This window comes from Siniperca chuatsi, linkage group LG4 (genome assembly GCF_020085105.1).
Source record: "Siniperca chuatsi isolate FFG_IHB_CAS linkage group LG4, ASM2008510v1, whole genome shotgun sequence".
Taxonomy (NCBI): domain Eukaryota; kingdom Metazoa; phylum Chordata; class Actinopteri; order Centrarchiformes; family Sinipercidae; genus Siniperca; species Siniperca chuatsi.
Window position 1 is genome coordinate 9,151,162 of NC_058045.1, and position 144,179 is coordinate 9,295,340.

At 40.3% G+C, this 144,179-nt stretch overlaps 4 protein-coding genes and 2 long non-coding RNA genes across 9 annotated transcripts in view; 4 read left to right on the plus strand and 2 right to left on the minus strand.

The window, feature by feature from the left end:
- Positions 1–3,845: 3,845 nt before the first annotated feature.
- LOC122875043 lies at positions 3,846–6,450 on the minus strand. 2 transcript variants are annotated; one of them, XM_044193758.1, is made up of 3 exons: positions 5,823–6,367; positions 4,143–4,245; positions 3,846–3,999 (listed from the first exon to the last, which is right to left on the minus strand). In XM_044193758.1, the coding sequence occupies exons 1-3, from the start codon at positions 6,328–6,330 to the stop codon at positions 3,915–3,917; spliced, it is 696 nt and encodes a 231-aa protein (XP_044049693.1). In that variant the 5' UTR covers positions 6,331–6,367; the 3' UTR covers positions 3,846–3,914. The 2 variants fall into 2 exon arrangements, 1 of the variants encoding a protein (XP_044049693.1); XR_006377731.1 differs by lacking the exon at positions 3,846–3,999 and having other exon boundaries at positions 4,184–4,245; positions 5,503–6,450.
- A 12,596-nt stretch (positions 6,451–19,046) lies between these two features.
- Positions 19,047–53,934, plus strand: LOC122874558 (tumor protein p53-inducible protein 11-like). Of its 3 annotated transcripts, none has more exons than XM_044192587.1 (8): positions 19,047–19,196; positions 22,528–22,661; positions 39,588–39,733; positions 47,551–47,609; positions 47,783–47,831; positions 48,242–48,338; positions 50,084–50,185; positions 51,389–53,934. In XM_044192587.1, exons 3-8 carry the CDS (start codon positions 39,605–39,607, stop codon positions 51,520–51,522), a joined length of 570 nt encoding a protein of 189 aa, XP_044048522.1. In that variant the 5' UTR covers positions 19,047–19,196; positions 22,528–22,661; positions 39,588–39,604; the 3' UTR covers positions 51,523–53,934. The 3 variants fall into 3 exon arrangements, with proteins under 3 accessions (XP_044048522.1, XP_044048521.1, XP_044048523.1); XM_044192586.1 differs by having other exon boundaries at positions 39,592–39,733; XM_044192588.1 differs by lacking the exon at positions 22,528–22,661 and having other exon boundaries at positions 19,076–19,196; positions 39,592–39,733.
- Positions 53,935–54,303: 369 nt separating this feature from the next.
- Positions 54,304–55,547, minus strand: LOC122874560. The gene is made up of 2 exons (XR_006377632.1): positions 54,890–55,547; positions 54,304–54,789 (listed from the first exon to the last, which is right to left on the minus strand). It is a non-coding gene; the product is annotated as an uncharacterized LOC122874560 (long non-coding RNA).
- A 191-nt stretch (positions 55,548–55,738) lies between these two features.
- cd82b (CD82 molecule b) lies at positions 55,739–78,568 on the plus strand. The gene is made up of 9 exons (XM_044192585.1): positions 55,739–55,877; positions 60,976–61,048; positions 62,454–62,526; positions 67,678–67,802; positions 69,193–69,267; positions 71,541–71,639; positions 73,402–73,575; positions 74,779–74,862; positions 76,729–78,568. Exons 2-9 carry the CDS (start codon positions 60,986–60,988, stop codon positions 76,804–76,806), a joined length of 771 nt encoding a protein of 256 aa, XP_044048520.1. The 5' UTR covers positions 55,739–55,877; positions 60,976–60,985; the 3' UTR covers positions 76,807–78,568.
- Positions 78,569–110,018: 31,450 nt separating this feature from the next.
- LOC122875119 (tetraspanin-18-like) lies at positions 110,019–141,780 on the plus strand. The gene is made up of 9 exons (XM_044193924.1): positions 110,019–110,331; positions 128,046–128,129; positions 136,142–136,237; positions 137,348–137,542; positions 137,841–137,915; positions 138,576–138,674; positions 138,932–139,108; positions 139,828–139,911; positions 140,930–141,780. The coding sequence occupies exons 2-9, from the start codon at positions 128,127–128,129 to the stop codon at positions 140,975–140,977; spliced, it is 777 nt and encodes a 258-aa protein (XP_044049859.1). The 5' UTR covers positions 110,019–110,331; positions 128,046–128,126; the 3' UTR covers positions 140,978–141,780.
- A 1,483-nt stretch (positions 141,781–143,263) lies between these two features.
- LOC122874719 overlaps positions 143,264–144,179 on the plus strand; it is an 11,239-nt gene continuing 10,323 nt past the window's right edge. The window contains exon 1 of the long non-coding RNA XR_006377657.1: positions 143,264–143,443. This is a non-coding gene — a long non-coding RNA (uncharacterized LOC122874719). The remainder of the gene's footprint in view (positions 143,444–144,179) is intronic.

The window sequence follows — 144,179 nt, forward strand, 5'->3', positions numbered from 1 at the left end:
GCAGGTATTTTGTCAAGAAAAAGTTATCATAGTCACCATATTGTCTTTTTGATACATTCCAGTATAAAACAAGACTACAGCCAATCTAGGTTAGCTAAATGCTAACATCAGCATGCTAACATGCGCGCAATAATGCTAACATGCTGGTATTTAGCAGGTATAATGTTTCCCATGTTCACATCTTAGTTTTGTGTTTTAGCATGCTAACATTTGCTAATTAGCACAAAACATAAAGTATAGCTAAGGCTGCTGGGAATGTCATAAATTTGCAGAAATTAGGTCATAAAGCAAAGTAGTGGACAAATTTAAATTGTGACCTGATGATGGCAGTATATGAAATGTTGAGGGATCACCAACAATTTGTCCTGAGGACAACATGCCTGTAATAAATTTCACGGCAATCCATCCAATGGTTGTTATGATATTTCACTCAAAACCACAAATGTAAACCTCATGAAAAGTCAATGGATCACTAAAGTCAGTAGGATTTATCCTCTGGGGAACATGAATGTTCAATATTTCAGCAATAGTTAGTTAAAGTTTAGACACTCACAGAAGAAAGTACTTGAAAATAAGTTTAGCATACTTTTACTGAAAAAACTAGGAAATATTCATCCCTGTTATTTATGTTTATACAAACTCAGAATTATTTAGAAATATAGTTTGAGCCAGTGACATTAAAGACATCGCTGGCCTAAAATAACTGCAGTAACATTTTGAAGGAACTGATCACATTGACTTTGTCTTTAGCTTTTAGTGTACTATATATATATATATATATATATATATATATATATATATATATATATATATATATATATATATATATACACACATAAGGATCAGCTATCAGCATATGAAAATAAAGCACTGATGGTCAATGTTGCTGATTTGGGAAATAAAGCTATGCCTACGATCTGAGATATTCTGCCACACCAGAATCAGCAGGTTGGCTTGGCTCCTTATAGAGACAGTCTGATACAATCAAACCAATTGTCTCACCAGTCAGTCTGGATCCTGTTTTTATCCAAATGAGCACACACCTAGAACAAAGTCAATAGAAGAGCTTGTCTTGTGAAAACGATCAAACACTTTGTATTTCTCTTCATCCAGCAGCTACATGTTGGATGTTCAGTAAAACAAAGAACAGGGTACACAGGGCAATTAGAGCTGTTAAGGGGGACAGGAGGGGATGTGATCCCCCCGTCCCTCGTGGCAATTATGTGCTTGCCAGAGAGCTTTCATATTTTCACCAGGCAGAGCAGAGACTTCAAGAGTGTAAGCTAGGGTTTCATTTCACCTCCCGTTGGAGACGAAAGAAAGATACAGTACTCTCAGTCCTCTCTCTTCTCATCGATGCAACGACCGACCTATCAGCATGATACGGGACAAATCAATGTGTGCATTTACATGAGAACGTCTTTGATGAGCTGAGGTTGTTTAAACCTCACTCAGCTAGATATCAAGGCACTAGATGGGCCTGATGCAGACTTAAAAGTGACTTCTGATTCACCTGCTCTTAAAATAGCCAGATTTTGAGTTTATTTACTTTTTGAGCTGAAGCAACACAAACTTTTACTCAAGACATTTATTAAAGGAGCAAACAATATGTGCATGTTCTATGCAGGTCTATCATCATCAATGTGTTACACTTGAGGAGTTAAATTGTGCCTATTTATTAGTGATACAAAGAAAACTCATTTCTTCATTTATTTTTCTCCCTCCTGTTTTTCCTGTGCCTGTGGGCTTCGTGGTGTTTGTTGAGGTGTGAACCTTGACAAAGACAATACTGTTCACCCACTCATAGCCTCAGCTCTAATCTCTCATCTTGCCAGACAATTTATCACCCAATCTTCCTCCTTTATCATTGGCAACAAGCTCCTTTATAATCTATTTTTTCACATTCTACTGCACATTTACGTCTCCCTGTGGGCCACAGTTCAAGATGTTTCCCAATGGATAATTTATATATGACTTTACCCAGTTTCAAAGGTATTTTCCCAGAATGTTACAACTAGTAAATATCACAATATATTGTTATATATTGGACTAATCATAGCACAACCTACATGGAGCAAAGCAACAGCAGTTGGCAAGATGAAACTGGTTGTAGACTAGATTCAGAGGCAACATGAGACTGCTAGATGTGCAAGACCAGTCTCTGAGGCAAAACAGGGTCAGTGGATAAGTTGGGAGAGTGTAGAAAATAAGAAACTTAGCTTCCCCCTAGCTGGGGGAAGTGTGGCCAAAATCTTAGTAAATGGATAGGCAAGGACCCAGCATGCCCTTTATGTTCAGGTATAGCTTCACTTTAGCACATTCTGTCAGGGTGTAAAATAAAGCCTGTCTCAAGGGCAATATATGTGGAGACATAATCAAGCGCTTTAAGTGTCTAGCAGCAGCCATTGAGTGTAAGCACTTAGAAGTAAACTCACTGGATGCAAAAAGGAAATAGGATGGCATTTTGTTTGAGAGTGAACAAGTCAGGCAGCAAGCAATTTTTAACAGACATGATGGAGGACAGCTAAAGGCAGGGAGGGACTGGACAATGGGAGATAACCACCACTAATCTAAGACCATCTTGTGTTGTTTTCAGCACAGTGTGGTGTGTATTTTGTGGACCTGACAGTACCATGGGAGGATGCAACAAAAATGGCCTATGAGTGGAAAAAGCTTAGGGGTTTTGTTGGCAAATCAGTTTCATCATGTTGTTGGTTAATGGTGTCAGAGAGAAGTGTGTGCTTTGTTGACTGCCAAGGTGGGGTAGCTGTAGAAGATAGTTTGGTTATATGGTGACTCTGGCAGCATGCTAGTTAACTTACTGGGCTAGTTAGTTTAACAGGTTGTTTGGTTAATTTGGTGGTTCAATAGGCATGCCAGTTAGCCTAACATATTGTTAGAAAAATGTGATGTGGTAGCTATGAGTGTATGCTTTGTTGCTTGCTAAGATGAGGTAGCTGAGGGTGATTATTTGGCTATTGCTTGGTGGATTGAGGAGCATGCTACTGGTGATAGCAACATGCTGGTTAGCTTGACATGGTTGTAGTTGGTTAGCATGCTGTTAGCTGTTGATATTGTAGACAAAAGTGAGTATAACCCGCTATCAAGGGTTGTGTTGAGTGTGTCGGTGCAGGTAAAGAGGGGGGTGGATCTAGGACGCTGGAACACAGTAAGTATTTTGGTGTCGTGGGCCCAACTCAACAAAACACCAGTTATTGAGAGGGTGCCCACCTCATGACCCTGTAGACTTGCCTGCCCTCTTAAACTCACACACAAATAAATTTTCATGCCATGTTCCTTTATTTGGTAAGACAGGTCAAGGGACATAATTTAAGAAAAGTTCCTAATACCAGAGGGGTTGCTAATTAGTGGCTAGTGGAACCAGTTATACAGTGATGCTGGTGGGACAAATGTGTGGTCCATTTCATTCAGGTGAAGTTGTCTATCAAGCATGTTAGGCCAGCCACTGTAGCAGATACAATGTTGATATAAGGCTGGGTCATGCCGTCGAGTATCTGCTCTTTTTTTGGGTGAGGGTAGGATTCAAGGATGCTTTAAAGGTGCACTAGGTCAGAGAATGGTGTGAAAAGTTTGCTGATATAACTAGTAACTATGTAAGACTAGTGTTGCCTGTGATGGGGCCCAGTAGATATATGACGGCACAGCCTGATACCCACTGCAGGCAAGGCAAGTTTATTTGTACAGCACATTTCAACAACAAGGCAATTCAAAGTGCTTTACATAAAACATAAAAACAACATAGCACATTTAAAAACACTTAGAGTTAAATAGAAAATAAAAACAAGATAAAACAGGAGAGTAAAAGTTACAGTGCAGTGTAAGAAATTAATCATTATTTGATTTAATAAAAGGCAGCGGCAAACAGAAAAGTCTTCAGTCTTGATTTAAAAGAACTAAGAGTTGCAGCAGACCTGCAGTTTGTTCCAGATATGTGGTGCATAAAAACTGAACCCTGCTTCTCCATGTCTCATTTTGACTCTGGGGACAGAAAGCAGAGTCATGGTTCATAACATAGCATCAGATCAGAAATGTACTTTGGCCCTAAGCCATTTAGTGCTTTATAAACCAACAGTAGTATTTTGAAATCAGTTCTTTGACAGACAGGAAGCCAGTGTAAAGACCTCAGAACTGGAGTGATGTGATCCACTTTCTTGGTCTTAGTGAGGACACAAGCAGCAGAGTTCTGAATCAGCTGCAGCTGTCTGATAGATTTTTCAGAGAGACCTGTAAAGACACCATTACAGTAGTCGAGTCAACTGAAGATACATGCACGGACAAGTTTTTCCAAATCCTGCTGAGACATAAGTCCTTTAATCCTGGATATGTTCTTAAGGTGATAGTAGGCTGACTTTGTAATTATCTTAATGTGGCTATTGAAATTCAGGTCTGAGTCCATGACTACACCAAGATTTCTGGCTTGGTTTGTGGTTTTTAACATTACTGGTTGAAGCTGAGCGCTGACTTTGAATTGTTCCTCCGCTCAGATGTGTAATTACCTATAGACACAAAGTAGTCCCTGTCTATTAAGTAGGATTCAAACCAGTTTAATACTGTGCCAGAAAGTCCCACCCAGTTTTCCAGTCGGTCTAGTAATATGTTGTGGTCAACCGTGTCGAATGCAGCAATGAGATCCAATAATACCAAGACTGAAATTCTGCCACTGTCTGTGTTTAAGTGGATGTCATTGAAGACTTTAACAAGAGCAGCAGACTGAGACCCAAGAGAAGGCGGTTGTGGAAGGGAATGCCTGAATAAACCAGTCACCACAACCTTAGAAATGTTCAGACCGTTAGAGATGATTAAGTCCAGCGTGTACCCCTTGTTCTGTGTGGGCTCAATCACATGCTGAGTCAGTCCATAGTTATCAAGAACACAACACAGTTCTTTAGTCCCCCTGTCCTGGAGGTTGTCAATATGGATGTTAAAATCACCAACAATGACTACACAGTCAAAGTCAATACAGATTATAGACAGCAGTTCAGTAAAGTCTTAAAAGAAGTTTGTACAGTGTTTAGGTGGCCTGTCAATATTTAGAAATATAGCTCGAGAACAGGAATTCAACTGAAGAGCCACATATTCAAAAGAAGCAAAATTTCCATAAGACATCTTCTTGCATTGGAGGGAATCATTAAACAAAATGGCAACTCCACCTCCTTTCCTATTCACTCTAGCATCGCTCATAAAACTGAAGTTGGGAGGGGCAGACTTGATAAGAACAGCTGCACTGTTATCTTGGTCTAACCAAGCTTCAGTTAAAAACATGAAATTAAGATTGTGCTCAATAATAAAATCATTGATTAAAAATGTTTTCCTGCCAAAGACCTGACAGTGAATAATGATAAATTTAGTGTTTTAAAAGCATTATCTGCCAAATTTTCCACAGGCTGTGGCTGACAAGGAATGAATGCTAAATTTGATACATTTGAAGAATCAGTTGAATGCTTCCTGTTTCTTAGCAGATTCTCCATTCTTTTTTTTTACCTATCAAGACAGGAACTGAGCAAACTGCTGGCACACAGGGCCTGGCTTGTCCTGGGAAGAGTCATGAGTGCCATTAGCCTTGTAGCCTGGGCCCGGCAGATATCAGTTAGAGCCTGCTGTATTTTGTACACAAGCAACTGGACTGCTGTACTTTAATCAGGCTGGGGAGACAGAGGATGATTCTGAGGCCGTCGCAGAAGGGGGGGAGGGGCTGGGTGCCATTACTGTGACAAATGTGTCAAAACTGGCTGAGGACTTAAAGCCAGTGGTGGAAGTGGGTGCCCAGGGGGGTTTATGGGGTGAAGAAGGTAAATCCTCACCGGTGGTTGTTGGTGAGTGGGGTGGAGACTCTTTCTCTCTCTGATGATTAAAGCTCTCTTCAGACGGGGGCTGGGGTAGCTCTCCTTCAAGGTTTCTGCCACGCTGTGTTGTGTCTTCCTCCTGTTTTGATTCCTCTTGTATCTTGTCCTTGGCAGAAGGAACAGATGGGTGACGCAGGAAGTAAAATAGGTTAGGGATGAACAGTTTAACTCCTGACTTGTTAAGGCAGAGTCCATCTGCTTTAAAAAAAAGTCCCAGAAAAAAGTTGAAATTGTCAATAAAATGCACTGAATGGACAGTGCATGCAGTTGAGAGCCATGTGTTCAGTGCCAGCAATCTGCTGAATCTCTCAACTCCTCTTCTGACTGGTGGTAGAGGGCCACTGATAAACACCTCAGCATTCAGAGAGCTGACTGTGTTCAACAGATCATTAAAGTCCCGTTTAAGCACATCAGACTGTTGTTTCACAACATCATTGGTGCATGCGCAGTATGATATTTTCCACATTTGGATGTGCAACCACTTGGCTTTGCACCAAGAGAGTTCCAGGGAGGACTACCACTTTTAGATTTATTACCCAGTACACAGCCCTCCTGTTTCTTGGTAGTCTTGTTGGTGCTGATTAGCCATGTGTTAGCATGCTCTTGTCCACTGCTTTGAGTCCATGGTACACCAAGTGGTGTCAATACCACGTAGTCCATTCACTTCCACGTTCACTTCTAACCGGTGGATTTTGGTTTCCAGTGAGTTTGTGGAAGTCGTCCGTGGAGAAGGAGTGCATCTTGCTGCTAATTAGCTTTATCTAAGTATCCAGTCACTGTAGTACAGACTTGTGCTGTTGGTAGGCCGCACTCATGTAGTACTGAGGAGGTCATAAAAGTGCTGAAGATATGGCAATAGCTTACTTTATCGGAATAAATTACAGTCCCAACGACTCATAAGTCCCAATGATTCTGGGCCTAATCATAGGATAAAACTTAATATGATTACTGGGCTTCCATAGGAATGCTCACCCAACTTTTGGCACATTTTACTTTGTATTGATAACAAAATGATAGATTTCTGATGATAGATTTTCTGATGCATTACTGAGGCAGAGGTACAGTGTTCATTTCCTTTCCTGCACACATTTTCTCTCTAAGCGCTTCTGCTTGTTGACAGCTCAACCTTTTAGCCGATAATAGCTGTTTGATATTTAAATTATGTATTCATGTTGTGCCTGTGTGAGTGTGTGTTAACAAGTCTAAGAGTCTGCAGCTTTGCTAGCGGCTCAGTAAAGGCTGGGCCAAGCTGCCGAGTATCTGCTCTTCACTTGGGTGAGAGTAGGAGTTAAAAGCAGCTTTAAGGTAGGTTAGGTCAGGGCTAGAGAATGGTGTAAAGCTGTACTTAGGAAAAGTGGTGCTTTGAACTAAATGCTAACATCAGGATGCTAACATGCTCACAATAACAATGTTAACATGTTGATGTTTAGCAGGTATAATGTTTACCATGTTCACCATCTTAGTTTAGTGTGTAAGCGTGCTAACATCTGCAAATCAGTACTAAACACAAAGTAAGTACAGCTGATGCTAATAGGAATGTCATTAATTTTGCAGGTAAAATAAAAATATGACCTGATGGTGGCGCTAGATGAAAAGTTAATCTACTAAAATTTATCCTGACATGAATGTGTGTACCAAATTTCATTATAATCCATCCAGTATTTGTTGAGACATTTCACTCAAACCCACAAATGTCCACCTCCGGGTGACGCTAGGGGAAAAGTCAGGGGATCACCAAAGTCAGTAAGATTCATCCTCTGAGGGCTGTACAGAATTTCATGACAATCTATCCAATAGTTGAGATTTTTCAGTCTTTTTTAGCTACTAGACACAGATGAAAGTCATATTGTGGGTACATGCAGTTGTCTAAAAAGTTGGGATATTTCCTGTTCATACACATTATAAATATCTCATTAAACACTCCAAGTCTGTGTTGTAGCAGCAAAACAAGTGTTTTTATAAAATATTTAAACAGTGTTCAGTTTCTATGCATGCTGCATGGTGTTAGATTGTCTATCTGCAGTGCTCATGGATAGAGGGGAGAAGATAGCCCACATCAGCTATGAAATTATTCACCTCTTACACTGAGCAGTTTTATTTCTCAATGATGAAATACTATGTAAATAGGATATGCAGCCATGTGCGTACATTCTTCCTAGAGGGTGAAGAGTGTGTTGATCCAGGGGAAAATCCTGAACAGCCCTGGATTTATATCATCTGTGGTATACACGGTATCAAATAGATGTGGTTGTTAGGAGTGGTTTTGATCAATTACACTTGCATTTATTGGTTTAAAAGGTTCAAACACTGTTAGTGTTTAACAAGCATACAGTCTTGTTGGTGCATCCAGTCAGCTGATGCCATAGTCAACACCTCTTTTAATGTCAAACCAGAATTAATTAGAATTAATCTGTTTTTAATGAAGTTATTAGCATTTCTTCTAGCTGAGACCTATTGGCACCTTATAATAAAGCTTACATTTTCATATATGTTTTTATTTCTTTTATAACTTCCCTGGGACATCTTTCAGCTTGTGAAACATTTGTTTCATACATGATATAAAACCTGATTTGGCTCCTCACTACTACTCCGCCTCCGTTGTCAAAGCTGGGAGGTAAAATGCTCTCAAATCTGAATTAATCCTATGTTTGTGTTAATGATTTTTGCTGGCTGTTTGTACAAATAAGAGCCAGGTTCTCAAAATAGCCTTTGGCTGAGGCAAAGAGGAAATTTAATTATACTTGAAAGAAGGGACACCATTGTGCCCATAAGAAGAGCAGCTTAGGTGTTAAATATTTAGTTGGATCCCACGTAGCAGCACAATGTGCCAAAGCCTCGAAAAGCTCCTTCATATCAAAAGACCATTCCTATTTACTTAATCTTTTTGAATATACCAAATTATGCAATCTGTATGCAGTGTTTAGGATGCAGATTTCCAAAGTGCTTTTCTAACAGGCAACACCTCGATTGTGTACCACAAATATTGCTCTGCTCTCGTTTTCTTGTCTGTTGTCAATCACTCTTTGTGGAAGTTATTCAGGGGAAAGGTAATTCAGTTTGTGTCCTGATTATTACTGGATTAGTGAGTTCTCTAATTCTCTCCAGGGTCGGATAGAGAAAATAATGATTCATCTCAAAGTAAACAATGATCCAAGGAAATGATTAACTGGCTGTGCATTTGCCCAGTCTGGTGGAGGCCAGGTCAATAAACCTACATGCAGACCGAGTGGAGGAGAGAGCGGGGCTGCCTTTAAATAATACTTTGCCTCCTTCCATGTTTGAGCAACTGTTGGGCTAAAGCTGAGCCTCGTGGGAGATTCTCACTGATAAATAAACAGCCAACCACAGCTGACGGCTGCTCGTCATGCACCCTCCACCCCACTCCACCTCTCCAACCCCCATCTTTGTGTTTACATGTGACAGAAGAGGCGGCCACCAGGACTGTTGTACTCTTGATACAGTAAACTTTATGGATAACAGCCAATTTGAACAATGTTTCTTCTAGAGAGCAGAAAGCTTTATTCCTCGGGGAAAATACACTGTTACACAAAGTTCACCCCCCTCCAGAAATCATCTTTCTTCTTCCAGTGTCTGCTAACACATCCTTTCACCTAGTATTATTGGCTGTGGACAGTATTGGCTGATTCTTGCTCTTTTGGATTTGCTCCTGGATTTCCCACAGTCTTCTTGTTGTGATGCCTGGTTTTAGTTTTCTAAATCACAATCTTGCTCCTGAACAGCATGTCCTGCTTTCTTGAGGCAAGGGAGGATTAAAGGGATAAGATTTTTAACACATTTTTAAGGCTGTATGATTACCATGTGCAAGACATATCTCATGCTTTAAAAACATCCTGGAATCTTAGGACGTGAAGTGAGATGAAGCACAGCAGGAAAATTTAAGACTAATGCCTAGAGGGCTGAAGAGGTTCGGATGTCTGTAAGGGAGCTGATAACAAGACCTTGGCGATACCAAGGTCCACTGAGGTGTTTAGTATATGGAGTTGATCTGCGACTTCTCTTAAAGGAGAATGATTTTGTATTATTTTTGAAAAAGAAAAAACAAGACAAAAATCATTTGAATCTCATAGTCAGCCTTTGTCGTTGGTGATGAAATTGAGTGGCCTTGACCAAGAACCCTGATTTTCTTGCAATACAGGAAATGTTTTTTTTTTTAGTAAAGGGCTTTCTGTTTCCTCCCACAGTTTTTCGTTTTACATTCCTGCTGCATACACAAAGCAGTGAAAGTCAACAAACACTTCGTCATTATTATCTGGATCTATCTGAGACAATATTCAAATAACAATCTATAACAGAAAGTTGTAGAATAATTAAGCAGTGTTCCACTTTTCTTATTGCCTTGTTGACTTGATATCCTACATAACCAACCTATGAGAGTACACCAGATCGGTTTTAATAGCTCCCTCTCTTCATCCACAATGATCAAACACCTTGTTCCAGACAATCTTATTTGAGAAAGACTGGGCAAGAGGCAAGAAATTGAGTTTCGTGATACTGAAACCCCGATTGGTTGCTGCAGGTTGGGGGTGGATGAAGAGTGTTGTTTGTTTGACAGGTTTGAGTGTGGGTGAAGACAAAGCACACATGCCTCCCACATCCCAGCCCCTTTCTTAGAGCCCATATTTTCTTGTTCATTGCTCAAATCGCATACAGCACATGCGCACATTTCTGTGCCTGCAGGCTAAATATGGTACGTATTGAAAAATGTTATAATAAACAAAATGACAGTGAAAACATTACTGTCTCAACCCCTCATGTCTTTCCACCCAAACCATAATAATCTTGTCAGTACTGGACTATGTTGATATAATTTACATGCACGCTCCACCATGCACACTTCAGGCTTTAGATGTTTTGTATCAGAATATTGAAATAAACTTCAGCAGGATTTAAAGTTGGATCACCTCATATCTAGTACCGGTGCCTTTTTTGCCGTTATCCTTTATCTTTATCCTTCATTTTCAGTCTTGTAAGTTTTCTGTTTGTCTAACTGTTGTACAGGGTTCCCATGCAAAAAGAGAGTGAACTGCTCTCATTGGACCACACTGTATAAATAAATGTTGAATTAATGTCTTCTCCCTCACAATGTTCCCACACATCTTTGCTCTTCTCACACCAGTCTCAAACTCCTACCCAAATTCTCTCACCAAATTGCCCTATGCCTACAATTCACCTGCAACATCCACCCACTGCCATTATCGGTCCCTCTCAAATGTCACTGTTTCCCTTGAATACCTAATATTCTTATAAATAAATGGTGGATATCATAATCATGCAGGTGGGTGAAAATGCCACTGAAACATGACCACGTCCTGATTTCAAATGTTCTCTGATATCCTTTCATAGGTTATTCCCATGACTGAGATTAATAATTAAGAGCAAGACCCATCTGGTGTGTAAAAATAGATGTTTAAATGTAGAAATGTAAACTATCACTGGAAGTGGACTTCCTTGGCAATACTTTGATTTGGCTATGTTATGAATACTTGGAGATATTACTGTAATATCTACATTACACCTATTCACTGGTCACCCTGCTGAGTCTGTTTTGTGTCAGTAAGTCTGTTCCTTCAAAGATCCTAGACTTAGGAATGTTGATTTACACCAAACAAAGGTATGTTCTCATTTACTGCACACATCCTTTTTTTGTTAGACTGTTCACATCATGGTTTTCACTGAACATTTGAATTACAGTCTGAACAATACATACTTTTTTTACTGACCTGTATGTGCAAAAGAACAATACCAAAAACATAAAGCCATCAATGCTTAAATGAAATGAAATGTTGACTATGTAGTATCATGTCGCCATGTAGTTCCACTGGCTCATAGCTGGGTACATTTTATAAAACATTGTGTAACTCAATATTAAATTGACATTTTATCAAACCACTTATTTTGTTCAAATCTTGAGCTATATTGCTGTTGTGGCCAAATTCTCCAGCCATCTTTTTTTGCAGGCTTTCAAACATGCACTTGCTACTATAGCCTACATTGAAGCAACATTCCTAATATTTATATAACACCTCACTGTTCCTGGGAGGACAGCCTCAATGTATCATATAGGACCATATGAAAGTAGCCTAAATTCAATTGAAAAATTATAGAAATTATAGATTCAGTGTGATTTTCGTGGTATCAAAATAGATCAGACTCACATGGTAGAGGAGAAAATAGAATTTGGTCCACTTATACTGGCAGCTCAAATGTACAGTAGTCTGTGTAATGTTTCTTTCAGAGAAATATGTGCACTGCATAAAGCTGTTCTATTAAATTTGTGCTACTCCATCCTACTGCCATCTTCTGTGCACCTTTTCCCTCCCACACCTTCCATTCTGCTTCTGCCAACAAATCCTCAGAGGTCCTTCCTCCAACACTTATTCAGCACTTCTGTTCCAAGCTGAGGAGCTTGTTTTATTAGCACCTGCATGAGTATCTTTGATGCTGTTACAAAGGCAATTGAAGACAAATAACCTTTTTCTACTTAGGCTCTAAAAGCAAAATGTGGAAATAGAAAGCTGTTAAACTGTAACTGTTCTGCAATATTAAGACAGGCTTGATGTTGAAATACATGGTAGATATTAAGTAAGCAGGAGCAGCTTATTCCACCAACTGTTCATTTGTTTTCTGAAAAGATACATAGATAGAACGAAAGAAGTAGGTCCATACTCTAACTGGTAATCTGTACATGCTGTAAAGGCGCTTTATTGGAATGGCTTAAACGAGTATCGAGAATAACTATACAACAAATCTATATATACACACTCAGGTATGTACAGGATGTTTTGTACCTCAGGGCCATCTTATATTTTTGACAAGGAATAACACATTCAAACCATTAACTTTGTAGAAGCAAATTACTCAGTAATTGATGCCTGCAGTGAATCTTACAGTTTTTGTGGCACTATTGTTGAATAACAATTATGATCCTCAGACCACTGTAATAAATTGGTAAATCCATCCGTGCATTTTGTGTAAAACACAAAAATACACAGTTCTCGTTCTGTGCAAAAATGTATTCCAGTTTATCTGAAGCTAACATGAGACTTCAGCAGTCTGAGTTAGATAAATCAAGTAAGTATTTTCCAAGTTGCAGCCTTTTCAGTATGCTCTCTTTGTGGTACTGTCCCTCCCTTGCTGCTCAATACAGAAACACTGTCCAGGAAAACAAAAAGAGGGAATTTGGTACTAAAAAGACCATAACTTTGGATGATAGCCACTTCATTTGCCTAACTCAGACTGTTGAAGTCCCACCCACATTACCTTTTGACCTAAACTTTTGAATATACATTTTTGCATGGGAGGACTGTGCATTTTGTCCCCCATCACTTAAGTGCATTAGGAAGGGATGATTACAGCAAACCAAACCTGTTTCAGTACTACTGAAAACCATTGTTTTAAGACAGACGAAAAAAAATGTGAATCTCTCCTTTAACTGCCATCACCTTTCAAACATGCATGTTTCATAAGTTTCAGTAATGTGGTATTGCCATAAAAAGTATTCATAATGGATGAATAGTTGACAGTTGCAACTCATCAAGTATCAGTTCTGAAACACATTTACACCACAGGTGGTGACACTGAGTTTTACTCAGGAATGGTTTGGTCAGAGGAAAAGGTGGACACACAAGAGGAGACAAAGGGAGGACTAAGACAACATGCTGCCTATGAAGACATTACAACAGAGACATGAAGGGGGATGGTTGCGCCATGCCAAATAATTTTTGTGCAGAGTAAGAAAGAACATCATAAATGAGGTAGATGACATGCTGTTGCCAGACAGGATCATTCCTTCAAGAGCTCAGAATTAACACACATTTGTTGTATTGAGACATTTGTCTTCACCGTACAATAGTGGTGGAAGAAGTATTTAGTGTTATAGTATACCGGGGCTGGGCCCAAAAGCACAACAAGGACAGCGAATGTGCAGTAGTAGGTTCTGTTTATTTAGAAGAACACACAATGAGGAACCAGGAGTGTGGAGGTAAGGCTGGAAGCTGGTGGACTGGAGGCAGACAGCAGACTGCCATGAGGCTGAGGAGAGCAGGCAGGCTGAGGCAGGAATGCGGTCCGAGGCAAGGCAGGTGAGAGCTGTGGTGAAGTCCTCCTGGAAAGCCGATGGGCAACGTGGAGGCAGGTGACACTAGCGAACCTGGGCACAGGGAATTAAACAGCTTAATTAGGCGTTCTGATAACATGCAGGTCATTTCTTGGAGGCCTAGACAAGAGCCGAAGAGTTATACCACTGAGGTAAACGGACGATCTGGTGAGAAGAGCCGGGTAGATGTACTGTCAGGTGTGATTGTAGATGGGGAACAGCAGTAGATGGTTCACAGGTGTGTCAGTTGCTGATTGGCAGTACCTCGGAGGCCACGCCCCACATTATACACACACACACACACACACACACACACACACACACACACACAAGGAGACTAAGAGGGGACAGACAGGAACACTAGGAATGGTACAGCCGTACCATGACGTTTAGATATTTTACTCAAGTAAAAGTACCAATACAGCAATGTAGAAATACTCCATTACAAGTAAAAGTCCTGCATTCACAATCCTTCTTCAGAATCAGAAAATCAGAAGCAGCTTTATCGGCTAAGTATGTGTACACATACAAAGAATCTGACTCCTTTTTTAAGTTGTTCACTTATAAATGGAACAATTTACAGGAAGATAGAAATAAACTTACAGCTAAGAACAAGTTCGACAAAGCTGAACAAAGACAGGTAGAACTATAGGTACATACAAGAACATTTTAAACTGTAGATATTTCATTTATAATTTGTAGGTAAGTGGATGTTTTAGTGTTTCAGGATGACACTATATGAATGATTTAACTGTGATGGTGTGTTGTGTCTGGTTGTTTTGGCGTACAGTGTTCTGTAGAGAGGAGAAGTTGGAACAGGTTGTGTCCAGGGTGTGATGGGTCTACATGTGGGCGTAGCACTAAATTCTGGACCCTGTACATAGCCATTCTCTATGGGACCCTCCCAGCATCCACGGCTATTCAGTCTAGTATCTTTGTTGACCCTCCTCACATGAGGGCCCTGTATACTCAGTCCCCTTTTACCCCCCAGTCTTACGCCCCTGGGTCTACGGTGATGTTTCCTGCCTGTTTCCTCACTCTGGAGATGTATAAGTCCTGAATGGAGGGCAGGTTGGCACCAATGATTTTTTCTGCAAAGTAAAAGTACTGAAGTATTATCAATATCAGTGAAGTATTATCAGCAATGTACTTAAGGTATCAAAAGTTCTGCAGAAATATGGACCCTTTGACTGATATGTTATTATAAATTACATTATTAGTTTGTTAATGCATCAGTGAGTGAGCAGCATTTTTGTTAGTTAGGTAGTTTATTTTAGTGGTCACGCCCTTTCCAAAGGGTCACAAGATAAATCTGGGGGATCTGTGAGATGATTAATGGGGTACGAAAGAAGAAAACAAAAAATAAAATCTAGTTACACACATTTTTATTCTTTTTAACTTTTCTGTAATCTTTGCTTTTTGTGAAATATTGGATTTTTTTTATCTCTGTGGGGCCTCAAACAATTATTTAAATGGAACCTTGTGAAAAGTTTATAGGGGTACCACTCTTTGAACTGCTCGCAACTCATAGACATCTGAAATGTGACAAGAGGCCCCAAATAGACACTGCTTTTTTAAATAAGGGGTTATAAGCCAAAATGTTTCTGCTTATCATATCAGATAAATGTAGTGAAGTAAAAACTACAATATCTCTGGTGAAATTCAGTGGAGAAGTATGAAGAAGCATAAAATGGAAATACAAGTACCTAAAAAATTTTTATGAAGTACAGCACTTGAGTACTGTACTTAAGTGCAATTTTGGTGTACTTGTACTTTTGGAGGCAAATATTGTACTTTTTATTCAGCTACATTTATTTGATATAGATTTAGTTACTAGTCACTTTGCAGATTTAGATTATTAATACTAAATATATGAACTAATAAAGTATGATATATTATTATAGATTAAGCTTCCTAGCAGTATATAAAGTAATAAAATTAGTTCCACCTTAACCAGCTACAACATTAAAGTAATGCACACATTAATGCATCATTAACTTTAATCCAGTAATATAATATACTGTATATGATTCTAAAATGGGCCATTCTGAATGAGCACTTTTACTTCTGGTACTTCCAGTGGTGGAAGAAGTACAGCTCTGTAAAAATAAAGTAAACGTCCTACATTCAAGATTTCACTTAAGGATAAATACAAAAGTATTAACAGCAAAATGTACTTTTTGGGCAGAATGGTCCATTTCAGAGAGTTATATTGTTATACAGTGTATACATATATATATATATATATATATATATATATATATATATATATATATATATATATATATATATATATATGCGGCTGGATAGCTCAACTGGTAAGTCACAGGACTTTCACAGAGCACCGTGATGAAAAATGGGCTACTGGAACAAGGAACAAGGAACGAGATGCGATAACAAGGCTCTGTTGGAATGCTACTACTCCAGTAACCCTAGTCAGAGGGGTTACATGCAAAGGATGTGGGATGAATGGTTACTTTGAAACCCACAATCAAGGCTTACAGCGAAGCAACTATTAGCTCAGTGTTTCAACATCCACAAGCGGCAACTGCCAGAGCCATGACAAACAGTATCCACCATGGAAACGAAGGCTGGAGGCTAAAATCAAGGAGGTACAGAGAGAAGTGAGCCAACTGACAGAGGCCGAGAGAGGTGCAATGAAAAAACAAGTACCCAAGAGGTACAACCAGATGCCAAGAAAGCATATGACTCAATGCCACACACATGGGTCACTGAATGCTTGGAGATGTACAACATCAACCAAGCATAAGAGACTTCATTGCAAACTCGATGAGGCTGTGGAAAACCACCCTTGAGGCCAATGGGAAGCCACTTGCACAAGTGTCCATCAAATGTGGCATAAAGCAAGGAACCCCCTCAGCCAAATAATCAACAAGACTGGCTATGTATACCGACTCAGGAACGGGGCCACCATCAGTCACCTCCTCTACATGGATGACATCAAGCTATACGCTAAGAGCGAGCGGGACATCGACTCACTGATCCACACCACCAGGATCTACAGCTCTGACATTGGGATGTCATTCGGGCTTGAGAAGTGTAGTCGAATGGTGACAAAGAGAGGGAAGGTAGTCCGCACAGAAGGGGTCTCACTCCCAGAAGGAACAATAGCAGACATTGAGGATGGTTACAAGTACCTTGGAATACCACAGGCAAACGGCAACCTCGAAGAGGTAACAAGGAAAACAGCAACTACCAAATACCGAGTAAGGCAAGTCCTGAGAAGTCAGCTCAATGGCAAGAACAAGTCCCAGGCAATGAACAGCTACGCCCTGCCAGTGATCAGATACCCTGCAGGAATAATAAGATGGCCAAAGGAAAAGATACAGACCACAGACGTAAAGACATGAAAGCTCCTCACCATGCATAGAGGGTTCCATCCCAAATCCAGCACCCTGAGACTGTACGCTAGCCGTAAGGAAGGCGGCCGTGGACTAGTGAGTGTGAGAGCCACTATCCAGGATGAAACATCCAAGGTCCACAAGTACATCAAAATAAGGCCGCAACATATGATGTGCTCAGTGAATGTCTCAGGCAATGGGGAACAGAGGAAGAGGTGCTGGAAGAGGGACCATCATGGGAGGACAAACCCCCAAATGCGATGTACCACCGGAACATAACTGAAGTGGCTGATATCAAGAAATCCTACCAATGGCTAGAGTGGGCCGGACTGAAGGACAGCACAGAGACACTCATAATGGCTGCACAGGAGCAGGTCCTGAACACCAGAGCAATAGAGGCCCAGATCTACCACACCAGAAAAGACCCAAGGTGTAGGCTGTGCAAAGAGGCCCCTGAGACAATCCAGCACATAACTGCAGGGTGTAAGATTCTGGCAGGGAAAGCATACATGGAGCGCCATAAACAAGTGGCTGGCATAGTGTACAGGAACATCTGCACAGAGTATGGACTGGAAACCCTGAGGTCAAAGTGGGAAACACCTCTAAATGTGGTAGAGAATGACCGAGCCAAGATCCTGTGGGACTTCCAGATTCAGACTGACAGAATGGTGATGGCGAACCAGCCTGACATCGTGGTGGTGGACAAACAGCAGAGGAAAGCTGTTGTGGTTGACGTGGCAATACCAAGCGATGACAACATCAGGAAAAAGGAACATAAGAAACTAGAGAAATACCAAGGGCTCAGAGAAGAGCTGGAGAAGGCCTGGAAGGTGAAGGCGACAGTGGTGCCCATGGTCATCGGAGCACTTGGGGCAGTGACCCCCAAACTGGAGGAGTGGCTACAGCAGATCCCTGGAAGAACACCAGACATCTCGGGCCAGAAGAGTGCAGTACTGGGAACAGCAAAGATACTGCGCAGAACCCTCAAGCTCCCAGGCCTCTGGTAGAGGACCTGAGCTCGAAGGATGAGACCACCCGCGGAGGGTGAAGGACGAATTTTTTTTATCATTACTGCTGCTTTATCAGAATCAGAAATACTTTATTGATCCCCGAGGGGAACAGTATTTTAATGTTACAGCTGGTGGAGGTGGAGCACATTTTATCTACTTTATATACTGTTGGATAGTTTAATATATAGCACAGTATCATATTTTATAAATTGATCATATGTTTTGTTTGTAAAATCTAAGTCTATAAAGTAACTAGTAACTATAGCTGTCAGATAAATGTGGTGGAGTAAAAAGTACAATATTTCTCTCCGAATTGTGGTGGAGCAGACATATAAAGTAGCATAAAATTGAAATACTCTAGTAAAGTAAAAGTACATTAAATTTGTACTTAAGTACAGTACTTGAGTAAATGTAGCTCTCTTTCCACTTTCCACCACTGGGTACTTTAAGTATATTTGAAGCTAATACTTTTGTACTTTTACTTAAGTAAGAGTTTCAATGTGGGACTTTTACACTGTAGAACTGCTAATTTTACTTAAGTAAAATATCTGACTACTTCTTCCACCACTGGTTGAAACTAGCATTTGTTGTTTTGTTTTTTTTGTTTTTTTTAACTGTAGACCACATAGACCACTAGTGCTACTCTTTGTATTACGGTAGAGACAATGCAATGTGCGCTTTCATGTGAGCGCAGGTTATTACGGTAATGTCTGGCTCCCTTTGATTGTTTGCTGCTACGGGGTTTGTGAAAGCACGGAGCTCTGCGATGTGCCTCCTCACTATCCACTCTGCTCGCCGTAATAACGGCTAACATTTCACTCTGGAGACCGCGCCGCTTCCCGTTGTAAGTTACACATATTGTCTGTACTTTTTAATATATTCACTACTGTCTTTCCCACGAATTACAGTTTTACTTTAAAATGCTTCAGGCTCTGTTTTGTATCTGTCAATGTCTTGGGGAGTTAACATTAACTGCTAGCTGAAATATAAGTCATTTCGATTGGAAGAGCATATCGACTATCTCTGTAAGAGAAATTTTATTTCACCAGGGGGTTAAGTTGTTTTGTTGTATAAGTAGTTAATGTGAATTTTCCTAAAGTAAGGGTAATAGTAACGTTACAAAAACTGGGGAGGCGAAGTTGAGCGTGGTGGACCGCTCTTGTCAAATAGACCGTTAAAGGAAAAAAAACATTATTTTCCTTCGTATCAATGACATATAACATAAAGTTAAGCAAAACGCTTATCTTCATTAGAAGATTAGCCCCTTCCTTTATTCTCTATGTTTTATTGTTTATCTACGTGACGGCTGAGCTGGTGATACCCCACCCAGTAACTTTGAAGTTATTCAGCATCCAAAGGTTAACGTTAGCGGGAAACTAATTATTATCCAGTTAAAAGCCTGAAAAATGTGCTGTCAGTATGAAACATGACCGCGGTGAGCATGTTCATAGTCTGTGCTGCTGAGTTTGACCAACCTCAAAATCCCATTTCATTAATACATTGTAATTTCTATGTTTTAAAATGAGTTTAAAACGTTGAATACATGTTAAGTTTTCAAAACGAGTTGATTGCTTAATAGGTGAAAGTGGATTAACGGCTGTGGTAGGGCGGTGAGAGCCAAAACACACTAATGCCTGGATATTTTAGTGATAGAAATTGCCCAATTTGGGCACCACTTTAAATTATTTCATGACGAAAATGCCAATGCACCAGCTGTGTTTAGCACAAGGAAGAGGGGAGACATACACAGCAGTGTGCTGTAATGTTTATATAAAAATGAAAGGAGTTTGTGTCAGCGTACACACAGTTCAAATCCATACTTTCCCTCTGAAATTGTAATTGAGATTAAGTGCAGTAATCAAATGAAACCAGCTGCAAAGGTAATGAGGTGTGTTGGATTGATAGATCAGTCAGTGACAGTCTGTGTAACACCTGACAGTTCAGGTTAGCGTTTGGTGTGTCAGGACTTGTCCCAAGTGCAGTTCAGCAATGCTGCAACACTCCCAGAATATACAGTCATGTTGTCAGTGTTGTGAACTGACCTATAGCTTACTTTAGCAGTCTGCAGGGGAAGTCTCTATTTTTCCCTCAAAATGACACCACTGCTTAATGCATTCCTGTGCATCGACATGCTCATGTTTGTAATGCTACAAGCATTTCAACACAGAAAAACCTAATTTAAGATGCTGGCTTGGGTCAAACAGAAGCCAATAACATGAGGGAATCATCATGGTGGCTATTACATTTCTTATATGAGATGTCAAATAAGGAGCCAAATTAGGGATTTTACCACTCAGCATGAAGCCTTGTAAATTGCTTATTTGGTTTGTCTTTTTCACGAATCAAGCCTTATACCCACAACAGTTGCAGTGTTTTTCTCTAATCGCCTTGTGATCAGGAATCAACACATGTCATCTAGGCTCTGGGGGCGGGCGGGGGATTCTTATTGGCCGAGGAAATAGGAACGATGAAACAGGGCTTCCTTCTCATGTTCTTTGTGCCCATGGTGACAAAGTTTTCAGCTTTGTGGAAAACGAATAAAATTGATGTGGAGTGGGCAGCAGTGGATGTCTGTTGAAGATACTTTGGCTGTGCTGATGTGGCCGTCAGCAATTTTTCTGGCTGAGGTACGTGTTCAACAGTATCTCTGTCCTTTTAACCAAAGCAAGCATGATCAAACCTTTAGGCATTTTCACTGTTAACATAGTAGCACTCTACTTTCTGAATGCCGATGTGGCTCTGTTAAATGGGTCAGATCTGGCCTGATGATGACCTTTTTGGACTGTTTTCTTTATCCACAAACGCCTCTGACTGCAGGATATTGTCATCTCAGCCAACCCTCAAAGACTCTTTCAGCTTTCGTTGCAGGCTCTTCTTACTAATGTGTCCCCATGCCCTCACCGGACTGGATAGACAGTTAACCAGGTCTCAGTGGAGCCAGGCTGTGCGGCTGAAATTATCCTAGGAGAGTTAAGCAGTATATGTAGATGGTTATGTGTCTCTGTGTAGTTTTTGTGAAGGGGCACTGAGGCAGGCAGCAGCACCGAGTACAACCCTGGGCAGTCCCACAGGTCCTTCACACACTCTTGACATGCTGCATGCTGGGTAGCCAAAGCAGATGGTGACCCCTTTTTTGTTTTAACCCCTCAGTGACTAATTAACACTTCCGTTCACAACACAATCCACCAATGACACAACAAACTCTTAGTATTATAATTTGAATGGGTATTTTTAGTTTAGCTGTTCAAATATACATTTGCAGACCATTGAAAGTGTGAGGGTAGTATTTATGCCGCCTGAGGCACAGTAGCCCAAAGTAATTTTTTTCTAAACAGTGGCTTTAAAGTATCTTTGCCTCAAGACTTTGTTTTTTATTACTCTATTTTTGATACACAGAGAATGGGTAGATTATGCTTGTTTTACAATTACAGCTCTCAGTTTGGATCTCTTTTACTGCCGTTGTTTTGGTAATTGTCACTTTAGATTTATTCTTAAAATAGCAACAAATATGATTTATCTCACCAAAATGGTTGTTAGCTATATTTAGCTTCATCTTTCTGTACTGACTTCTGGTCTGTCTCTAGGGACTACTGTGTACCAGCAATATTCTTCTGCCAATGAGGATGGCTTTCTTCCTGGCATTTTTAATTTCCTACTTTCTGGTGTGACAGTGGGTTAGCCGTAGGCTTTAATAATGACCCTACAGCAGATGTGCTTCTGTTTATTTCCAGTGGACAAGATTAGAGAAGCTAAGACCATATGTTGCTTTTCAGACTTTGACGTTTTATGGCAGTTATAGGCTGTCCAACTCATTAATTACATCTGGGGAAGACAGAAAAGCAATTCCATTGTTGAGTGGTGGCAAAACACTGTGGACAGTTTCCGTGTATATTTGGCAAGTCATTTCCCTCAGGCAGTTCCAGCTGTCCGCATAAACTCAGCAAAATCTCATTTGGGATTCATTATCTTTGATAAATCCTTTACTTCATATTGTAATGTTGTACAACATGTGGTGCTATCTTTTGTTTGACTTGCTTCCATCCTCTTTTGTTTGCTCAAAATATATTTCTGTGGCTTTTATGGGACTACTCTATAGTCGTTCTAATTTGCTGAAGACATTTTAAAGAAAAGACATTTTTCATTTTAAAACATATTCTATAATTTTCAATTGACAGGTAAACTTTAGGGGACCCCACAGGACATTTGGAAGAGCGGAGTAGTGGCAGCAGCAGCATCATCATCATCTTCTTCTTCAGTTGGGGTTAGGAGGAAGGTGTGATCTCCACATCTAATCTAGTATCTGTATTCAGTAAGTAAAAGTTCTGTTTTTGTTTCACTTCCCCTATTTAATAATTGTTTAATAATTGGTATGTCTGTGGTAAAAGGACTACAGTCACCTGTAATGAGGAATATGCCAGGCTGTGCTGGTCTGCTGTTCAGAGAGCTACGCTCTGGTTGTTTGGAGTCTGTATGTATTCATGCTCACAGTGGAGCATTGTGATTGTTTTGGCTGCTTGCTTGTGTGTGTGTGCGCTTTGAGTTATTTTAATATGGTTTCACATCTCCCCCTTGCCATTTGGACAAAGTCACCTTTCAGCTCTCCTCAGCCGCACTCATACATCACATGTAACATTTTCAACACTTGCATAGTATGTCTGGTTAACTGACCTCCTGGCAACCTTTTACTGGAAGGGCTCAACTCTTACGATATGGTGAAAGAAATGGAAATATCTCAGCTGCTAAATGTTAAGAATTGAGGTGGCAGCTTTATCTCTCCATATGCTCACCATATCACCTCAGAGCCATCCCTACGCAGGTTGCTTAATCCTTATCCTACAGCTACAGCCGTTTTTTTATTTACTCACTGTTTCCATTTAGACATTGGAACTCAGCAGCGGTTAATCACTGAACATTTGGTTCCCACTGAACTGTTGCTAGTGTACTGCATTATGGATCACTTAACGTGCCGGGTTCATCTAGAGGTTGCTTCACTAAAGTAGTTTCTCTGTGATTGTAACAGAAAATTACTGATTTGGGTAATGTTGGAAAAATTAGATAATGTAGTAATAGTAGAGATGCAACTAATGATTATTTTCATTTTTGATTAATATGTCCATTATTTTCTCAATGAATCGTTTGGTCTAGAAAATGTCTTACACCATTTTTCCAGAGCCCAAGTTGACGCTTTTAAATTGCTTCTTTTGGCCGACCAACAGTCCAAAACCCAAATATAATCAATTTGATATCATAGAAGACTAAGAAAACGGGCAAATATTCAAAATTGACAAGCTGAAGCTAGAACATTTTTGGCATTATTGCTTAAAAAAATGACAATGATTATCAGATTATCAAAATTGTTGCTGATTAATTTTCTGTTGATCGATTAATCAGAAGTTTCTAAGACAGGCATGCAAAGAAGCAGACAAAAAACAAAACCGGAAGTTTGTCTAAATTGTCAAATACGGTTGAAAAATTCATTCAGCAGCAGCTGTGGTTGTCAGCAGAATAGATGTCCCTGGTCCAACTTGGCCGACGTTTGTTCAACACTGTCTTTAAAGTGACTTTTCCTGTTGTGATGGATTAGATAAGGATGGGAATCTCATTCCTATGACGCAGTTCCCAAATAGCTTTCGTCTGAGTTTTGTATGTCTGGTATAATCTTGCACTCAGACCCTTCCAGGCCAAAATAGAATAGTACCAATACAACTGGCCGGACTGGTTACCAGTGCACTCTTTTCGAGCCAGTGGTGCCCAGTCCTGTGCCATGGCAGAGTATACAGGTTTCCTTTTAAGAAACGCTACATCAGCTGACTTCACTAAATAGTTAGTTGATTATTCCTATTTATTTTTAGTTTTATAAATGACAACCAGCCTGCATACAATTTCAAGATAATAGCTGAAATTGTACCATGTCCATACTCAGTGTAACATCCACAGTTAGTTGTTTTAAGTACACTGCATTTAAAAGGCTTAAGAAAACATGAGCATACTGGAAAAAACTGATAGTATTAGGACTGTGTATAATGTATGTAATTAACAGATTTCAGACATGGTAACTCAACAACAGGGGTTCCTGTTGAGTGAAGCAGGCTGGTGGTTTCAATACAAAATGTCACCCATACCTCCATCACATACACTCTGAACAAACACGACAACCTGCAGGCATTGGACTTTCCCATATTTGCACTATATTTATGTTGTTAGAAGCATATTAGTTTGATTTTAATTTCTTTTTAAAGTTTTTGTCTCTCCAAACATACTCCATTACTGTACAAATGAAGTAGTAATAAATCACACTTCCTGAAGGATGATGCATAGCGTATTCAATGCAGATGTATGCAAATGAATGCTAACAACATGACCCCCTGTTGTGCAAAATTATTGAAACCCAGGGTAAAATATAATTCAGCACACAACACATATTAGACACACGCACTCACTCACTCACACAAACAGTTATGTCTTTGTGGGTGTGCTGGTGTCTCAGATCCACAAACACTTTTGCTTGACACTGCCAGGAAAAATCCTCTTTCTGCCCTAATGTGGCACCTTTGGAGAGTTTTGAACCTCAACTTCTGTTTCTCAGTACTAGAGCTCAAGCAGCAACTGTTAACACAGAGGCTCTACAAGACTTTGTTAAGACAGAACTTAATGGTCAAAACATCATGCAATTTTAATTGTTCCACTGAGTGAAATACAATTTGATGCTCATTTCATCTAATAACGGAGCACAATAGCCCCCAAACTGTGCTCACTTCTTTTATTCTAACACATTCATTCATTTTGACGAGTTATGATGCATATTTTTGTAAAACTAAATTAATTGAAGCAGCCCGTCGTAATGTCGGGAAAAAAAGTAAACATTTTTACGTTTTTACAAATTGGGAAAAGTATAGACAGACAGCCCAGTTGGTCACAATCAGGTGCTGACACAAGGCTGAAGTTTGCTTACCACCTCTGCTTACTAATTTTCTGGGGGAAACCCTGCCTTAAAGGGACCCCAAAATCAAAAATACATATCATGTCTGTCATAGAACAGACCTTGTTGTGAGCAGTTTCATGTAGGAACTAAGAAAATAGTTCCTACATGAAACTGCTCACAGTTTCATGTAGGAACTATTTTCTTCAAGGTCTGTGGATTATCTTGAGTAACCGGGTCATGATTTGTGGAAAGAGACATTGCTGTTGAGTTTTTCACATGTATTTTTTTGGCACTTTGAAAAGTCAGTTTAGAGGAAAAATATGTATTTTTTATTTTTTATTTTTTTAGTCTGGATATATTACATCTTTAGGTCTGGGCAGCAATTCAATATTATAGTTTATTGACTTTCAATGGAATCACATCTTGATACAAGCATATTGTGTTGTTTTACAAAATTCTGTCGTCCAAATGTATTCTTAGCAAATTGTAGTTAAAAGATCAACTGATTTATCAAAGTTTTTTGTATTAAATCTGTGAAATTCGTTTGATCTAATGCAGTGGAAAATAATTAATTGCATTGAACACCAATTTGATTATTTTACATTTCATTTTGCTAACATTTGCCATATATAGATACGTATTTGAAAAACATTGTATTAATATGATTTTCACAACCTTTCACAGCCTTAATGGTGTTTTACTTCCATTGATATTCTTCTAAATAGATCAGAATCATGCAGTCAGAAACAGGCCCTTGCCAAGGGAATAAACTGAAGCTAGGAGACAAATGCAACCTTTTTCCTGCTTAGATATCTACCTCATCATGCTTGAACATCTGCCATCCTGTGCAGGCATTGATTTGGCACTGGTTAAGGCTGATTCCGTCATTTGTTTCTGTGTAAACTCAGCTGAGCCCTCGTGGCATTTGTGGTTCTTGGTAAAAACCTGATTAGCAAGCAGTGTGGGTGTATTCACATTTACCAAGAGGTGTCTTTGGCATATCTGAAGAAGAGTTAACAATATAATGTGTGACAAAAATTGGCAGTAATGGCACAGTGGTAGACAACCGTTTTGTCTGAACGCAAGTTGGAAATATCAAAGTTTTACCTATGGAAATATTCGGAGAAAACATCAAGTATGGACACAAACACATTACTCTGCAGCAGTTTTATTCACTGGCCATGGCCTTATTGTTTGATCTTTTTCCCCACTGTGAAAGTGAAAAGTGATCTAATTAGTTTTAGGTCTTCACAGATTGCTGCTACTGTGGGCTATTACGCAAATTCTGCCTACGGTTTTAGTAACAAGCTGTTTGAGCTTTTTCAGGCAGTCTGATATGGCTTGAATGTGTTTAGGGGCAAAAGGGTGATTTCCCTACATCAAAGGCTTTATACAACCCCCCCCACACACACACACACACACACACACACCATGCCCAGACAGAGTTTGGGGACATTTTGAAAAGTTAGAGCTGTTTCTAACTTCTAAATTCTGCTGCAAGATTTGGTCCAGGCGAAAGCAGTACCCATTGAGAAATAGAGAATTTCTTTAGGCCTGTCTGCCTACTTGTAAAGTGGTCTGTGTCTATTACTCCTGGCGAGCTGCAGGCCACATTCCACTTCCTGAACAAGGATGTAACATTTCCAAGAAGAGATGTAATGACTTCTCAAAGGAAATGTCTGAAATTCTGTTGTTATCTGTGTAATTAAACAAGCTGATGTTGCATTGCATGCTCTTTAGAGGTACCTTGCATTATTAAAGATTGCTTTGTATTTTCTGCAGACAAGAGGAAGGTTGGTGCTTTATGGAGGTTGTAACATGCAATGTTCCAAGTATTGATTTTCTGTCACAGAGAACCTTTTATTATTTGCGCACTGTCTGAAGTGTGGGAGAATGATAGACAAACCAATGAATAGTAACAAGAATGGTATGTGCCTGTTGGTATGGATGCAGATGTGTGTATTGCACTGTTTGTGGAAGATGCTCTGCTTACTGATGGGGGTGAAAGTGATTCAAGTGTTTCTGTCATTGCGTCAGAGCTGAGTACCACAGAAACAATGACAGTCTGATGAAATTCCGTTCTTTATTTTAGACAGAAGGGTAGCAATAAGCTTGGAGACAAGGGTTGTCTCAGGAGAATAGGCCTCATGAGAGAAGACATTCTAATCTACTGACTAGGGCGATTAATTAATTTAAATGTATGTTTTTTCACAATTTGTAAAATGTGTAAGTAATCAGTCCTCTGTGGTGGCACCCCCACTAAGTCAACGCAGTGGTCCTATTCTAGTAAATGAGGGGCCTGCGTTTTTTCATCATGTTGCTGCTACCTGTCTGAACACATCAAATATTGATAACTAAAGACTATATTTTATTTAGACATTTAACAAAGATGCATTAAGCTGGCATATTTTGATAAACAAAGAAAAAAGGATTAAAACATGTTTATATTCCCCAAACTAAGGCATGGGGAAAAAAGTTTTGGTTTAGTATTGACACCAAAACTCAGGTATTGTGTATGCACAACATCAATGACATCAATACTTTTACACTGATACCTACCTGTGGTCGTGGTTAGGTATCTGTAGAGTCTGTTGGTCCTGAGCCAGTTAAACATGCTAAGCAACACTGTTGAAGTAACATATTTAAAGAAAAAAGGCAGCAATGTCTTAATAATGATTTATAGAAATGGTTCATTTTTGCAGATTTCAGACATTGCACATCACAGTGAAAGTCAAAAGTAATTAGCAGCACAACAAATCTGCTACAGCAGCTGAGACATAAACATGCAGCAGAAGGGGAGCAGTGTGTGGCATTTCTTCACTACTTAGTATTTGTGACAAATGATGGCCAGAAAGCTTTTCAATTGCTTTGTATTTGGGAGCCTTCTGTCTCTAAAGCCATTGAAGTTGACAACAAACTCTAATCACAATAAAAAAAAACTCACAATATCACATTTAGTTGACCCAACCAAAGTCATTGCTAGCAGTGTTGCTTCTAAAGTCTGAGGGAGGTAGCACATCCATGATAATTGCTGTCCCATTTGTTTTGATATTTTCTTCATTGCTCTTGTAGTGTGAGCTGTAGAACAAGGTTTCTCACACCGGCCAGCAGGCACAATATATGTTAACATAATCAATCCTTGTTGCTCTTGGAATACACAACTTTAAAATTCAGTTAGTAAAAAGTAAGTTAAAAATCGGAGTTGGAAATACATTGCTAGGCTGTAACCATTAAACGATGAGGTGAACAAAATTTCAGTGTTTGGTGCATCAATAACACTAGTCTAACTTGTCCTAAAGAAAACATCTCCTTCTCTCTTTTTGTGTATGTGTCATCGCTTTATCGTTAGAATGTAAACTAAAATTTTCTTCCTGAATGCCAATTCTTTGTTATGTATACACAGTCACTTATCATGTAGTGAGTGAGGCCAAGTTTTTGCCCAGTCTTCAAGTGTGTGACAAGATGGAAGTTGTTGTGCTTGATCTAGTGTGCTTCTGGCCAAATACTGAAAAGCTGACCAGCACCTACACCCACTAATGTAATGTTGTTGGCTGTCACTGTGGAACCCTCTTGTTGGCTCGTTTGAACTTTATAAGCAATAGAAGTGTGTTTATTGCTGTACAAACCCGCCAACGTGTGTATGCATCCATTACCACTACCGTGTCTCAAATGATGAGCATAGGATTACATGACAAGCTCTCTTACATGTTCAGGAGAGGAAGTGAGATGACAGGATAGAAATGCAAACATTTAATGAAATGAACTACACTTTACTAGATGCCAATATAACATGTTACTGTATTTTGTACTCTTTTTGACCTTTACCGTGCAATTAATTCCATGCGAAGAGATCCTTAGAGACAGATTGAGCCCTCAAAAGAGTAGCCTTCGTCATCCAGCTGGGTTGCTTAGCAACCAGGTAGCGCTTCAGCAAGCAAGACAAGCTCAGCAACGAGGGATCAAATCGAAGGCTTGAAATAGTCATATTGTGACACTTCAGCGATCGATCCTCCTGCTAATGGAAATATATCAACAATGAAAACGTTGTCAAAAGCAGTTGTCCTTGGTAGCACATATTGAAGTATTTCACATATTAAGTATAGCAAGACTTCCAAATGTATTGAGAGAAGGTATTTCCATTTTATTGCTAATCACAGGCTGGGGGCTCCAGGAGGTGCACAGCCAGGAAGCTGTTTCAGTTGCTTTAACACTCACTCACTGACAGGGAGAGAAAGTAAATGTCCCCAGCCCTGTGGGTTTCCCTAGGAACACAGAAACATGTCTTCTCCACTTTTAGACATTGCAGATTATCGCACTCCCTTTTTAGTTCTTCAGCACAATGGTCAACAAGATCAGAGAAGCCAAAGTATGTAAATAGGAAAGTTAGAAAGACAGCATACAATTTATAAAAAAACAAAACAAAACAGTGAGATTGATAGAAAACCAATGTGGTTTTGCTTACATTTCCTGCTTTAAAAAATAGTTTAGTGCATTGAGTCATATAGTATTGGAGTATCAATATGCATCATACCCTGAGGCCAAGATTTTAGGTTCAGAAACCCACCCCAAGTGTGCAGTTCTCCCCTTAATCTCCTAAACTAAACCTACACCTCTGCGGCCCCAGGATTTATGTGCAGTGCTGTCTTGGTGGTTTCTAGTGTGTCCCTTAATCATTCCTCAAAACGGGAGGAAAATAATCTTTTTATCTACAGACAACGGTGGGCTGTATGTCCAAAAATCTGCCTGCCAAATGCAGTTGACAGTAGAATAAGATCTCCAAATGATTTTTAGTTATAAAACCAACATTTGGATCCTGTTTCTAACCTTACTAATTATTTGGTATAAAACAACTGAAAAGTTCCTGCTTTTTAACACCCCCCAACTGCAGGAGAGAAACGGTAATAACCGAACAGAATTAACACCATTTCTAAACTCCACTCTCTAACTACTGCTGTGATTTCAAAATGTTACTGATCATTACACAATGCAATCTACTTATTAAACTGCTACTCAGATTTCTCACAGCTCTTACCAAGATGCACTTGTAGATACTGTACAATACAACCCCATAACCATAACAATTCTTCTGTTATTCTCCCAAGCAAAATTAATTTCACAACACTTTAAAAGGCTCCCTGTGTCTGTTACTGTTTGCATTTTAAGGCTATGCAAGTAATAATTCTGACTGTTACCCACAAGCGAAAAAGTGCAGCATTCTAGCAGTTTGCCATGATCTTGCAGTGAAATGTAATTCACCTTAATCTACAAAGTGCAGTAACACAACCCCTTTTACTGTGATGTTGTTTTGTGTGGTTACCCTTGAAATGCTTAAAAATCTCCTGTAATATGCCAGCAGTCTTGAGGGGAAAATAACTGGTTGTACAGAGTTTTAGCCACTAATAACCATTTGTCGTGCGTCATTAAAGCCTGCCTTATTAGATCATTTAATTAGTGTTGGCTAACAGTTACCCTGGACAACAAGCATTTGACATCTGGTATTTCTAGCTACCTGTGACTCCATTACACCGCCAGGGCCTTCATTTCTCCTGACTTAACTCAGCAGATACATGTACACACTGTACACTCTGTTGCCACTTTATTAGGTACACCTAGCTAAAACTGATGCAGTCTAATACAACAGTCCTGCAATAAATCCTCCCTTCATGAAAGTTATAATGTTCATCTTTTGTTGAAACAGTTTTAGAGATGTGACAGGTGTTCCTATTATTTTGTCCACTCCATTTATATAAATGAGCAGTACAATGTGTAGTTTAAAAATTAAAATTTCATAGCTTTGTTCAGCTTTGGCACAATTTGAAATCCTCTGTGAATGTTTTGCAGCTTTACTAGATGTTTCATTACAATAATGAAACAGAACATCTGCTCCTGCTTTCTAACCTGCCCCTCTGTGCAATTATAATTATCACATATCTTAAAATCATAGTGACAGTGCAGTAATATGCTGCTGCAGAGATGAAGAAATCAACAATAACCCTAACTGTTAGTTACTGTGTAACAGTAAAAATAATAATTATATTTAAGTAATATTAATTACTGGTTGACTGTTTCTCACAGCAGTGTCTTACAGTACAGCAGAGACAGAGCTTTGAAGCTACATGTCAGCTTTGTTGGTGTGTACGTTTTGAAGGCGGGACCTCATTCTTGATGTCTTTTCTCCATGCGTGCTGGATTCCTGCTGAGCCTTGATGGGTATTGCTCCTTGGAGATCATTCACCTCCCAGCTGCTTTTGTGTGCACTAAGTGTCAGCTTTGCTTTACCTCACCCCACTTTGCTGCTTCTGCGTTGGCTTCACAGTAAGCCTGTTGTGTCAAGATGGCTCCAGAGATAGAAACAACTACAACAATCAATCAATCACCACTAGAGGGGCCCCCCTTCAGTTCTGTGCCCCATATGGGCCCTATGTAACAGATGGTGTGTGTGTGTGTGTGTGTGTGTGTATGTGTATATATATATATATATATATATATATATATATATAAAATTAAATTATACATTGTGTTCCTGCGTTTGAGTAGCTGTGTCAAGGCAAACTACAGTCCCTTGCTGTGGTTTGCTTTCGTGGCAAAGTATTGACACAAATATCAGACGATTTTTTTTTCTTCTGGAAATTAGGTTTGAATAAGTGGGGGTTGTATTATATTAGAGGGCTATACATTTACAGAATTACAACACTTCTTTTTGAATGGAGCAAGTACTGGCTCCTACTGCTCTTACAGAGGGAACCTGTTACTGGAGAGTGTTGCTTTTTGGGTTGTTGGTAGCCTTTATGTTAATTCCATTTACAGTGTGTCTAAAAGTGTTTAGGGAGCCAGGTTCACCATACAGGAATGTCTTATGGCTTGTGTAATGTGTTTGCTGCCACGGAGGAATATATATTTACCAATCCAGCCAGATTTACTACCTAATTTTTAGTAAAAGCAAAGGTTAACACAACAGTGCCCAAACCAGCATTGCAAAAATAATGTATTATAGTGCTTTATTATTTTCTTCTTGTAATTGATTTATGAAGGAGTAGTTGTAGTGTAAGGAGGAGGGACGGAGGGCTGCCTCCACTGAGACCCAGCTAGACTGCTGTACTGTCAGTCATTATTCACTATCCCTACAGCTGAGTTCATAGGACAATGCTTGAAATTGTTCTTCAGAAATGCCCATTCTTGATCATTATATCTCACCTTCTAAGGAGGGTACTTATGTAGCATTCAATTATGATTCCTATAATTTTGAAACTAGGTTTTTGTATGTAATTGTGACTCCTCAAAGATCCACTCTAGGAACACTCTTACATAATCACATCAGAGAAAGTCAGCCAACAAGAGGGTAAATCCCCTTGCTGCAAGTATGTGTGATGTATTAACTGAATATTAATATAATAAGGCAGGGAAACACCAAATCTCAGGAATCATTAGGACTAGTTCATTCCATGATAACTGTCCCCAGATGATTTAACAGTATTAATCTGTTCGACTCAGTACAATAATCCATTGATAGTAACTGAGGAGCAGTTCTCTTCTCAGACTGGCTGCGTGTACAGTTTCCAGGGCATGCATTGGTGGCCTGTTCTGACTCAAGATAGGAATTCTCTGCCTTCTCCATTGTCCTTTGTTTATCACCAGCTGTCATAAGCACTCCTTCTGTGTTCATCTGTTTTCTCTGCCCTTTTGCCACAACTGAACTTCATTTGTAATTTACACTACATCAGAGCTAGCATCTATCAGGCAGGGAAACACTTACTTTAGGCGGTTTGAAGAAACCTAGGTTTTAACACCTCTGGATAGCTGGATACATCTAAAGGATCAGTCTCTCCACTTACACAATATAATGTGTAACGCTAACTAATACAATATACATTATCAGCTACATACCATGATACACCAACACTAGGGGTGTCAGGATATCACACCAGCGCAGGTGTCAACACCTTGTATGAGCCTTAGGCCCTGTTCAGCCCTGGTATTAACATAATCTGCTCCTCTTAGCAGAGCTTGGTTGGTGCTGTAATGACTTTGTTGAAGCTATAATGAGGTCATATCCTCCCTTGCAGTCGTAATTGTCTGTTAATGTACTGTACACAAGCACACAGTAAAAGCCCTCCACTAGTGCCTTTTCACACCCTTTTATTACACAAATAGTAAGAACTGGAATGCAGGGGTATAACAAAATTCAGGATTATCATGTTCTCTGTTTGCCGTTCAGTTTTGGTTTGTGAGGGAAAACATTGAAAAATTCAATTTAGTAAAGCTTTCAGATTAAAAAGTGTAGGCGCATAGTTAAGGGCAAACCTTGAATGCCCAACATATTGTCAAGGTGAACAATGCCTTTTCTCATACAGTTCCTGTTCTATGAAAATACTGTTGACAACTTTGGTTCTGATCAGGATTGCTCATGGGGCTGCACGCCACAGGTGTCTATCCAAAAACAGATCTTGTAAGCATTTCCTAGAGATGGTGGGAGTGAATTCGGTTATCACTGTTATCTGAGGTTGTTGTGGAAGTGCTGAGCACTCAGACTTCAAAGTAGAGTCCTACTGTTACACAGCTCTACTTGCCCTGAGGCACTGTTGGCCTGCGTTAAGGAAAACTTGTGCCTCAGTCTTCCCCAGTGATTGGATGTGGTCACACATAATCAGGTATACTATGATTTGGTAACACAAATTGTCATCAGAATAATTTTCCAGCTACTTTCCCTACCAACAAACATATCAGCTCAAGTGCTGATGACTTTAAGTCACTGCATAGTAATGATACAGTAGTAATGGTAAGACATGAAAGGACCAGACATCTTAACTGCATATGTCAACCTCATGGGGGCACAAAATGAAAAGTCAGAGCATCACCACAGTCAGTATGATATAACGTCTGGGAACCATGAAAGTTTGTGCCAATCCATCTTGTAGATTTCACTGGATAAGTGAAGAATGTGACCTGCTGGTGGCGCTAGAGGAAAAGTCAGGATTCATCCTCTGGGCACTATAGATATCTGCACTAAATTTAATTTCATTATGTTCAATGGAGAAGTGCGACAACAGTGCTCAAAAGCGACACCCTCATGATGCACATTTGCTGCGACGTGCCTGTTTTGAATGCAGCTAGCACACCGCAGGTCTTGTGACAAGAATTAACCAATCAGCTTCACATGACTTGCTTCACCCTCCGTCCAAGGATGTCACAACATCCGGTTGAAAGGTCAGACAGACTGAAGTAACTGAAGATCGAAGAGCGACTGATATACTCATTCAGACGGACTGTGATTTGGACCGGTTGCCTAGTAACAGCAGGCACGACTGTAGCGCAACCTCCCAAGCACCTTGGATATAAGGATGAAAGCGGCGCGGCTGGCGTTTTCCACACGATTTTAGACATGACATCTGAACTAAGACAACACAAACAAGCAACTCTTAACATCGTTAGGACATCCGGAATCCAATAAGGGTCAAGGATGCTTGATCTTATTTCATCAGATCATGGGAGACTGGATCGTCCTGTCCTCAGCTTAAAGTTATACTGTACTGAAGCTCCAGTAATCCTCAGGGCAATGAGAATCCATATCATTAACACTGACCACGAGAGGTAACACATTTACTAACGTCTGTAAATTATTCTGAGTGGACAAGAGACAGACATTTCATTGAGGATGAACTGATCGCACTTGTTTCTACAGTCTGTTGAGTAGAGGTGTTGTTTTGTCTGTTATTTACTCTTGGCACTATATGGTCCCGCTAGATATTCCAAACATGGTGGTGAGGGGATTTGGAGGCTATTGGGCAACTGTGGCTCAGGTTATTTATGGAAAAGAGGAGGAGATGAGCAGGCTGTAGAGTCTGCTTTCTTATTTTGAGTAACACATTTGTTCACAGTTGCTCCTTTACATCCACACACTGCTTTGTTCATTATTTTTTACAAAACGTCTTTCTAGTAACTAACCAGAGATCTCTCAGGGAGTTCACACCTTTCGCACAATATCTTCGTCCTATGTCAAGCAGCTTTTCATTTCCACAGCACATGTTCTGCCACAAAACCCCGGCAAAGGAACTCATGTTACTCATGTTATTGCAGATACTAAACTCTGAGGTTTTGGTTCATTCTTCACTCCAGGTGGACTAACCTGGCCTCTTGCCACACACACTGATTCATTTATATGTTCTTCTGTGATAAGACTCTGTTCCCTCTGTTTATCCCACAGGGAAGTAAATGCATTGATATTCTGCAAAGACATGTTCGATTACAGAATGTGCTAGAAACACTGTCTCTTGAGACTGCATCAATAGCAGGCTTTTCAGCATACATCACTAATACACCTGCCTCTTATTTATTTTTTTTTAATCTTTGAGGATATTTTATGCATCACACATGCAATGCTTTTGAGGAATCTGTGGATATACCTTTTCTACATGGAATCAAGGTTGTTGATTGTTTCTGAAGCAAGACATTAACCACCCTCATATTGCTGAAGTTTGAGTGGGTGTGCTCTTAGTCAGGGTGTTTTTTAATTTACCTCTATAAATTCTTTCAAAAAATTATATACGCTTAAAATGGGAAATAAGATTTCCTAAATAGAAATAGCATCTCCTCATTAAACAATTACTCCAGGAATATCTATTCCATCTACTCAATCTGGACTGCACCTTAATCCATCTTTTGTGAATGTTTGACTCTTGGGTGCCTAAAAAATGGACTGCTGTCTGAGTTGATCTGCTCTTAAATTCAGCTTCTCCTTATTCATCCTGTCCAGCTTACTCAATAATTCATCGTTTTACACAACTCATACCTTGTTCTCATCTTCACATTTGACCCCTCTTTCATCATCCAGGTGAGATGTGGTTTCACAACTCAAGTATGTACAATGCCATTTTAAAGGAGTGAGATTACATATACAGCATGTAACATTATTTGTTGTAGTTATTTACCAACCACGTATCTAATTATGAGTTTAAAGGACTAACTTTGTCTCTCTTAAAGTCTTTTATGCTGACAAGAAGCCACTCATTAGGAAAGCATGTCTTCACTCCAGTTGACCGAATACAGATCAAAGTGTCTAATTTATCCTTAAATGTCACCAATGACAGCAGGGTCATAGTTGGCTCAAAGCAGAGACATCCTCGTCAAAGGGAGTTTCAGTCATGAAAGGTGTTCTCAATAATGAAGAAGGTCCATTGGCAGTTGCTAGGCAACTCCATCAGCATTACTCTGGCAAGCCAAGGAGCACTGGTAGGGAGATTCAAAGGGTGAGCCATGCAGGGGTATTTTAGCATGTGGGAGAAATTGCGCAATTTGTCAAGGCATGCAGTGAGGTGTGTGTTATTCTTACCTCTTTATCACAGATTTTGATGGGGTTGTGGTGGTAGAGCAGATCAACATTCAGGGGGCGACAATGTCATAGCTATAGTTTTGCATCATTTACAGGGACATAACGCAGGCTTTCTCTTTGTGCCTCAGACAAGCCATGTGGTGTGGCAATGAAAGCGGAGAGGATGATTTGCCTGTTAACTTTTCTGTGAACGTGGAGATTGTAGGATACAATTGGTCATTTGAAGGCAGAGACAGTAGGGCTGAAAAATATATTGTTTCAGCCTTGATATAGCAATGTATGCATATGGAATAAACATCTTACAAAGGATGCAATGTAATAAAGCAAATTGGGCTCACCATTATACACCGTGATATTTATTTTACTGCTTGAAAACTAGTAAAGTTTGCTTTTTAGTGACTTTATTTCATCTGACAATTAACATAATTTAGCCCAAAGCAAATATCTCATCACAATAATTCTGAGAGTGCACTGAATAATTGAAATAAAAAAACAAGCTTACAAGTGTCTCATGGATTTTTGTATGAAACTTTACAATAAGACATTTTTTGCAAATTGAGATACAAATTTTTTAAACTGCATACTGTATATCTGGTAAAATTATATAACATCTTTAAAAAATTGCAACATAAATTGCAAAAAGAAAAAGGTTTGCCTGCATGAGTACCAAACTTTCCCTTCTCCTTTTCCCTCCTGGGGTGCCTCTTCCTGCTGATAGTTACAGAAAAGGGAAAGTCTAGTGCCTCATACTAGTCCAAGTAGTATGTTTGACAACAGAAGCCTGAACACATGCTGTGTTACCTTCACTGACCTCTGCAATCCTATGTATGCATGCCAATACAAGGGAATGTTGTCAAGGCTTCCCATATGTATTGCAGACTGAAATGTAGCTATTCAGATTAGTACACTTTTCTAGTTCCAACCTGTCTGTGCCTTCCAAACACATAAGGAAGAAAGTGGGGGTGAGGAGAACAAACTTCCTTACAATGTGATGCTGTCAAAGTATGGCTGCAGCATCTTTTTATTTGTTATCAATTAAGCTTGTTTATATTTAACTTTTCATGCAGCCAAAGTGATGTCTGTGAATTGCATGTTGTGTCTCACCAGCAGATAGAAATCCCAAATATATTAAATTTACTTAATATGAAAAAGAGAAGCAGTAAATCCTCACTTTGAGACACCAGCAAGTGCTTAGTATTTTTTAATGGGTAAATGACTATATTGATTAACTAGTTAGAAAAATTCTGATCAATTAAACTGACTAATCTACTAATTGTTTCAGCACAAAATCCAATAGATCAACAAAAGTTATTGCTGGGCTACTGTATTAGTGGGCTTTAGCATGTTAGGTGTTCATGATATTGCGTCCACTCAATGAAGAATTTAAAAAAAAATTTTTGTTGCAATCTGTTCTCTTATTCAGCTTAGCTGTGCAGTTTGTCCTCTGTATAACAAAACCAACAGTATTTGTTTATATGATGCCTACCTTGTGATGATAGACCTCCTAATTCGCGGAAAACCGAGCACTTTGTGTTGTTTTCTGGTAGCACTGACAAAACTCTGTTAGATGTGCTGTCTTTATCTTTGAGAGAGTAGTTCAGTAATTGCTCTCGTTTTACTCCTCCAGAGAATTGCCCTGTGGAGTAGCCATCAATTTTGAAACGGGCTGTCCCATTGTGTATGGATGCACACATTTTTGTGCATGCCTTTTTGCTTCCAGTTGAACCACGGTGGTTCAACCAGGTTGCATTATTGAGTCGATGGTGATCTCTCTTGATTTGACTGTTGTTTGTCCCCATTGAGTCCTCTGGCTTTATTCATTAACATTGATCAATAGGACCACAGCAGTGTATCCTGCTATCACAGTTAACAGCCAACATAGGTAGAAAAATACTAATAAATCACATGCAAATGTCATTTACAATTATTTCTAGTTTTATGCATTGAAGAAATGATTGTTTGAATGTTTATATCAGAAATTTTACTTGTTGATAATAATGGACTATATTCATTAAACAAATTAAAACCAAGTTATTAATAGTGGAAGACTATTACTACTAGAACAAATGCAGGAGAATGCACAGCTTCATTGTTAACGTTTGCAAAATGTAGCAGAGTTATTTTTTCACAATTCCTTGGTTATGAAATACCTTTTTTATTACTTGTAAAACTAACAAAGCTGGCTGGCTGTGCAGTGTAGCTTTAGTCTGTTTTAATCACAGCAGCATGTGTGGATAAAAATAAGTCATGCTGACAGCTTAAATGAGGAAACTGTGACAAACTAACATAAATGAAAGAAATTTAGATGATGAAATCATTGTTTGAATAAAGGCTGTTGAGTATTCATTTTAAACGAGACATGAATGTGTCTGTAGCCAAGATTAGGTTATATTGCTGTGTAGACAAAACATGCTGACATCAAAACCACCTTCCACTTAATGAGTTACATGTCGTCAGTGGAACTTGATCGATATGTACAGTGAGACCCTCAGTCTTCAGAAAGCCAAGCTCCATTTATACGTCATGTATGTGTGTGTAAAGCAATAACCTGTGTCACTATCAGCTCCACTGGCTCTTTGAGCAGGCACCTGTGTCTGTTGGCCTTTCAGCAGACCTAGAGCACATCTGGCTCCTGCTTCCAGTCTGATTTAAGAGGAAGGTTTTATGGGTTGACTGTATTTGCTAGACCCATTTTATGTAATTGTGTTGCATAAGTTAAGTCCTCAGGGGGATTATTGGTACATTGGTAGATACCTCTTCCTGTCTGTGCTGTAGGGAGGTGTCTTCCGCAGAGCGAGGTGTAATAACAGAGGGAAGGCTACACTGAATTCTTACATAATTAGTCTGGAAACTCAAATTTAATATTTTCATTCTTTTCTTTTTTCCCATCTTCTTTCCTACTTTTCTCTTTTTAATTTTTTCATTCATTTCCTCCAACAATACTACTATACACCCACTGCTTGCCTACTTCTCTTTCCACTTCTTTGTCAGGTGTGTGTGCACCATGGCGTCTAAACCTCACCCTCCTCTGATGAAGAAGCACAGTCAGACAGACCTGATAAGCCGCCTGAAGAGCCGGAAGATCCTTGGGGTCGGCGGCGAGGATGATGATGGTGAAGTGCACCGCTCAAAGGTCAGATTATGCCACACAACCTTTTAATTCATGTCATTTTTATTCCACAAGGGCAGTAATGCAGAAAACAAAGGCAAATGGCTAGTGCATTAGTGCAACAAACAACTTATATATATATATATATATATATATAGTTATAGTTATATATATATATATATATATATATATATATATATATATATAGTTATAGTTATATATATATATATATAGTTATATATATATATATATATATATATATATATATATATATATATATATATATATATATATATATATATATATATATATATATATATATATATATATATATATATATAGTTATAAATTTAAGCACATATGGTTAACCATCATCTCTCAAATGGACAATATTGCAGCAATGCATAAGCCAAAATGGCACTCAACCACAGATGCATTCGTTAACCCTGAGAAGAGCTATGGATTCCTTTTTAAAAGCCACAATGGGCTGCTAATTGGCTCATCACTCTGATATTGTCCCATTGTGTGCATTTGCTCCTTATGCTTCAATGAATCTAGATCACGTAATCCCATGAGCTCCAGCAGCTCCACTGAAATGTGACCGGCTCCCCTGGGAGACTCTGCCTCTTGCATATCATGTATTATATTCCTGCCTGTATTTGCACATTCATATAGACAATACACAGTGATGTGTATACCAAAAACACAACAGCACACATGCTGGTTTATGCCAGGAGACGCAAAAACACATGCATGTTGAGCTGCACAGTTGCAGACTGACAATAATTTCTTGTTCCATTTCAGAGGGCTCATATAAAGAGTCCAATGATTTTTTGAATTTTTTTTTTATCAGATTCCATTAGAATGATCATCGGCAGAGCAGACTGTTCCTCACTGAAATATTAATCAAGCAAGTGGGAGAAGGCAACAGAACAGAAGAGAGCAGGCATACGGTGGTGGCTGATAGCTCGTGATGAGACGTTGCCCCCCCCTTTCTCAGCCCTCCTGAGTGTTTTTCTCTCTCACTGTTTTAGCAAGGACATTTGCCACTCCGAAAAGATCCCTTTTACAAAGCGTACTGATGGAGACAGATACATATACTGACAAAGAAAGAAGAATACACTTAATGCCTCAACATCCATGCCAACAAAGCTTATTTAATGTGAGAAAGATTCTTGAGGTTAGATACTGGCTTTAATGATTGAATGGTGGTCCAGCAGCAGTTCATTCAAGGTATAGTAACACAATACTTCTATTGTATGTGCTGTTTTGAATAGTAGGTTTCCCTATTTAACTGTGGCATTGACCTAATTTAGAAATTAAATTGTTGCTCTTAAAATGTAATTGTTCACTTCTTCTACTACATTGTGCTGTTACTCTTGAGTTGTTCTATTTATCCTTGCCACAAGTGTTTGTGGTAAAGAGACCCGTGGGATCTAACAATAAGGTTAGCTGCATAGCAAGAGTTGGTTTGGAGGGGAAACTGTTGATTTTATCCCTGTGGTCCCTGTAAACAAAGGAGGGAAGTGCTCCCCTAGTCCTCTGAATGTCTCTTCCTGCCTCTTTTACTGCTTAGAGATAAGAAAACTGTTCCTATTACTTATACTTCAGTGAAAGAGAGGCTTTGTGCTACTATATGTATATATGAGTGCAACTGTGCCAAGAAATATTGCCTGTTATGACACTGGCCCTGTTTATTCCTGTCATTGACATGCATCTTGGGTGATCCGATCACAAGTGGACAGCTCCAAGTACGTCAGTTCACACCTGGCATTAGAATGTGTCTCCACATTTTTCTCAAGTGACCACTTGTGATCGGATCTCACTTCCCCGCTCTGAATGCAAATAAACAGGTACATCATTTCCGTTTGCAAAGACCAAATGCATTGTTGTTTTCAGGGGCGGACTGGGATTATAATTCAGGCCGGGAATCTAATGTCAGTCCAGGACAATCTCCACATTCACTCCATTCACAACAGATCAAATACAGTGGTGTGAAAAAGTGTTTGCCCCCTTCCTGATTTCTTTTTTTTTTTTGCATGTTTGTCACACTTAAATGTTTCAGATCATCAAACTAATTTAAATATTAGTCAAAGATAACACAAGTAAACACAAAATGCAGTTTTTAAATGAAGGTTGTTATTATTAAGGGAAAACAAAATCCAAACCTACATGGCCCTGTGTGAAATAGTGATTGCCCCCTAAACCTAATAACTGGCTGGGCCACCCTTAGCAGCAACAACTGCAATCAAGCGTTTGCGATAACTGGCAATGAGTATTTTACAGCGCTGTGGAGGAATTTTGGCCCACTCATCTTTGCAGAATTGTTGTAATTCAGCCACACTGGAGGGTTTTCGAGCGTGAACTGCCTTTTTAAGGTCATGCCACAGCATCTCAATAGGATTCGGGTCAGGACTTTGACTAGGCCACTCCAAAGAGGTGGACTTGCTGGTGTGTTTTGTATCATTGTCCTGCTGCAGAACCCAAGTTCGCTTCAGCTTGAGGTCACAAACAAAAACTGCATTTTGTGTTTACTTGTATTATCTTTGACTAATATATAAATTGTTTTGATGATCTGAAACATTTAAGTGTGACAAACGTGCAAAAAAAAAATAGAAATCAGGAAGGGGGCAAACCACACCACTGTATATTCTAAGCGTTTTGTTGAAATATTTTTGTTTTGTTTACTGTTTATGCCAGCAACATATCTTTTACTTTTAGGTTTATAAAAACATCCAAATAGTTAAAAACAGCTGTCTAAAGTTGCACTTCTCCTGCTTTACTACATAGCATGATTAAGTTTTTTTTAAAACGGAGAATCAACTCGGGAAAGGTAGTTGTGATATAATGTGCTGAGGGCAGACCTGCTATTTTTTTTTCTTTAACCACCAACCATGTCCCTTGCTCATTAAGATAATCTGTAATTTTACAGAATTTAGTGACACTTTCCTCCCAGGCTTTTCTCCTTTTTAAAGCGCTCCCTCTCAGCTCTACCTTTTCCCTTTCTCCTGTGCTGTCCATTTTTTCTCCACACTGCTCAGCCACGCGCACTCCATGCACTGAATGTTGGGTTTATGTGCAGGCGACCAATCGCGTGTGATGACAGACAGAGATCATACCATCAGTTTAAGGGGGCTGATGTTCTACAGATCTGAGGGACTGTAGTTGCCCTGTGTTATGTGTTGTTTTCTCTTTGATGCTCCCGATGGCCAGTCCAGGTCTGGTTATTAACCTGAATTTGAAGAATTTGCTCGTCAGACCACAAATTAGATACGAATTAGGTTGGAAAAATTATAGACAGAGTGGAGTGTTTCTGGGGGGCAGGTTTTACTGATTACTGCACAAAAACAACACTTTATAATTTTATTTATCTTTTATAGAAACTGGAGTTTCCTGATGGACAGGTAGTTTTACTTGTTGCTAAAGTAACCGCTAACTGCTGCTAAGTGTAGCTGCTGTTAGGTACTTAGCTCAGTTTGCCATGCAGCTAGTAGTCCTATTAGCTTTAAAGCTTAAATAAAGTTTTAAACACCAACACTCCCTCTGTGCACCGAGCTCCTAGTCCAGGCAGTCAGCTAGCGTTAATAGGACCGCTAACTGAGCTAACTAGCTATCAGTAGACATCAGTTGATTAGGCAGTCCTTTAATGTGGCTCGAGTCACATTGCATAGATTTGATTGGCTGAGTAGCGTCCAAGCCCCCAGCAAGTATGCCAGGCTTTGAAGCCAATTTGACACGTGTAATTACAATTTCCGGGTCTGTCACGTGATGCACACTGGCCCAAAAAGACTTTTTCCCATAGACCCTCCCATTGTGAAAGAAGCGGCTGTAAAACGATGGAAAAATGTTTTGAACGTCACAACCCCCGCGAAATGACTCATTTTACTATCAGAATTTGATCCATTCTGTCCAATAACATTTGGAAAGTCTAGAAGCCGCACGATTCAATCATTTTATCCTCATTCAAGTTAGTGGAGCGCTAAACCGGAAGTCAGCCGGCTCAGCCGGTGAAGTCTCTAGTGCGCTTGCACCATGGGCAAATGCGGAAGATCCAGGTAATTTAATACCAGGAGGTCCAGGAAGTTTTTTGGCTTCACGTGCCACTGAGCAGCTTTCATAGCAATGAACGGAGCTCCGTCTCCAACGCTGTATCCAGTTCTCTTTATACATTCTCGGTAGTGTCAGGTGAGATGATTATGGGCCACTAAACCAGTGCCACGAAGGCTAATAAAAGTTGCACCGTTAAAATGGAAACACTCTGGCATGCTACAATGACTTCTATAACCAGTAGCATTTACATTCTTTTCTTCTTCTTCTTTTTTTACACATATACCGTCCTATACATAATACCCGGTGAAATGTCAGGAAGGTATGAAGGTATGAAAAAATAGATACCGCCCAAGCCTACTTAGAGCTGTCCACTTGTGGTCGGATCACCCAGGACACATGTTAATGCCAGGTGTAAACAGGGCCATTGTCAACTTCTTTAACCTATTGATACACTACTAATGTTATGGTCATGTAACAACAACCAAGCTCTCACAGCATGAGCCTAGGCCTTCATAAATAAAATATACCACAATGTTGTGTGTATATTTTGTGTCCCAGAGGATTACCACTGAGACATATGAAATGGTAATCACCATCTACTTAATGTGACTGCACAAACTGACAACATCCATCAGATGAGAAGCATACATACTCAAATGACAAATTTTAGTTTGGTGGATAACAAATTGTGCTTCTCCTGAATATTTTTCTTTCTCTCTGGCTGAAAAGTTGCCCTTTGTTTACTGAATGTAGCTGACTTAGTGACTGATGACAAGGCCAGGCCATAGCAGCTGTGATTAAGCGTCTCTCTCCACAAACAGCATTGTGTATTTCTTCCTTTTCCTGTTTCTCCCTCTCTCCTCAACTCCCTTCCGCTCTATTCCACCCCAGCCCAGCCCTGTGCCATCAGTTGACGCTCGGTTCCCTTTGAGTATTTCTCATGCCAGTCATGAATATTTATGTGTTCCTGTCAAAAACAGCCCCTGAAACCATGGCACAGGAAGGCTGATTCACCTGGTCACGTGATCACAGCTGGCACAGACGATTCATGTACAGGCACTTCAGCGGCAGTGCAAGGAGAGATGTAATGGGTCTAGTCTGTAACTCTCTATCTTAATATTTTTAGGAATTTAACTTCAAGGGTGTCTTTTCTTAAGGGCTCTGCTCTGAGATCAAAGCTAGCAGCAGCCATGGGCGAAAGGAAATGTTTTTAATTTTTGATAAATAAAACACCAGTTCTACAAAGCTGCTTAAAAGAGGCTTTTTGGCCCATTGGTATCACTCCATTTGTGTGTGAATGCATGGTAGCATGCTGCAAACGCACACATGCAAGAATGTTTTATTATATTTGTTCTCAATCTGTATACATGTTATATGTTTCGCTACTTTTGAGTGATATGGGTGAAATCATCACACCATTAATAAGGGTGTTTTCCTAAATCACTATACGTTACAATATGGCAACTGTATGCAGAATCGCATATAAAATTGTGAAACTGATGTTCAAAACTAAAAACTGTGTTCCACTGTTATGCATTGAATATGACCAAACTCTTCTTATGTGTAAAATAAATCTTTCAACAATGATTTTTTTGTTTTTAATTAACAGCTTGCTAGGAATAAGTAATGTGGATAACAGAAATTTGCTAAACAATAACATGAGAACATTGTATAGTCATGATATGATTTCACTGATAGTCAATAAATGCTTATATAGCTCTCAGCCCTTTGTAAGAGACTATTTAAAAAATAGCAAAAAAGGAAAGTCACATATGATGGCATGTCATGCAAGTAACTTCTGCAAGTTTTTGCCTTTTGCAGTGAAATTAGATCTCATTGATGAAGTCATAATTTATAATATTTTAGACCTTAAACTCTCTTAAATTCATGAGGATATTTCCCATGATATTTTGATAATGACAAGTTTTTGGTGGAGCAACAGTTGTTTTTGAAAATGTTCCAGATGCAGTGCACAGTAACATTTATATGTTGGGAAAAGGTAGAAGGCAAAACCCTTGTATAGTATGACAATGAATCGTTTTGGTTCATTCACTCTGACATTTCACGGCTCGTCAAGCAGAAAACTGCTTTACAAATGATAGTGAGAGTTGGCTGTAAACACTGTGAAATGATTCATCTTCACTCTAAGTGGTTTTCATCCTTCAGTGTATTTTTAGTTTTAGTGATGCTATGTCTCACTACAACACAAGAAAAGTTTTGAGTGAAGAGGTGTTTGATGAAGGGAAATCATTGATGTTAGGTGAGTGATAGAACCTGAAGGCTTTGGATGAAGGAATTCAACAATTGTAATTTACCTGTGGGTTACTGTCTGTTCAGGCTGAAAACTGGGTTGTTGTTTTTTTCTCCTTTTGCCTTCTGTGTGGTTTATCTGACACAGTTTGTCTCTCTGCCCTTGTGTATTTTAGGATTTAAAAAAAACCTGAATCTGAATTTGTCAGCAGAATTTCTGAGCTTATATCCCCTTCATACAAAAAGAATCAGTGCGCTCGCTCTCAGATGCTTATAGATTGTCTCTTTCCATTTTATATAACTAGGTATTCCTTGCACTTGGAATGTGTTGCTGCTGATTTTGGTTTTGAGATTGTGTTCATTTGAATCCTGTGCATGATTAGTCATTATCAATTAATCTATTATATTTGTCATTAATGTATTACATTTTTTAGTCTACACAATGTCAGAAAATTGTGAAAAATGCCCATCATAATTTCCCAGAGCCCAAGGAGATGTCTTCAGATTGCTTGTTTTGTCCGACCAACAGTTTGAAATGCAAAGATATTCAAGTTGACAAAAGCAGAAAACCTCCAATTTTAGAAGCTGGAACTAGCAAATGATTGTCATTTTGTTTACGTAATTGCTTGATTATCAACTGTGTTGTTGATACATTTTCTGTTTATCGACTAATGATTTAATTGACTTATTGTTTAATCACTACATCATACCAGCCCTCAGACAGTTATAGATGAACGTTAACATGCTGGTAATATTAGACCGAACAGAAATGGAGCCACAGAGTATGCTTGGATGCGTGTTTTTGAGAGAGGTTCATGTGAATATACTAGTGCCTGACGGAGCATTAGAAAATCAAGTTGCCAGTTATTAGCATTCCAGCATCTTCTAGCATTTGCATTAAGAGATGCTTATCCTAACAGATATCACCAAGGAAAGCTTGGGTGTGTCTTTTCAATATTGCTGTATTATAAGATTCATTCTGTATGGCATTTCATAAAATATTAACTATTTCTGTTCAACTGGAATGAACATTTGCTTTCAGATTGTCAAAGTTTTCTCCCAGTAAATGCTTCAGGCTCTCAAGATTATAAATTGAGTATTGTGTGGTACTCGTGTTGCTAGGATTAAGTTAATTTGTAGCAAATTTTTTCTTGTGACATAGACTTGGTAGTTGGTTATTCATCCAGAATTCACTGCAAGATGTTGTTATGACATACCCTCTTAATCTTCAGGGGTTGATTTAAGGAGGTGAAGACATTCGGTCTCTAATTAACATCTTAATAGGTCCTTCTTTGACACTCAGCCTCTCTCTCTTTTCTTTCCTCTGCACAGCCTTGTTAATATGCTTTTTTCCTGTAGCTTGCTACAGATGTGTTGACAATATGAAATACACCTCCATGAAGAGCACTTTATTCTTGGTTATGTGGTGCTTTGTTGAAGGCTGTCATAATAGATATTTCTTAAGATGACATGATTGCTATTACATTTCCCTCCCCATAACTCATTTCCTTTTTCTTTTGTCTTGCCTTGTTTGCTCACAGATCAGTCAGATGCTCGGAAATGAGTTGAAGTTTGCAGTGCGAGAGCCTATTGGGCTGAGGTGAGATTTCAACTGCTCAGAACAGCTCACAGTTAACACAGCAGACTGTGTGAGATCAGCTGTGTAACACTTCGAGTAAAGTTCAACATCTTGTAAACTCAGAGAAAACAAATGTACAATCCATTTTGGTTGCAGGAAGGATACAGTATGTCATGTAATGTCTCACTTCTTAGGGTGTGGATACTCATCTCAGCAGTGGGTTTCACAGTTATGGCCCTGATGGTAAGTGTTGCTTAAATTATCAACACAGTGAAGAAGTTGTTTCACATGCATGACTAAAAAGTCTTCGTTCAAATTGAATAGTCTCTATCAACATAGAGACTATTGTACAGTTTTGAAGGAGAAAAAGCACTCATATTAGGAATATGAAAACATGTTATGCAAACCCAGCAGTTACTGTAGATTCTTTTCCAACTTATCAGTAAGGGACATCTGGAGAAACAGCTCTGTCTTTGTTGACCGATATCGCCTAAATGCTCAATATCCTCAGTGTTCAGGGCATATGCAGTGACTCTAACTCACAAACAGGAAGACTTTGTCAATGCTGCTGTATTTTGGGGCCATTTTGGGAGGACTGAATGCTGTTGAATTAATATGACCGAGTTGTGTTGTGCTTTTGTTTTCCCACACAGGCCCTGGTGTTTCCCAACCAGCTATATGAGGTTGTTTTCGAAGAGGAGCTCTCCACGACTAACATCTCCATTCGCCTTTATGGAGGAGCACTGCTTAGTAAGTCTTCACTCCTAAGATGCAAAAAAGACTATTATACGTACATAAAAGCTATTCATGCTTCCTTGTGCATAGCTGCAGTACAATGAATACAGTATACTGCAGCTATGCATGAGGGAGTACATTCACTGCGCTACAATGACGCTGACATACAACATTTTAATATTTATTTATTTCCATGCTAAAAATATACACTGCTCAACTGCACGTGGTCGCTTGTGATAATGCCTTCTAATGCATTCATCACAGTTCTCACGCACACACATTCAGATGATATACAAAAATCTTTCTTCTTGCTGCAAAATCATTCCTTTAGGCTATAAATAGAGGCTGTATAATTTCATTCAGTTCTTTGCATCTACAGTTCACTCTAAGGGCTTGACAGGCACAGAGACCAATCCACTAGAATACTCACAGCAAAGGCTCCAGTTGCCTCTGTTTCTGTGGCCTCGTATATCAGGTCTAAACCCGGTGGGAATACAGTGTGGGATGGTGTGTGTGTGTGTGTGTGTGTGTGTGTGTGTTGGCCTAGAACTCAGAGGAGGCAGTATATTACACTACATTTAAATTTTGCATCTCGTTCACTCGATCACGCATTAAATTGAGTTTTTTTTTTTTTCCTGCTCTTCTGTGCCACACCATCCACAGGAGACAATCGATGCTCATAAATATGCCAGGTAATTATGGCATTTGAGCTTTGCTCCACTCTCACAGAAATTGTATTGGAGATGTGAGCGGTTATTTTAATGGCCTTAGATTGAAACAAGGCTGTCAGGCACGTCGTTGAGTCAGTCACTCAGTTAGTGATTGCAGGGTCTGTGATAGTTCTGTGAAGAGGCACAGCACACACGTTGCTCCTTGATGGGGAAAGTAAGCAGGGGAAATAAAGAATGGTGAGAGCAAAGGCTTAGCATATTTTCAGTACATTTTGCCAGGTTGTCACGTTCAGCTAAGTTAGGCCATAACGTATGTCAGAACGTCAGCACCTAGACCTTATATAGACATAGGAGCACAACATATTTGATCTAATATATTTTCCTCCTCCTTCCTCTCAAGACATTTATGGGAATACTAAGGGAAAACCTCATACTATACTCTTAATGCATTGTATGCATCTCAAAAATAACCTTGTGTATGATTACTGCATTGCCTGAGGAGAGATAAAACCTTACACATGGCACTGTAGGGGAAGATATGATTGAGCCAGCTTTCAATCTCATAAGGCCAACAATAGATGGGCGTCTTTATTTTAAATGTCAGCGGGGCTGTGGGGATTAGTAAAGAAAAAGGATGATATCATACAAGACAAGGAGCGGTAAAGGGGGCGAAGGATGGGGTCTCATCTGCCACACAGATGGAACCTGGCAGGGAGAGGATACAGTCCATCAGCCCACCTTTCTGCCCATCGCTGCTCATTTCTATTGCCTCACTTGTGTGTGTGAAATACAGGAACATAAACTAGAAGAATTGCAGGGAATGAAATGATTGAGCACAGGTTTTTTATCAGATCAATGAGTCAGAGCATTCAACTGAATCAATAGGCCAGTTATCACCATGTGCTCATGGCATCACAGATTACAGTTGGAGTACAGCTGCAACTAAACTGTTTACATAGTAGTTTTGTTAGTGGAATTGCTTTTGGACATGTAGGAGTCTTCTTTCCTGAGCTTCTTTTTTTTTTTTTTTTTTTTTTCATTCCCATGCCCCTGAACCTATAAATTCCCCTTTATCACATCCTTCTCCAGGCCTGGCCCTCATCATGTGGAATGGTCTCTACACAGCAGAGAAGATCGTCATCCAGTGGACTCTGCTCAGTGAAGCCTGCTACTTTGCTGTCCAGTTTCTAGGTGGTTAAACTTTCCCAATACATTATTTTACAGTTATGTCTTTTTGTCCCTAGCTGTTGGAATCACAGCATCAGAGACCCCCCTTTTTAGAATCAGAAATACTTTATTGATTCTCGAGGGGAAACTCTTTTGTTACAGCAGCTCACCATCACGTCAGTGCACACAGGAATAGAAGTACTAAGCAAAAAATATAATACACTATAATACAGGTCAGATAAATTAAGTACCAAGTGGGTATGAGTATAAAATTAAAATAAGTGTGAAGTACAAAGTGGGTTTACCGGTTGATGATAATAATACGGTATAAATTAATAGTGCATGAACTGTCAAGTTAAGTGTAGCTTATTAAGATTAGACGGTGTAGTCCCTTATTATTATTAAGATTATAATGAGACGGATGATATTGCACAGCAGTAATAGAAGTGTGAATAAATATTAATAAATTAAACTGAAAACAGAGTATATTGCACAGCAGTATTAACACAGAATCTATCTATGTCACTTTGATAGTGACAGCGTTGAAACAAACCATTAGTCAAAATTGATTTTACCAAAGAATTTTACAGATGTATGTGTTGATACTGCCCTCTTGTGTTCAGAGCGTTGACTCACAGCCTTGCATTATATTAAGTATAGGTTCATGAGTTTTCAAGTCTATCTTCTTGTAACACTCACATGCCCATATGTACATTGAAACAGTTTTTGTTTGCTATAACCATTTCTCCTGTCCACAGTGGACCTGAAAAGATCCCTTCCTAAAGCAATTTCAGTGTGAGTGATGGGGGACAAATTCCAGAGTCCTGGTTGTGTGAAAAAATTACTTCTAAAGTTCAGCTGAAGCTAATATGAGGCTTCAGCAGTCAGTTATGCACATCAATTGGTTTCTTTCAAAGTTATAGTCTTACAGTACAAAATTCCCTCTTTGTGTTACTATCTCTCTGCCCAGCTCAGCAAGGAAACACTGTCCAGGGAAACACAAACAGGGAATTTTGTACTTAAAAGCCACTTGATTTGAACAGACTGACAATTGCAGCTACAGATTTCAAAGTACATATGGGCCTGTGAGTATTGTTTTAATGTGCACCTATACTTTTAAGATCCACTTTCCAGAGGTTAATAATGCTAGGAATATCATGTGCAATGTGCCTTTCCCATATAATAAAGATCACATGTAAAGTACTAAATGTTACTGTGTGGTTTCAGTGACATCCATCACCTTAATGGAGATTGGCATCCTGCCCAATTCTGCCATCCTCCTGCTCCTCAGTCGAGTGCTCTTCCTGGTGGTCACCATGGCTTACTACTACCACCTGGGCCGTAAGCCAAAGAAGATCTGAGCTGACTGTGTGATGCTTCCAGGGAGGGGACAGCTGAGCACAGATCACAAACGTGGGGTCAGAAGGTTTGGAATATCATTTAATTGGGGCTTGGAGCATTACCTTGCCAGTGGATGCCCCCTTCCATATTCAACAAATGAGCACAGTCTCACATTCCAGACTCTACAACAAAAACAAGAAACCTCATAGTGAAAGTGAATTACTCTTTCACTGGGCTGTGAGGTCAAGCCCCTCTTGACACACGTCCCTCCTTTGTGCAGTTCTGAGTGCTGTCATTATAAAGAAGAAGCTAGCAGTTTGTAGTGCATTGCGTTCTTGTGTCACCTAGTTATATGATTTAATATGTACAGTACAGCGTAATTTCAAACATCCGACTATGTTCATGTACAGCTACATGATTTCCAGATTTCGTATTTAGTGTTATCTGATTTTAAAAAGTTGCATCTTGACACCACTTCTTAATCACACTCAAGGATCACGAGTTTGTGCTATAATGTGTTCCCTGTTTGATGCTGGTGATGTCATCTCATACTGTATGTATGCTGAAGTGAAGCCTGAATATCTGTGCTCTAGCATGATTCTCTGACAGCTCTCCAGTAAACACATTAGATGGATAAATGATTAACTCTGCTTAGTGTAAGATTCAGGTGCAGTCAGATAAGCTAAACTTAGCACACTGAGGAGACGCCTAAAGGTCAGTTTTTACCCTCAGTCATGCCCATCAATCATATTCAGATTTAGACTACCCAAAAAGAAATGCTGAATCTAAACATTTTTCAGGGATGAAGTGATGTTTTTTTTTTTAATTCCTTGAGGGATCAGTCAAGAAGTTCTACCAAAGTGAATAGGAATTGTTTTGTACAGAATATTTACACTACTGAGATTAATAAATGTAATGTAGATAAATGCACATGTGAACTGACTCATAGAAGAGAAACAGTGTAGTTCTCTCCTTGTTGTGTGTGCACTGGTAGGCAGGACTTCAGCCTGAGAGATTTTACAGAAAGTATTTAACATTCTGACCTTTACTGTAAAGCTAGTGTCACAAGCCGAGCATGTCAGTGTGCAGGGCAAACACACCTGAGCTGGTTCCTCTTTAGTGATGTAGCACAGTTTTTTACATACACCATATCCTTAGCCTTGCCTTAAAACTACTTAAAAGAACAGTCATCAACACTGCATCCAACCTGTATATATGTAAATAAAAGTATTTACAAGTATGTGGTGTTCTTGTGAACCGAACAGGGAACTTGTTCAGTATTAGTTAAATGATTTTCAAAGGTTGATCTTTCTCTTGGCTTGTCTTATTTTGTACCTATTTAAGCGACATTTGTGTTTTTGACGTCTTGCATGCAATATAATCCAGCAAAGGAAATAGCTCAAACTGTGTAGCAAGCTGCCACCAACTTAATGGTGGTGAATAGATGCATTAGCTAAAAATGGCAAAAAGCCTAAAAAGGAAATTTTAATTTAGAAAGCAGTTAAACTACATGTCCTTTAAAACAGATATAACCCAACACTTGACAGTTTTCACCCATTCGGTAAGTTCAATAAATGTTCTACCTCCCAATACGCCGTCAGGTAAGCTCAGTGTTTCAGAGCTACGTCAGCTATGCTAATTTGTCAACTCTGATCTCTGCAACTCACTCTTCAGCACCAAAGGCCAGACACTCTAAAGATAGTCGACTGATTTTTGTAAATTTTACGTGAAACATACTGTGGGTCTCCTCCAAAGGTGGTCCATATTGTTGCAAATGACCATGTTCAGTCCTGCTCTAGCAGGGAGTGGTCCTGAGGTCAGAGTGATTGAGGGTTTGCAGTTGCAGTCCAGCGCTGAAGGCAGATGGGCTTGTTACTTGGGTGAGTTTTCAGTTCAGATAGGGAACGTGAAACATGGGTGAGGTCTCCCGTACTCCTGAAACATTGTAATTATCCCTTTTCCAGTGTTTAATTAGATGCAGCTCTCCCGAGTGACATTGTGTGCCCCAACCTACTGCTCTGTCCTGACTAGCATGGTAATTATGGAGTTCAAGAAAAATGTCATTCCATTTCCGTCGATACTACAGGCCTCAAATCATCAGCCTTGTGAAATGTTCAAAGGTCTGTAAAGCAGGTTATTTTAGGAGAGATGGGCAGAAGAAGGGAGGCAAAGAAATAGCTTTCATCCTCCGGGTTCTCTGACGCAAATTAGTCAAAATATTACATTGGTAAATTGAGCTATTCATTCCCTCTGATGTAGATCCATCATACTGTTTGTACTGTTGTGAATAGCATACCAGGTCAAACTGTTTCAAGTTGTAGCATTGTGTTTTTATGTATATATGTGCTATATTGTACCTCAAAAATGAATTATGGATTTCCACTGTTTAGTTTGAAATAAAGGACACTATTGTTTATTTTGAAGACTTCAAAGGTGATGTAAACATCTTTGTTCCCTGTCCTTTCTGATAGAAATATAAATGGCTGCAACAAACGATTATTTTTATTATTAATTAATCTGCCAATTATTTTCTAAATTAATCAATTGTTTGGTCTATAAAATGTCAGAAAACTATATGTACTGTGTGTGTGTGTGTGTGTATGTATGTATGTATGCATGTATACTACAAGAAATTGTTCACAATTTCCTTAAGACCAATGTGATATCTTAAAGTTGCTTGTTTTTTCTGACCAACAGTCTAAAACCCAAAGGTATTCAGTTTACTGTCACATATGACAAAGAAAAGGAGCAAATCCTCACTTTTGAAAACATGGAACCAGAGATTGTTAGGCTTTTTTTTAAAAATTGATTAAAACGAGTAATCAGTTATCAGAGTAGTTGCTGATTAGTAGATTCATTGATCGTCAGAAGATTAATCATTTCAGAAATATACATTTCCTGCTAGATACTGGTGCCCACAACTTAATATCACCAAAATGAAATGGCATTGTGAGGTAATTGTATCACTTACGGAGTAGCTACATGGAACATCAATTGTCTACTGGATTGATAATGTATTAATCTCATGTAATAAATTAAATTAAAAAAGTTGACAGATCAACCTGAAATACCAGAAATACATAACTTACACATTGGGAATCATAAGGTTGAGAAAGACTTACCACTCAATCAAAACATCCAGTGTAACTCCACTCATGTTTTCTCTGTGAGATGAGCCTGAGTGTGCTTTAAACTTTAAAGGGGGAGACTTTCATTTTTAGGCGCAGCCGCGAACAGGATACCTTCCTGCAGTAATCTTGAAAGTGGAGAGCCTTCAGCAAAATGTCCTGTTAAATTCAACAAAACATATCACTCAACAAAACAGAACCCACAGCTTTGTTCTAACGTGTGTCAACACAAAAAGCAAGAGTTGTTAGGTAATCTCACCCTTTGTTTAGTGTTTTCTGTTTGGGAGGTGTTGAACTTGTCATAACTTGATTATCGTCAGGTCTGCACACAGATCGTTTCTGTGAATTTAAATGAAACTACCTTGTGTAGTCTACCACATATTCCTGCCTAACTTTTCCCATCCCCGGTGCTCGCTCTCCTTTACACACACATTGGGCAAGGAGTGAAAAGGGGGATTGTGTGGCACAGGAAATGTGTGTGTGGTTCGGGTGTTTTATAGGCAAGAAGCTTCCATGTGTCCCTGTGTATGCATTCTCCCCATACTTTCCACTTTATATACTGAGTCCTGGTTTATTTCTTAAGGCATGGTGGTAAACAAGATTTTGGAATGGCTTACAATGGATCATTTAAAAGGCAATCTAAAACAGTTTTCAGGTTTACCCAGGAACAGTTTATGATCAACATACATGTAAATATAACCGTTTGATTATCTTCAGGGATAATTTGCATTATGTTATGAGCTCTGCCTAATGTTGCTGCCCACATTTCACATCAGCTGATAACTGTTATTATAGTTGACTGCACCTGCAGTAAAGTGATACAAAGCAATGTCTGGCAGAAATTAATGTCTGCTGATTATTTTTCGCATCAGAATATGTGATGTTTTAACAGTATGCCTTTTGTTTAGATGAGGAAGTAATTATCTTATTTTAACAACAACAAATAACAACTCGCCATGTTGAGATTATGACATTATCATTGTTTTGTAAAAGCTCACCCGCTAATGAAGTAGGCTACTCAGTTGTCACAAGAAAATGCACCTGTACGGCCTCGAAGACCATCTGTACAGTTGTTGGGCTGTGCGGGGCAGGAGAGGGTTAATGTCTGCCACACTGTAGGGGTGTGAACATTTTCCCAGACGTGCACACATCTTGTTTCTCATCGGAGACAGTTTAATCACACAGACCGAAGAAGAAGACGGGCGACCCTTCAGCCAACTGTTACCAACTCTGCAGAATTAGTGAAAGTAAGTTTTAGCTAGCGTTAATCGTGTTTACACGTATCTAGCTAGTAATAATTTAACATGAACTTACGCTGGAATATGTAAAGTTGCCGTTGTTAGTTAGCCGCCATCTACTTTACCTGTAGAAAACTTTGTCTAGCTCCAGAAAAACCGTTAATGACATAATTTCTAGATACTAAACTAACAGAAAATTAACTAACACGTTACAGCCGATAGTCAGCTAACGTTACGTCAGTTTATTGTTGACGTTAACGTTTCGTTAAGCTAACGTTTCTTAACGTTCAGTAAAGTCTTTGAAATGATTGACCAAACTGGTTCATTTGTTTAGATAATCTTCGTCGAAGTGTTGAGTTTCTGAAATAAATGAACGAAATGGTGACATTTTGTCAACTTTAGTGTCAGGTCATCCTCTTAAGTGTCGTTGAAAGAAAGAACTTAGAAAAGCAACCTGTCTGCCATCGTAACTTTGTAACGTTATGGAGTTATCTGTTAACGCCGGTATAACGCCTTAAACATGTTGTTGCATTAATATTATGATGTATATTGAGTTATTTCTGTGCTGTTGGTCTTCTCTCATAAGCAAACGTTAAAGCAGATTCCAAGTGGTCCCAAAAATGAAGGACTTCCAGGATTAGCTTTACTTCCATGGGTCCCAACATATGGCGAAATAGTGAAATGTCATTATTTCACTTAATAGAAGTATTATAGCCCACTTAGAGAATGTACAGTGTGTCATGATAACTGTCCTCATCACAGGGTCCATTGTCTCAACTTTAAAGTGTATTTTAGCCTCCCTGGAGACTTTGTCCTGAGTGATGGCGCCATCATCGCCATTTGATAAAGTGTATTACCAAAATATTTTGGATATTGTATGCTAAAACAACATGAAAATGTTGGACTAGGTTTGATGCCCCTCGAATTGCACTCTTTAGCAAAAGCCCTGGTTATTTACAGCTGTATTCTGTAATGTTACTTCTCTGCACAATTCTTATACAAGAAAGCTGCCAGAGAGGGTTCTGTGGGACTCAAACTTATTTTTGCTAGGATATGTGCGTGTCTAAGAGGACTTGACAGGAAAAAGGTTGTGAGCTGTATGGAGGCATTTCTGTTGCAAAACTTAAAAAAAGAAGCAATGACTAAGAGGCCTATACCCACCACATTTGGGGAAACATCCAATTACCACATTTCCCTTGAATTAGTTGAAAGCTTTTTAGCAATATTGTGGTTTACAAGCAGAAATAAATGTCTGAGCAGGCACACCAAGTGGAGAAAGCTAAATTAATTCTCAAATCTGCTCTTACAGTTTTAACTATGGGTAGATTCATAAATTATTCAGTGACAGACTTTGAAATGGTAATTTGTAAATTTTTGGGAGTTTGCTTTTGAGTTTGGTGAAATGTCCCAATTGGCCACCATCACCATTCAACTAGCCATGTATTTGGCAGCTGCATGTCACGTTTATGAACTGCAGTATACCACTGTATTACAAAGTCTTTAATGGTTCATATACCCCGAGGATGTGTCTTGAAAAGCCACTGTAGCGCACTGTGGGTGAGTTGTTTGTTGCTGTGTATGATGCCGCAACTTCACGCTGCTATTAGTGAATGAAGCCTCATATTGCTGGTTTTGTTGCAGCTATTGATGATGCACAAATTATGCTTCAAGAGGTTAATAGAGTGGTATTTGCATCACTTATGAAACTGGAGCAAAGTTTTTTCTGTGATTTAAATCAGCCAAAAAAAAAAATCCAAAAGATTTACCCTGCTGCTGAGATCTGATGTTTTCATCTTATCACCAAAGCCACAGCTTTAGCTGGTCAAAGGCAATCTTAAGTCATTTTGCCTCTGGTAAATTGTAGTAGTTGTCATTATTTTTTGTATAAAGATTAAATGATTAAAAAGATGATAATATCAAGTAGTAGTAGGTCAAGACAAGTTGTGTTGTGTTTAGTCTTGTTGCCACACATGCTTCATCACTTCCACTGAATGGTGGGAAGTTACCTGGCACTGAACCCATGTGGGGGATTTCACCCCTTTAATGTCATACAGTATGAGTCCCATCAATGCTAAATGGGAAATCCCACAGAATTTGTTAAGGCTTATGAACTTATGAAGCAACTCAACTTATGAAACATTGTCTAGACTACAGATTTTGCATGACCCAGATGAATGAAAACCTTTATAGACATAAACATTATTTTGATAATGAAAATTATCATTACTAGCGGCCTAGTCCCTTGCAAGCTGCAATAACACTCATAAAACTGAATTCACACCAATAGCTGTTTTTAGAAATGTATATATGGTGAAGTTGTTTTCACAGTTTAGTCACCAAAATGCCACTGTAGACAATGAGCTACATCCTGCTGTACTGAGGGATAAATTACATTGTTGCAGACATTAAAGCAGGACACTGGCATGGTATTAAGGGCTTTAGTACCAGGATGGTGTGGGCAGGTTCATGCCAGCGTGATGGCCTCACAGATGTGTAAATGGGTCATATATGAATATGATAGGAGGTTTTGGTAGATGGATGTTGGCAGATCGCCTCACTTGTGTACCACAGGGCTGCAGTTGATCCATGCTGGGTCCATTACAGACACAGTTGATGCCATCTGCCACTAATGTTGTCTACATAATCTGTATCTCCCCATGTTTTGTACTGGCTCTTTGTACAATATACAAACACTAATTTCTATTGAACACTTCCTTTAGTGCACCCCACTAACACTGTTTGATGGTGATCACACCTTATGCCAAACCACAGGGGCTGCGAAGGGGAAAAAATGGCTGAATGAGGTCACAGAGTTTGGAAAGTTCAGGTGACTAGCTGTTATGTTATAGTTATAATGGCGCTGTTTCATGGAATTGCCGTTTGGCTCTTCTTTGAATTTCCATCGCACTTTCCAGTCCTTACTTTCACCTAGGAACAGACAGTATGATTCGGTTTGTCTACGTAAGTTGAGAAAAAGTAAACCTATAAAATGGCCACACCGCTTACAGTGTCTGCTCAATGTATGAGTTTGCATGGAAGTTCTGCAAAATTGAGTATATTTATGGTTTGGTTTGACTCTGCTGCAAACCTCAGTATGGTCAGTTGGCTGCTTCAGAATGAATTAGGCTGGGTCTGTTAGCCTATTTAATTTATTGTTTGTAAAATATAATAAGTAGCATTGAGGCATTGTTAGGAATTTGTTTTTGGATGGACAGGGCTCAGTTAACAAACAACGGTTGTCATAACTAAACCTTTTTTAATCCGCACTGCTGCTCACCATCAAGACCAGCAATCTCCTTTAAGGATTATCTACTTTGCAGGGGTATCTGCTGTGTGGTTTGGGCTTTATACTGTGTACAGTTTTGTAAACAGGTGTAGTTATTTTTATATATGCTGTTGCATATTTAAATTAGGCTATAATATTTATATATTACATAAATATATATTTCCTGTTGTCGTGATGCATATAGCAGCATCTAGCAGTCAGATGTGACTGTGAGAGATGTCATCAAAGTAAATATGCTTTATTTGCAAGTTATTTGAGTGTGTTTCCAAGGTAACTCAACTAATTTAACTGGTAATACAACATATTAGTCTTTGTAGAAATAGATAGTTTGCTTAATGAAACATCACAGTTTTTACTTACCCAGCTATTACTTGCTCTGCCATAACACAATATTAATTTTCAGTGCCATGTGCTTGTCTTTTGTCAAATCTCTAAACAAGAAATCCACCAAGAAATAAGTCAGACAAAGATCAATCAAAAACAAAACAGTGCAAAATATGGCACCTTTTTATATTCAGAAATGATACACAATAAACATCAGGCCATGGGTTTCTGCTTCCAAAAGTAGTATACACCATTTAAAATAGAACTAAATACACACTATTATAGGCCCAGGCATTGGGAAGAACCTACATTTTTTTTATGTAAAAGAGACAGGAAGAAGAGAACAACTTGTCATCTGATATATGGGGAGTTGTCTCTATAGGATATTTTCAGACTCCTCAAATAACCACAATGGCTGGTTATATTTTCAGTGCTCCCAGTGAAAAGGTCTGGTTGTGGTAAATATTTTCTTTGGGCTCATGGAGCCCAGGCTGAATCATGTTGCCGGAGAGTTTCATAAAGTTTCACTACTGTACTGTATATGTGGTGTTGGCCTGGCCTACAGGTGTTTCCTCAAAGGAACATGTTGCTCACAAAAAAATGTCACTTAATGCAGTTATATGTGTACATGGGAAACACAAACATAGTAGATAAGTGAGCATAAACTGAAACAATGCAGATGTCAGTGTAACATGCCCAAACTTAAAATGTCAGACAGCTGCAGTTCTCAACATACTCTGAGGGTCTGATTCACAACATTATTGTGTTCTGTTAAAGTGGTTATATGACATCAGCCAGACCTATTGAATATGGCTGGATATGGTTTTAAATACGCTCTTCTTGTTGTGCATTTATCTTGAAATAGTAAAAAAAAATTGACTGTAAAACACAGTTTCCAACCAAGCTTGTTGGTGGTAGCACAGATGTTATAACAGATAGTTGTAGGCCTAGTCTGCTTGTGATGACAATAACATGCCTAACCACATGCTGTCATGGTCTCTACAAAGTCATCATGACTTCACCACTCGTCACTTTGTGGTCGTCTCTCCAATCTGTCTCCCTAGGGTGGTTCTTCTTGTTTGTCAAGAATAAAACTATATTTGTTAACAAACATGCTTTCAAAACATTCAATACTGTTGTAAAACCTAATATTTTAAGACAACATGCCAATTGTTGTCTTATAAAAGTGGGGATTAGAGCAAGTTGGGCTGTTTTAAGACGGGAGAAACGTCTGTTGAAAATGAATTAGGCGGATGTTGCTTTGAAGATTAAAGTTGTGTTTAATCAGGAACCCAACTGTGCAGATTTTCCTCTGTCCTTGTACTGTGGCTCGCTTATTATACAATAAAGCAAGGCTATCTCAAGGCTAGCTGTCTTTGTTTTGTTATTGTGTCTTTTCTCCATCTTGTGTTTTATCTCACATTCCCACGCTATACTGCGATAATACCATCTGATGTTTAATTTAACCAATAAATTTTGTTTACCTCTGTCTACCAGAAGTGCAGCCATGGGGAAAGGATGCATCACAGTCACCAAGTACTTTCTGTTCCTCTTCAACCTCCTCTTTTTTGTAAGTAATCAAATTTTTTTCAGCACTACTTGGTGGCCATGCTGCAGTAAATATAAATGCATAGCATGCACTGTCACAATCATGTCACCTGTCAGACAGTCTGATGCCTTTCAGCAGTTTTTATTTGAGTTAGCATCCTTATTCAAATAGCACCAGAGATGAGTAGAGATACATAGGGAAATGTTGCTGTGACTCTGCCTGGGGCGAGGGACTTTACAGAATACCGCAGCACAGCCAGGTCTAAACAACAGCAGATGTTTCTGTTTGTTTCCTCCTCTCTCACACCGGCCACAACATAAAGTCCAGGGGTTGATATAACCCCAGACTCCTAAAACGAACTCTGCGAGGATGTCCAGACCTTTCCAATGAGACTGCGGCTGTAAACCTGAGACAGACCTTTTGATGTGTACACTCAACTGGTGTCTCATAGGAAGCGTGTGTGTCTGTGTCAGTGTTTGTCCATGTGGACAGATTAGGCTAGGGGAAGCCAGGAAGTGGTGGGCTAATGATGGCTGCCGGGATCTCAACAATCCCTCTAAATGAACAGCTCTTAACCAGGGTTCTAATGACTGTTGTAGGGTTGGGGAGGGGCTGCAGTCCAAGAGGGGAAGCTAGTGAATCAACAGAGCCTCTCATTTATGGATTTTGCCCCCACTACAGTGCCCCACAACGTCTAAACAAGGGCCCTCTTAATTACATAGAAGTTCTGCACTTCATAACCTCATTACAAGGGCACATAAGGTAAAACTGATCATTTTCTGAGGCTTTCAGACGCCAGTGACAAAATGTTCTGGTTTAGAGGTGATGATTCTTCTCATTTGTGATTGTCTTGACCCCTTCATACTTATCGTAGAAAAGGTTTCAGTCGTAGTCATCTGGACACTGTTTCCAGAATCAAGACGTTTCGGCTCCCATCCGGAAGTCATTCTCAATGGATTTTTTCACAATTGAGAATGACTTCCGGATGGGAGCCAAACGTCTTGATTCTGGAAACAGTGTCCAGATGACTACGACTGAAACCTTTTCTATGAAAGACCACTCCTGGACGAATGAGGGACTACACCGGCCCCTTTATACTTACTTAACACAGTTCATTTTGCTGTTCTGAATGGGTTATTGGAGACTGAGTATGATTGGTATATATGTGGCTGGCTGGGTGTTAATAGTGAGGAAAACCAGCAGAGTGAGTCTCTTGATCCTCTTCACATCCTCTTTCCCTCTGCACGTTGCTGTGAGAGAAAGAGACAAGCAGACAGAGAGAAGAGTTAGGATCTGATTACTCCCAGATGTGACAGACTGAGGAAGCAAAAATAAGGCCCTCTGTTTAAGACATACCAGCCCAGATTCTGTGTTTTGCTCTCATATGAGTTTTGGTGCCTGATTCTTTTCTATTTCCCCTCTGCAGATCTTCGGAGTATTGATCATGGGCTTTGGCATGTGGGTCCTCTTTGATAACCAGAGCTTCATTGCTGTTCTTCGTAAGTGTTGTAACACTCACACACACCCGCAGTCCTGCTGCCAGGTCCTTTAGTGATAACACTCGCGTCAGTAAACATCCAGCACTTTTGACCCATGCCAGTTCAGCTGGTCTGAGCGTAGTGGAAGTGGAAAAAGAGATTGGAGAGTGTGCTTGTCAAATCCTAAAACCGCTGGCCTGCTCTGTGTAGCTTATGTGGAGTTTATCCCATAGGAGTCATACCCAAGGAACCACGAAGGCATGTTTGCACCAAACCAAAACTGTGACTCACAGGTGAAACTTAATGACTTCCTCAGCCACTCAAATGCCTGTAGACATACAGACACACACTGATAAACACATCTGTGGAGATCCAGGGGAGTAGGTTAGTCAGGGGAGGTGACAGTCTCACGATTATCAAGGTGTCTCAAGTTGTTTTAGCTTATGTTGGAAAATAGCAACTTTATTTCCCCCACAGTTTCCACAGTGTTGTACTCTGAACTTACCGATTCTCTCAGCTCCACAGATGGCAGAGGTGCACAGATAGAATCTCCTTCCCTCACATATGTTGTCACAGACACTGTATTGTGAAGTAGAAACCAAGCCTCCAAATGGCATTCTCCCATGAGGCAAAGTTATCAGCTTTGTCATAGACAACAATATGTGTAACTTAGGTTATCTAATGTGAAGACACTAGAGAAAGCATAATGAAACCCAGTCGCAGCCTTGCCTGAAAAGAACAGGGAACCACGGATGGAAACTCTTAGTTGCCATAAATCTTGTTATAAATGCTTTCAGTGTATTCATCCCAGATGGAGCATTGCTGAGAGCAGCAGTGAAGTTTTCTCCCAACATCAGTCTATAAAGAAGAATTTTTTCAATGTATTATCTGGCAACTTAATATGTGTTGGAAGTCAAATATGGTGTTTTTTTTTCAGTGAGACCATGATACCCATTTCCTATAGGAGATGAGCATATGATGCGGGTCGCAAAGCTAGGTCTGATGATGAGCGTTAACCCATTCATGTCAACCTCAGATGTGGTTATAATAGGGTTGGGCGATATGACGGTATATACTGTGCGACAGTAGAAATGTGTCTACCAATAGAGATTTGGCAATACCGTTTCTACTGGGAAACTATCCCCTAGTGTCTCTTCTATATACTCGGGGTAGGCTCACGGTCCATGGGCGGGCTATGTAGCTGCCTCGCAAGGTAACGTGATTTGAGCATCAGGATTGCTTACTGACAGTTAGTGGTGACAATATTTGAACAAGGGTGAATAACTTTTTTTTTTAGCTAAAACCATTAGTTGATTAAATTAAATTAATCAGCAGCCATTTGGATGATTGATTAATTGTTTAAGTTATTCTTCAAGCAAAAATGCCAAATGTTCTCTGGTTCCAGTTTCTCAAATGTGAGGATTTGCTGCTTTTCCCTATTTTACATCAATGTAAACTAAATATCTTTAATTATCTTTCTAACTTTATAGACATAACGATTAACAAGAAAATCATCAGCAAATGAATCAATGGTGAAATTAGCATAGATCGATAGAGATAGCATAGATCCTGCCTGACTGATACCCTGAGGATATCCCATCCTATGTGGGGCTTGATGAACTTCTCTCCTGCATGTATTTTTGTTGCCTGTACCCAGGATGGGTCAGCCTCAACTCCAACTTTCTGACTTCACTGGAAATTTCTTACCACCCTGTAGAGGAACAAAAACCAAAGCTGCAGGCAACTCTGTTTATTGACTCTGTGTGTTCCCCTCAGAAGTTGTACCATTGCCTGACCATAAACAGGATCTGTGTGTTTTCAGTTTCCATTCTTTATGAGTTATATTAATAGAGGCCTTTGCAGCTGTCCCAAAGGCAGGGGAACTTTGGGAATGTTTTGGCTTCAGGCCCCCTTTTTCCAGTTAAAAGGGCATCTTCCCCTAAATGTACACCTCTCAGTGCTGTTAATAGTTTACCTCAGTGACATGATGCATTGAGTTTATCTTGCTGGCACTTACCAAACACTGCTTGCCTTATGTTTAAACAAAAGTCAGCCTTGGAAAGAAGGTCTGTGAGCCAGAGAGTGCGCCAAAGCACATTTTGGAAATATGCTGCAGATTAATTCAGAAACTTTCCAAAATCATGAACAGAGAAAAGAGAACTTGGTTGTAAAAAGATTTTTCGTGGGGCCGCTTAAACTCTAGAAATGCAGCACAAAGTTGATCTTATATTTACGTTTTAAAGCTGTACATAATATCAACCATGACTTTTCTTCAGCTCTATACAGCTGAATGTGTGGCTCTGGTCATGTTTAGAGAAGGACCTACAATACCAAACTGTCCCTCCTCAGCAGCTTTCTTGAAGGGCACAATAATTTGTGCCTCTTTAAATGGAAAGTTCCATGGAAACCACCGGAGGAATAATTTTAGAATATCTAGCAGAGACCTACATGGAAACATGCCATATTACACAACAGAGCAGCACAGTAACCAGGCGAACACATGCTGGCTTCAGAAAAAGTGTATGTGAAATTACCACAGAACACAGATGCTAGCTGCACAGCCAGATGGTTGGAAAGTACAGTATCTGTTGCTCTGTAACTTTGATACACCTGGCTGAGGGTCTGAGAGGAAACACCTTTTTTGAGTTTTAAAAGACTTTCCTTTTAAAAATGCAGGATAGAAATAGCAAATGTAAAAGCCCCCATGCATATGTTTCATTGTTAGCTACTGATTCTACATGATGAGGAAATATTCCAAAGATTAGATGTATTGCCATAACATGCCAAGAACATTAGAAAACTGCTTCAATTAAAACTTTAGAAGTGGCCACAGCAGAGAGTCGTTTTGAGGTTGCATGACGTTTCCTCTAACTCCAGGGTGTATGTTTTTACGGGAACAAGTGTTCAATTAATCACTGGGCTGCAGGAAAACCAAACACAAACATATATGTCACTTATACTTCCCACAATTAATAAGCATTGAAAACTGGCTTATGATCTACACAGGAAAAAATATATTAACTAGCTAACTACATCTATTATGTTGATTTAATGCTCCACAAGTGCAGTGAAATAGTTCTGCTCCTTTCAGCAAACATTGACACTAATAACTGTGATGGAAATCATAGAATCCAGCAGAAAAACGAATGAATATGTATCATACAGTCCAGCACTGCTTTCTATCTCTGATATAGATATTCTAGATCTGTTATGCCACTAACTAGACACCCAGCAGTCTCTTGCATGCTTTGGTTTGGCAACATTCATGTTCCGTGTATTTCAATGGTTTCACTCAATTTATTGATAGTCAATGAGGATTCTGTTTAAATTTCACCAAATTCTTCAGGTAAATCCAGTTTTTAAGGAGCTTGTGGACATCTGTTTCTTTTGCAGACACTGGGTGTGTGTGTGTGTGTGTGTGTGTGTGTGTGTGAGAGTGAGAGAGAGAGAATATGCTTCAGCAGAGTGCTGGATATAGAATGTACAGTATGCTTGTCTGCCTTCCTTTAAATGCTACCCTGTAGCCACAAAGTTGAGTACTTTTAGCTTCCAGTTATTCTCAAACCACCAGGACATGTGCTGCTCTGGTAACCCATGTGGAGTCAGCGATGTACATGCATGTAATGACGTCTTTGTGCAAACGTGTGTTTTTTGTGTCTGTATTGTAAGTATGTATATTTATTTGAAGTAACTCTCAGTACACTACACCATCTGTGTATCTCCTTCATTTACAAATATGATGTACATGAAGGATATTTTAAACTAATGATTGTTTTCATTATTCATAGATCTGCCAATTATTTTTCTGATTAATTGATTAATTTTGGTCTATAAAATGTCAGAAAAGAGTATGTCTAAAGGTAAAATCATCAGATGTTTTGTTTTTGTCCGACCAACAGTGCAAAACACAAAGCTATTCAGTGTACAGTGATATAAAACAGAGAAAAGCAGCAAATCCTCACATTGGAGAAGCTAGAACTAGAGAATGGTTTTGTTTTTGTTCAAAAAATTACTGAAATTATTACTCGATTATCAACAATGTTTTCAAATAATTTTCTGTTGACTGAGTAATCGTATACTAAGTCGTTTCAACTGTAGATTACATATAGGTTGTAGGTGTCCTATTTGTCGAGTGTCTTGGTTCAAGTTCAGCTGTCTCTATAACAAATAATTAAATTCAAGGGAAAGTAACTATTTTTGTACCTATAGATTCGGTTGTCAGTTTTTCAGTCTTGATTTTAAAAAACTCATTAGTGTTTGCATCTGTAATCGAGTGTAGTGGTTTATTCCAAAGAATTGGGGCATAGTAGAAAAAATGCTCTGCCCCCCTACAGATTTACGGATCTTTGGCATAATGACACATAATGACATACTGTATATGATGATTTCTGCTTGAATTAACAGCTAATATGATAAGGGATCTATCTATTCAGCTCCCCAGTCAGCAAGCCAAAAAACAACATTACATTATGTTCATTGAGCAGCCTTGGAGGAGCTGCTGTGTCTGTCAGCTTCTTCACCAAATGGACGGGAGTGAGTTATCCGATACCTCTGGCTGGTTTACTTGGCCCAGGAATCTTTAGGAGTTGGAGCCATTTCAAAGATCTCGGATTCTGGCTTCATCTGCAGACCTGAATTCTGACTTTCTGGAGCTCCTCCAGCCCAGATAACACACAGCCACATAATGGCTCCAGTTTATCTCCTCTCGAACCTTCCAATCTTCCATTTCAGTCCCTGCCCCCTCCTCCTCCTGGAGCGCTCCCGCTCTACATACCAAAGAGGGAAATCAATTAATCTTGCCACACATTGGCTTGTCGTTGGTCCAACTCTCTCTGGTGGCCTATTAAAATAATCTTTTGTGGGAGAAAAGCACTAGAATGCTCTGAATTCAGAGATGTAAAAGGTTTGTACTGTGAATCATTTTTGACTCGCTGTATGAAAATGGTTTTGCATGTGAACAAGGCCTTCCTCTTCATGTGTTTGCAGGGACACAGTGGTTAAAGTAGAAAAACAAGAGCAGAGATCAGGGCCCTGCTTCTGTTATTCTATCATGAAAAATCATGTGTGCTAAGTTGTTGTGTTTTTTGTTTAAAAAAGGAGCTGAGTTTAACCAAAGAACTGAATTTAACTACAAACTGTTGCTATAAAACTGTTTACGTACTTTTTCTCCAGAGGAATCGTCAGACACGGTGAAAGTGGCTTCCTACATCCTCATAGGAGTGGGTTCCTTGTCGATGGCCATGGGCTTCTTCGGCTGCATTGGAGCCATCTACGAAATTCGTTGTCTGCTAGGTCTGGTGAGGAATTACATTCACTTTAAGCTCCAATGCTAACATGCTACAACTTGGTTTCATTTCATTTCATTTCAAGAGGCAAACATAGGGTACATCTCCCCACAGTGAGATTAGGCATTGTAAAACTAAATGTGCATTTGAAATTCATGTCGTGCATGTGAAGATAATGTAACCACAGTTCAATCATTACCACACAGGAAACTAAATGTTCTGTTGTAAGAGGTTTAATTTCCTGTCATCTCTCAAATTTTGAGTCTCTAGGAAAAGATTACACTAAAGACAAGACTTTCTCATTAATGTTTACCTTTCTAATCAACCAGAGAAGTTTGTTTTGTATTTTCAAGGCTTGCAAACTATATATTTTAAGTTATTGTAGACTTGTTTTTTTTTTGCACGAAATATTAATTTAAATGCACCTGCTTGAGATCTCAAGCTTAGCTAAGAACACATGATAGATTCTTGCTGACAGTAAAGCCCTTTCGCATTTCTGCTTATGTGTGGGCCGGGGCCTCGCAGCATGTGTGGATTTACAGAGAGGAGGGGGGTGACAGGGATAAAGCCAGTGAGATGTAGGGGGTACAACAAGAGTGGGGATGGGTGCGTGACCTCTACAGCGTTAAACCTGCTAGGGGTTAACTGAAGAACTGCTGTGACCTACTTCTCCCAGTGACAGTGACCAGCTGGCAGAGGGTCCCCCATCTCACACACACACACACACACACACACACACACACACACCACCACCTTTTCAGGGAGGACATAGATGAGGCTGTGGAAGGATCTTTAATGGCTTACATTATTCTTGCAGAAGGCTTTAGAGATTATGTTTAAGACTCTAAACACATATTAATGACTATTTAAAATGAAATGTGAAAATCTCTGCCCAAGAGTGTCTGCTTGTTTTGTTATATAATGTGGGATTTTTAAACCTGCAATCTTTCAGTTTCAGTTTTTGGTCTCTGCCAACTCCTGAGGGAAATATCTGGGTCTTTAGCTCCTAAATGCTCCACTATGTTTCTCCAGCTAGTCGCTATCTTTGTCTGTCTGCTGTTTGGCACTGAGCAGGTAGTGTACAGTGGGTTTTTATCGCTGAAAACAGCTGCCTGCTGCGGCCAAAAATTATGCTATAAGAGCAGTGAGAGTGAACCAAAACAGTGAAGTTGCAGCTGGACAGCTAAACAATGAGCTGAAACTCGCTATGAAGCTCTTCAAAGTCGAGGGGAGCTGAAGATTCTGTAGGTTCATCACTACGAGCGACCCCTTTCTTATTGTTTTCACACTGTCATTTGATACATCCATAATTTGTAAAAGGAGATTATTGATTTCCTGCAGTATTGTCAGTGTTTTAAAAGTTTCGACTGTAATTGTTGACATTTTCCTTTATCCCCCACAGTACTTCACCTGCCTCCTGCTCATCCTCATCGCCCAGGTCACTGCTGGAGTTCTCATTTACTTCCAAAGAGATCGGGTAAGACACTAGCTCTAATGTACTTAATCAATCTACTTTTCTCCATTCCCATTTTTATTCATCTGACTTCTTTATAATTTGTCCTCCTGTCTCTTCAGCTTGTTTTTTTTTTTAAGTCTTTTTAGTTTTTTCCCCCTTTTTACTCTCTGTCCTAATTTGATCTTCTTTCACCCTTTAACCTCTACTTCCTCATGCCCTCTCCCTCCCACCACCCTTCTTCCCACATGTACCGCGGGGGTCTACTGTGTTTTTGTGCTTCCCCCCTTCACAGCTGTGACTGGCTGCGTTTAGGTCTTAGCTAAACCTTTTAGGGAGCCCCTTGTGATGAAACACAATTTCGTACCTTGACGAATGGAAAGTGACAGGATGTCGGTTTGTGACTGATGTGACGTATGTTGGTAGAAAGTGAGATGAAGCAGGTGGACTGAAGGAGATGTGTGACAACTGTAGAGGAAGTAGAAAGCAGGCTGTTACACTGAATGTTTCCATTGTTGTCTCAGTTCCACCTCTGGGGGTGGGGGGAGAGGGCTAACAAATGAATGGTGAATTAATGTTGCTAAAGCTGCTGTCATATGCTGACATAACACTGCCCCATCTAAGACAGTAATTATCACCCCAGAAACCACTTTCTACTGAAGTCTTGATGAAACAGTGCCCCCTACAGGTGGGATCACCAACTCACCAGAGTTGATTGAATATATTTTAGTCTTTGTTAGTTGAGTGTCACTGTTACCAAACGGTAATAATGTTTAAAGCCTTTGGTAGAGAGATAAATAAGCCCAGGGGGAAAACCTTTGTCATTAATACTAAGGAAAGAGCAAAATAGAAAACAAGTCAGACCAGTCACAACAAACCCCATATCGTCACTGTTCAGTGAAAACCATGTCTCAAAAATGGTTGATTTTGAATATTTCAGGTAAACTGAAGACTGAAGTGTTCCTGCCAGAAAATGTCCTACTTCTTAAGCTGAATAGATCATTTTAAAACCCACTGGATTATCTAAATAAAAATGTTAAAAAAACGCATTGTCACATAGCTAAAAGCAAGGGTGTTAACTGAACTGAAAAGTTGACGTTTTTGGAGATTTCACTTGACAGCGACAATATGAAATATGGGTGCTGACCCTACAATACTAACACTAACACACTTTTAAAGAGGACAGTTTTTCTCAGGACCCTGCCTAGCTAGTACGTTAAAATACAAATCACAAGTGATGCATCTAAAACAAGACCAATAAAATAGACAGAACATAAGAAGAAGAAACCAAAAGAAAAAAAACATTATAGCCAGATGCAGCCGGATGTCAAAAATACATCTAATACTACAGAATACATCCAAAAACCAGTATCACATGTCGTTTGAGTGAGTTTTAACCGGTCACTCAACACACTTTTTAAGTTACTGAATACATCATAAATGGGGGTCACCATCAAACAGAGGTAAGGTTTGAACTCTCCTCATGGGTTTTTTCCTTTAAAACTTATTCTATTGATTGAGAATTCAATAATATCACCAGCCTACACAATAGAACCAGCCATGTGTGTTGTGTTTGGACACACCAACCTCTCCGACCGGTTTCATACTCATGAACATGGCCATTCACTCTCAGAACAAAAAAAGCCTTTCCCTTGATAAAGCACACACCTGCAAGACTCAGGATTCAGGCTGTAGTCGCCCTTTCAGCTGTTAGCCCTCCAGCATGTATGTGTGTGTGCACATGTATGTTTGTGTGTATCTCTGAGAGCATGTGTGTGTCTGTAGCTTTAGACACACTCCCTGTGTTTAAGGCTTACCACAGGGCAGGGTGGTGCCCTTTCTCAGAATAGGGTGAGGCAGTCACTCCTCTCCTACAGAGCTCTGAAGATACATCTCTGCCACCGCTCTGTGGTCTCACACACATAAACACAGAGTTCTCCTACTGAGCTGTATTTGTGCAATGTTTCAGCCCTGCATGGGACTTCACAGGGCAAAACCACCCGAGGTGTTGCCCTAAAAAACATTAAGTTCAGATGTTGCTAGTGAATTTTAGAAAAAGATTTAGTATGGGAATGCTTGTTTTCTTTTCCTCAACACTGTCTCTCTACCGTGCACCAAAGATTGATTTCTGTGTGGACAATCTGTTGACTCTTTTTATGGCTTACATACAAACATGCACCCACATACTGGTTATGCACAGCTAGTTATAGTATTTTGTATCAACTAAAAACAAGTGATCAGTATTGGTGACACATAAACCTTGAATTTTTGATAATGTATTCTCATCTCATTTCCAGTTGAAATATGAGATGTCCAGCATCATAAAGGGCATGATAATCAACTACACTGGCCAGAACAGGACCACAGAGCACACCTGGGACTACATTCAGAGGACGGTGAGTTGGCTCTTGAAGCAAGGCACACACAAAAGTCTAATGTAATCATTAATTTTAATAGCTGTTTTCTTAAGCGGTCCTTAACCGACATCCTGTCTTTCCATTTTCCACAGTGCTGAAAATTAAAATAAATAAACTAAATGCATCAAACAAGTTGGCTGTAATAAAGTGAAAGTTTGCGTTGCTGGTACCATTAATAGTTTGAAAAACAGCCCATGACAATGCCAGCATTGTCATAAGACTATACGCTACACGAACAGCAGCAGGTTGGATTAACAGATGCCATTTGGTCAGAGTTGTTATCTAAAGTGACTCTTATAGTAACATGGGTGCATATACTGTATTTTTAGAATGGGTGTCTCCCGTGTGAACTCTTAACCCTTCAGTACTGGTTACATGTTCTTTTCATTGTAATGCTGCAGCCACACAATATGGGGAAGAACAGGAAAACCTCCCATTACTTCGGAGTGTTCCCATATGGTTACCCCCACCACCAGCCTTGTAGTTAAAATTAAAACAAATGAAACCAAATACAAACAAACTGTGTATAGCTCCTTTTTATATGAATTGAACCGATTATTGGGATTAATGTTAATATTGGATTTTATTTAGATGTAACTGCCAATGAGTTTTGTTGACACTTGTGTTCTTCTCACCAAGTGGGGGATACTGTAGCCCGATATCTCTGACTAGGAATTACAACTCTGAGGCTGATGTGAACGGTTTTTCTGACTTGGTTGCTTGTAATTACAGTCCAAGCGATAGGACGTAAACGCAGCGTAGCATGCAGGGCCACGCTACAATGTCACTTCACCAAAATTACAAGAAGACTTTTTTTATGTGTCCCTTGTGGTATCTAGCCATGCAGGTAGTTTAGGTTTTATGTGCCCATGTTTCAAAATTAGTCTCATAAGTTTTCTGCCTCCACCCCAATACAATTACAGGTGATTACAATTACAGGGTGCTCAAAACATTGGAAAATTACATTTAAATTACTCAACAGCAACTTGTCTTTGTCACTCACTTTGGATAACCCGCAGACCTCACAGTGAACCCTTTTCATTGGAACTATCTATCTAATCTACTGTAGGTCTGTAGGTTATCCTGAATAACTGAGACATTGTTTCTAGAAAAGCATGTTGCTGTTGAGTTTTTCAAATTTAAAGTTTCAATGCTTTGAGGAGAACAAACACAATTCCATTCACTTCTATTGTTTTGTGGCTGGCACCAGATGTTGCAGAGAAGGATATCTCAGCACATAAAACTGAAACTATTTGCATGACTTTAAGAGGGGTTTTTTTGTGTGTGTTTTTTTTTTTTTTTTTTTGTTTTTTTTTTTTTGTACTTTGGATGAACTCACTCATTAAACTAATCAGCCCATAGCAAATAAAAACAGGTCTGAAGCAAGCTGAAGTCAGATTGTTCCATGCACTGATCAAGTTTATGCATTTTCTTCACTGTCTCCTTTCTCCTTCTCTCTCTCTCTCTCTCTCTCTTCCCCTGCCAAGCCTTTCCCCCTGATCTTTCCGAAGAAAACAGCAGCCAAGAAGAGCTTGGTCTCAAACACCACAATAGAAATGCTCATTCACTGAGCCAATGGATTTGCTACTGTAGTTTTGTCTTCATCTTATTTTAACCATTAATTTGTCTCTCCTCTCTTTCGTGTGTCCTTTTTCTTAATATGTTTTCACTCCATCCTCTGCTCTTTCTCTTTATCTCCTAATCTTTTGGCTCACATACTCCCTCTCTTTCATATCACCAGATGAGGTGCTGTGGATGGACTGGTCCAGGCAACTGGTCAGAGAACATTTTGATCAAGAACAGCTCCCAGAACCTCTACTCATGTTCCTGTCGCAATGAGTCCCTGCCTGGCACAGACATCAAGGAGTTCGGCCTGTGTGAGCACCTGTCCACAGAACTACCCATCTATGAAGCGGTACATAACACTAAAATCTGTAATGCTGTTTTTGCACTAAGGTTGAAAATTGTGAATTTACTGAACAGCTGTTTATCCAATTTTCCCATCTCAGTTCAGTATCAAGTATCAAGGCTGGCAAGGCAGACATTACTCGAACAGTATATGTGAATACATTTTTGTTATAGAGTAGCATAATTCTGTGATTGGTTGTGCACTTTTTCCGGCTGTGCCTCCTTGGTTCATCATTTCTGTGGTCACTCACTCAGTCAGGCACCGTGTGAAACTGCTGTGTAGAGCAGCTGCAGCTTCGTCCTGCAGTCTGCCTCACTGTGCTGAACCAACCACTTTTTTTAAGAAGGGACTTTTTCCATCAAGGCAGGTTCTTACCGTGTTGCCAGCGTTTCATTTTAATTGATGATCAGCCGTAATTCATTCACTATACAGACATGCTTGATATCACTTAGTTCAGCTGTTTTTGCTTTCATTCACAATATCTTTAAGTGAAGCCACAAAGGCAAACATAACATGCATTTTAATGTATTTTAATCTTTTGTTGCCTTAACATTAAGTGTTTATGATAGGGTTTGCAACATTGGATAGTAAGTGAGCGCTACAACATTTTGACAGTCACAGGAAGTCTTACCTGACACAATGTGTATTGTCTTCTGTATTAATGCTACCCAGCCGCTACCCAGCCCCTCTGAGGTTTACATAAATGGTAACTTTTTACTTGTGAATGCTAACAGACCCACCCAAGTCTACACCCTGGTCAGTGTTACTTCAGCTGGGTGAACAATGCTACAGCACGCTTGCATTGTTCTCATGGACCTTACGCCTTTACTTGTTACGTAAGTCGATTTGACTCGTGTTGTGTAACTCTGCCAGCTCGGTGTGGCACTGTGGTCGGTACTTAATCAGCACAGTAAATACCGACTAAACACCGAACATTAGGAAAGCTCTATTGTTCTGTTGTTTGGTCTGCATGTTTCAGAAACTTTACTCTTTCTCTCTACCGCTTTCCTCAGCTCAGCTAAGCCGTGTTATTCTTCCCCTCTCTGACTCAGTCCAAAGCCAACAGTTGTGTTTTGAAAAGGCTCTGTTCATGTCCGGCTGGGATCACGTAGCCATTCATCTCTCTTCTGCACGTCGGCCTACAACCCCCCTCTTTCCATGTCTTTCTTAACCTCTCTCTCTTTCTCCCTCTCTTGTTCTCTCCTCTAGGGCTGTATGATCAGCGTGGAGAAATGGCTCCTGGAAAACTATGGAGTTATTTTGGGAATCTGTGTCGGTGTGGCAGTAGTGGAGGTATCTATCTCTCTCCCAGATTAGCTTTAAAGGATGAGTTCAGATTTTTTTCAAGACTATCTTAATATCATGCTCTCATGCCATATGTACTGTATGTCGAAAGAGTTTGGTCACTGTTATCATTCCTCCTGTTCATACTGGCCATGAATCAATCCCTCCCTGATGCAACTCCATCGTAAAATATGGGGAACTAAATCCACGCAAAAAAAAAAATAGCATTCTTGGTTTAGCCAAAGCTAATATGAGGCTGAAGTCTGAGTTAAAGTAATAGTTCACCACACCAATTTGCTTTCTTGCCAAGAGTTAGATGAGAAGATGCCACTCTCATGTCTGCCTGTTAAATATGAAGCTGCAGCCAGTTGGAGGGAAACAGCTAACCTGATTATGTACATAACCTCCCCGTAAAACCGTATGTTGTTTTTACACTTCATTTGTTGTATGGATTAAATAAAAGAGATATAACATGTTAATTAGTGAGCTTCAGAGGTGCTGGTAGACAGATTACAGTCTTTATGCTAACCGTCTCTTGGCTCCAGCTTCACATTTAACTAAAAGACATGAGATTGGTATCTCATATCTGTCATGTCTTAAAAGCTCTTGGCTTTCTTGCTTGAGAGCATTTAGCTCTTTGACAGAATCAAAAGAGTATCTTCCAAAGTTGGTCAGAATGAAATTTCCTCTTTGAGTTTCTTAAGACAGTGTTTCCTTGCTGAGCCACGGTGAAGGGATATCTTATGGTAGTCGCATGTAGGTTTGTTTCCAACTTCCAACTAGGTTTGTCAAAATCTGACTTCTGAAGCCTAATATTAGCTTCAGATGATCTTTGGAAGGCAATTTTACTAGCAAGGGATCACTTCATTGCCGGTATGGAGAGGAGAGATTACAGCAACCGAAAACTCTTTTAACTAGAGCTGAAACAATTACTCAATCAAATGATTAGTCGATTTACATGAAAATAATGAGCACCTATTTTGATAATTGAATAATAGTTTGTCTTTTTTCAAGCACAAATGCTTCTCTTGTTCCAAGTTCCAAAATGTGAGGATTTGCTGCTTTTCTTTGTCTTAAATGATAATAAACAGATTATTTTTAGATTTTGGAGTGTTGGTCGGCAAAACAAACAACTGAATGACATCACCCTAGGCCTTAGGAAATTTTGATGGGCATTTTTTTACTATTTCCTGGCATTTAATAGACTAAGCAATTAATCAAGAAAATAATAGGCAGATTATTCGATAACGATGTTAATTGTTTGTTGCAGCCCTACTTTCAACATGCATAAGACTTACATACATGTGAGCATTGTTTTAAGACAGCTTTGAAAAAAATCCGTGATGCAGTAGTTTTGCGTACACTAAGTACGTTTCCACCTGGTATTATGTGCGTTTTCAATTTGTGCATTAAAAAACCTGAGTGGAAAACAAAGAACATTTGGGGGGAAAAAACTTGAAATATCGCAAAAAGGTTTTTATGCTTGGCAGTGTAGTCCCTCATTCGTCCAGGAGTGTTCTATCATAGAAAAGGTTTCTATGATAGGCTCCCATCCGGAAGTCATTCTCAATTGACAATTGAAACCGAAACGTCTTGATTCTGAAAACAGTGTCCAGATGACTACGACTGAAACCTTTTCTATGATGGTTTTTACGCTTGGCTGTGGTGGAAAAGTTAATAAATAATATAATAAATCATGACGTACAGGAAGCATGTGACTTAAATGTCACTGATGCTTCCGCTCCACTGAAGACTAAAAAACATCAGATCTGTCTGGAGCAATGAGGAGACTGTAACGTTCCTCAAATTAATACACGAAACAAACATAAACGCCATATTTCCTGATAACTAAGTTGACAACTCCATTTCCTCCAGCTCCTTGGGATGATCCTCTCCATGTGTCTGTGCAAGAGTGTCGTCCAGGAGGATTATACCAAAGTACCGAAGTACTGAGCTGAAGACAGAGCCAGTTTCACGCCACACACAGATGGATGGACTCTCTCTCTCTTACTCTCTCACACTCTCTCTCTCTCTCTCTCTCTCTCTCTCTCTCTCTCTCTCTCTCCCTCCTTGTCTCACATTCTTACGAACACACACACAAATTAGGACAGCTGTCTCCACCATTTGAGCTTCTCCTGTCTTGACAGCTGTGTAAATTTCTCACGCCACATATGTCCCACACACGCAAGCACACACACACACACACCTATCAATCAGGCTTGACACACTTGTTGGACACAAGTCCACAAGTTACCGTTGTTGTCTTATAATTTTGTGTGGTTTTTTGTTAATATGTTTTGGTGGTGAATTTTTGCGGTTTGATACTATGCAAATGTTCATTTATATGTTGTTTTGTTTTCCTTGGCTGACCTCAATGAAGCGCTTAACATAGTAGTAGAGAGAGCACTTTAGTGACATTTGGTGAGCTGAGAGCCAGAACATCTTCTGACTCTGGGGCATGGAGATGAGAGGGAGACGGGAGGGTGTGTGTGGGTGCGTGGTAGACGCTCTCAAGGATTAATGCCACTATGTGATTCTCCAGCTGGTATTTTTGGTGCAGAGGGTGGAGGAGAGGCCCAGGGCAGGGCTGCTGTGGTGGAGGTTTTGGCTTCTTTCATCAGCTCCTTGTACCCAGTAGCCCTGATATTAACCTCTGTTTACACCCACCGCCACAGCCTCCTCCTCCCTCCTGCCATCCATCATCTGTTAGCGTCTCTAAATCACGTCTCTGTCCTTCTCTCGGGTGTGTCTGACTGGTAACCAGTAGCTTTCCAAAATGACTAGTTTTGCATGAAGTAAGTGTGTGTATGATGTGTTGAGTGAGTATTTCTTTTTGTTCTTTTTTTTATATTCTCATGTAATTTCTGTTGTTTTTTTTACAACTGTACATATGACTTTGGTAAGGGATTCTGGCACTTCAGTGCTCGATCAGCATTTTATATGGGAAAGCTATCAGCCACATCCTCTTGTTTTAAGAGTCCTATTGTTCTTCGTTTCCTATCTATTGTTTATGATGTACAGAATGTGGTTGCCACAGCAGCTCGTCAGCACTATTTTGGTCTGAATCAGAGAAATTGGAACCCTTAGAGTGAATCTGTCATCACTCGCAAAGCTATATTTTCATTTTTTTAGCATAGCATGAGTTTGTGAACAGACAACCTACTATAGCGCCTGCCCCGAACATCTTTATTTAAGCTCCTCACACCTACCGTCATTTTGAAAAAATCATAGCAATAACATGAAAACGGCAGCTGTGTGACCGTAATGTATTTTCCCTTCTCTATGTGATGGTTTGTTTTCTCAGAAGTCATTTTTCCTGGTTTATATTATTGGTAACAAGAGCAGAGAAAACATTGAAAGCTACCATTTTTTATTAGAATATTGCATATTTCAGAAGCTGCCATGACCAGAAAATGACTGTTCATCAACTCATTCTGTCTTACACTATTATGGCTGATTTTGAGGTTAATTTAGTGGAACAATTACAGTCAGCCTCTATTTTATGACCTGTCAAATTAAAACATTAATTTAACTTAATGAGAGATTAAGGGGTTTTTTTATTGTGTGTTTAAGATATTTTTTACACTTTTACCAAAAAAAGAATGATTTTGTTTAGTAGAAAAAATATTCGTGGACCTGTAAGCCATGTTTGAAAAAACAAGTGTTTCCTTTTATTATTGAGAACTGTTAATAAACCTGAACCCACTAGAATCCATTGAACTCTTCTTGCATTTTGTGTTCTTTAAAACCAAGTTAAACAGTGGTAACAGAATTTGACATTTAGACTGATATTTTGTGAGGCGGGTTATTTTCTGATCTTTCCCATGGTCACTTGTCAGGTTTTGTACCTAAAGCAACCAGAAGATGGCAGTATATGTTCAACAGTGTCACAGGCATAAGATGAGCAAAATTAGTATGTTATGGTGTTTTAAGTGTAAAATGAAAGATTCCTCATCAGTGGATTAGTTATGTTTTAAAAACCTGATTTGTAGAATCTGCAGGTTTAATTAGGGGCTTCATGATGATTCTTAAGAAATGGCTTATTTCAATACCTTCCCTGTTCTACACCTCTAAGCTATTTCATTTCTTCTTTTTTGATTTCCTAATTTAGTCTTTGTGTTTTAGTCTGACTACCCTGTGGCTGAACAGAACAAAGAGCTCCACATCCATTTATTTCACTGTGATAACAGGATTTTTCCTGCAGTAAATACAAAAGACACTTAACTCTCGTAAGAGTTAAGTGTAATGACTCTTATCAGGGAAAGGGAACCTCATGATGTCATGTCATGCCGGAAGCTAATATCTCACCACTGACTCACCAGCACGGCTTTTAAGCAGAACAACACAATTGCAACACGGACCTTGCTGCTCTAATCCACTATTGTCTAAGACACTTAACCTCAGTATAATGAGTACATCTTAGTGTTCTCTCAGGAGACAGTTTTCAAGTAACTCAACAAAGCCACATCTCATCAGGGAGCTATGTCCATGCTGAGTGCTTCAAGCGCCAAACATCAACTTCTCATTTAAAACACGATATTGGACTTCAGAACAACAACTGTGGTCTACATGAAGGGAGAAATCCGCAAACTGGATTAAAGCAAAACGTTACTGGACTAAAAAAAAAAAAAAAAGGCAACATTTCGACTCAGCTCTTCATCAGACATCTTCAGTTAGGTCTACGTGACAAAGGGCAATGTTTATGCTGGCACAGAACTGATTACATCCTGTTGACATCATAGTCAAGTCATAGTAAAGTATAGTCATAGACAACAACACTTACAGTATGACCCTCCAGACACATTATCAGAATTTTTTGTTTCATGTCAATGTAAAGTGAATACATTTGGATTTTGGATTTCTGGTAGAACAAAATAAGCAAGACGTCACCTTGGGCTCTGGGAAATTGTGATGGGCGCCATTTTGTCTGGATTATAGAGCTGCAACGATTACTTGATTAATCAATTACAGCTGTATTGATAATTGAATAATCGTTTGTCATTTTTAAGCAAAAAGGCCAAAGGTCTTTGTCATACGTGAAAGTAAACTGAATATGTTTGGATTTTAGATTGTTAGATAATTATTGGCAGATTAATCGATAACTAAAATAATCATAGTTGCAGCCCTAATAGATTACTCGAAAAACAAATAACCAGATTAACTGATAATGAAAAAAATAGTTTCAGCCCTTGTGTACGTGATATAGATTTTTTTAGAGGCTGTGAAAAACGAAGTGGGCCTATAAGCACGGGGCCTATATAGTGTGATGCTGCTGCTGGGCTCATCAGATCACACCCACACACACACACACACACATTGTCTAGGACAAACACAATGAGGAAGGAAAGCTTCCTATGTTTTTTCCACATAACTGTCAGTCAGTGAGTCCAGGGCAGAGGAAGTGGGACAGATGATGATCCCACTGAGACCGAATGAAATAAAAGCATGAATAATGAGTCAAGTTCACGTGTTCAGTAAGCACTAAGCAACCTGGAGTGATTTAGAAGAATATGCTGATTCGAAAAACATGTCTCTTGAGAATGTGTGATAGGTAGGTAAAACTTTTGTCTTTTCTTACTATGGAAACACATTTTACACCACTGCACAGAGCTCATGCATACAAATGAAATGTATGTTTACCAGGATGTTCTCGCTGTAGCTATTTGTCTCCCTATCAGTGTGTGTTTTTAGTTGGCTCTCTGCTCCATTGGTGCTCATCCAACACAGATGATGGTGGGGGGCTCTCTGCGGCTGCCCCACTGCCCACTGTGCTCTTCCTCTCAGCATCCTGTTCACATTGTGTCATGAACATGTCCAGGCAAGCACCCCCACATGCCCCTCAGTCACCCCCACAATGGATCCCCACCTCCATCTGCAGACTGGCCCATCTGCCTGGTCCCTTCCTCCTGCTCATACCTTCACTAGCTTTCCTGTTTTTAATCTCTCTCAGGGATCATACATAAACAAACAGTGTGCACTCACTCGCTTACACATATCCGTCTGATAGATATGTATAATAACATAACTAGCTGGGTCTCTCTCCTGTCTGGTGTAGATTACCTTTTAAGCCTGAGGAGCTCTAATCAGAAATGAGCAGTGTGAGTCACAGTGACCCTGTATGAGATGGAAAGAGGATCAGCCTAGTTCCATTAGCTGTTTAAATTGTTTTTGTGATAGGCTGAGAGGCGGCAAGTGGCTGCAGGTCAGTGGGTGTCCTCCGCCTCATTTCCTGCCCAGCGGCTTGTAGAATCCAGCACCGGTAGAAGAATGATATACTGACTCACACTCGGAGCCACCTTCCTTTCTCTCTCTTCCTCTTTATACCTCCCTCTCCCTTATTCATCTCGTGGGCTAATCCAGTGTGATAAGGGCAAGCTGTCCTCTCTATGTGGCCTCTTTGGCCCGCAGAGAGTAAAGCCCTCTGAAATCACCCTGCTGCAGCTCCACTGCCTCGCCAAACACCGATGAACATCAGCAATATGAGTCTGTGAAAACACACTGTTTCCACTCCTGTCCGGTGAGATGGAGGTGAGAGACAGAGACAGAGATGGACGTGAAGAGAGACTCTTGGCGACAAGTGTGGACTGAGAGAGAAAGAAACTGCAACTGGGCGCCAGTTACTTACATATTCCACAAAAACATCACACAAGCAGCAGCTTGCAAAGAAAGCCTATTTCCAGTGGTAGAAAGTAACTAAGTATATTTACTCAAGTACTGTACTTTAAATTAAGGCACTTATCGAATTGTTTGGTTTGTTTGGTTGACTTCGCCGCATGCATGCTGCCAGTGATGGCAACATGCTAGTTAACTTGACATGAATGCAGAACTTTTACTTGTAATAGGCTACTTTTACAGTGTTGTATTACTACATCTGTTAAAGTGCCTGAAAACACCATTTAAAACCTGGTTTTAAATCTGAAATCTTCATCTATAACAGTGGTTCTCAAACTTTTTCTGTCATGCCCCCCTTCAGAAGCCGAAAAAAGTTAATCAGTTAGTTGATCGACATGATGATCGATTCATTGTTTAAGTCATTCTACTTCCAGCTGAATTTTGAGGGCTTTTGGACTGTTGGTCTGACAAAACAAGACATTTGAGGATGTCACTTTTAGTTCTGGGAAACTGTGATGGACATTTTTCACTATTTTCTGAAATTTTTTTTTTAGATGGAATGATTAATAAAATTAAATGAGAAAGAAATTGGCAGATTAATCGATAATGAAAATAATCCATAGTTGCAGCCGTAGAAGTAAACATCCTATTAATTAAAACCTCAGCTATCAACTCTGCTTCATCGGGACTGTGTGGGTGTGGCTCAATCAGATTTGACAGCGGTGTCTTCCTGGCAACATAAGCAACAACCCAGCAACTGTCATCACATTCTAATTCCACTTCTTATATTGCTAAATGCTGATTGGTGCATGGAAATGTATGACATCACCTTTTTCCATCAGAACCTTCAAACCTGCGCAAAGAGTCAAAACACAAATACTAAAATCTCTCATGAGAAAAATAGTTTGGCTGAAGATAGTGTATTCATGTAGGATGCCGTAACCCATAAGAAGAAATCTGATTGGGAAGAAAACGCTTTCAGGGCCTTTAAGTAAAGAATCTGAATTCTACACGTTTGTCTGTTTCAACAGCAATTACAGGCTGCAGTACCAGCTGTAGATAACATCTTTTGATGATCACACCTGAGGGCTGTGCTTGAGGTGCTTATCATCTCTCATTGTGTCCTTAAATACCTTACAATCACACTGTAATCTTTTGTACCAAATCACAGCCACAATGTTGTTGTATCAGTGTACCCCACAAGCTATAATGAGCTATCGCCACAATGAATACTTGAGGGTGTTTGTAGGTGTGCCCGTAAGTGTTGGTATACTATATATACCTTTGTGTGCTTCTGTGTGTGTGTTCTGGGTGCTTGAGTGGGAGTTTATGTCTGATCTGATCGATGGAGGTGGTTGGCTAGTGGAGGCAACGCTCGCCTGATTGAAGCTACAGGCAGCACAGCTTCTCATTAACCTATGATAATGCACCTGTCACCCTGATACGAAAGCCTAGCAGCATATTTGTTGCGGTTGGCTGTTCTCGCTTCTTCTTCTTCTTCTTCTCTTTTTTCCCCCCTTTTGCCTGACTTCCCTCCCTGCTCCATCTATCTTCTTCTGTTTCTCTCAATTTCTTCTGCACTCCTGTACATTAACACACACAAACACACATGAAGAAAGCTCTGCCGTATGGAGAGTCTTGCTGACTCTGTGCCAAAGCTGACCATAGCAGATGGAGGTTAGCGTAAGTGTGTTTCCCCCTCCTCTACTGAATGCAGCAGCTATAGTATTTAATAGTATCTGTGTTTACTAACCCACCGGGACCAGGGTTGATAGGGGATAAACTGTTCCAGCTTTCATGGCTGCGTTTGTGTAAGGACTACAAATGCGACGGCCTCTCCAAAATGGCTAACAGTATGTGCTATCACGCAACATACGCCCTCTGAGTCGACGGATTTGCTGGCTGACAGAGATGTGATCTCTCCTTCTGGTCAGTGGTTAATTTTATCTCACAACCAAAAGACAGTTTCAGTTTCCTTTCAACTTAAAACACCAGGATTGGGTTGCACCAGCTACAGTATTTGTAAGTCAATTAGTAAGTTAAAGTTATTAGCAACTACTAAATCGGGTCGTACCATTAAAAAAAAAAAATCTAGTAAAGACTTTAGTAATGTGTAAATTGATTGCTAGGATACTTTTTTTTACAAAGGTAAACAACAGCACATACAAATCAGATTTAAATGATACAAATACATATAGAAAACATAACATGAAGATGATAAATGACAATGACATGAAAATAAAAAACACACAGTACACATATACACAAATGTAAACATATTCAGTCAGAGGTTTCAGGGGGGAAAGTTCCATAATGTTTCAAAAGCGTAGTACTTTTTTGTTGTCTACTAAACTGAGTGATTTAATTAGAGACTTTAGTTCTAGGAGGAAAGGTGAGATCTTAGGTAGTGATTTAGAAAACTTCTGTTTGTGAATAAAACACTCTGCATATAGAATAATTAAATTAAGCATCTCGATTAGTACAGTTTCAAATTATATCTTTAAGATTAAAAGAGTAGACAGAGTTAGCGGCTTCAAAAAAGTCAGACTCTAGATCTGTCCCAAATTTTTGGGATATTTTACAATCAAAAAACAGGTAAGAAATTGTTTCTACATTATATTTGCAAAAGGTACACAAAATATCTGTCTGTAAACTTAGCAACAAGACAATTAGCAGGGTATATTTTATGTAGAAGTTTGAAATGCACTTTCTTAGCCTATTGCTAGGATACATCTGTAGAACCATCCAACCAAAAGCAATCAGCTATGTAGCTAAACAGGAAGTCAGTGTAAGTTAGCATCACAAGCTGTAGCAAGACTTCCAAAAATTATCATTTTAAGGGGGCAAATGATATATTAAACATCACTGTCAATCCGTTGTGAATGTAGGTATGACTTTGTTTATATTTATACAAACATGGAGAATTGTGTGTTTTGATAGTTTGTAGTATTCAAGCAGTTTAGACTGAGTGTGAAATATCTGATTATGCTAACGTAGCTGATGTTATTAGATAGGGCATTTAGCAAAACATTATTGACATAACATTTTGTAATCTGAGGTATGTTGTGTTATTTTAGTGAAAAACTCTTTATCATTAAACACCATTTTATCAAGTGTTGGGTCAGATGTGTTGACCATATCAACGTATTATCTCTTTTACTCTTCATTCTTGCTTTTGTGTATTTTATGTATGTTATTTCTTTATATTTCATCATTCACTGTGGTATTTTATTTCTCTTGTTGTGAAGCACTCTGTACTTTGGTTTGATAAGTGCTTTATAAATAAAGTTTTATTATTATTATTATAAATGGGTCATTAGCAAGCTAACGTTAGCTTTGTCAGTTGGTTCAGTTAGCTAATATTCGGTTAGCCTACACCAGGCAGTTACCAGCGGTGGAATAAGTATTCAGATCATTTACTCAAGTAAAAGTGGCAGTACCACACTGTGAAAATGCTCTATTACAAGTAAAGGTCCATTGAATATATTAAGTGTAGAATAAAAGAAAGAATAAAAGTAGGTAAGAATTATTAGCAAAATGTACTTAAAGTATCAAAAGTAAAAGTACTCATAATGCAGAAAAAATATCAAATCAATATACTATCAATATACACTGGCAGTTACTGGGTGTAAATATAAAATCAGAATCAGAAATACTTTATTGATCCCAAGGGGAAACTCTTTTGTTACAGCTGCTCACTATCACATCACTGCACACAGGAATAGAAGCACCAAGCAAATCTAAATATAAAACACTATAATACAGGCAAGATAAATTCAGTACAAAGTGGATAGCTAAAATAAGTGTAAGTACCAAAGTGGATTTAGAGGTTGATAGGTTGGTATGTACGGTAAAATAAAGAGCGTAGTTTAAATTATACTTACACACAAGTTACTCAAGTTTTGAAGAAAAAGGAAAGCTAAACGTTGGAAAAAGTAAGATGACGAGACGGAGCAACGGCAACAGGCAGTATGCACGTTGGCGGATGCGCACTCATAAAACAACTAATCTTAGCGAACACGTTATAACGGCTAAGGTTGAACTTATGAAGAGCTGTGTAACTGGCTCCAGTAGTTGGTGTCCTATCATAATGTCTTCTATAAGTAATTTTCTCCTCACTGGAAAGGCTCCAGCTCCTCCACCAGATGTCTTCTTTATTCCCTGTAGTCCATTCCAGTCGGTTTCCCTGCTCTCCAGAGGGCCTGTGTGTGATTTATTTATCCTATCTGCACATTCAGTGCCAGGAACACACCCTGAGAGCACACAGGACTATGGGAACGCTGCCTCGAGCCGCTGGAGAGTGTCGAAAAAGGGAGAGGACTTACAGGACAGATCAGTAAATCAGCCTGGACCTAAAGTTGTGTGTCAGAACTGTTGCATGTAAGGTTGAGGCTGCTTCAGAAGACGTAATGGGAGAGATTCAGAGTCTATGAGTGCATTGAGGGTGTTTAGGTTTAGGGTTTTGGGGGAGTCAGTAGCTCCCATTAGTCACTCTGTCAGATGTTAGGGAGATAGACGAGGCTGCGCTGGTCCCATTTGATGCCGAACAGCCTTTGGAATTCAGATTTCCCAATATTGGCAGGACTTGATCATGATTAAAGAATGAGCATGTGTGGTGTTGGGAATGTCTCTGGCATGACTCTTCGCTTCCAACCTCTAATCTCCTCTGTTTCATCTTATGCCATGCAAATCTCTCCAAGGATAATCAAATATTACTGTTTTGATGTCTATGGACAATAGCCGGAGTTTGTTTGTGTTGGATACCAGCTGCTCTCATTAAGGAAAAGTGCAGGGCAAATAAAAAAGAGGAACACCCCTTCATGGAGTCAGACCTTCCTGTCTAACAACCATCCAGCTTCCTGTTAGGTCCCTGTCATGTGACCGACAGACCATTGACACCTCTTTGTCCCTGAGAGTTCGTCCTCGACTTTCATGGGGGAAAACCTGCTCGCCATTTTGGAAATGCAAACATCCTGCAATCCTTTTGCTTTTCATCCACACATAAACAGATGTTTAGAAACAAAAAATGTGAAAGAATTCACAAGCAACGCGGTTAAGTGGTGTCAACAAATGTAAAAAGATAAAAGCAAGAGGACTCTTGTCAGTGTCTCAGAAATTACTGTTATAATGTTCAAGAATCCCCAAATTTTTTGTCACCACGAGCAACATTTGGAAGTCATTTGGCTTTATTTATCTAGTGAGCTGTCATTTGGAAAAGACAGGCTTTCAGCATGAGTGCCCATTTATTTCCACTGCTTATTGAGTGGGCCTGAAATGGTGGAAAACAAGCCTGTCCTGATGTGACGAGTGCAGAGTGGATATCCTTAACATGGCAGCCTGCCGTGTTTCACATGTAAAGACAATCCACTGGACATAATGGAAGTAGAGAATAACAGACACTGCCTGTTCAAGGAGTTTAAATCTTTTCTTTAATAAAAAGAAAAAAAAGTAATGGTAAATTTATGCATCAGTGTAATCAAAATGAGATGAAGGAGGTGGGGAGCAGAGCGGATGGCCTTCAGTGGAATATTCTCGAATGCAGATTAGAGAAGCCATGTTAATGAGATTCATTGACAGTCTAATACGGAGAACAGCATGCCCCCTGCTGTGGCTGTCTGTGCCGTCCCTTTTTCTCGGTCCCCTTCTTCGTCTCATATTTTGCTCCTTTTCTCACTTTCTTCCGCTCGGTCTGTCTCTTCTTCGCAGGGGGAATCATGTTTACACTGGACCAAGACGGCAGGGGATCTGGCCTTTTCCACCAAACTCTGTAAAGATCACAGTTGTGGAGTCGTACCTTTAACATCACATGTTTCGCACAGCCCCCCTGTCTCTTCTTCCTGAGGGGCTTTAAGCAGGAGGAGCAGCGAGCCAAGACACACACACACACACACACACACACACACACACACACACACACACACACACACACACACACACACAGCACGTTGGGATTTGGGTACGGGTGTCGCCACGTGACAGGCAGGCAGCTGGGCCACATTAACAGGAGTAATGACAAACGGGCCTCTGCTGTTGGTTTTTTCACTTATAAGCAGTGCATCATAGCCTGTCAGGTGCTGTCACTCAACAGAGTGCTTCAGTATGTGTGTCTTAAGTGTGTGTGTATACTGTATATGTGTGTTCCCCAACAGCCAAAACCTGAAGGATCCATCTCTGGGCTCAGGGGAAAGCTGTGCAGGGAAAGCAGGGGGCCCAGATGTTTTAGCTCAATAAGCTTAAGGATGAGTTCATGGGGAGAACATCTGAGGCTTTCAGCTCTGTTGACCCCAGAAAGAAACTCTTAATCCAGCCAGTTTGAGGACATATGTGTACATATTCTTTTCATAAGAGAGAAAGCTGGACATGCAACCATTCTGCAAGTACTTTTGTTCAGATAAACTGCGACCTCATTACTTTTTTTGGAATAAGAGCCCTTGAAAACAAAGATGGGAGAGTAAAACATTGGCCAGATGCAGAAACAGAAACAAATGTGTTGGAATGCCTGCGGGTGTGTATGTAAAAGATTGTGTGTGAGTGAGAGAGAGAGAGGGGGAGATAAAGAGGGAGAGTCATGGAGGGGGTGTTAAGGAAATAGTTGAGACTGTGATTGTGGACAGCAGGAAGGGGGGCTGGAGGTGTTTGCAGACTAAAGTGGCCCCTATTAAGCAGAAGTGTGTCTGTGTGTGTAGGTGATCCTGTTTCAGTACAAAAAAAAGTCCAGCCAGTGCTAATGGCCTCCCCCAGGCCACACACTTCCTCAGCCATGTTAGTTGAGCGGCTGCAGCCTCGGCGTCGTGACAAAAATGGAGAGGTCAGCAGGGGTCAGATGGAGGGATGGATCCCGGGGTGCTGGGTTTGCACTCTGGTCACAACAGCTAACTTCCCCCAGCAGAGGAAAAACAAAAAAGGCCAAACCACAAGCAAACATCCAGGGAAAAGTCCCCCACATGTTACTGTACACAGCTTCTGTCCAGACTGAACTACTGCAGACTCTCTGGTCACGCTTTCACTATTCCATAGCAATTGATATATACCATCATTTAGCCTTTCATTATACAATTGTATTTACCTTTCTATAACAAACCATTAAAACAATAAGATGTAGTTGTTTTTTTGTTTTTTGTTGGTTTAGCGTTTTTATTCTGTCCACTGTCTGATGTGTCTAATGTCTGTTTCGATGCCTGTTTTTGCAATGCTGCAAGCCAAATTTCCCACTTGGGACAATAAACAACTGAACTGAACTGTACAGCTCAGCTCAAAATACAGTATACAATGGTTTGTTTGCCCGAGTATACTAGGTGTGACACTGGATCCTTGCCACAGTGGAAGCTGCATAAGATAAGGCCAGTCACAATTAGTAGCTGGTTTCAGTACAACAAGCAGAGCAAAGGCATTTGAAAACAGGAAAGTACTCATCAATGCCCTTCTTAAATCTGAACGTCACATTGTTTTATTGATTTTAATACATATATGCACTGGAAAGCAATATTGATACTGAGTAGAATATCATCAAATAACAATGCAAGTTCATTTATTGCATTTTTCCATGACTATACCTCACACTACTTGAAATAGCCATGTAGTAAACCCCACCTGTATGGATTTTACACATCAAAGTCTGTTTACAGATCTCTGGGAGTACTACAGCATATGTGAAAGAAGTAGCATAATGCCGTTTGTCTCTCCAGAGGGAGCTGTGTTAAATCCATATAAAGAAAATCTTTATAGACAGTCTAAGGTTAAATCTGATGAATTGCCAGTTGGGTCTGAAGTTTGAAAATGAAAAAAATCTATGTGTGTGGAAAGAAGTGTGTTTACCAGACCTCTGCTGCCTGCTCCTCATCTCTGCTTGAAGCTAGCGGCTCTATAGGATACATTAGCCACTACTAGCATAACACACCTGAATCTCTGACCAAACTGTCAGTGGTTGAGTTGAATTGTGGGTAATGTAGGCACCAGGTTTGGACAGGGAAGAAGAATGTGTGACATAAAATATCTCATTATCTGGTTCAGCTGCATCAATTTTTAAAATCTTTTTTTTTTTAAACTGTCAGTTGTGAGTCTAACATTGGGTGCAATGCTAAATGGAGTTCTCTTTTAAGATTTTTGAGACAGTGAACAACCTTTCTTAGTAATATTTCAACCGTTGTCTCATGGCTCAGGCCCAGTTGAAGTTTGCTATCACAGAGGAAGGGGCCCTCTTCTGACTGACCAGACAGCAGGACAGGATGAGCTCAGCAGCGAACCACCTTGTCCTTTACAGTCTAGCCGTCCAATCACACTCCCTGCTTATGAGGATCCAGCCAATCACTGCACCAGTGGACAGAGGGGTCATAAGAGACCAGTTAAGTCTTTTATGAGGCCATGCCAGACAGACAGGGGGGAATGGGACAGTTGAACACTGTCTTTTATGGGCTATTGGGGATAGTGTACTTCCATCTCAAGGCTATTAAAGGTCTCCTCAGCATGGAGACTCTCACAGCCTGGGCGTGGGACATGGTGCACCTGGGCTCTGGATGGAGAAAGAAGCCTAACCCCCTCTCTCCTCAATTCTGCTTTTCCCATAATTCATGTTTCCATCTCACCACTTATGTACTGTATGTATTTCAGAGACTCCTATATTCTTTGGACCAGAGGTTTTCAAACTGTGCGTCAAAATTCATACTCTTTCTAAGAATCATAACTCTGCCAAATCTGAACACACAGACATAATACATATATTTTTAAAGAGCTGTACTGGTGACTTATTGCCTTCATGGTTGTGATAGTTCTTGTTCTTCTAGAGGCAGCAGAATTCAACAGTGAAGGCGAGCAGTATATATAGAGATTACTGTACCCTCTTGAGGTTAGCTTGTGGTTCTGGTTAGTTTTATACTCAACAGGCAGCTGCAGGGATAAGTGAACTCACTCGACTTTTACTGACCTTCCCCATCTCCGCTGACATGCCTATATGATACACATGTGCACCCACAAAAAGTGAAAGCCTGTGTCACTGGGAAGAATACTAGTCCCATAAACCAGGATGTGATTAACTCCGCCGCAGGGAATAAGATAAGAGGTGGGGTTGTAGAGGCTGCACACCTAAATTAATTTTACTTTTTAAATTTAACTCACAATTTCACCAGCTTGTACTCCTGTATCCATCCACCCAGAAAGCCGAGCAGTTTACTGCCAGCAAGAAAGAATTTTTCGCAAGATTGGCTTTGTCGTTTTGATTCATGTGGGGCTCGCTAGTAAGTGTGTCATTGTGCGGTCCTGAGCCCGTTCTCCTACCGCACCATGCTCTCCTCCCGGTGTTATTAAATTAGCATCTTAGATATGCCTTGTAAGAGAGGAGTAGTCACAGGGGGGACTTGCAAAATGATAAACTTTTAGAGGAAAGTTTATTTTTTTTCTCACTTCCTAAATCTTGCTGCTGAATGAAACCTCACTATCTTCACTTTTTGTACCCTCTGATGTGAGCTGAAGGTGGCTGGATGAAGGGGGTAACACAAGGGAGGAGGAAGAAGCAAGGGTGTGAGGGAGAAAGTACAAGGGAGAATCTTGAAAAGGCCTGATTTGGCATGCAGTGCATGACACCAGAGAGCAGTTCATGACTGTGGATGTAACAGCACCGTTTTTACCTCTTCACCTTGTCTGATGTTAGATCATTGGCTGCCACAGGGCCCCTCTCACCCACCCCGAGAGTGATGAATACTGTGCTGAAAAATCATGTTTCTGATTCATCAGCAGCATTATTTTCTCACATGATATGACTCTTGGTGCTGCATGATGACCCTCAAAATGTGTTTCATGTGCAACTATCTATGTTGCTAAAGCATGTTGTACAGTCACATTAAAAGCAACCTGTTAGTTTAGCTTAGCACCATGAGTGGATGTAGGGGGAAACAGCTAGCCTGGCTCTGTTTCCAGCAAATAATCCCTCTAAAATTGTTGTTTTTACACTTCGGTTTTTGTACAGATTAAATAAACAACATACAACGTGTTAATAAGTGAGCTTTAGAGGTGCTGGTAAGCAGATTTATTTACCGTTGGAAAGAGCTGGGCTAGCTATATAGCCTTGTTTATAGTTTTTATGTTAAACTAAGCTGCTGGCAGTCTTTTATGCTGCTAGGCTTCATATTTACCTCACAGTCACGAGAGTGGTATTGATCATCTCAGATAACTCTCACGTATTAAGCGTATTTCCCAAAAATATTTCTTTAAGTCAGATAACTTTAGAATCAAAAACTCTATAAAAAGCATCTCAGCTATCTCCAGCCTTCTGCCAAGTGTTCAGTTTATCTTTTTCCCTTTCTTTCCCTCTTCTTTCACCCTCTGCCTCACTGCAGTCTGGACTTGTATGCCATGTGGATAACAGAGTGAAAGTGACAGGGCGGGATGACAACCGTCCCCAGAGGGACGTGATGTCCTTCTGCCTCAGCAGTGAGCGAGAGTCAGCCAGTCCTAAATGAAAGCCTCAGCCCAAACTCACCATGACAGAGAGGATGGAGCCTCAGCTCGACCCTGATGGCGACTGGACACTCAGTCTGGTCTGATCGGGAGCCACGTTTACATGCAGCACTGCACCCACATGATCTGAAAAAGTACCTTCACGATCCGAAATTTGTTGGAAATCCAAATCCATCCATAAAAAAGAGAACATTATGTAAGACAGATTTGATTCGGCTGTATTCTCAACAGGTGCCGTGAGTCTGGCTCCGAGCCACTGCCCAATAGTCTGCGGTGAGCAGATAGAAGATGGCAGCAGCAAAGCCATCAAGTGTCATTATAAATCACTCAGGAATTTTACTGGCTCGTCTGCTGCAGTGCATATGCAGACGTGCTGGTAAACCTCAGAAGTCTGCACTGTGATTGGCGAGAGAAATGATGGGCCTCTTGGTTAATGGGGAAAGCAACCGGCGGAGGAAGTCTGTGTTTTTCTAGCTCATCTGGCTTAGATTAGAGCATGCATGCACTCCTCTGTCACAGTGAGAGTGGAGATGAGATAGAAGCATTAAGATATGAAGAGAGTGAGGAGGGGGGGTAAAAACAATAATAAAGACAGAAAGCAGCGAGGAAGGAGAAGAAGCATTTGCAGAGGGTTTTAGGATTTGTGATGAGCTCTGGCTCTGTCACCCCAAGTGCTTAGCACAAGTCAGATTCATAAACCCTTTAGATAGGCCTTGTGTAACAATGGAGGAGGAAAATGCTCTTAAGACGAGACCATGAATGAAAGCAGAGGGTCTGGATTCAGGGAACAGAGCCAAACACGACTGCTTGCCCTTGGCATGTCCTTGCCTGCTAACTGAGATCACATGCCTGGCACAGGAGGACAACTTTCATCCTCTTCACCTTCGGAACATCCTTCTGCCTCAACAAGCGCCCACTCCCCCTCTGCTAATGCACTCAACATGGACTCACTAAGACTCTCTGCACTCTAGATGAAGGAAAGAAAAACAGACAAAAAGGTGAGGGTATCCATATCACTCACGGCAGGTTTGTGTTGTTTACATGGTTTGCCAGCTTCCTAGCCACACGCTGTACCTGCAGAGTCACTGAAACGAGTTACAGACATGCTGGAACTAATTGTCTCTTCTGTTGACAACTGCACGGAAAGCTATTTCAAAGGCTTTAGATTAGTTGTCTAATTTCAGTATTGGCACTCCTCCCGTGTCTGTTTTTTTGTCCTGCAACATGCAGTGTTTATGTGCCTCTCTGCATGTTACTGCATCTGTAAATCAGTCTTGGGGTTGAAGAGGTATTTTTTAAGTGACATTTTTCTGTCTGCATGTTTTTTTTGTGTCTAATAAATGTGTGTGTTTATATGTGTGTGAGTTAATCCAGGCTTTTAGACAGTGAGCTGAATGGAGGGATTTGGAGTGTTTTCAGTACCATCAGTCTGTTTCAGCTTGCTGTGTAGCTTTCGTGCAGACATGCTTTCTGGGTCAGGCCTAATTGACGACCTGTATTAATAACAGTGAGTGGCATGTGTGAGTGTGTATTTATGTGTGTGTGTGTGTTCCTGTCCTGTATTTTGCTGTCTCACTGTCCTCAGGCACAGCTGAGAACCCCCACCTCCGAGCCCCAAAAAACCCCACCCCGCTCCCACTGGCTGGGGTTCCTGGTGTATTTGGGGATATCAGTGGGACACAGAGGTTGGTGTGTGTGTGTCTCTGGGTGTGTATGGGAACGTCCTGCTGTCACTGCAGGCAGGCCAGTATTTGTCCACACCCTTGTCTATTTTATCTCTACATGGGGTCTCTCTCTCTCTCTCTCTCTCTCTCTCTCTCTCTCTCTCCCACTCAGATAGAAGTGGGGGATGTTGGGAGTCACAGTCTGAACAAATAACATCACCTCTAATGGGCAGACAGTACAAAGCAGTGTCGAATGGCAGGCAAGTTTTTCAGAAGACACTGGTTATGAATATGAAGAAATAGATAGAAAAAATGGAACCTCTAATAAAAACAACAAGAATTAGAGGTTTCATGTTTGTCCATACAAACTCATGCATGCCTTCATCTCCAGCAGGGTGGACAACTGCAACTGCAATATCATTTCCAAAAAAAAGACCATTAGACAATTTCATCACATTCACAATAGTGCTAGTGTTAAAGGAAAATTCCTCTCTATTACAACTTATTTTTAGAGTTAACTTATTTTCTATCATTGTACTCACCGGAAATCTGGGAACACATCGACAGTGCTAAAAAGAAGTCAGATGTGGTAAGAAACACAAGTAGTCAGATGAACAGACAGGTTTTAAACAATCCCCCTGGTTATCACAGTTCCTGGCTCAACTTTGACCTACAGCAATTGTGTGTGCACACAGTTTTCCTGTGGAATGAGGGATTATTACAGGCATTACAAGTGCGCTGCCTGTTGATTTTTACCTCCAAAATAAAGTGGCTTAGATAATCCAAACTGTGTTCAGTGTGTTTACAACCTGTATAATTGTCTGACTGTTTGTCTTTCTTTCCCCGGTGGACTGTATTGTAGTGATGTGGTTGTGAGCCCAGATTTCAGTAATTACTTTGGTGAGTACAATGTTATTATGAAAATAAAACCCAAATTGTAACACGCATTTACTTTAGGAACAGGAGTAATGTGCTCAGTTCTCCTGGTTCTTGTTAGATCTTTGGTTGCAGACTTCTGAATGTGCTTCAGTTGTCTGATGGTCATTTTTGGGAAGACCGTTTTGGGGAAACTGTAATAAACTGGAATTATCCTTTAAGTCTTTGCACTGGCTTTTAAAAAAAGATTTTAAAGAGCTGCTGCCAGTTTATATTTATTATTGGTCTAGGGCCAAAATACATTTGTAATTTGCTTGAAGGATATAAACATAGTATAGGTCCTTTACTATATGTCTTTAGGAAGCAGTCAATTAGAAGAGCTTCAAGTTTAAACCAAAAACACCATGAAGCAGCATTTAGTCACTACACGACACATAAATGGAACCAACTACCAACCTAATTATATTAAATGCGTCCCAACTTTAACCACTTAAAAAGTATTTTGTTTCCTGTATCTTTGACTCATTTATTCCTTGACAAATAATTTCTGTTTTTAAGCGTAAATCAATTAAAGTAGAATAAAAATTAAATGTTTTATTCTTTTCTATTCTACGATTTTCTTTTCCTCTTCATTGTGCTTTTCAATGCATTTCTTGGTCTTATTTAAAGCACTTTCAGTTGTGTCTGTGTTTGAAAGGTGCTACACAAATGACAAACTTGCTTCGACTCTCTCAGAAGGTCATCTCTCTGCTGGAAAGTGAAAGTCTTTGAAGACAGCTTGAGGGACAGACCCTTGTCATTAGAGAGGAACTCTCTCAAGGGGAAAATTACTAACTGTATGATGTAAACCCTCACATCATAAACTTTTTTCATCAGGAAAAACTCAACTTTTCCAGCTCCGTCTTCTGGTGGAAGATATTATGTCTTTTCTTCACACAATGAGCAAACTTCCTTGTTAATCTGGCAGGATGCTCATTGAGCCAGCATGTGCATGCATGCTGAGTCTGGAAGTGAAAGCTGTGTTACCTTGAAAGCAGAAAGTCAGTAAGCTGTTCTCTCTGGAGCAAATCGCTCCTGCTGCTCGGCCTCCTAATCTCTCATGGAGCTGCTGTGTTCAACACTCACAATCCAATAACTCTCTGCTTCTGTTTTCTGACACACGCCTCAGCTTTATCTGTGCTTCCTGTCTTTCATTTGTTTCTCATCCACCAGCTGGGAACCCCCTCCCACCCCCCCATTCTCCATCCATCTTCTATCCCAGAACGGTCGCTGCTCCCAGAGGAGATGTCAGTGCAAAGAGAAATCATGTCCATGATCACAAAACTTCAATGCTCTGACAGGCCAAAGTCCAGAGCACCAGGAGCAGCATGTGTGTGTGAGAGAGAGATGGAGAGAAGTGAAGTAAGGGTGAAATTATTTGTTTGTTCATATGAGTGAATGTGTTCATATGTATAATTTCAAGATTCCCCCAACGACTAACATCTGACAGCAGGAGGACAATAAATCTCTGGCTCCTTGTTAAGACAATATTTTGGACCTAGACTCAGGCGCACATTGGTCTGTGGAATGTGAATGCGATAGCTTGTAATTCCTCACATCTGCTTTCCTCATAAGTGTCCACATCTTTATATGGTCAAAGTATTCTGTGGCTCCTGCTATTTGGTAACAATGTCTAGCAATGGCCTGAGATCATCTAATCATGTCCATATCCACATTTTGACAGCCGTGGTGTAGCCTATTCACAGAGATAGCACTGAAGCGTGTTGTGCACACTCTCTCTTTGTAAAACTTGTTTCCTTGTGATGTTTGAGTAACTACAAGTTCACATTGCCATGCATATTGCTGCTGGAGCACACTCAACGTACACATTGTTTCCCTTCTCTATGTGAATCATGCTACTTTTGTCTGAGTAGACTGACGGGGACAAGTCCTGCTTGGCTAGCTGGCTGAACTCTGTTGTCATGGAGACAGAAACGTCTTGGCAGTTGGAGTGCATCTCCTTCGAAAATAAGACCAGTACAGAGCATTATGCATCTACTTGTGCTGCCTCTTTACTATTAATAGACATAAATATTTATATGGTTTGGAAGATATTTTCACGGTGGAGGAGAGCTGGTGGCCTGTGGTGAGCAGAGACATGAGCTGATGAAGTGGTCTGTGTGCTCATGTGTGGATGCATCTCTCAGCACCCTTTAATCTCACGTGGTTATAAAGAATAATAATGTAGGGTGTTAATGTAACACAGAAACAGGGCTTTTATTGTGTTTTACATACATTTAAATCTCACTCATCTCCAGCGATCCTCTAAATTGGAATCATTCATCTCTGTTGCAGAGCCCTGATACCGCAGTATGTTTGCAGTACTTTAACACTTACTGTAACAATTTGTTGATTACAGTGATAAATCAGCCAAGAGAATACAATCTGGATAATTTGTTGATTAGTTAGGTAATTTGTCCAGCAAAAATACTAAACTTTCACTGAGTCGAGCTTCTCAAGTGTGAGGATTTGCTGTTTTTCTCTTTTTTATATCACTGTAAGTTTAATATCTTTGGGGTTTAGGGTTTTGAGTCAGACAAATTAAACGTGACGATGCCACCTTATGGTTTAAAAACTTTTTTAAATTTTTCACTATTGTTTGACATGAAAACAAATAATCGATTGATCCAAAAATAGCTGATAGATGAACTGATAATGAATAAAATCATAGGTTGACACAGACTAGGTTTACATTTGTTACTTCAAGCAGTTTTAAACAGCAATGCAGCAATTTTAATAAAGGGAATAATCTGTTAAATATGAAGCTGGAGCCAAGAGATGGTTAGCTTAGCATAAAACTGGCACTTAATCCATCAAATCCCTGGTAAAATCACAACGTACCGTTTTTACACTTTTGTCTTTGTATGGATTAAAAAAGACAAGATGTAATGTGCTGATTAGTGAGTTTTAGAGGTGCTGGATTTTCTTACTTTTGGACAAAGCCAGGCTAGCTCTTTCCCTCTGCTTTCAGCCTTTATGCTAAGTTAAGCTAACCGCCTGCTGGCTGTAGCTGCATATTTATTGTAACTCTCAGCCAGAAAGTGAATAAGCGTATTACCCAGAATATTGAACTGTTCTTTTAACCTAAACCTGGATGGCAAAATTCAGATTTTGCTCACACTGTTACTGTTTTCAAAACCAGACGGGAAAGTATAGTTTTGCTGTCGTTGTGACAGGGAGTCTGGATACAGTCCAGCAAACCTTGAAATGCCTCAACCAAACAATGTAGAGATGGAGAGAGAGAGAGAGAGCTGGAACAGTAATGCAGGCTTACATTAAATAAATAAAGTCCATACCTAACTGTATTTGCTTTTCCTTTTGCTTTTCTTAGCTTTTCATAAATGGCACTCTGGCTACAAGGTCACCCTGTCACTTGGTGTTTGAGATCTATATTTCATTGGCTTCTGTGCCGCCAGTACGCTCTCCGCCTTGCTCCTCCATTTCTCTCTCCAGTTTTGTTCGCTAACACACATCCTCTTTTGTCTCTCCTCTTTCTCTTGAATCTGTAACATTATTTCTGGTAAAAGTGTAGGATAGAGGCTCTTCCCCGAGGGCTTCCCACATGAGCTCAGCTTTATAGCAGATTAAATCATAAGCAGAGCCCGTGGAATCTACAGGGAGAGAAGTAAAATCATCCTTTTTTATATTTCATTTGCATGCTTTCCTCGTCTTTCCTCCAGGCCTTTTGGTTAACATGACCCACCTCCCATGGCTGTCTCACAATCTATCCTCTCCATGATGACTAATTTAAATGGCTTTGATAATCCGTTAGTACTATGAATTAAATAGCCATTAGAAGAGGGTTCACAGGGAATGATGTGAATGGAGGATGTGGCCTGAGTCTCCTCTCCATCTCGCCTCTCACTCTGCAGAAAAGCGTTTTTCACTCATTTAAAGCATTAGAAACAAAAGGAGCTCTTTTCATTATATTTTAGCCTCTTCTTTCCCTTAAAACTGGACAACCGCTGAAAATATATGAATGGTCTCCTGTCATTCCACACTTCCTCTAACACAAGACTGCTCTGAAGCCTTTATTAAAAACAATTTTTTTTGGTCAACTTTCACTGAAAGTATTTTCATGAATAACTGTTAATACCTTTGTGGCAATCTGCAGATAAATCTTCCCACATCTTGTCCACAATAATTACATTACATTACAGTTCCCACTTTTCTTTCACATAGATAATATCTTCTGTTATATCAGCTAATAACATTTTCTAAATATGGAAAATGTCATTTTTAACTAGGTGTTCAAATACCTTAAAGAATTTTGGGAAATAACCTATTTTATTCACTTTGTTGCCGAGAGTTAGATGAGTTAGATGAGATGATCAATATCATTGTCTGTACGGTAAATATGGAGCTACCCCTGGCAGGGCCAAGCTAGCTGTTTGGCCCTGTTTCCAGTGTATGTGCTGTATGTAAGCTAACCTGCTGCTAGTGGAAGCTTCATACTGACTGTACAGAAATGAGGGTGGTATGAATATTCTTATCCCACTCTCGCCAAGTAAGAGAATAAGTGCTTTCCCAAAATGAATTATCCATTTAATGAAATGCTTTTCAAATACTTTTTGACTTTATAGTGCCTTATCTGGACACTAGCGGTTAGGTCAAGTCACTAGAAGACAATGCACACTGGTTTTGGAGCTTAGAGAAAGACATGAACTCACTTCTGTCAAATAGCTGGTTGATTACAATCATGCCTTTCTCTACCTGCCCTCTGAAACCCCTGTACCAGATACTGTAGAAGGGAAGAAGTCTGCCATATCCAGTTGTTCCCTTACTGTTTCCTTTTCTACAGTTTAATCCTATGATGATGTAAATGATAGACAGAAGTCATAAATAAAGACTGTAGTCACACTGTAGTCATAATATCTCTTTTCACTCCTGAGTTTGACTCGCAGGTGGTATCTTTTGACCACTGTTGGCTTTAAAGAAAACAAGCAGTTGGAACATTTGTTCCAGTCTACCAGTAGTGTAAAGTTTGTCACATCCGTGCCAGGAGAGAGGAAAAGGCTTTCATTTTTAAAGAAGGCCCTCCGGCGCCGAACATCTGTATCGTTAGCGGTAATTAACAATGCACTTTCCTTCAGGATAAACAGTTTAATAAAGAAGCGGAGAGCAGCTGAGTTGGAAGCTCTTGACACAAGGTGAGTGGTCGGAGCAGATTTACAAGTCTTGTTGTAAAGCTCAAACAAGAAAGGAGGGGGCTCGCCTTTTTATATGAGCAGTATTCCCTGAATCCACATCTCACGTGAAAGTTTCATGTATCTGTCACTTTGTGGTATAGCAGAGTCAGAGTAAATTGAACATTCATCCTGAGGGAATATAAATATCACATCAAAGAATCAGATCCTTTTTATTAAGAGTATGTACACTGCCAACTGACAAAGGCATCAATTCTCCCCTGATGGACTTGGGATCTTGGATTTATGATTTAAAAATGAGCTTTTATATGAAACTCAGCAGTCAGGTTTTCCACTGAAACTGCCTGCTGAGTTTTGACATGAAGAAGAAAATAAGAGCCAACCTGTGCTGCTTTGCTTTTCCTCTTTACTTTTCCACCCCTCATTGCTTCCCCTTTTCATTAACTCCTCCGTCTGATATGGTATGTGACATGTTATTTATTCTTTGATGCTGCAACATCTTGAAGTAGAACTTTGATATGACAATATCTCGCAGCTGATACTTTGAGCTCGTTGGCTGAGCTTTGAATCACCTCTGATGGACGGTGATCCAAGGTTAAATGTTCAATCAGTCTCTCCACCTTCACCTCGTCTTGTCCTTGTATAGAAATAATTACACCACGGTGACTCAGTTTCTCATGATAGATCGTTCCAATCAATCACCTGGATTATCTTTGAACACCGATCACATCTTCAAATAATGAGACTGCGATCCATCAGTAAATTAATGTGTCACATTGCTCAGACGTGATGGGGGTCATCTTTGCCCTGGTGGACAAATAACTGTCCATTTCTTGTCTATCACTCCACTTCCTTCGACAGACGTGTTGGCAACATGAACTTTTCAGCCAAAGTAGGTGACCATTTCAATCTTAAAATCATTATTTATTATACATAATTCTTTTTAATGTATAATTTATTGTACATTATTTATTATACATAATTCTTTTTAATGTATAATTTATTGGTCATAAAGAAAGGTGTGCATTTAGCAGATGCAGCAGCTGGGTGTTAATGGAGGCAACCCTATGGAGGCAAGAGGCATTTGGGGGCTAAAATGTCCTGATCTGCAGGTGAACACAGCAAGCAATTCAACTGAATTTACTTTATTTACTTTAAATCCTGGGTACAAATATTCAAACTTGTGAGTTTTTGGCCTAGTGGCTGCAGCGGAAACAAGCTGTAAACACAACACGGACATATCACCTTTTAAGTTGATATGGCAAACTTGTTAGTAAACTGTTGCCTATTTACACATCCAGCAGTTACAGAGCAACATTATCATTTACTCTGAGTCATGCTTCTGTCTACATGATGAATCTAAGTCCAATATTCACTCCCTTTTTTCCACCAACTCCTGAGGGAAATATCTGGTTCTTTAGTTGCTAAATGCTCCACTAGGTTCACCAGCTAGTCACTTACTGTGTCTGCCTGCTGTTTGGTGCTGAGCAGGTAGTGTACAGAGGGTTTTTAGAATTTTTGGTGGCTTTGGTGGAAACCAGTGCCATAAGAGCAGTGAGAGTGAACTGAACAGTAACGTAAACCCAAACAATGAGCTAAAAGAGGTAAAAACGCTCTGCAGAACTGAGGGGTGCAGAGCCGGATGTTAATTATCGACCCCTTTCACATTTACGTATTCATTTGATCCACTTTTAATACAAAATGTTTATCATAGAAGCTTTAAACAAACAATAAAACAGTAGTAAGAATTTGCACAGTCTGTTGATCAAGTGTACATGTTTCCACATTTTAGTTTATATTCAAAAGGCTGTTGGCAATTTATTTTTCCTGCATCGACCTGTCCAGTTGATGCCAGATGGTACCATAACACTGAAAGCTGCTTTTGAATGCAATGTTTTTGACTGCAGGGATTTTCAGGAGGTGAACGCCTGTGCTGCTGACGTTGTGTGACCATTAGGGTCTGGTAGTGGAAGAAATACAGTGTTTATATTCCTTTCTTGTCCAAGATCACCAGTGACCTTATAGGCTTCCTCTGATATTTTCAATTTTATAGCTAGTTAGTTTAACAAGAACTGCAACTTGTTTTCTGGGGAACAAAAATATCCAAATAAAACATAAAATGTCAAGGTGTCACTTTAATCATGACATCATTTGTTCTCCAGCCTGAGGTGTTCATTCATTTATTCATGGAAACAGGACCAGAATCAACATCCATTCAGCGCAGTAAGTTTTGTTTTGGACACTGATTTTTGGGTATTCCCTGTCTTATGTGTTTGTCAGTGGAAGCATGGTTGCAGCTCCCGTGCATGTAGAAACAGGTTAGCAAACCCTGCTGTCACGGGAGGAACACCAGATTTGTGTTTGATGATCTCAAATGAAATTATGCATGTGAGTTCTGGCACTTTGAACATGTTTGAGCAGTTTTCATTTTTCTCAGGGAGTTGTGTTTACATCCATATCTGATGACATCTGGACTGTGATGAAGAAAATATCCTTTGTTTGTATGCTCAGATATCTGTTCAGAGTATTGGACAGGTGTTTCCAAGAAGCAGGCTTGTTCTCCTTATTGGCCACACTGTGCAGACACAAGTAAGTCCCTGATGGTTGTCCTCAGGCCTGGTGAATCTCACATTGAGCAGACAGTAATGAGAAAAAGGATAACTGTGTTCCATCAACAGCTGAGCCCTGCAGCTCCTGTCAGCATTAAATGCACATATATAGCTGCTGGCCATGCAGTTGCTAAGGAAGTGTTGGTATCCAAGCAGGAGTTGGCAGGGAAACATCCCCAAAGTTGATTCAAGAGATTGGATGCCGCTGGAGTTGATTTCGAGCTGCATCCATATTTCATTTATGTATATTAGTTCTCTGAAGGGAAGGAGGAAAATTACCTGGGCATCTGTAAAAAGGCTGCAGCGTAAAGTGTAGCAGGTCCAAAATAAACTCTGGGAACGTCATTATCGGCTTGTGGACATGAAAAACACAACGTTAGTGATGGGATAGGACAGTAACAAGAGTTATGGTTCTGAAAGGCCCCAGCTCAAACTGTATTAACAGGTCTCCACATTAATCTTGGTGAGAGGGGTCTCCAACAGGTCGGAGGCAGGAAAAAAAAGTGACCACCATGACAGTGTTGTTTCCACACCTGGTTACTGCACTACATCATTAAAAGCTCGAAACCAGAAATCCAGGCCTGTACAGATGGGCCACAAAAGTACACTGTAAAACATCATACAGGAATACTTATAAACATGAACTCCTCTGATTTGAAGTCTTGTGACTTAAAATTATGATTTGAATGAATGTACAGTGGAGATTTCATTAAACACATCAAATTAAGTTTGTATAGAGACACGATCAGCATATTTAATGCTTCAGAGACAGAAAGCAATGTGTTGTTTTACAGTGGTGTAAATCAGATTTGTTAACTCAGCAAAAAGATGTGCCTCAAGGTTTTACTTTTGGACCACTTCTGTTTCCTATTTCTATTCTTCTTTTGGCTTTATTTTAAATGTTTGGCAGCTGAAACCACTCACTGTCTGAAAACACCTTTAGGCTAATAGCTCAGCAGCCTATTTGTGACAGAGTTATCACATCATGATTGTTTCCGTGGTTTTTGTGTTGTTGTTTTTTTAAGCTTTTAACCAGGATGTAGTTTGTTTCACAGCTAAGTTAACAATAGTGATTTCAGTCACCAGTGAGGGGAGCTCCACTGCTAAATCCTACTGATTTATTCAGTGATAAAGGTGATTCAGTATAGTTCAGTTTGAAGATTTGTCGTTAAAGACTCCTTTGTACATCTACTGAACACCTCTGTTTCTCTCATATTTTTAAGTTTAACCACCTACAATGTTTTACAGTGCATTGGGCCACAACACCTCAATCCACAAATCATAATTCATTTTTAAAAATCTTACATATGCCACTGTTCCGCCTTCCAAGACTCCCAGACCAGAAATTGTGTCTGGGCTGGACCAATAACCACAGAGCTCCATACTTGTGCTGCACACACAACCACAGTCCCCTGACAGAAGAAGTGGCTCAGAACTGTATGAATTAAACTAAACAGTAACGTCTTGTCAAAACACACACAAAATGTATACCACACTCACGGCAACTAAGTGAATATAACAAATAAATCTACAGCGTTAAAAATGCATGTTCTATCTATACGAAATCCCCAAATGAAACTGAGGAGAGAAATTCTGTGTGTCAGACAAATGGATCTTTCCCTCCTGGTGAATCACATTTCTGGAGGAGGAGGGGATGCAGTGGTCGCTCCCCTGGCCTACTTTCCTCCATTCACCAGCCAGTTCCTCCTCCTGGGAACACTGGAGATAAAGTATACTGAGGGAGTTCAGCCACGCTTGGCCTGTCACCACAAGACAGCAATGAAATGGCTTCACTTAAGGGGGATGGGAGGTATGGGGCGAGAGTCAGTCAGCACACTTACTGTACATAAAGAGGGAACAAGGGCAAAATTGGTCCAGTCGTTCCTTGTTTCCATCTTTACACTCTCCATTTCCTCTCGCTCTACAGCCTTGGTGCCTCGTGTGTGTTTTCTCGCTGCTTGGCTAAGTTCAGACCCAGCAGATGTTTCTGTTGAGTGAATTTCTGAAAGAATAGGTGTATGGAATATCTGGGCAGATTCACATACATCTCTACACTCTTCCCCCCTCTTTACCTCCCACTCTTCCTCCCTCGCACTCTCTCGTGTCCTCAGGCTCCTGTCACTGACTGAGCTACAGCAGGTAGACATCTGTAATTATTAAGGTGGAGGAAAGCCTCACACTAGAGTTCCTACAGGTGTTTTTTAATGCAGAGGAATGCACACAGAAACAGAGAAAAAGTAAACACAGTACAGAGCAGCCTCAATACAGAAAGCATTAATGGTTACTTCTAAAAGCCTTCTAATTTCAGATTCAGCATGTTAATACTCTGATTTTCTTCTTTACGCCTCTTCCTACATATTCATCCAATTACTCCTCTAAACAGCATTGGGGGCTTGTTGCTAGGTTACAGCCAGGTAACACACATCATAACCACAGGAGTTGTTAAGATGAAGATGTTTCCAAATAAAGAAGATTCATTACCTTCCAGCTTAAGAGTGAAACTATTTTTATTGTCACCTTCCTCTACCCCTTCTCTGTCAGCTATATGTGACAGGCGCAGACAGGCTCACGAAGCCAGATGGAGATGCATGAATTCACAGACGATTTCATGTGAAAGCACACTGATTTTGAATGGTGTCTCAGACAAATTCTCGGGGGGGAAAAATGTTTGCCACTTGCCTCATGAGGACAGTTTCTGCTTAAATATCTAGGTTAAGGAGAGCTATTTTCCGAAAGGTTCTCCTCAAGGCAAATACATGTTGAAGTTAAATTCTGGAAAACCATATTATGACTCAGACAATGAAATGGAAATTTAAGGACTGCAAGCCTATTCAGTGGTAGTGTGATTGAATGTGTGTGTGTGTGTGTGTGTGTGTGTGTGTGTGTGTCGTTCCCCTAAAGGGCATCCAGGAGATGAGTCTTGCCCGTCTACACCCCGTCTCACAGTTTAATCCTGCTCCTGGAGTCACAGAAGGGGCAGGAACCCGTGAGGCATGGCACGTTTCCCGTGGGTGCTCGCTGATACCCCTTGACAGATTGAGGCTGAAAGGGTGTGTTCAAAGTCTTCGTGTGTGCATCTGTGTTTATGTATTTCTGTGTGTGTCTTAGGGATGCTACATTTATTATAATGATGAGAGGGAAACCGTACAGTTCGGGATAAGACCTCCATGGCTTTGATTGTTTGTTCACACAAATTATATAAAAATGATTCATAAAAGCAGTCATCAGTGTTTTGTGACTCATCCTCCTACTGTGACTGTGACTTATTTTTGTTTGGAAGTTGTCAGATAACTTTTTAATTGCCTTTTTGTGAATGTGAGCCTGTTTGAACAGTTATGTTCAAACACTTAGTCTGTTTCTGATGCCCACAGTAAATTTACATTTAAGACAAATAGTTTGACATAAAACTGTAAGACAAGTTATGGTTTTATGGGGGGTTACATGGTGGAACTATTTTTTGCCAAACAGCGACTGGACACAGTGGTTTCTCTTCACCATGAGGTTGCCCGGCAACCAGTGGAGACTCTAAGAAGTTGCTGAAGTGGCTGATTGTCTTCAAGAAATAGTTACAGCACGTACCTCCTTGTAAAACCACATCTTGTCGTTTTTACATTTCTGTTTGTGTATGAATGAACCAAATGTGATACAACATGTTGGATTTTTTTCAACTTTGGAGGGAACGAGGCTAGCTGTTCCCCCTGCTTTCAGTCTTTATGCTAAGCTAAGCTAATCGCCTCCAGGCTCTAGCAACATACTTAACACTAGAGTTGAAACAATTAATTGATCACATAAAATTATTCTTAATTATTAAACTATTTTAATAATCAGTGAATAGTTTATGTCATTTTTCAAGCAAAAATGTCAAACACTCACTTGTTTCAGCTTCTCCATTGTGAGAATTTGCTGATTTTCAGTGGTATTTATCATTGTAAATTGTGTAAATTTAATATTGTTTGGTTTTGGACTATTGGTCGGACAAAAGAAGCACTCTGAAGGTATCACCCAGGGCTCTGAGAAATTGTGACATGCATTTTTCACTATTTTCTGACATAAACAGACATAGACTAAATGATTAATTGACTAATTAATCGAGAAAATAATCGGAAGATGAATTGATAATGTAAATAATTGTTTGTTGCAGCTGTACTTAACGCACAGACATGAGAGTGGTATCAATCTTCTCATTTAAATCCCAGGAAGAAAGCGAATAAGCATCAAAATATTCTTTTGCACTACACACTATGCATGTCAGTGTCGATAGAAAAGAAGCTGCACAGTTTCAACGGAAAAAGAGCTTTTATGCCATTTTAAACCTGCACAACCACGTTTCAACAACCACAGAATGGTGAAATTACATCCTGTGTTTACAAGAACTCAGTATTTACATATTTAAAAAAAAACATTTAAAGACAAAACCATCCAGCATCACATTACCGCAAAACACAATATTGAATTACTCCTATGCTGTTGCCGGGGAAATTCCTCAAAACTACATCCCCTGTGTGCATCTCTGTATGTGTGTGTGTGCACGCACACCAATAAGGCCTACTTTATGAGAGCTTGTGAAGCATGTCCACATACTGTTTAATGAGATAGGTATGATGCTACGTGTGTGAAATTGAAGCACAGGCTGTGTAAATTGAATTAAATGGGTTTGTGTGCGATAAGAAAGTGCATGTGAGGAATGGCCTGTAAGCTAGTATAGTCAGTGTGTGTTATGTGATTAACATGGACACAAGAGTACATTTTATTCCCAGCAGCTTGGATGTAGGAGGAACAAATAAACTGTTCAGACCAAATCATGCCAGACAAAAATGGGTTTTCAAATGATTTTTGCACATGTAATGAACACAGTGTGCAATCCAAATTCCCTATGGTTTAACATCCACACCGCTTCAATGGAAGCTTTCACTGAAATAAATAGTTTGTGCTGCTTGTTCCCTGCTGCAGCAAAACCTTCCATCACCTCATCTGAGTCACCTCAAATGTCATTAATTAGAGTTTGGAGCGTAAATGGCATCCCGGGCTTTTCTTTTGTATCAGTTGCCACTTTTGTAAAATCCTTTCTTGAATGAGTTTAAGATCTGAGTCACTTTAAAATGTTTCCTTGAATTCCTGCAACATGACAGACCATCAATGAAAGGTCAAAACCTGAGACTGATTTTGGAGTGTGTATTGACTTGTGTACTACATCCTGGGGTCCTCAGAGCACTACATTTGTTGATCAATCACTGATTAGGTAAGTAAAACAAATAATCGCTGAACTGAACTGTGTCAGGGTCTCAAGAGAGAACTTCTCCCCAACACCAGTGATCCATGTGAGCGCTCAAAGGTGGGTGGAGGAGGCGTTTTAGTCAGTGATTCCCTCAGCGTTTCTTTACTCTCTGAGCCCTCTGAAAATACCCAAGGAGCCAAAAAGAAAATACCTCACAGCTGTTCTCTCTACAGCCAAGCCATTCCTGTGATACTTTTCTTATTCAGGCAGAGGCCAAGCGTCTGAACCGAGCTCCTGACGAGTCTTTGAATCCGACCTTTCCACAAGCTAATCTCTGCCTTGTTTTAAACTTCACTTTAAGCCGCTGGTTGTCGTTTATTCTTGACTTCAGAAATGCTCTTAAAGTAGTAGAATTCCTATAAGTAAGGGATCAGGAGAAAACACAAGGACACTGGGGGTTGGACGTATCACATATGCCACTGGGAATGTCAGTGTCACGACCTTAGAGGAGAAGGCAAAAAGATCAGTCTCTGGAGCGCTTATCTTGCTCTCCATCTGTAGTAGATTTTGTGACACGAGGAGCACAGAGGGATAGAAAACACTTCAGGCCCCTCTCTCACCCCCTCCAAACCCGAAACAAAAGCACTCCTCTTGTTTTCTGGCTGTGAGAGGCACACAGCATGAATAATTAACAAGGGACAAACAATAACTATCAGCTGTCGATCTGAGAGTTGTCACTTATCTGTTGCTAGAATCAAAAACAGCGTTGAGCTTGTTTTGCAAGAAAGCAATACTCATTACTCTTACAAACATAATATTATTTTGTCCCTTAGGATACTCTCTAGAAGCAGTCATTTGTTGTACTCCGTGTTGCAAAACGTTTACATTACTTTCCCTACATGATGACTGCATCTTGTCTTATCTGTATAAATAAGATGTTGACTTCACACACCATGTCTGTGTGTGTAAAAGATCAGGATAAACATAATGATGTGCATGATTATTTTGTAACATAAATCCTACACTTCCAAAGAAAAGGCATTTCCCCACTGAGACTAACAACAAACTGTAGAGAAAGATAAGAGCCACATGAAAAAATATTTGCGTTTGGAGATTAGTATCTGAGATTAATCTCAAAGAAGTCTGAATTCAAAGAAAAAGGTTAAAGTCAGAATTCTCCTCAAATAGTTTTTACTCTGCAGCTGAAGTAAGGATTTGGATTGAGATGAATAAATTCTGACTTTAATCTCATAATTATGACTTTACAATTGAAAAAATAAATATTTTCTAACAGTCAGCATCCTGACATTATAGCAATATTTTGGGAATCAGTGTATTTGTCTTCTTGCCCAGAGTTAAAGGTCCAGTGTGTAACATTTAGGAGGAGCTATTGGCAGAAATGGAATATAATATTTCTAAGTATGTTTTCATTAGTGTATAATCACCTGAAAATAAGAATCGTTGTGTTTTCGTTACCTTAGAATAAGCGTTTTGTTTATCTACAGAGGGAGCGGGTCCCCTTCCACGAAGTCTGCCGTGTTGCACCGCCATGTTTCTACAGTAGCCCAGAACAAACAAACCAAACACTGGCTCTAGATAGGGCCGTTCGCTTTTTTGGTGAGTTTCGCGGCTTCCGTAGTTTTTCCTACACGTTTGGTAGGAGAGGGTGATGCCACTAAATCCTACACACTGGACCTTTTAATGAGAGCATCAATACTACTCTCATATTTGTCTGTTAAGGCAAGGCTAGAGCCAGCAGCCGGTTAGCTTAGTTTAGCACCAACAGTTTAGCTTCTTGGTTCTGTGCCTATCAGCCTCTAAAGCTCACTAATTAACAACTTATATCTCGTTTGTTTAATCCATACAAAAACAGGGGGTTATGTAGGCTGACTATTTTTTGGCCAGGTGCAGTAATTTACTGAAGTCTCCCATGGTTGCCTGGCAACCTCACAGGAGATGACAAGACTTCAGGAAGTTACTGCATAAACCCCATGGATGACAAACCCTGGTAAAACTTCTCCTTTTTATGCTTCAGGATATAAGTGAAACATATCTTAAGCTCATCAGTGAGCTTCAGAAGCGCTGGTAGGCAGATTTTGTCATAGTTGGGCAGAGCTAGGCTAGCTGTTTCCCCCTGTTTCCCGTCTTTTTGTTAGATTAGCTTTATGCTAAGCTAACTGGCTGCCCAACATCAAAGTGGCATCGATCTTCTCGCCTAACAAAAGATAAACCATCTCTGCTCTAACTCTTGGCAAGAACGCGAATAAGCTTACTTTCCCAAAATGTTGTACTCTTTTAATCTGAAAACTCATTTAATATGGCCCTATATGGAAACAAATCAACAAATTAACTTTTTGGATAAATTAACTTTAATTCAGCGGTATCACAACTAATTTTGACAGGCGATTCAGTGCTGTTGATGCAGATGGTAAAAGGCATAATTTCTGCTGCACCGACCTTGTGTTTCCCACTCCAAACAGCTCAGGAGTGACAACAGAGAAGATAAACCGGAGGCCTGTATGTCGGAGGAGAGTCTCCGCCCTCCGGAGCAGAGCAGGCTGCTGGATGAGCCGCTCAGCTTTCAGTGACTTCAGAAAACTGTTTGCATACCAATCTCCCCTCAACACTGCATGCTTGTCCAAATTGGGATCGCAGATCTCGGAGCGGTGGATTTTATTAGTTGGACGCTGCTGGGCACAATTCACCTAAGTGGACATCCCAACTGATCGGCATTTTTTAGTTGTTTTATTTGAATAGCATACTTACCTCCAGCTGTCCTAAGCTTCTCAAATCGGCTGTTTAGTGACATTTTCGCAGGGAAACAGCTTGTCACAGCCAGAGGTTTCAGCACTGAGCTGCGCTTTGAGGTAAGAAACGTGTCGCTTCTCTACAAAAGTGTCTCCAACTTAAATGCTGTGTGCTGTAAAGAAATCTAAATGATCGCACTTTGAATCCCTCGCTTGTTTTCGTGACTGCCTTATTCAACGGGCTCATTATTTACAACAGCGTGTCTAACTGGCGATGTTGTGCGCAGTGTTTGATTTCTGCTCACTTTGTTGCTGCAAGTTACATTTCCTCCTCGCTGCAGAAACCAAAGTGAACATCTTGAAAGAGAATTTAAATCAAGGAGAAATCATGATCCTAATTGTTTAAGTCGTTTATTAGGCTGTTACACCAGGTCAGGTCGGTGTTTTCTTTCCTTTTAGGAATAAAACAGACTCATGCACAAACACTAAATACCCTCTGACTAACTGTGCCTGCCATGTCTGTGAAATGTGGTTTAATATGCGGTCTTCAGATAATAGTGGGTTATAGTATCAGAAACCTGACATCAGGAGGAATCCGGAGCGATGTGTGTCAGTCTTAAAGCTGGTATCCTTCCCACGGGGGTCCAGCCATAACCGAGGAGGAGGCTGTCTGGAGGATGTAAGGGGTCACCAGATGGATGTCTCTGAAGGCGCTACCTTTGCTGTAGGCAGTAGTTCACTGTCAGTTTGCATTAATCACAGGGATACATCATCCAGAACCACCTCATCCCTCTCTCTCTCTGTCTGATCTCCACTGGAGCGAACATGACACATTCAAGAGCTCTGAAAAAGAAAACTCGATACTTCTGAGGACACCCTTAACATGCTTTATTACAAAGTACTGAGCGGGTTACTTTGAAGTGAATTCAGGGTGATTTCATGATTGGTTCACTCAAACGTTTGGACACCAACAGCTGAAAAAAAAAGGTGCAGATTCAGAGTAAAAAGTCAGTTTTCTCAAACTCAAACATCGGCACAGTAAGAGTTGGAGATCAGGTTATGATCGGATTTCACCCAAGGAGATTGACTCCGAGGGACCCATTAACACACACCAGTCTTCAGATGAGTGTGCTATGCTGGGTTTTCTTGCCTCAAGTTAAAGTCACAACCACTCGCTCAGGCTCTCCGTCTCCCTGAGGCTGGTGCAGTGTGTCAGGAAAGAGGAGAGAAGAATCATATCTCGCCTCAGCAGCTCGGACAGACTAACAAATCAGCTCCTGTCGTGATTAATGAGCTGGGCTACTATACTGCTGCATCATGTACAGCTTTCTCTCGTTCTCTGTGTCTTTTTTTCACTGTTTGTTCCACCGTCTTTATTTTCCTCCTAAACCTAAATGATAGGAGTTAACAATTTGTAGAGCAAGAGGCATACACACTGGAAACAGAGGCGTGTTTGTTCACCATGTTGTGGGTGAACATTTGCCTTGTCAAAAAAAAAGAAAGAAAAGAAACAGTAGTATTGATGCTTTTGGAGCAGCTGCCAACACGGATGACTAAACTTCGCCTCAAGCCTTTTTCTCCTAAGCTTGATTCACATGAGTGTTGGGAAATTGTTTTGTTGCTCAGACACACAAGTGATGTCTACAGAATAAGTACAAATGCAAACAACAGGGTTTGTAAGCCTACAGTGTAATTTACACAGGGAATAAAGGTTAGCAATTAGGAGGAAACATGTTTGAGTGGATTCAAATCTCCTCCGAGCCAAGCTGGTATTTATTCCGCCTACAGACACAGAACACCTGGCGTGAGACTTGCCACTGGTGATCAGTGCACTCATTTTAATAGTGCCTCTGATAATGTGTTGCTCTTAATCACACATTCACAGTGCCAGCGATGAAACGAACAGCAAAAACAAAGGAAGTGTGAGATAGAGGCAGTTTGTGTGTGTGTGTGTGTGTGTGTGTGTGTGTGTGTGTGTGTGTGGTGAGTTCACTGCTCCTCTGCCACCCAGTCCTTGGCAGAGATAGAAAAGTGTGAATTACAGTGTATGGCAGCTCCTGCTGAGAGAAGGACAGGGTGACTGACTTGATGCCGCCTGGCCTGGCAGAGCACCGCTCATTAAAGGCCTGAAATTAATCAGTCTGCGGTTCCACATGGTTGGGTGCCTCCGATTTCTGTCTCTCCACTCCTTTCCCTCTCACACTCACACTTTCACTCTTTCTCTCTTTCCTTAATATCAGCTGATGTGCCTGCAAATGAGGCTGCTGCCTTTTTGGCCAGTCATTTGATCACTGGCCCTGATTTCACATCCCCGATTCATCCCGCCACAGCCTCCTTCCACCTCCTTTATCTGTCTCCCTCTATATCGTTTCATCTATTATTCTTTCTTCCTCTTGTCCCCATCCTTTCTCGTTTTCTTTTTTCTTCATTCCCTCCTCATCCAGCCTGCAAAGCACGTCTGTATCTATATCGATGGGTTCAGAACAGCAAGGCAGAGGGAAAACGAGGCTGGGTCATCACTCTACACTCGCTTTCCCCTGTATCAGCCCCACTACGGCAGCAGCGGTCTGTAGAGAGCCCGGAACTAAATGGAGTATCTATTGGCTCAATGAGAAAATTGCTTTTTTCGATTGCTAGAGGACCCTTCATTTAATGTGTGTGATGCAGAGGCCTCAGCCAGTAATGGGTTCAGCATCTTTGTTGTCAGGAGACATGAGAAAATGAAATTTGCTTTTCAGCTGGCAGAAATAATTTACTTTCGGAAAGGTGAGTTTTTCATCAGCTGTTTAAAAGCCATGAAGGTTATTATTATTATGTCTGCACTGTGTTCTGTGAACGCTGAATGTCCAAACCCTGTGGTCTGATGTCATCTGCTGAAGGCAGTTTTAGTTTAAGGTCATGTCATATCAAAACTCTGCCATATAAAGCAGCCTGCCTGAAGCTGGATTTTTAGTTGTTCGTTAAGGGGTTATGGTGTAGCTATAAAGCCTACGCACACCATAGCTGACACGCTCTTCCTCAAAAATATAACTACATGTCGGGGCTTCAGTGTCGCAATATTCTTGCATTCTTCTTCTACGGTTTTATGGCACCTGACCGGAGAATTAGCGCCACCAACTGTTTATCTCAATACACTCAACTCCTAATATTTGCATTACAGTGCTGGATGGAAACGCACATTAATTTGCATTTTCTTTTGCCAATTTTCTGGAAATTTGGTTAAAATTTAGGTAAAATTTTAATTGAAACATGACTTGTGATTGGTCAGCTTGGGCTAATTACATTTTCTCTTACAAGTTTTTGATGCCGGTAGAGATTGTTGAGAGTGAAGAACATAAAACATGAACATGAAGCAGGTTTGAGCCTCGGCCGTCTTCTACTTTTAAGTAACTTCTAGAAAAGACAAAACGGCAAAGCTTCAGCTCACTGTGATTGTTGTTGTCTGTCAGTGAATGAAAGAACGTAAATGCAGAGACAACACAGAATAGTCTCATCTTCAGTAATGGGCCTTCCCATCGTCGCTCTTAGGCAGGCTGTTTATAATGCATTATAATGTAGTTATATATTGTAGGAGATTTTAAGTGTTTATTGATGTACAGTATTTTCAACAACTATAACTTCTATCAAGATATATTTTATTTAATTCCAACTGTGTTATATTATATTGTCATTATGCTGGTATATAAACAGTTAAATTTGTTGACAACTACATCAATAAACACTTAAAAAGACGTTATATCTGTTTACAACTACATTATAGTGTGTTATAAACCATTTGTTAATTGTTTATATACTACTTATAAATGCTAAATCTGGGCGGGTTAAAATAAAGAGTTTCTGAAATTATAAATGAAGTTCTTTCTATGGTGGGACTCCTTTTAACCCCTTGTGTCTAAGTATAAACCCAGCTTTAGATTAGCTTTAGATTAGTTTTTGGTCGCTTTCCTGCATGCACACAAGAGGAAATGCTGCATAATCCAGTAATATTCACACATTTATGCATTCCTTTGGCCCTTGCGTGTCTCCATATGGGCCAGGAAGTAGTGAATGACCTAAGCGCGGGGCAGCTGGCAGCCCCAGAGTTCTCCAAGTGCAGGAAGCTGAGGGGCCTCTCTCTGCTGACGCTTCCTTTTTATCAGGAGGAAGCAGGCCTGCTGTTACTGTGCTTATCTCGCGTTCACCCTGTTTCCCTCAATAATGGCTGTGCTGAGCAGGTAATGAGGTAAAAGGTATGTATTTGACAAGCTGGGCTCGGCAGATACTCACGGCTTGGTAGGCGCTTAGTTGAGGGTACACTCAGCCCCGTCTCGGGATGTTCAAATCGCATCTATCTCGAAACCCCCCCAGCCATCTTTCCCTCCACATAATGTTTTTCAGAACTAATAAACCGTGTCACTCAGGCGTCCATTAAAGGCTGCTGGTGAGGGCCCGCTGGTCATTACACAGAGCGAGCACTTTCAGTAAATCCCTATACCTTTGCCGGAAGGTTTCTTCATTACCTTGTGCTCTTTTCATCCCCTAGGTGTAGTTAAAGCTCAGAGAGGGGCTTAGGCTGGACGGAGAGTCTGGCACTGATAGGTATGTGACACAAGGCTAACGTGTGGGGAGATTACCTGCCTGGCTTTAGAGAGACTGGAGCACAACGCTGATCCACTGAATGATGTTGAAGATTAAGCACATTTCTGCCTGAAAGAACATTGAACAAAAGAAATGGCAGAGCACCACACAGCTTTATGCTTTATGTGTATAAAATGGAGGTATTTGTTTTTTGTTCGCCAGATGAATAACCAGTTCTTTACTAAGCTCACACAGTAGTGCGGGGTTGACTCACATTGGGTTCAGTGTTGGCACACTGGGTAGGAGGAAGCTGGGTGCTAATCAAGCAGCACCAGGGAGGAAGAGCTCATTTTATGGCTGTGTGATTGTTTTCCACACTCACTGCCTAACACTGCTTTTCACTATAGATGATATTTGGTGCCAATTTGATAATTTCTTAGAAACTCTTGTGAGATGCACTTCTTGTTTCTTGCATAAATTGCTTGGTTTCTGTTAAAGATTTTCAGAGGAATCACTGATCAACACAAACGAAGGATTGTACATTGTGAATCACTGCAGAAAAGAAGATGTGTGGTGGATGAAGAAAATCACTGTTGTCTGTATTTTCAGAGTACATACTGTGAATAGACTCCATGTTAGTGCTGGAACATGCTTCTCTGTCTGCATGTAAGCAAACGTGCACAGGTGTCATTCGGAGTTGCTGTTTTCTTTAATACTTGTACAGATTTTGGATACAATGTTGATATGTCCAATTCTGTTTCAGCGTTGTTGAGATTTTGGGGGTGTACTTTACACATTAGAGCTGAATAGATAAGTCAATTAACCAATTAGTTGATGAAGATCTTTTTTGAGTGTTTCAAGTGTTTTTTAAAGTTATTTTTCAACCAAAAAAGCCAAAAATGTCCTTGTTCCAGCTTGCAAGGAGTTGCTACTTTTACTCTGTTATAAATAATTGTAAATTAAATCTCTTTGAGTTTTGGACTGTTGGTCGAACAAAAAAAGCAGTTTGAAGATGTCACCTTGGGCTTTAGGAAACTGTGATCACGAGTTTTCTCTATTTTTCAACATTTTGTAGACCAAACAATTAATTGATTAATCAAGAAAATAATAAGCAGATTCAGCGATAATGAAAATAATTGTTACTTGCAGCCCTCTGCAAACCTCTGTGACCCATAAAACCATTTTCTGTGTAGATCTGCAAAAACGTTTACATGCACTTTTGTAGTATATATAACATCAGTCTTCAGTGATGAGGAGACACAAACCATTGTACCTCATTTTGCTTGTCTTTTTTCGGGGATGGTACTGCGAGCCGAGTTCAGCCCAGATCTGTTTTTACAGCCTCTCCCTGTGACTCATTGGACCTAATGGTTCTCTCGTCTCCTGACTCAGGCATTTTTCTGATGAAATGGGACTCTCTCCCAGCTTCTGGTCTTTCTCTTTTTCTGTTGCCCCAGCCACAACTGTGTCCCAACTCTCCTCTACTCCACCCCTCTCTCCTCTCTCCCTCTCTATTCCCAGGTTCTCCTCCTCGAGTGCTCTTGCTCTTTCCATCCAAGTTTCTGGAATAAAAGAATATAGCTTTACAAGAATGCCCTCATTAGACATCTAGGGCTTCTTTAATGTGTCCTATTTTATTACATGTTCAGCTATGCATTTTTATTTCTTCTGCCTAAAGGGGATCTGTGCCCCTGTAAATATCCTGTTTATTTTTAATCACTGACGATGGGCTACACAGTATAATGTGATATGATAATTGTTACTCACAAATACAAACATGCACTTGCTCCCACCACAAACTGATTTGGTAATTTAGTGTGCACAAATTATTGTAGGGATGGACAGTGGGTTGTTAATGATGACCCAGATAATTAGCCCATTATCATTTTAAACAAATTAAATGCATGTCGGGTGTTGGAGCTAGATGTTAGCTCATTAACTTACTTTCTGTTGTTTAGATTATGATTGGAAGTGGTGATATGAAGCCGAGATGGTGCAGTTCAGATTTATAGACACAGGGAGGACTGTTAGTTGGTATTTATGACGTAGTCTTGTTTGCTCGGCTTTTCCAGCGTGGCTGAATTATAGAGTACCTCTAAGAGATTTATTTTGAGCGTGATTTGGGTTTGCATCCCAGTCTGCTCATAACACTTTGCCGTTCCAGTCAGTGATAACCGTACAAACCTCAAATACACAAACACATATGTACATGAAGCTCTCCCACACACACACACACACTCCTGCAGCCTGGGTGCTGCTGGCAGAAGTCAACTAGAAATGGGGTGATTTAAATTTACTGTGTATGGATTTCATATCTGCTTGAATCTAGGCTAAATGTTTTGCATTCAACTCATAAACATGGCACAGAAAAACCTTAGCTAAGCAGAGATTTCTTCATTTTGTCTTGGAATGTTGTAAACTTCAGTAGACATAACTGGGATAATGTGATTCTCCTTCTCCTTTCTTGCAATCTGATTATGTGCATTTGTATTCAAATATCATGCCAATGTGAGAGTAAGTACCTTTACAAAGCCCCAGCATTTTTCTTTCCGCTAGGCTGGCTGCTTTTTGCTGCCTTTGAAGCCCACACACCTTGTCCATGGCGCTGCTCCCTGCAGCTGCTGTGGAATAACAGCAGTGTTACAGTCCCTCCCACCGTCGAGACTCACCACAGGTTTATCAGACATATGGGCTCTTTGTCAGCCTCCACAGCATCGGGGGACAGATCACTGTTTGATTTTTAAAAATCCACAGCGGGTTCCAACTTCTACCTGCGGAAACTAGGGGGAAGGGCCACTAATGATGTCTCTCCTGCCAGGATCACAAGACGCTTGTGTTTCACTTCAGCTTGTTAAAGAACAGGAAGTGAAAATCTTTATTATTATTATTAAGCGTTTATTAAGTAGCAGTGTAGGTGAGGGCCATCTGTCTGTTTGCATTCAGAGCCTCTCTTGTGATTTGCTCTGCTCGTGTGATAATGTTATCTCACCTGAGGCTATGGCACATAAAGTGTGACACAGGTGTGCTTGTTTTGCAGGATTTTCTGTTAGTGTTTCTTCAGTGTCATTCTGTTTATTGCCCACAATCACACCATTAGACCACATGTGGTTGAAAAGTGAAGCACAAAGGGGTGCTGAACTGTTACTTAAAGCCAATTTAGGTTGTTCAAGCAATCCAGCGTGAAGATTGCAGTGATGGTTCTTGGACAACTTCCCTGCATGCTTCTTACAGCGATGAATTTACTTGTCTGAACAGTTTCTGCATGTCTGACTGAATAATAGCCTTTGCCTTTTAACAGCAGATCAAATGTACATGTTGTAGACAGTTATTTTTACTCCTCAGAGGGGAAAACAATTAGACAGCAAAGACTGAGCGCCTCACTGCCTCATGATTTTTTGATGGCCCTTTATGAAATTTTTAGCCCACTGCCACTTTAAAAGTGTGCTCCTCGAGACAGCATTCACGGGTCACTGCACTAAAACACGGCCTCTGTCCTTTGGGCAAACAGTCGGTCAATGCCAGCCGATGTGTTACGGCCACAAGTAAACCATGCTACCATTACTGTGAAGGGAATGTGCTGCATTTTATAAACTCAGTGGATCGACTTCAACAGGGAATTCTTAAGAAGCTATGGTTTTCTAAGAAGAGAAGAGCAAAAATAGATATAAGATGGTATTTTCTCTGCTGTAAAATTTATTTGCTAATAGTTATTAGGGTAAACACATGCACACCATGAAGCATAATTCCTTTTGCCCTACTCCTTTCCTCGCTCCATCATCTTTTCTTTGTAGCTTAGGGAAAAAAGAGAAACCACCGCATAGGAAAGCTAGCCACTGCTAAACCATTTGAAGTATATAAAAGGAGTTTGATATTTTCATGAAAATGTATTTCAATCCTAACATTTCTGACAGAATCCATTCACCTTCACATGTGTTTGTCAGAGATAGCCCAGACACGGCAGGTGTCTCCAGTATGTGAAATTAAATTGGCTGCAGTGTTCATTGATTTAAGTGTTTTTAAAAAAAGAGTACAGATGCTCTCAGGGATTTTTCTTTTTCAGTTAAACATCAGGTGATCTTGGATAGCTTCCCACTGATTTTTCACCTGTCCCACGTCAGGGCGACAGGCCAGCAGCAAAGTCGTCCAACCTAATCTTGACCACCTGGGTGTGACGCTCAAAACTGTGAAGTGTTTGAGGAAAAAACAGACAGCTCAGGCATTTCTCCAAGAGTATGCGCCCCGAAGAAACGGGCCCAGATCATCTTTCCCGATAACACTTGGCAGGATTCAGATCCCATGTGAAATGCCTCAGCACCAATGTTGAAACCAAAGTAATTTTGTCGGTGTCTCTGAAAACCCCTGGATGTGTAGAGGTTCTTTTGGCTTTATTTGTCAAGCCATACAGTAAAAAAAAATCATCCGTCTGCTTAACTGGTAGCTCCAAACTGGTGCTTTAATTGGACAGATGACAAAACAGGATTTAACACAGATAAAACAGAGATTTAGATTATTTCCTTTAATACTTAAATCAAATTTCGTCTCAGTAAATAACCGGACATGATATCATTTGATCTCACCACATTCAAATGATGCACAAAAGAAACAATGAAGGAGGAGAAAACCAATGTTGTTAGCAATTACCAAATCCACTTCATTTATCTCTGCAGGCAGTTTTGAATTGGACAAGCTGCTTTTTATGTAATAAGGAACAGATGTCCAATCTTTTCTTTCTCAAAACATGTCTGGGTAAGCTTTGAATACATTTGCCACATCTAGAACAATCCCCCCCCCCACACACCTCGTCTTGATAATGTAGTCTATACTGCAAGCTTTCAAAACACCCCCTTCAAATATTTGGCTTGCTCTTCATGTGTATATATTTATTCTGTTGCTTTTGGCCTGAACCAAAGGTCTGTTGTGTTTCCAAGAAGCTTGAGACTGCAGACAGTTGGAGATTCTGCAAACTGCAAAAACAAAACCATTTAATATCTCCTACTGTAACTCCGGAGCTCATTATACTGAATATCTTCTCCTGCTTTGTTCATTTCTTAATGAGGTCATTTGTTTTTTGTTGTGAAGGTTATGGTAGATGTTGTTTCTGATTGTTTCTGGATTTTTTGCAAAGACTATATGACAGAAATCCTAAATAGATATTAGATTTTTGCATAGACTTCTTTTAACAATCTGCAACATTCATGTGTGGCAATTTGATGCCGCTTTAGTTACCTCTACAGGTGATTAGTACTTCAGTCACACAGTCGCTTAGCTTCACAGGACTGCTGTATGTGCATCTCCAAGACAAGTGGAAGGAAGATGGCTTTTTTTATCGTTTTAAACTCAAATCACATGCAATTGTTTAAATAAGCAGAAGAGCAGTAACATGTTTCACTGTAAATATCCCAGCTGTGGTCACTCCTGTGGTCCTGTGATGGTAGTGGAGAGCACTAAATGGGCTGTTTATTTATAACTGTTAGGTTGCGGTGGGCTGATGGAGATATGCTTCCCCTGCTAACGCTGCAGTGCACGCTTGGGCGCATTACTCACAATTTCATCACTACCCCCAATTAATACTCAAGACAGTATCAGCAGCATCTGCTCAAGCAAGACAGTTGTTATCTGTTCCCTAGAGTTGATAGAATTGAAAGTAAGCTCGGAAGTGGTGTTTTTACTATTCTGAACTTGTTATCTGCATGTGCTCCGTGAGCAGGTTCAAGAAGCATTACTGTATTAAAGTTATGGCTGTTTTCATAGTTTTGTGTCTTTTCAGTCTTAAACCAAAAGCAATCATTTTAGATAGGTTTGACCTCACTATGTTGCTGACGTTCTTCAGACCACATTCATCGCCACACAATTGTCTCAGATCCATCATGTTTTGTGGTGTAAACCTATTGAATTGTGTTTCTTCAGGGACCTAATCTTGGACCGCCTCCAAGCAGCTCAGTTTCCATCCTCTCCCCATCTTTCCTCTGTCTCCCATAAATCAATGTGATGTAATTGCATAAACTCCCTTTCCCACAGCTTGGGTCTGGAGGAGAGTATTCTCAGAGTGAAAGTGTTTAACTGTGGCCAGTTAACCTGAACCCATTGATTCCCACAACTGTGATGTCCCTCGTTTGTGAAACTTTTATTTTGGCCTTTAAATATCTCTGTTTGCAGAGTTTCTTTCATCGGTAATGCTTCATGCATTGTTTTGGGCTGTGGAAGTATCTTTCTCACAGCTGGTACTGACTGTTTACATCTGGCTAATACACTCTAAGCTCAGCAGATTAAATCTCATTTCTCTGAGTGCTTTTTGTGTTGAGCCAAGCATGATTTCTCTTGACGTCTCCCCGCTTGTGGCTCCCTCAGTTTATTGAAGAAATGTTTTTTAAAGCACTCCTTTTTCACAAGATTGTACCATGGAAAATGTCCAACCCTCTTTTTCCACAATTCAGTCCCTTCTGGCTTCCTCTTGGGACTCACTCACAGGTAGGATGTCTCCTCAAAGGACATTGTTCAACTCTTTGTCCTGGGAGTATTGAGCTTAGAGTGAACCTATGAGGAAAGAAGTGTATCTTAAGGTTTCTGGAGTGGGCAGAAGTCTTATTCACATGGTTCAGAGTTCTTCTATATTCTGGTTTCATCTTCTGCTGCTTCAGTAATCCTCCTGCCATCAGTCTCATCCTGCTCTGCTGAAGAACACGAGTGATAAAGCCATTTTTTGCTTCTCATGCAGAAACGCATTTCCAGGATATTTGGCCATTAGTGTGAGCATATTTGACAGTGTGAGAAACAAAAAGCATGAGTAATTTTCACTGCTCCCTCTCTCTGTGATGTTGTGAGTTTGCAGGCTGACATAGATGAAGGATGAAGGAGATTTGGGGTTCCTTGGCACATGTGCAGCTTTATGAGTAGGTCCCAGTGTGGAGCCCCTCTGGGCTGAGGAAATGATCCAGATGCAAAGCTTCTGGCTCTCGTAACCCAGTGGGACACCTGCCCTGCTGCTCCTGTACAGCCCCGTGCAAAATCCACAAAGACGCAGACTACCACCTCTCTGTATGCAGTAATTTTGTTATGAAAGTGCTGTTGCATACTGATTTTCTAAACACTTGTTTGATACCGTGGGATGGCTGTCAGTCTTTTAATGGAGCACTGCTTTGTGCATTTCAATGGAGCACAATTATTGCTAAGATCATTTCCAACAATGTTTGCACTCAGTCTGTTGCCTCACTAACTTCCAAATACACCTAAATGTAAACTCTTAACAAGTCCAATGTTAGGCATTACTACAGATTTAATTGTTTCTCCAAATTTAAGAAAAGTGACATAATTTACAACACAAGTTAGCGAAGGTGGTCCTTGTTTCAGGCGAGGTGCCCACCTCCGTTATAAAACACTGCGGCAAACTCTAAGGTAGTGTGTCTACAAAGTCTTATGTGTTTCTGGAGTCTTTTGTCCACATCAAGCAACAGGTGCTGTATCCTGTCTTTTCCCTTTTTGAGAGAGATTTTGGCTGTATTACTGCAACATTGCCATGACAAAGTTGTAAAATCCAAAATACCACCAGACCTTGGATATAAACTAACTTGGCAGCAATCCTGCCATCTTCCTCTATGTTTGTTTATACTTTTGTGTAGTAATGTGACCCACATGTTTGTGCTCATAAACAAAGTAAGTCAGTGCGTTCTTTCAGCCCAGCCTTTGCAGTGTTGTTTTACCTTGACTGAACATGATTGAAAACAATTATATGCCTCAGATATGCCAAATGAAAATATTTGTTCTGGAATCAATCAATCAATCAATCATAGATACTCACTACTATAATCTGAATTTCAGAGTGGTGTGTGAATAAAGTAGTTAGCTTTGCTGGGTGTGCTCAGTAAGGTATGCAGTGAAAACCATCAGCAATGGGAACCAGACCCACTGGGCCTCAGATTTTGGGCTGAACTGATGTTGTAACTACCAGGCAGCAGTCCAAGTGTCCCTTGGCCCATGTTTTGGTTATATTGTCTTTATTGGGATTTATATTTTATACTAATCCTAGCTGTGTCATAGTTTTTGTTTTTCTTTTGCATTGCCATGTCATGTACAAGCATTTGCCAAGTGGTCATGGAGCAAAATTCAGATTAACAACAGCAAAACATCACTGCTTTGGCATAGCTTTTCATGCATTTGAGCAAAATAGCTATTTCAGAGAAGGAGTTTTGCTTGTGGAAGAGTCCTAACTCAAATGCCCTCCACTGGTTTTAATTATGAAAATAAGTTGCATCTGGTCCCATTGAGCAAAGAATCTGTTTCCACTTCTTGCGTATCTTCTGCATTGAGATGTTTACCACATTGTCAGCACACTAAACAGCTGCATAAGTTAAGCAGACAGAAGGATCAAGGTGAGAGCATATTAAGGACAGATATTCACAATTACAGGTAATATTACAGGTATAGGACAGTTCCCTCTGCTAAGGACCTTGTGGTAATAATCATTGCCTTTTTTGGTCTTGGCTTCAGAATCTGATTTCAACAAATATACAGAACCTACTGCTCTGTGGTATTTTAGCAAAATTTAAATGAGGCCTAGAAATGGTTACCAGATGTGTTCTTAACACATGTTTAAGTGGCTGGTTTGACTTATAGGACAACAGTGGCCACATATTTCTACATTCAATGTTTTGTGGAAAATATAATGCCATATGTTTTAGTACAAAATACCATGGATACCCACTGGTCTTTCAGGTTTAGCAATATACAAAAACATCAAATGTACTCCTCAATTGTTGTATTGTAACTGCCATACTTTGGTAAACATACTTGCATTTCTTTTTGTTTAGAGTGAGTAGGTTTGGGACTAGTTCTGTATGTGCAGGTTGATTGACAATGAACAGATTGTTTAGTCAGAGCTGAAACGATGTTTCGATTAATCAATTAACTGACTGAAAATTAATTGGCAAGTATTTTGATAATCGATTAATTTCAATTCGAATCAATGCGAAAAATGTTCTAGTTCCATCTTCTCAATTATCAGGATTTGCTGCTTTTCTTTTCTTTTATGTGATACTAAACTTGAAAGTTTTGGTTTTGGAACTGTTGGTCAGATAAAACAAGCAATTTGAAAACTTCTCCTGGGGCTTTAGGAAATTATGACTAGCATTTTTCACAATTTCTAGACATTTTATAGACCAAACGATTAATTTAGTAATTGACAAAATAATCGGCACATTACTCGCTAATGAAAACAATAATTTGTTGCAGCTCTAGTCATTTTAGTCTTTTTTCATAAAAAACATTTCATTGTCCTGTCTATCTTCTAATTTGACTACAAATCTGGTGTGTTGTCTTTTGTGCACTTGTAATGTTTTAGCTGAGGAAAACATCCTCAGGTTAGACTCTAAGCAAACTTCCTCTTTGTGCAGGCTGCCTGGATCCCCTCGAAGTTGGAGGCTCTGTGAGCTGTGAGCTGTAAGCTGCGTGATTCTCAAGCTTTGCTGGGCTTTAGGGTTTAACTGGGATGGAACTGGTTATCATGCGGCTGTTCGTCAGCTCGCAGGGCCTGTGGGTGGGGGAGTCGATGAACAAACTGGCAAGAGTTTAACAGCCCCAGCCCCCTCTGTGTATGTAGTAATGAACTCTTACCTTGGTTTGGAAGGCTGCACTGCTGGTATCCTTGCTGTGTTTTTGTAACCCTCACTAAAAAAGCCTTGCTCTTAATTGTATCCCACGGGGCCCCTGAGCTCTCAGTATTCACTGCCTTTCCTGTCCCTCGTACTGATCCTCCCCCTCTTCCAACCTTAGCCCCATCATCCCAATTCGACAGGTCTTTCCTCTTTAATCGCTTGACTTCAAAGCAGTGTTGTGATGCCCCCCAAGCCCCTGACTCCTCAGAGACAGGGGGGGCTAGCCTTAGGGGCCTGGGAAGCAGGGTGAAAGTGTGTTGGTGTACGAGGCTAGTTAAGTTAGACAGGCCTAGGTTAAAGAAAATAACAACAAGTAGTTCAGTTGCTGTTCTTTATCATGGTGTCACTAGAGAGAAGTTGGTGTTGTGTAATTATAGAAGCAGGTTGCAGATGTTTGAAAGGGTCTGTGTAAGACACTTCTCACTGTTCCTTGATGAGGGCATCTTTGTAGAGGTGAAAGATACAGGCTACTGCCTCTGACTTACCACCAAGAGGTGGACGCAGTGTCAGCTTTCATCAGCATCAAAATAGCACCTTCCAAACACATTTCCATGGGCTGCATTCTTATCAGGTTTCCATTAAGCCCAAAACGATTAACACTGAGAAAATAGATGACTGCGTAATGAGTTCAATCTGCATCTTTTAGCTAGAATAATTGTCTATTCCAAATGAGTGAATACATTCTTGCCCAGTGTGTGACCCCGAGAGCACCTACTGTAGTGTGGGGAACAAAGAAAACAGTGGGTTAGCTGTGGCCAGAGAGGACAGAGTGAGTGATTAATTGTGCGATGCCCTCTGATCAGAGTGATGGGATTGTTTCTCCATCGTGATGAATTATCTTTATCTCTGGTGGTTGACTCACACTGTTAGATCAATAAATCCAGAAGGGTAAGGCGATAATTCTGCCTCAGTATTGCCCTCATTAAAGCGGCCGTTCAGGAGATATATGGCTGCTGGCAATTACCCTCTTTCTCGTTTCTATAATATTATGGCATGATGTATACAGGCTCTGTCAGAATTTGTTTGGAGATCACCAGGGAGAGCTGACATCCAGAGCTGTAGATTTTTCCTTTTATTAAGTGTGTATATAAAGGTTTGATTCAGGGCGTTAAAGGCCTCATAGGTCATTATCTCTAAATTTGGAGTTGCCTCTAGAGCTCAGCTCTGCTTTTGTCAACACTGGTGAGAAATTGAAGTCAAACCCAGCTGCAAGGTATAGATGGAAGAATTGTCACTTCCTCCCTCGTTTTCCTGTCCACTTCCTGTCCTCAGAGGAAGTGTCATTGATCAAACTCCCTGCTGTTTTCTGACCTCTGACATTTCAGTCAAGGCTGCCCATCTGATTGGCAGGATGAGGTGACTTATGGAGGCAAAGAGAGAAAACAAATGACGAGTCCCTAGCCAATAGCGCATATACGACGTGTCGTCAGATCACGTCTGAAGGTAAAAGTGTTTATGGCTGCCACACATGAAAACATGGTGAAAAGCCTGCAGTCAGAAGGGCAAGACACAAAGAATTGTACAAATGGGGATAACCATGTAGCCCTCCAATACCAAGGTCTGACACTGTTTGACGATCAGCACATTGTTTGAAGCATACTGACCCCTTCATTCCTCTTATTTTTTTATGACCACTACAGTTTCCTCTGCTATCTCTATTGTGACTGTGGGGGATAACTACAGTACATACTGTATGTAGAAGCACATAATTTATAATGTACTACTGTCTTACACACAGGATAGATGATGGTGATGCAATAATATTGTCAAAGCCTGAAATATCAGCAGAGGATAATCAATTAGTGACTGCCTTGATGTTTAAACATCCTCATGAGCTTAAATGTCAATGACTAGTTGGCGAGAGAGATTTATTTAAAAGGGAAGCCATTGAGCAGATGTAGGTGAAACCTTTTCTCTAGTGTTGAGTCGTTCCCCGCTTTGATGGACCCTCAGTGGCCTGGCCTTTATAGTCTCCCTCGAGGGTTTGTCCCATTGTTGTGCTTTCTCAGCCGTCTGCGCTGATCTCTCTTCTCACCCCCATAGCCAATTCAATGAGGCTCTGCGATCCTATTGGTGCTCCACTTTCCTGTGAAAAGGTTTCCATGGAAACCAAAAAATAATGCAGACCCTCACCACTGTTGCTCTCCACCAGCTAATAGCTCTCTAAACAGGGGTTCAGGAGAGACTACCTTTGCAACAGGCTTGAGGATAAAATTTGACCACTCTGCTGCTCAGTACCAGATTACAGACATGAGAATGATGATTATGTACCTATCTGCTGCTGTTGTAATAGACTGAAACAAAATGGAAGGGATTACATTGTAGTATTGCTTGGGGACATTGCTAAACCATATGGTGAATATTTTGTAAATGACTCCTTCACACAAGCTCCATCTTTTGGCTCCCATGCATATGTAGCCACCGTGGAGATGTTATTGATTCCCTGAGCATGTGCTTTGCAGTGTCTGAATTGAAGGCTCTGTGATAAGGGAGTGTATCATTCCAGTGCATCTCCCCTCTTCTCAGATTTGTCCGTTTCCTCACTCAGGTTTCGATTGCCTTTTCTAGATGTAATCTGAGCCCTCTGTTCTGTATGGGGGATGGTGTGTTTCTGCCACTGTCAGTGGGCTTTTGCATCCTGGTGAATCTGATGTCTGCTGGCAATATGGTGTGTCGGCAGGATGATGTGGCTGGTTCTATCAGCCAGAATACTCCTGGGATATTCTCCATCCCCAGCCCCTGTCAGAATGAGAATACCCTGCCTGTATTTCACCATCTAATGTGGCAAGAGCTGCATGCTATTCAAGCCTCCGTAGGCAGCTCTTGCCATATTTGATGCTGTAGTTGTCGGTACCAGTGCTTTGAAACCGGCTCCAAAGTATTGTCAGTCTAAACCGTGCTGCTGACTATTTTTGCACATTGAGGCTGGAATACCGGCAGTTTAATTGGTTCTCATTGCTATATCGTTATTTTCAGCTGGGAGACACTTGTGGCAAAGCAGTTTAGACAGGAAAAAGTTTAAAGCATTTATGCTCATTAGACACACTTGGTTGGAGAAGTATCGTGACAGTTAAAGTCAGCAGTGTGGTAAGAAAGCAAGGTATTCCTCTTTCAGTGAGTAATGCATGACTTCAGATGCTCATCAAGGTCACGTAAGAAGCTGTGTGTGGAGACTGTGGTGTGTTGGGTCCTAATAAAAGATAATTATCCAAATGAGAAGGTACACAGATTCTAATACCGCAAGGTAGATATTAAAATTTCACCTGCCCTGAACACAGGCCTGGACTGCTACTATTAAAGACAGTACATTTTTTTTTTAATTCTCTTTCAGTTAATTTTGCCTTCTAGCTGAGAAGTGAAATATTCACACAGATAAAACACTGTTGCAGTCTTAAATTAACTCACTGCTGGGAGCGAGTTCTTCATACATAATAAATGCAAACTCTGCCATTTTAAGTGTCCTAGAATTTTGTTTTCTGTGGGGTTTTTTCAAGCAGTTTTATTCTGCTTAAATAAATTACACATACCAAGACAAATGTGCCACTCTTCTGTCTCTTTGCCAGTGCCTCACTGTTTATTCATCTCATTAGCTCTGTCCTGACCTCTGCTTTTTCCCTTTCTGTCCAACAGCCCATGAAAACGGGAGAGGAGAGAGAACCAAGAGAAGTCATCAGCTTCACCTGAACAAAGAAGAAGCACAAGCAGATACACATGGTATGGTAGTATTTTAACTATAAATGAAGCACACATGGTCTTGAAGAAAACCCACAACTTTTATCTTCAGTACATATTCCCTCGTGAAACACATTTAGCTTAGCTTTCCTTTCCCTCAGCATCTGTAATGTGGAGGTGTTGCCATGAATGATTCCCACCAAATCCAGCTGTGATTCCACTTCTGCAGACGCATGTTAAATCAGCAAGAGAAACAGCATAAAGAGCTTGTTGACAGAGTCTTTTCAGATGAAAAAGATGCTGACAGCACAGGCGCAAAGCCATTGTTACAGTCAACAGGAGGCATGGTGCTGGGCGAGAGCCGGTGCGTGAAGCCGGTCCTGCAAACAGGCAGACAAATGAAGTGCTTTTGTCCCTTTACCATCACAGCAGGCCAGCACTGGTCTTTGTTAGCCTCTGATTTGCATTGGCATTTGTAACATTAGTATTCCAGGCACGGCTGAGCAGCAGACATATAGATTGAAAGGTTAAAGGGGAATTTAGACCCAGACACATCAGCTCTAATCAGTCATAGCACATACCCATAAAAGAAGCCAACCAGACAAGTAGATGTGTGTGTTAAATGTGCAAGTGACATGTAAGATTAGAACCAGATTCATGAGCCATTTTAAATTTTATAATGGAAGGGGTAATTCTGGTTTATTACAATTTGGGTGTTGTTTTTTGAGTTGCTGACACGCAGGGTAAGAAACACGAGCAGTCAGATGACCATACCTGTTTGAAACAAAGATTAACAAACTTACTTGGAGGAGAAAAGAATGGCAAAATTTCAAAATTATTAACCACACTGTTAGGTATAAACATCCAATACAGTTTACAGACCGACTTCCTGGTACAACTAATTACCTTAGTGCAGTATTCCTGTGCAATGAGGGAAAATCTCCGACAATCTGAGATGCAACAACCTCCACCACAAGGTCCATCTAGTAGCTGTTCCTGAGCTTTTGATCACACAGTCCTCCTCAACAGATAGAGTTTGCCCATTTCTGGTCCAAGTTGGCTGAAAAGTTGAGATTGAAGTTCATTATTTACCTTAGAAACTGTAGTTGAAAAAACAATCTCATCAGAAGGAAATGGAAATTTCAACATCCACATTTGCAGCGGGGCAGACTCCATCTGCTGAGGAAGATTGTGTGGTACAATTACAAGCTCCAGAACAGCTACTAAATGGACCTTGTGGGGAGATTGTTTTGTAAAATTTAAATGAAAACAAATTCTCAACTGATTGCTCCAAAATCACGCAGAGCCTCATAGTCACAGAGTTACATTAATAACCATATACAGTACAAGGTGCTTTCATAGCAGCAAATTACAAGGCATGATAACAGAATCATACATTTTCTGCTACACTGTGCATGCCCTAACACACTTTTGATTTATTTCTATGAAGTTATTTGCAATGGGGCATCTACTATACATATGTGGGTAATCTCTTTCATCTGAAGCTCCCACAAAAACACAAACATTCACACGCTCCATCCTCAAGGCTTTGTTTTAATCTTTGCATTACACTTTGAAACCGCAGCTTGTAACACAAATTAGGTTACACAGTTATTTTTGCTGTTTTACTTTCATTGAACTTTATCAGAGTGTATGAAGGTTCAGATGTGTGTGTATGCCACACAAAGTCATCAGTAAGTAATAAAACTGATTCTAGGCCTTCTACACAGGGGAACTAGCTGTATTCAAACTAACATATGGCCTTGCAATTGGGTGTGAGTGATCGCTCATTAGACAAATGGCTGGCCAAGCTGTCCCCCTGTCATAAAGTGCTCTGCTCCCCTTTGTTTTCTAACAGGAACTAGTGCTAAGTGGAGATGCCAAACACTGCTCTGCAGACAAAGGCCACTCTCATCCCATATCCGGGTTGCCGTGGAGACCAGCGTCCTTATTGGAGGGCTGGAAAGATTCCAACATGTGCTAAAAACAATCCCAACGGATTTCATGAAACTGTGTATTTGAGCCATAAGAAAGTCACAGCTCTGACTGTTTCATCGTAGTGCACATTTTTCTGTTGTTTGTCAGGATTTGGTGACGTACGAGTACCGTTGCATTTGTGAGTCGCTGTGTATTTTGTGCTCATGTGCATGTTTACACTCCTAAGTGTCCTTCTGTGTTTAGTCCCCTGAGGCTAAAAGCGGTCTTTCCTTAAATCTCCCATTGTTTGCTTCTGCCAAGGCCATCTGTGATGTAAACTCTCTTTATATGGAGATTTGACGAAGACAACAACGTCTAATTGAACAGTATTTAAAACAAGGTCCAGAGATAACATCACCAACATTTTTATTGTCTCTTGCCTGAGGGTCAAACACTGGTCAAATTAGAGTTGGTGAGATTACTGACTGATTGAACGTTTTGTCAAGCAAGGAACTGATAATGATTCCACTCCTCATGACAAAATAATTGTCCTCCTACATCCATCCTCTTCACTTATGTTTTACAATGTACATTCTGTCATCATAATTGTATATACTATGGTTTTCTGTTGTGTCCACATGACATCTATTGCATGTCTGTCTGTCCTGGGAGAGGGATGCCTCCTCTGTTGCTCTTCCTGAGGTTTCTTCCATTTCTTTTCCTGTTAAAAAGGTTTTTGGGGGGAGTTTTTCCTCATTCGAATCAAGGGTCTAAGGACAGAGGGTGTTGTATGCTGTACAGATTGTAAAGCCCCTTGAGACAAATTGTGATTTGTGATACTGGGCTATATATATATATAATTGACTTGACTTAATAAGAGGATTTTGGCTAAGTTTGCAGGAACTCACCAAAGAATGAACAAGGCAAGATGGCAAAGGTAGAAGTAGAAATGCAGGGAAATAATTCCCCCTGTTGTCATCACAGTAATTATTACGCATTTAGTTTTGAATTGAGTTATAACAACTTTTTGTGGAAAGCCCCAATGGCAGCATATCATCCTCCAAAGCACCCCATGGGAAAAGCCCGCACTGTGTGCCAACAGGCGACGGTGCAGAAGTGTTTATGTGTTCATTGTGTTCTGCTACCACATGCCCTCACTGCCAGAAAACCAGCGGACTAAGAGCTGGAACTCCAGGGAATCAGTGCATCATTGACCATGTGCATGGGCCTGGTATTGATCCAGTCCCGCGCAGCCAGTTAGTATCTTTACTCAGCCGAATAGAGGTGTTGACACAATTAAGTGAGAATCTCTGCTTTGAGAGAGCGAGGATCACACACACACACACATACACACACACACACACACACCAAAATCCACTCATCTCAATCACATGTCCTCTGTTCGAGTTAACCAAGAAGCTATCAATGCCCTCACCCCGTCCAATTTTTCTTATCTAAGGAGCCGGAGAATCAATTTCACTGTAGGAGTATGAGCAACTGCTAGTACTGACTAGCTAACAGCTGGATGTGTGCCCAGTTGGGATGTCAAGAATGTGGCCCGCAGTGTTGTTGACAACACATGGTCAGTCTGTTTCTGACTGTGCATTTGTTCATTCTGGGAGTCTTTTCCAGTTAATCAGCCTGTTGTTCAGGAGTGTGTCAGCTGCCTGGTCAGAGGACTTCTGCCCTCTGGGATTCATATAATCTCATTTCCAAACTGAATGGGTCAGGAGGGTGCCACTCACAGGCTCAGATAAGAACTGCTTTAGATGTACAGCACGTATAGGAACAATGGACTGAAATGATAAATGGCTTTGCAAGGCAGAGCGAATTCATCAGAGACTGCCCACTTTTTTGTGGTGAACTAGCAAAGCCCTTAATGTGCAGAAGCTGATAATGTTCACCAATCCTATATGCACTGTGAAAACTCATTAAGTTAAGCTTGCCTGAGGCTAGAGTATTTGTATGTTTCCACCCGAGCATCGAACCAACATTAGGACCTTTGCTACAAGCCTAGCCATTTCTCGAACTTCCTAACCCGGCTGAGTTTCTATGCTCTGCTCCCTGTGTGAGCTACACCCACACACGCCGTGTGCTGGGTTGCCTTTGAGCTACTTTCGTACACTTTCCCTCTGTGGTTGTTCCTTGTTGTTTGCAAGCTGTATGCCCTCTAAAGCAGCATACAGTGCTATAGCTGCTTAGCATTCAGTGCACTTCAAAGCTCCTCAGTGTGACAGCACAGCCCAGGGCTCATTCTCTCTTAATTGGAGGTTCATTAAGGGACATGGTGCGCCTCAGGGGAGCCCTGCTCAGTGCCAGAGGAGTCTGTCTTTATTCGGAATTTGGGGTGTTTGCTTGCTGTGGCTGATTTAGGAAGTCATGGAGAAATATTAAAATGGGTTTTTAATTGAGATAAAGGGTGATGTGGCATGTGTGTGGTCCCTTAGTGTCATTACCAGAGGGTATTAGCGCACTCCGGAAAGAGCTTTAGAGTGTCATACAGTAGATGGAAAAACACACCTGCTCCAGCTGCATCAGGGAGCCAGAGGAAATGTGCCGTCCCCAGGGTTTACTACAGGTGATCCTTTAGGGGGTCAATGACATTTAAAGGGGTCAAACTCCAACCCTTATAATCTCAAGAGGGTTTCCGTATTAATGATTATTTGTTATGCAGGCTCACGCTCAAGATGAACTGAACTGGCTGGTTATCGGAGGGGTGGAGGGTGGCGACAGTTTGGCGAGGAGCAGACACAGTGTCCTTGTCGTGCTGATCCATTTGTCCGGGGCGGTGGCCAGTGAAGCAGGGGAATATGGACTCACTTCATTAATTGTGTCCAAAGTGTCAACTTCAAGGAGAACCACCCAAGGGTGTACTATTTATATATGGAGCACTCTCAATGCAGGAATATGTCTTCTTTATCTTTTAATTATAGTGAGTTGACATGACCATCGTGGTTGATTGTGTAGATGCCTCCCAAACAGACCTCTGGTTTTCTAAGCATGAAAAAAGGCCTGTAGCAATGTCGAATTCCTCATCCTCATACTGAGAAGAATGTAGGTCAGATGAGTTTGCCCTCATTACAGAGCTCTGGCTTCTGTTGGTACTGTGAAGTTGATTTAGGATCAGTTCTCATTAATCTACTATCAAACTCAATCATGCCAGGCTCCACAGCCCAAGCTGGCTGTGGATCAGTCTTTGCCTAGAGTAAACAATGGGATCTTAGTGCCGTGTGGCATTTCATGATGTCAGTAACGGGAGAAGCTGCAGATGTAGACGGAGTTGTCATTTACTGGAGACCTCAGGGCAAAGACTGCCACTTAGATTGTCAGATTGAGGACATACATACAGTATTTCCAGCTAACAAACACATTGTCTGCAGCTATAGCACTGCAGTATTCCTTACTGCTGTGTGTGTCATGTTTGTTTTTAATGGTTGTTTTTTTTGCTAGTGTATACAAACACAATGCCACACAACTCCTTATCTTGACACCTTGCTAGCTTAGCAAAGCAGCACACCTGAGGAAGATCTGCCTTTAATGTAGTAGTAATTTGTCGATGTTATAAGGCTGCAGCTCCTGGGGTGTGAACCATGTTTCCCACTCTGCAGAATATTCAGAGAGACTTAGTGGTCTGATCTCTACGGCTGGGCTGTGATCGATGAGGACCTGCGATCCCATAGGAGTCATGGGATAGACCAGTTTGTTTACGCTGCACTTTCTCTGGGGTCTCTGTGGCAGTTTGATTTATACTATGCTGGTTTGCACCATAGGCTTATTATTTGGAGCATAGCTAGGCCCGTATAGTCCACTTCATTCTTAAGCATCCAATGCATTTTAATGCAGAAAAGAAAATTGGATCCAGATCTGACAGTTGGTTTGACCCTGAGATGGGAGCTAAGAGCAAAAGGGTAAAGCTGGAAGAGAAATCAGACATTTGTTTGGAGAATGAGATGTGAGCTGAGCCCTGAGAGTTTTTCCAGCTGACCCCTTCCACCCCCTCCTCGTTCCACCATTTCATCCCCTGCTCCAATAAATACAGTTTGCACTCTTCATAAGGGCCCAGGACTAACAGTGGAGAGCAGGAGGGATGAGAAAGGGCCTTTTCTGATGCTTTTTTTCCCGTGAGACTGTAACGTATGCAAATCTCAATTAAAACCTCCTGTGCCCTCATTAGGCCTTTCAGTGGGGCTTAGGAAGGGGAGGGGTTAATTAAAACCCATCTCGGGCAATGAGGCTGGTGGTTACTCTCAGAGTACCACTAGGAGGGTGATCAATACCTAAGCATATCATTATGATTTAGAGGAGCTGTTTAACCATAGCTTTAAATCAATTTCCCGGGGTCTAAGGAGGAAAGAAGGAGAGGAAAAAATAATAAGCCCTCAGGCTGGTGAGGGGAGGAAATGTTCTCATTCCATATTAACTTGCTCCCACAGCAGACAAAGACTGCCTTCACATCTTTAGTATTGTTCAATTTTATTGTCACTGCAACTTACACAGGCCTATGATGAGACAAAAAACTTTCTCTGGAGCTCACAGCAGAAATTAGAAGCAGAAGGAAAACCAAACCAGTGCAAGCACACCACAATAAAAGAAAAACAGACTAGAAAAAGATATTTCGCAAATTGGCAATTGCCATACTTCTGTGTAAAATCATTGCAGCAACCAGTTGAGCAGTTCTTGTTTAAGACAGTGGTTTTGAGAGATTATGGTTTATATCACCTGTGAACGTGAATTTCCTAGTCGAAGGGGTGAAAGGGTCAAGGCTGAATCACATTTGAGCGACAGCAGAACCCCTTCAAAGACAGACAGGAATCAAAGCTGGCGTCGATCATAACCCAAACTTCACAGCTGCCTCAGAAGCAGAGAGATCACCCAGAGGAGTCATCTGACAGCACACCAGGCATATGGAAGACTGCCTGAAGATTATGAGATTACATCTGACGGACGTGCTGCAAAGTACAGACAAAAGAAGTGAAAAGAAGGCATTTTAACTTTTTTGTTTTCAATTAGAGGTGGCAGTGTGTAGTTGCCTAGTTGTGTAAACCTATTTACAATTCCTGAGAGAAATCGCTTTTTAATCCGCTTTTTACCAAGCCTCAATCCTGGCTATCACTATGGGAGAGCAAATTAATAATCACAACTACAAAGCAAAGAGTGCCGGTTCGTTTCTGCCCAATAATTAATTTTCTTCTTTCACTGAGACTGCAATTATAGCTGCCCCACAGATTCTTTCCACTTCAGTTTTTGCAGAATATGTAGAGATGATTCCTTAAACAATTCCTATCCTCCCTGAGGGGAAAATCTTGTTCATTTGCAGCTTGGTAGGTTAAATAAATGCTTCAATGAAGGCTTTGTGGTGGATCAGAGATATACATATATATATATATATATATCGCATATATATATATATATCGCATATATATATATATATAGGTATACAAGTTCATGGATATTGAGGCACCCATGTTGTCTCCTAATGCAGGAGAGGTGTTCTTCATTAACCAGGAGTGCTTCCAGGACAGGCCCTCATCAGGGAAAGTGTGTTTATGTCAGATAGAGGGTTGGCTGATGGGAGCACAGGGCTCCTGCCTCTCATTACATTAAGAAGAAGAAGCTCCATAGTAAAGGCCATACGTTGTCGTTTAATGCACATGGAGCCCCAGTCAGGACTCATATCCTTAAAATACTCTGAGATAGACAGCCCCTTGGGTCACACTGAACCCTGTCCAGAGATAGGAAGTGCTGATAGGGAATCAGGCCATCTGACTGTGAAAGCGCATTTTAAGATTACACAAGTTGTCACGGTGTGCGGTGAGATGAGTTGTGTCAGGTTGGGTTGACATTGTGTAGCCCAAACTTGTAGTTACTAGACAAACTATATAGTGTGCTTGAGGGGACAATGCAAAGATCTTCAACTAAAATTGGACCAAATTAACTGACAGGCCTGTGTGTTTGTATTGTATGTTTGAGTGGCAGAACTCATTAAAAATGTGAGCAGGTTTTTGCAGAGTATTATTTTCTTGGCAGTTTCATCTGAATGCCTATCCAAAGTGCAGGAGAATGGGAATACTGTGAGCATTTGGCAGGATTCATTAACTGGCACGTTTTATGTTGTGTTTTATATTGTTTTCTCTCAGGGGCAGGGAGAGGCTTCAGCACGAGGGACAACCATGGAGGGGGACTGTCTCAGCTGCATCAAGTACCTCATGTTTGTCTTCAATTTCCTAATCTTTGTAAGTATTTTTCATCTCTTTCTTAAAGACACTTCATCTGGCTATCTCTGAAGTTAGTGCCAATCTAATGATTTAAGATAGGCTTCTGGCTGCCCCCTGCCCGACTGACTAATGGAGCTGCATTTGCATTTCATTAGACGGAGGCAATCTTGATTCTATCAAATTCTCTTTTGATTAGATTTTAGCGTGCTGACACACATCTGAGGCACACTGTGCCATATAGAGTTTGTGACTGGCACCTGAGTTTATCAGTCTTGATCAGACAATCAAGGGTAATCCTGTTAGTCTGAGCCTGAAAGGGGGGGAGGGTCAGAGTAAGAAGGTTTGTCTCCTTTCCTGCTTTATTAAGCGCAACCAAACCGTTTAGAGACTCTACTCAGATGTGGTTGTTCAAGGCTGGGGTAATAATGCAACCAGCCGAGCAAAGAATGAACTTGGCTGTTAGTATCACTCAATAACAACCACTGTTTTTCACTGCCCTCCCTTTGTTTCTTTCTATGGCAACTTCACACTCATGTAACCGCACTTTTCAAGCCCAATGAGCTTTCAAAATGGCTACCTCCTCTCCTCATACCACAGCCTCTACCTCCAAGATGAAATGGCGTTCATTTGCAGAAGCCCAGGTTTTTCTCCCTGTGACAGGAGGAAAGGGAATGTGGTAGAAGTGTATAAGGCTCTGATCTCTTCCCTCTCTACCTCAATACCTTCTTTTCTTAATCACATGAGTCACCCCACGGTGGCTTCAGATAGGGTTTTAGTGAAAGGGAGGATGGGAGAGGATGGAGGCTGCAGTGCTGTGCATTTCTTTAGCAGGGTTCACTGAAGCAGCAAGTAGATGTCTCCACCCACCCCCCACAAAGGCATTATGGCTCTGTAGATATCCAGCCTTTTATCTGCCCTCAACTCTCACTCCAGCCTTTCAGAGATTTGCATTACCAGCATGTTTTCCTGGAAAAAAGCACAAATTTATTTTCCATTATATGACATCTTGCTGAATGTTTCATTTGCCACTGGGGATACAGAGCTATCCTCTGAGTTCCCATTAATTTTTAAAATGCATCTAATTTCTGTTTTGTCTAACTAGTGTCTTCTTTCCTTTTTCTCCATCAGCTGGGGGGCTCTTTCCTCCTGGGAGTGGGAGTGTGGGTGCTGGTGGACCCCACAGGGTTCAGGGAAATTGTGGCAGCCAACCCCCTGCTATTCACTGGTGTCTACATCATCCTGGGCATGGGAGGCATGCTCTTCCTTCTGGGCTTCCTGGGCTGCTGTGGAGCCATCCGCGAAAACAAGTGTCTGCTCCTCTTTGTGAGTCGGCTGACAAATTTAAAATGTAGTTCTGTTACTGATCTTGTTTGTGTGCATGTGTGTTGATTATTCTGTCTGTCAGTTTTTGGAGTGTCATGCTTGAAAAAGAAAGCCAAAAGAGCAAAATGCCCTTATATTTGCCTTTGTGCCTCAAGCCTCATGCATAGTTAATGCTGAGTGAAGCGGGCACAGCCAGAATGTGATTTTTAGTGACTGACGTGCACTTTTTCTGACACTCATCCAGCTTGTCCTACTCTGTCTCTCTGTCTCACTCTTTTTTTCTTCTGTCTTATTGCAGTTCTTTATGCTCATCCTCCTCATCTTCTTAGCAGAGCTGGCTGCTGCCATCCTGGCCTTCATATTTCGGGAGCATGTAAGTTGCTGCAGTATTCACTACGCCAGTGTCCGGTAGGGCTGGATGTCAAATTTCAATACCAAAATGTGTTCATAGCACTGAGTATCAAAAGCTTGCCTGCCTAGATTTGTACTCTTCTTCACTTATTCTTTCACCAGACAGTTTCTGATTTAATATTATACCCTTCATTATTTAGGCAGCCTTCTTGTATGATTGTTTGTGCTTAAACAACATTAAAAGAGAACTCCACCGATTTAACATTGCACTCCTAATGTTGTTGGACTCACAATGAACAGGTGGCTGCATTACCCACAATGCAACTCGACCGCTGACAGTTCAGTCAGAGATTTGTGTGTGCTATGCTAGTAGCAGCTAATGTAGCCTTTTAGCCTCAAGTCGCCAGCCTCAAGTAGAGATGAGAAGCTGGCTACCGAGGTCTGGTAGGCTCACTTCTTTCTAACTCCACACCCCCAGATTTTTGTCATTTAAATTTTTTTCATGTTACATCACTTGAGGCAATTTATCAGACTTTGCGCAGCTCCATCTGGAGCCACAAAAGGCGTTAGACCTGTAAACAGACTTTGATCTTCTCCAGTGATCTTCTCTGATGTGAAAGAAACAGATATTATCTCTGTGGTGACACTAACCTGTGCTCTCGCCGGCTGGCTCTTTTTGTAGCTGACCAGAGAGTACTTCACCAAGGAGCTGAAGAGCCATTATCAGGGCTACAACAACACTGACGTCTTCACCTCCACATGGAATGCCATCATGACGACAGTAAGGCCACAGCACACATGGCAAAGAGTTTATACACTGTAGCTTTTGCCAGCTCATTGCTTCCACTGACAGTCTGTGGAAACAGGACGGTTTGCAGCCTGGCGTCATGGGGCTATATTTTATAGATAAAATCCTAGACATTTAGGTCAATATTCATGCTGAATTGGTGCATGCACACAGTGGACCACAGGCCAGTGCACAAATAGACACTCAGCAATAAGGGCTTCTTCTCCTATTCTCTTCTCTCCTCCCATCAGTTTGACTGCTGTGGGGTGAACAGCCCAGAGGATTTTAAGGACAGCCTGTTCAGGCTGATCAACCAAAATCATATGGTGCCAGAAGCCTGCTGCCAACGTGCCAGTCAGACCGGGGAGTTGGCCTATATCAGCCAGGAGCAGTGCTTATCAGGCAATATGATGTTCCGCAATAACAAGGTAACTTCTGGCATCTACCACGACATCCACTCTCTCTCTTTCTCCCTCCTTCCAAACCCCTCCAGGCTTAATTAGAGCAGAAGACAGTTGAGGGGTGACATCCAAGGGCTCGCTGACTCCTCCATGGCTGATTAGTGCTTTTCCATGTTTTAGGTGTCATGGGAGGCCATCTTACTATGTGTTACAGTGTGGAGACACAAGTGTATGTATGCATCTGGGCGTGTGTGAGTGTGTACTGTATGTGTTTGTGTATGTGTGCATACAGTGGTAAATTGGAATTTTTGTGGAGCATACATGTGCAATGCAAAAATAGAGGATAATAAGTATATGAATATGTGAAAATTAGGTGTGCCTCACAGTTACACACATGTACACCTACGTCCCTGCTTCCATGTGTGTGAAGACAGTCTTGGAGTGAAATGTAATTACAGTGAAAGCTGATAGGAAGAGGTTTTCACTGCACTCTCCACCTGTTGTTTTTCAAGCCACTAGAACAATGTGAGGTGTCCTTAATGTGTGTCTCTCTCTGTTCATTCACACAAAGAGCCCTCATTAAAAGGCAGTGAGGCTGGAGGCCCTGCTTCCCGCTCATTCAACCAGGCTTTTGTTCAAAGCCTCACTCGATTAAAGCTGTGATGTTACTTTAATTGTCTCGGCAATTTTGCATCTTTATAGCCTATTGATTCTCTGCTGAGCGTCACGTCTTTGTGTGTCCACAGGGCTGTTACTCCGCAGTAGTCGACTACTTTGAACTGTACATCTATGTGGCTGGAGCGCTGGCCATTGTGGTGCTGACCATTGAGGTATGAAGGGTTTTCATTTTAGTGAAATCATCACATATGCAGCATTTCCTTTGCCTCTCCAGTGATGTGAATATTCATTTCAGAAATGGGGAATTCTGCATTAAGCTGAGGATATCTGCCTGAATAGGTGTAGTGTTATTTGAAAGCTCTTTGTATGGCAAGATCTCCATCTAGTGGTGAGATGTGATGCTACAGGAATTGTTACAGTTTTTTTTAACAGTTGGTTACATGCATGTCTCTGTACTGGGTTCACTTTTTCAGAACTTACACACACACATCTCAGGATCAACCATTGTACACTAACACTGACAATATTTGTCTCCCAACAAGAAAACCTTTTCACTCATAATACAAAGACCTAAAACAAAATACAGTAACAACGATAGCATTACAATATGTATCACTATTGTCTTTGAAGTAGCTTTTATTTATTGATTTCTTTGATTTTATAAATGTACATAAAACAAGATATATATATATATCATTATAATAAAATGAAACCTTATGTCCTACTTGTGTCTTTATGTCTTCTCTTGCCCCCTTTCCTCACCTGGCACAAGTCTTTCATAGAGGTCATCTAGGAATATAATGAGGCATTCAGTATCGTATGGCCCAATTAGTGGTTTATGCTTTATATTTTTTGTTGATGTAAATGTATCAGAATGAAGCAAATTGCAGTCTAATCTACAGTAATTTGTTTCTTTAAAAAAGCATGTAAACATGTGCTAAATGTACTGTAAATACACAGAGTTTTGGTGGTGGTTGAGTTTGAGTGAGAAAACAATTCACGGAATTTGAAAAAAGTGGTCAACGAATGTATTTTGTGTCAAAGCAAAGTTTAACCCACATTAACTGCTGTTGTGTACAGAGTTTTGAAAAAGAGAACTCAGTATTGAGAAGTGTGTGTAACCAATTATAAAAAGCTGTTAATAGAATAGTACATTGCTGTTCTAGTTTCACAAGTTTGTCATATTTTTTTCTGTGTGCTAATAATTTCTTTTTTTCTTCCTTCCCTCAGCTCTTTGCCATGGTCTTTGCAATGTGTCTCTTCAGGGGAATCCAGTAGAGCTGCTCCATCTGTGACCTTCTTTTTTTAAAAAAAAAAAAAAAAGGAATTCAGGAGAAAAGAGCAAAATGGACACTTGTAAATTTGTTGATCTCTTTTTCTATTGGCTAATTGGTAGAAAAACAAACTCTTGTACTTCACAGCTGGACTTTTGAGGTACTGGGTGGCAAAAAAAACCCACATACACACACACATAAACCATAGAGAAAGTGGGAGATCAGAGACAAAACTGATGTAAAAAGATTTGTGTGTAAAGTGGAAACAGTCATTTTTTGACCAGGTCTAGCACAGACTGGGTGTAAAGTGGACCAGGCATGAGGACCGGGTGAAGCCTGAGCAGAAGGCACTGCACTGACTTTTGGATGAAGAATATTTATATTAAGTAAAGTTGGCTTAACTGTAAAAAAAATGTTTGATGTACACTTTGGCTGTTACCCATTTCCCTTTCATACTGTATACTGTAACACACTCCCTCCCTCCCTCCATATGCCTTTTTTTACAGCCACTCTTCTTTAATGCTGTATTATATAAGCTCTGTGACTCTGTGCGTGCGTGTGTGTGTGTGTGTGTGTACATACTGGATGCCCTTTTTGAATGTGTATGAACTAGTTTATGAGCATGTGAGTTTGTGGCTCTTAATGACCCCTCCCAAGCTTGAACGCCAACCTCTGATTCTTTTTCTATTTGTATGGTGATGTTTATTGCAGTAGTGGTCATATGTGGTTTTAGGTGGTGAAATGTATGTATATGCATTTGTATTAGGTTCTTGAAAAATCAATGACATAAATGGCATTCTAAATGACTGTCCTTGCGTTTTGTTTTGTTTTTCCTTTAACTGGTTCTGAAACAATTTCACATCATTTTTATAAATAGAATTAACCCCATGTGTAGTGTTCTGCAAATAATCCTCATAAGTATTGGTAATGCATCCTAGCATGATGGAAACATATACAGGACATGACGGTTTATGCAACAATGAATGTTTATCCAACCTGATCAACTAACAAATGTATTTTTTTATTAATTATTAACAGTAACAGTTTGATAGGAGAGACAAAAGCCTTACTAATGTTGTGAGAAACAGCTTTAGGATGTTTTTTTTTTCATCAGGCCCCATCATAAAATCAATTTTCTAGTTAAACTGCAAAACCAAGATATTTGTCAGAATACACAGTTATACATTTTCAGCTGCAGCCGTAAGCCATTGGTTATTGGTCTCTGTTAATAACAAACCATTAATCTCTGCTACACCTTTTTGACATTTGAAGTATTGAAAGATGGATGTTTCATTTATTGATGAGCCAAAGCATAATAAATTGTTGTTAGGGTCCACAAATGGCTGTTGGTGTTATTGTGATAATGAACTCAATTTGACCTCAAATGCATTAGCGTATTGATTCAATTCTGTTATTTATTGATACATTTTTCCTGCAAGAAAATCCATGACAAATGTGAACAACATACAGTAAGAATAAATGAAGTAAGGTAACTGAGCCATGGCAGCAGCTGCAGCAAATGTAGCAACGAAAAATTTAAAGTGAAGCAAGTAAGTGCATTAAACATGACAAAAGAGTTGCAGCATTAAAACAGCACTAAGAATGCAAATTAATAGCACCATTTGTGCATTATGTGTGAATATTAGTGTAGCATCCGGAGGCAAGAAATAAAGGGAAAAAATATGAAAATGCACAAAAATCAGCTGGAAACGTGAAATCTCCTATATACCCACACAGGTGTTCACATATTTTGCTTCTCTGTGTGATCATTTTATCTCCTGATCATTTTATTGCACCTGTTAGTGTGGGACAACAACAAAGTATAAAATATGCCCCACATTTTCTTAGCAAGGAGTGATTTCATTAAAGTTTCACTTTCACTATGGCTATTATTAGATCCATCAAATAAGTAAGACTTCAGATAGACATCTCAGATTGTTGGTTGTCCAATCCTGTCTAGTTTTGAATATCTTAAACTGTGTAAATTAAGACTCTCTAAACAAAACAAACAAACAAACAAAAAAAACACATTTGACAAAGCTCCAGCTCCAGCTTTGTTCACTTCAGCAGGGAAATTTGTGCCATGTAAAAGAATTTAACAGTTACAAAGACATTTTGACAAGTGAGGAAAACACAGGGGAGGAAAAGTAAACATCGGTCCCTGTGGTCTGTAACAGCTCTTTTATGTATTTATTTGTTCACTTGTCAGCAGGTGAGAGATTGTCAGCTGCCAGCAAATCCACATTTTCTTTAAAGCTGATGGATCTTTGGCCACTAGGGGGCAGAAAAACATAAAAACAAGATGATGGATATATACAGTCTATGATACTGCACAAAGCTGTCGCCGTCCGCCTATAAAAGTTGTTTAGGCTAACGTGTTAGCGAATAACAAGTGCTTATATTAACATTCAGTAGACACGGAGCAACATAAACATTCATTAGGAGTCGTGTTTCTGGCCACCGGATGAATGTAAGTTCTACATTTTGCTCTGTTTTGGTTTATCTTGGTCGTTAGCTTGCTAGGTTCTTCAGTGGCCCTATGTGACCTCGCGTTACTACCGGAGAGGTCACAACGAGGCTAGCTGGTCGGGTCAACAGCTAACTACTTTGTTGTCATAGTAACAGCAGGTTCAAATGAGCTGGAAATGGCTGTCTAGCAGCTCAGACTCGTCCATACAGCAGTTATGCCTGTCACTGAAAATAAGTTAAAAGAGGCTACAAAGCTCTGTCTGGGTGATCTAGGCACTACAAGGAACCCTTTCTCACTACACAGTCATCATTTCATATCATTATTAATGAAGGTTTATTTAATAAATAACCAGTGCCAGCTACTTGTTTATCTTGACTGAAAGGTATGGGGAAAAAACAACGTTTGCCTTGTGGTCTGTAATTATCAAAAACTGACAGATTGAGGTTCACAAAAGTAATGGACAGATTAATCAATAATGAAAACAATCATTGTCTTATGTTATTGAATGTCTTTGAACAGAGGTCTATAATATGCAACCATATCAGCCTTTGTAATGTACCACATCACTTCCACTGGCCTGTAGATGCTGAGGACTTGCTGAGGGCAAGTGTGTAAAGTGGCTGTAATGTAACAGTGAAATAGCGAGTGAAGTGCACCATTAGGCCAGCACGCTGAGCTGGGGGGGTGGACATATCTGGACTGAGGTTCCCTAGTCAAGCAAAACAGGTGTTACTCG

Excerpts from the sequence above, each read along its gene's own strand:
- LOC122875043 (XM_044193758.1), bottom strand. The coding sequence starts at position 6,330 with ATGTGGAAAATATCATACTGCGCATGCACCAATGATGTTGTGAAACAA. Across the intron at positions 4,246-5,822 it reads CCACTCACCAACAACCACCG|GTCTCTCTGAAAAATCTATC; the intron begins GTGAGGATTTAC and ends GTGTCTTTACAG. Across the intron at positions 4,000-4,142 it reads CACATCACTCCAGTTCTGAG|AGTCAAAATGAGACATGGAG; the intron begins GTCTTTACACTG and ends TTCTGTCCCCAG.
- LOC122874558 (XM_044192587.1), top strand. The coding sequence starts at position 39,605 with ATGGCGTCTAAACCTCACCCTCCTCTGATGAAGAAGCACAGTCAGACA. Across the intron at positions 47,610-47,782 it reads CGAGAGCCTATTGGGCTGAG|GGTGTGGATACTCATCTCAG; the intron begins GTGAGATTTCAA and ends CTCACTTCTTAG. Across the intron at positions 48,339-50,083 it reads TTATGGAGGAGCACTGCTTA|GCCTGGCCCTCATCATGTGG; the intron begins GTAAGTCTTCAC and ends ATCCTTCTCCAG.
- cd82b (XM_044192585.1), top strand. The coding sequence starts at position 60,986 with ATGGGGAAAGGATGCATCACAGTCACCAAGTACTTTCTGTTCCTCTTC. Across the intron at positions 61,049-62,453 it reads TCTTCAACCTCCTCTTTTTT|ATCTTCGGAGTATTGATCAT; the intron begins GTAAGTAATCAA and ends TCCCCTCTGCAG. Across the intron at positions 69,268-71,540 it reads TTTACTTCCAAAGAGATCGG|TTGAAATATGAGATGTCCAG; the intron begins GTAAGACACTAG and ends TCTCATTTCCAG.
- LOC122875119 (XM_044193924.1), top strand. Across the intron at positions 136,238-137,347 it reads TCTTCAATTTCCTAATCTTT|CTGGGGGGCTCTTTCCTCCT; the intron begins GTAAGTATTTTT and ends TTTCTCCATCAG. Across the intron at positions 138,675-138,931 it reads GGAATGCCATCATGACGACA|TTTGACTGCTGTGGGGTGAA; the intron begins GTAAGGCCACAG and ends TCCTCCCATCAG.